At 38.1% G+C, this 116,153-nt stretch overlaps 5 protein-coding genes, 2 long non-coding RNA genes, 1 other non-coding gene and 2 pseudogenes across 9 annotated transcripts; 8 read left to right on the forward strand and 2 right to left on the reverse strand.

Annotated features, from left to right (window-relative positions):
- Nucleotides 1–16,586: 16,586 nt before the first annotated feature.
- On the forward strand, nucleotides 16,587–30,964 carry LOC126617092 (sodium/hydrogen exchanger 4-like; annotated as a pseudogene).
- On the forward strand, nucleotides 18,264–18,402 carry LOC126617533 (small nucleolar RNA Z247). The gene has a single exon (XR_007621406.1). It is a non-coding gene; the product is annotated as a small nucleolar RNA Z247 (small nucleolar RNA).
- LOC126614456 (upstream activation factor subunit spp27-like) lies at nucleotides 30,729–33,516 on the reverse strand. The gene is made up of 6 exons (XM_050282133.1): nucleotides 33,037–33,516; nucleotides 32,176–32,287; nucleotides 31,906–32,077; nucleotides 31,594–31,784; nucleotides 31,306–31,434; nucleotides 30,729–31,056 (listed from the first exon to the last, which is right to left on the reverse strand). Exons 1-5 carry the CDS (start codon nucleotides 33,456–33,458, stop codon nucleotides 31,312–31,314), a joined length of 1,020 nt encoding a protein of 339 aa, XP_050138090.1. The 5' UTR covers nucleotides 33,459–33,516; the 3' UTR covers nucleotides 30,729–31,056; nucleotides 31,306–31,311.
- Nucleotides 33,517–44,628: 11,112 nt separating this feature from the next.
- LOC126614457 (fimbrin-1-like) lies at nucleotides 44,629–50,948 on the forward strand. The gene is made up of 15 exons (XM_050282134.1): nucleotides 44,629–44,922; nucleotides 45,502–45,668; nucleotides 45,815–45,985; nucleotides 46,401–46,639; nucleotides 46,744–46,915; nucleotides 47,001–47,039; nucleotides 47,172–47,240; nucleotides 47,352–47,468; nucleotides 47,913–48,121; nucleotides 48,466–48,621; nucleotides 48,838–49,037; nucleotides 49,455–49,612; nucleotides 49,716–49,812; nucleotides 49,925–50,016; nucleotides 50,318–50,948. The coding sequence occupies exons 2-15, from the start codon at nucleotides 45,582–45,584 to the stop codon at nucleotides 50,600–50,602; spliced, it is 2,091 nt and encodes a 696-aa protein (XP_050138091.1). The 5' UTR covers nucleotides 44,629–44,922; nucleotides 45,502–45,581; the 3' UTR covers nucleotides 50,603–50,948.
- A 1,470-nt stretch (nucleotides 50,949–52,418) lies between these two features.
- Nucleotides 52,419–66,103, forward strand: LOC126614458 (uncharacterized). Its single transcript, XR_007620394.1, has 2 exons — nucleotides 52,419–57,193; nucleotides 65,764–66,103. It is a non-coding gene; the product is annotated as an uncharacterized LOC126614458 (long non-coding RNA).
- Nucleotides 66,104–72,087: 5,984 nt separating this feature from the next.
- Nucleotides 72,088–84,363, forward strand: LOC126614459 (protein ENHANCED DOWNY MILDEW 2-like). Of its 2 annotated transcripts, XM_050282136.1 has the most exons (20): nucleotides 72,088–72,251; nucleotides 72,513–72,953; nucleotides 73,036–73,132; nucleotides 73,581–73,634; nucleotides 73,753–73,895; nucleotides 74,002–74,098; nucleotides 74,226–74,324; nucleotides 75,949–76,196; nucleotides 76,309–76,443; nucleotides 76,530–77,069; nucleotides 77,862–78,015; nucleotides 78,121–78,222; nucleotides 79,850–79,942; nucleotides 80,469–80,510; nucleotides 81,806–81,916; nucleotides 82,530–82,601; nucleotides 82,700–82,818; nucleotides 82,939–83,002; nucleotides 83,089–83,243; nucleotides 83,355–84,363. In XM_050282136.1, exons 2-20 carry the CDS (start codon nucleotides 72,544–72,546, stop codon nucleotides 84,196–84,198), a joined length of 3,579 nt encoding a protein of 1,192 aa, XP_050138093.1. In that variant the 5' UTR covers nucleotides 72,088–72,251; nucleotides 72,513–72,543; the 3' UTR covers nucleotides 84,199–84,363. The 2 variants fall into 2 exon arrangements, with proteins under 2 accessions (XP_050138093.1, XP_050138092.1); XM_050282135.1 differs by having other exon boundaries at nucleotides 83,089–84,363.
- Nucleotides 84,364–85,006: 643 nt separating this feature from the next.
- LOC126614460 (acyl-CoA--sterol O-acyltransferase 1-like) lies at nucleotides 85,007–86,028 on the forward strand (annotated as a pseudogene).
- Nucleotides 86,029–88,344: 2,316 nt separating this feature from the next.
- LOC126614461 (probable long-chain-alcohol O-fatty-acyltransferase 5) lies at nucleotides 88,345–89,794 on the forward strand. Its single transcript, XM_050282137.1, has one exon. The coding sequence runs from the start codon at nucleotides 88,609–88,611 to the stop codon at nucleotides 89,674–89,676; it is 1,068 nt and encodes a 355-aa protein (XP_050138094.1). The 5' UTR covers nucleotides 88,345–88,608; the 3' UTR covers nucleotides 89,677–89,794.
- A 9,475-nt stretch (nucleotides 89,795–99,269) lies between these two features.
- LOC126614464 (cold and drought-regulated protein CORA-like) lies at nucleotides 99,270–100,155 on the reverse strand. The gene is made up of 2 exons (XM_050282141.1): nucleotides 100,047–100,155; nucleotides 99,270–99,737 (listed from the first exon to the last, which is right to left on the reverse strand). The coding sequence occupies exons 1-2, from the start codon at nucleotides 100,153–100,155 to the stop codon at nucleotides 99,445–99,447; spliced, it is 402 nt and encodes a 133-aa protein (XP_050138098.1). The 3' UTR covers nucleotides 99,270–99,444.
- Nucleotides 100,156–100,916: 761 nt separating this feature from the next.
- LOC126614468 (uncharacterized) lies at nucleotides 100,917–110,873 on the forward strand. The gene is made up of 2 exons (XR_007620397.1): nucleotides 100,917–100,983; nucleotides 110,246–110,873. It is a non-coding gene; the product is annotated as an uncharacterized LOC126614468 (long non-coding RNA).
- Nucleotides 110,874–116,153: the final 5,280 nt, after the last annotated feature.

The following is a 116,153-nucleotide window of genomic DNA, read 5'->3' on the forward strand; positions in this document are numbered from 1 at the left end:
TTAGGATATTAGAGTCCGTATTACACTGAGAGAATGCCAGAGGATATTTAGGAGTAGATATTGCATCATCTTAGGAGTGTGATCACTTCCAAGGCATGCCAATCCTTTGATTATAAGGACTCCAAGATTATGGGAAACCTGCTGATTCCTCATTGTATTATGTTTCTGTATCTTGCGAAACAAGCATGATCAATCTCAGCGAAGCTGCCGAACTTCGCCCACTGATTCCGGAATAAGATGATGGTGGCATCACTGATCCCTTTATTAAGCTCCTGAGCAGAAGTTGTTGAGTCCATGACCAGACTTCTGAGGTATACGTATTTCGATCCATCTTACTTTAGCCTTGAAAAATCATGGTCCCACAATAAGTAGATTAAATTATATTTATTTTCGTAGATACATATCTATCATAGGTTAAATGTATTTTATCAGTCTATGGTGTGTGTGTGTGTGTAGATCATATATAAATTTTCTTATTTTCCATAAAATTGGTTAGATTTTCATACTAAAATATCCCAATTAAAATTTTGAGTGAAGATATAAAAATATAAAAAATAATTAATTAAAGTTGAAAAAAAAAACTGGACTAATATCAACAACAACTCGTGGACCTAGATCATAGGACCCTAAAATACTTTCACTAAAAGTGCTTTTAGTATTTTTAAAACACTTCCAAACGACTCTTAGTCTTTTAAGTTGTGACACTATCACAGTCATGTATCAAGCTCGTTTGGTGACCCTCAAATCGAATTCACTTTCTTGGAAGACAAAAGGGATTAAAATCTTGTGAAGGGAAAGTTTAGAATTTCATAAATAAGTGAGGGTATAATGGAGAAAAAAAATCATCTAACTCTCTGAACAATTTGGAATTGAAATACCATCCAAATGTAGGAGTTTAATTCTCTAAATTTGGAGTTGGATTCCAAACTTCGTATGGATCCCACCAACTTTTTAATTTTCTAATATTCAGTAAAGACTGGAGTATCCAATAATCGGAATTTAATTGTCCATTTTGATTCCAATTACCTTTGCGTAAACGTGCCCTAAGAATGCAAAACTAGGAAGATACACTTAGGCAACATGCTTGAATCTTGATGCATGAAAAGGACAAGACAGTATTGGACAACCACATTGTAGCCCAATATGACTGAATCAAGGACAAGGTAAACTAAAAACCTTGATTCAATCAATAATCCAATGCATAATCATGTAAGTTGAAAGATAGTCTAACTAATCCTAGATTTTACCAATGTTGTTTGCTATAAATATAGTGAGGTTTTGTATTATTGGATAGTCAATTACTTCATACAACAACATAGAGAATATTAGCAATCTTCTTAGTTGATCATTTTTATTTTATACTTTGGCTCTCTATCTCATTCAGTAAAATATTGCAAGATAGTCGAACGACCTATTTTATACATCATCATTATAGTCTTTGTAAAAAACTAACTAAAATCGAAATTATTTAGTTATCTAACGGTTATTCAATAAATAAACGAATTATATTCCTCAGATAAACATTAAAGTTTTGATAATGTCAAAACGAACGGTTAATAATTTTTAATTTGATTTTTTCTCCAAAGTTTATCTTATAAGAATGACTTAGAGATTCAACAATTCAGATCATCAAGCAAGTAAACAACGATGCAAGATGAAAAAAAAAACCAAAAAGATAAGACAAGAAGATCCAACATCTCGATCTTGAGAAAGGTAGACAAAAAATTATTCCGAACTTAAACGAATTATATTCCTCAGATAAACATTAAAGTTTTGACAATGTCAAAACGAACGGTTAATAATTTTTAATTTGATTTTTTCTCTAAAGTTTATCTTATAAGAATGACTTAGAGATTCAACCATTCAGATCATCAAGAAAGAAAACAACGATGCAAGATGAAAAAAAAACCAAAAAGATAAGACAAGAAGATCCAACATCTCGATCTTGAGAAAGGTAGACAAAAAATTATTCCGAACTTAAATAAAAGCCTACAACTCTGCAGTTTACAGTGACAATGATCATTGATCAGTAGGGACATGACGGTACAAGTGATTCTCTCGACTCACAAGTGTTGTAACACAACCAAGATGATTAAACCAAGAACAACCACACACAAATATGAACAACGGAAGCTTGCTTTATTAACTAATAAAGGATTACAAAAGAGCTCACAAACTCTCACACAATAGTTCTCCTACCTTACAAGTCTCTCTCAATTCACACACACCCTAACGTTAAAGCTCTAACGTATTTATAACCTAGCCAAACCTACTCCTAAACTAATTTAGAAATCCCAAAAACCAACAGGAAACTTGCATCCAAGTCTCCTACACATATCACAACTTGGATTCCTATTTTAGATAGGAATACAAAACTCATTTCATACCAATTCCAATAATCTCCACCTTGGTAAGAAATCTACATTAGATACCTTCATCTGCTTCCTTTGCTCCACCGTTGTCAAGTTTTCAAAGTTGTCTAACATGCACCAAATCCAAACAATGCTTGAACTTTGATACACCAACTATCTTCCTTAACATATCAGCGGGATTATTAGCCGTAGCAATCTTCTTGACTAGAATTTCACCTTAAGCTATAACCTCTCGAACAAAATGATATCTTACATCTATAAGTTTGGTCCTTGCATGATGTACCTGATACTTTGCCAAGTAAATGGCACTTTGACTATCACAATACACATCCAACTCGTGTTGATTTACACCCAAATCTTCTATCAAACCAAGTGTCCAAATAGCCTCCTTAATAGCCTCAGCCATCGCCATATATTCAGCTTCTGTGGTTGATAAAGCAACGGTTGGTTATAGTATTGATCTCCAACATATAGGACCTTTCGCCATAATGAATACATACCATGTGGTAGACATTCTTTTCCCTAAATCACTAGCAAAATCAAAATCCACATAACCAATGGAGAACTTATCAATTTCTCCATCATTCCGTTCAAAACAAATTCCTGTATTCCTTGTTCCATGAAGATATCTCAATATCCATTTAGCAGCATCCCAATGCATTTTTCCAGGATTTTGCATAAACCTACTTACAATTCCAACTGCATGAGCAATATCGGGCCAAGTACATACCATAGCGTACATCAACCCTCCAACCAAACTGGAGTAAGGAACATTTTTCATCTTAGCTTTTTCTTCATCACGCTTAGGGCATAATTGAGAGCTCAACTTAAAATGAAGAGCAAAAGGTGTACTCACAGGTTTGGTTTCCCCATTAATACCAAACTTATGTAACAGTTTTTCCAAGTACTATTTCTGCGATAAATACACCAGCCCCTCATTCCTGTTTCATGTGATCTCCATCCCCAAAATCTTCCTTGCTTCACCGAGATCTTTCATCTCAAACTCTTTCTGCATCTGAGCTTTGAGCTTTGTAATTTCGGTTATATCACTAGAGGCAATAAGCATATCATCCACATAAATCAATAATCAGACTTATGTACCTCCACTTAATTTCTTGTGATACACGCAATGGTCGTAATGACTTCTAGTGTAGTCATGATCCTTCATAAACTTATCAAACCTCAAATACCATTGCCTTGGTGATTGCTTTAAACCATATAGTGACTTGTTGAGCTTGCAGGCTAGACCCTCTTCTCCTTTCTCTTCACACTCTTCAAGTTGCCTTATGTAAATCTCTTCAGACAAATTTCCAAGTAGAACCAAATGGACTAACTCGAGATCAAACTGTGCCACTAGTGCAAGTAGAATTCAGATGGATGAGTGTTTCACTACAGGAGAAAAAATTTCGTTATAATCTATTCCTTCCTTCTAAGTGTAACCTTTAGCCACTAGTCTGGCTTTGAACGTCACCGGACTTACATCATCTATTCCATCATTCTTTGCATATACCCACTTGCATCCAATAGCCTTTCTTCCCTTAGGCAATTCCATCAATTCCAGGTTTTATTATTCTTGAGTGACAACATCTCGTCATCCATAGCTTCATGCCAATGCTTTGCTTCTCCACTACTTGCTGCTTTAGTAAAATTTGTAGGGATATCAACTTCGATTATTGGTAACGCGTATGCCATACATGCAACACAATCTTTGAATCTATCAGGAAGCACAACCTCTCTTTTTCCTTTCCTCTTGGCAATGCACTCTTCTTGAGCTTGAACATCATCAACCACAACTTCTCATCTTGTCTTTCTTCTTGGTCGACACAATCTTCTTCTTCAATGTGAACATCATCCTCAGTACTTGTTTTTCCAGAATTATTGGATGATAGCTCCTTTTTCCATATCTCGAAGAAGGGATCAGAAGTATATTCCCCGCCATTATCACTTTTTAAGACTTTCAACTTCTTGCCAGTCTTCTTTTCAACTGTATTTTTCCATTCCAAGAAAATATTCAACACCTCATGTTTGTGCTTCATCATATAAATCCATGATCTTCATGAGTAATCTATGAATGACACAAACCATCTCTTCCCTCCTAGAGATTTATTCTTTGCAGGTCCCCAGAGATCCGAGTCTACATAATCCAATATACCCTCAGTTTGATGTATTGCGGTGCTAAATTTTACGTTTGTTTGCTTGCCAAGAACTCAGTGTTCACAAAAATCTATTTTTCCACTTTTGGCTCTCTTTAGAACCCCTTGTTTAATCAACCCTTGCAGCGCTTTGTTTCCCACATGCTCTAACCTCATATGCCATAGAGAAGATGAGTTAGCTTGATCACCTTCTGCCACCATAGCCACATATTTTTCCATGGTTTTGCCCTCTAACAAGTAAAGCAGACCTCTTTTAGGAGCTTTCATCATCACTAATGCCCCTCTAGCTACCTTAAGTATATTATTCTCGAAATAAAATTTGCAACCTTGAGATTCAAGGGTGCCTAAAGAAATTCTTCTTCAGGTTTGAAACATATCTTACTCCTTGTAACTCTCGAATTACACCATCATGATGCTTAAACATAATGCTGCCAATGCCTTGTGTCGAACATGGATTATCGTCACCCATATACATAGTTCTAGTGAGACTTTTGAAGGATGAGAACCAATGACGTTAGGAAGTCATATGATGAGTGCATCCAGTGTCAAGCACCCAATGATTCACGTAGTTTATACTTTCCATTACTGTTAGGGCACAAACAAAATCCTCATCATCGGCCTCAACAATGTTTGCCTTTGAATCTTCATGTTTTTTTTCTTTGTTTTTAGCCTTGATTTTAGGACAATCCTTCTTCTAGTGTCCTTTCTCATGGCAAAAGGCGCACTCATCCTTATCCAAGAATTTCTTGTTGCTTGAGTTACCTCTTGTGCGAGACTTGCTTTTCTTCCTATTTGCAGACTTTCTTTCCTTTGATCTTCCTCTCTCCATTAATGCTTCAGAATTGTTCCTTTCTTGTCTATCAAGATTTCAAACTTCATGATTCATCACAACACTTGAGATCTCATCAAATTTAATAGTTTCTTTACCATAAATCCATATCGTGAATGATTAATAGGATTTAGGCAAAAAATTCATCAAGATCAAAGCTTTGTCTTCATCCTTGATCGTCTCTTCTAAGTTCAACAATTCAGCAATCATCTTGTTAAACTAAGATCAATCATCTTTGTTCCTTCCTTATACTAGAAACGATAAAGCTTACTCTTAAGATAAAGCCTATTTTCTGCACTCTTTTTCAAATATTTGGACTCCAGTGTATCCCATAATTCCTTGACCGATGAAATATTCATCACACCATACTTTTGTGCCTTGCCAAGACATAACCGAATTGTGGAACATGCATGCACATTCAGCTGCTACCATTCATCATTCTTCATCGACATAGACATATCTCCAAGCACAACAAGTAATCATTGTTGTATCAACACATCCTTAACTTCACACTACCACATAGCGAAGTTATTGGTCCCGACGAACTTCTTCATCTCGAACTTAGCACTTTGCACCTCGGTTTTGGTTACCTCAATGCCCACATCATCTCCACTCTTGCTGGAGTCTTCAGGTTTTGTCATTGTTTTGGCTTAATCACCGAACCTTGCTCTTGATACCACTTGCTGTACTTTTATGCGCAAACAGAAGCGAATTATAACAAAGTACCAAATATTAATGTCGTGGGTCAAAGCTAAAACAAACAATCTCAAACTAACATAAGAGATTTACGTGGTTCGGCTTAAAGCCTACTCCACGGGCGAAGCACGACAAGGAATTTCACTAAACAAACAGAGATTACAAAAGAATGTTTAAACTCTCACAACCCAAATCCCACAAATTACAAACCCTAAACCAAACAAGTAGAGAACCCAAAACTAACGGAGAAGATTCTCCCAAATTGCTTTCTAACTCACAAACTCACAAATTGACTCTCACCAAATTGTCACACAAATGAGCCACACAAAATACACTAACCCTAAGGTCCTATTTATAGTGCATAGGACTTAGGTTACAATAAGAATCCTAATAGGAAGCAAATCCAAATCCTAATCAAATAGGTATTTAACAAAATCTTTCCACCAAAGAAACCAACTAAGAAGTCAAAATCCAAACCCTAATAGGACACCACAACCAAATAAGTAACACAAACCTAATTTTTAAATATCCTAATTTTGAGTCATAAAACCCAACAATCTCCACCTCGGCGAGAAATTAGCAAACTTCCAAATTTGGGATACCAAAATACAAACGCAAACGTGTACCAAATTCTTTTGAAAATGATCTCCACCTAGAATAAAAAAATCCAAAAGTCTTCAAACTTGAAATTTCCTCCAACACCTTCTCCAACAAATTCCATTATGGAAACTAACAAATACAAAACAAAATCCAAGCAAAAGCTTGAACATAAGAACAAAAAGTGCGAATTGCACTCCACCCAAAGAGCTTGAGTACCAAGCTCCACCTCATCACATAACATTTAGAGGAGTTCAGAACAACGATCTTCTGCAATGTTTACGTCAACACTAGCAAAAAACTTATCAAACGACTTCTTTTTTCTTCATCACTCCACGAATTCGGCAAAGCCTTCACACGTTTTAGCATTTTCAATAGCCCTTGTTGAACTAATAAAGCATGCATCTTCAATTGCCAAATACCAAAATCATTGTTATCGAACTTTTCAATATCAACTTTCACCGATGACATAAAACGTTTCATGGTGATTGCCAAGTAAAGCCCAAGCCGAAACCTGGGCTCTGATACCACTTGTTGTAACACAACCAACAACAACAACAACAACAAAGCCTTTTCCCACTAAGTGGGGTCGGCTATATGAATCCTAGAACGCCATTGCGCTCGGTTTTGTGTCATATCCTCCGTTAGATTCAAGTACTCTAAGCCTTTTCTTAGAGTTTCTTCCAAAGTTTTCCTAAGTCTTCCTCTACCCCTTCGGTCCTGAACCTCTGTCCCGTAGTCACATCTTCGAACCGGAGCGTCAGTCGGCCTTCTTTGCACATGTCCAAATCACCAGAACCGATTTTTTCTCATCTTTCCTTCAATTTCGGCTACTCCTACTTTACCTCGGATATCCTCATTCTCAATCTTATCCTTTCTCGTGTGCCCACACATCCCACGAAGCATCCTCATCTCCGCTACACCCATTTTGTGTACGTGTTGATGTTTCACCGCCCAACATTCTGTGCCATACAACATCGCTGGCCTTATTGCCGTCCTATAAAATTTTCCCTTGAGCTTCAGTGGCCTACGACGGTCACACAACACGCCGGATGCACTCTTACACTTCATCCATCCAGCTCGTATTCTATGGTTGAGATCTCCATCTAATTCTCCGTTCTCTTGCGAGATAGATCCTAGGTAGCGAAAACAGTCGCTTTTTGTGATCTTCACTAGATTGCTCCGATCATTAGTGTGGATAAGTATATAAATGGATAGAGATAGGAAAGCAAACACAAGATGTACGTGGTTCACCCAGATTGGCTACGTCCGCGGAATAGAAGAGTTCTCATTAATTGTGAAGGGTTTACACAAGTACATATGTTCAAGCTCTCCTTTAGTGAGTACAAGTGAATGATTTAGTACAAATGACATTAGAGTACAAATGACATTAGGAAATATTGTGGGAGAACGATCTCGTAATCACGAAACTTCTAAGTATCGGAGTGTGGTATCATCTTGACTTGCCTTATCTGTCGCATAGGTAGATGTGGCAGCTTCTCTGGAAGTACTCTTCCTCCATCCAGGGGTGGTATCTTTAACTGGTGAAGATGCACAAGGTAATGTATCAATTTCACTTGAAGCTTACTTGTAGTTTCAGGCTTGGTCAAGCGCGATACAAACCATGTAGTAGGAGTCCCCCAAGTCGCCGAGCTAGGGGATCTGCTGAAAGAGGTGACAGACAAGGTAAGCAATCAGAGCTCCGGCTGATTGTTCACCTTCTCCCCATCTTGCAGCAGCATGAAGGATAAAGAGAAGAAAAATGAGAAGAGATGATATGGAATACTTTTGCTTTTGAAGAAGTAACTTTCCACAGTCTAATTCTTGAACTGAGCTGGAGGGTTTTCTGGTTTCCTCCAGAGTATAAGGCCGACTGAAGAATTTGAGGGTCAAAACAAGTCCATCAAATCTAGAGTACGTTCGACCATGCTGATATGGGATACTTTTGCTTTTGACAGAGTAATGGATGTATCGGCATGTGTGCTGTTACGCTTGTCTCCACATGCTTCCTTGTATCCTTCGCACTTGCCCTATCTGTCCCTCGAGCAGATGCGGTATCTTCCCTGGACGCATAAGATGTTGAAGATGAGTACTCGAGAACAATGCCAGGTAAGTAATCAGGTAAGGGGTTCCAGGCAGTCAGTTCCTGGCTGGTAACTTGATTTCAAGTGCTGACTGATTGCTCTCTTTCTCCTTGTCTTGCAGGTAAAAACGAGGCCAAAGGAAAAGACAGGGAAAAAGCATGATATGGGATACTCTTGCTTTTAACCCTGATGATATGAGATATTCTTGCTCTAGTATAGCTTGTTTGCAGAGGTATTATCGGGGGGAAAGAAAGCTGAATATTTCGAAAGGCTTCGTTGGGAGTGCCCTCTCATATATGAGGAAGGGTTGAGCATTTTTGCAAGTCTGCCTGTCCGTTGGGGATGGAGGTCGACATATATAGGAGTCTCCCTAACAAAAAGTAGTAATGCTATTCCTTTACCCTGCTTGGTCATAGCACGGTAGTGGGAGCTGCCAGCTTCACATGTTTTAACTCTGTCAGAGCACTTTGAAAAAGTGGTATGTGGTATGTGGTATCTGGCTCTCGAGATTCGGAGAACGATGCTTCTTCGATTTTTGAGAAAGCAATCATGCTGGGGGTCTGGCGCTCGAGATTCGGGGAGCAATGTCTCTTCGATTTTTGAGAAAGTAATCATGTTGGGAGTCTGGCTCTCGAGATTCGGAGGACGGTGCCTCTTCGATTTTGGAGTAAGCAATCTTGTTGGGAGTGTTTTCTCGGATGTGAGTAAAGGTTGGGCATGTTTGCTAGTCTACCTTGCCACGAAGCACGAAGGTTGACACACAGGGACTTCAATTATCCAACAGTGGTACTGTTCCTTTACCCTTGTGGGTAATAATATGTTAGCTAGACCTTCAAAATTTATGTGTCTAAACTTTGTTAGTGCAGTTTTTTTTGCTATTCTTTTACCTTTCTTGGTCAGAGCGATGTAGTGGGAGCTACAAGCTTCACATGCTCAACTTTGGAAAAGACTTTGGCAAAGTTATCTGTGGTACCCATGAGCTATTGTTGCGTGTGGGAAGTGGGTGATTGAACAGTAAGATTCATATGTTTTCTACTTCACCAGAAGTCTTCGACAGAATGCCCATAATTTCCGCAAAGCTGAGTGTGCTTGTGACAGGTGCTCACAAGCCTAGAAAAGTAGGTGCCTCTTCAATTTCTGAGATCGGCCCTCGTGGTCTCTGAGCAGCCCAGCTTTTGAGAAAGCGAGCGCCTCTTCGATTGATTCGAAGAACGATGCCTCTTCGATTTTTGAGAAAGCATCATGCTGGGGGTCTGGCTCTCGAGATTCGGGGAGCAGTGTCTCTTCGATTTTTGAGAAAGTAATCATGTTGGGAGTCTGGCTCTCGAGATTCGGAGGACGGTGCCTCTTCGATTTTGGAGCAAGCAATTTTATTGGGAGTGTTTTCTCGAATGTGAGTAAAGGTTGGGCATGTTTGCTAGTCTACCTTGCCACGAGGCACAGAGGTTGACACACAGGGACTTTCCAATTATCCAGCAGTGGTATTGTTCCTTTACCCTTGTGGGTAATAATATGGTAGCTAGACCTTCAAAATTTATGGGTCTAAACTTTGTTAGTGCTGTTTCTTTGCTATTCTTTTACCTTTCTTGGTCAGAGCGATGTAGTGGGAGCTGCAAGCTTCACGTGCTCAACTTTGGCAGAGGACTTTGGCAAAGTTATCTGTGGTACCCATGAGCTATTGTTGCGTGTAGGAAGTGGGTGATTAGGCAGTAAGATTCATGTGTTTTCTACTTCCCCAGAAGTCTTCGACAGAATACCCATAATTTCCGCAACGCTGAGTGTGCGTGTGACAGGTGCTGACAAGGTTGGAAAAGTAGGTGCCTCTTCGATTTCTGAGATCGGCCCTCGTGGTCTCTGAGGAGCCCAGCTTTTGAGGAAGCGAACGCCTCTTCGATTTCTGAGATCGGCTTTCGTGGTCTTTGAGCAGCCCAACTTTTGAGAAAGCAAACATCTCTTCGATTTATGAGATCAACCCTCGTGGTCTCTAAGCAGCCCAGCTTTTGAGAAAGCAAACGCCTCTTCGATTTCTGAGCAGGCGCCTCTTCGATGTCTGAAGCTCCGTCGAGTGCAGCTTTTTATAGGGCTGGCATTAAGTTCCAAAGCACACTTGAATCTCCACCAGTAGAAGCTCCATTCTTGCACTTCTAAGATCTTGATTTGTCCGACCTCTTCTCTCTTCAACACCTTTGAAAATGTCTGGCCCCTCCGACCGTCGTTTTGACTTAAACCTTGTTGAAGAGGCAGCCCCGCCTTCTCCAGACAACATATGGCGCCCATCCTTCGTCTCCCCTACTGGTCCTCTTACCGTTGGGGATTCCGTTATGAAGAATGATATGACCGCTGCGGTGGTGGCCAGGAGCCTTCTCACTCCCAAAGATAACAGACTACTTTCCAAACGGTCTGATGAGTTAGCTGTTAAGGATTCGCTGGCTCTCAGTGTTCAGTGTGCAGGTTCTGTGTCTAATATGGCCCAACGCCTATTTGCTCGAACCCGCCAAGTTGAATCATTGGCGGCCGAAGTGATGAGTCTCAAACAGGAGATTAGAGGGCTCAAGCATGAGAATAAACAGTTGCACCGTCTCGCACATGACTATGCTACAAACATGAAGAGGAAGCTGGACCAGCTGAAGGAAACTGATGGTCAGGTTTTACTTGATCATCAGAGATTTGTGGGTTTGTTCCAAAGGCATTTATTGCCTTCGTCTTCTGGGGCTGTACCGCGTAATGAAGCTCCAAATGATCAACCTCTGATGCCTCCTCCTTCTAGGGTTCTGTCCAGTACTGAGGCTCCGAATGATCCCTCTCCGGTGCCTTCTCTTTCTGGGGCTCTACCGACTGCTGAGACTTCTCCTAAGCAACCTTTGTGAAGGCTCCCTCTTGTTTGTTTATTTTGACTCATGTATATGTACATATTTGTAGCTTATCGGGGATATCAATAAATAAGCTTTCCTTCATTTCAACGTATTGAGTTAAATACACCAAAGCCTTCTTCGCTAAGTTCTTTGAATTTTCTTTTGTTGGAGCTTTGTGAGTGGAGCATGTAGGTTGAGGTAGTGTTCCCTTAATTTCCTGAGTGAGGAAAACTTCTCGGTTGGAGACTTGGAAAATCCAAGTCACTGAGTGGGATCGGCTATATGAATCTTAGAACGCCATTGTGTTCGGTCCTGTGTCATGTCCTTCGTTAGATCCAAGTACTCTAAGTCTTTTCTTAGAGTCTCTTCCAAAGTTTTCCTAGGTCTTCCTCTACCCCTTCGGCCCTGAACCTCTGACCCATAGTCGTATCTTCTAATCGGAGCGTCGGTAGGCCTTCTTTGCACATGTCCAAACCACCGTAACCGATTTTCTCTCATCTTTCCTTCAATTTCGGCTACTCCTACTTTACCCCGGATATCCTCATTCCTAATCTTATCCTTTCTCGTGTGCCCACACATCCAACGAAGCATCCTCATCTCTGCTACACCCATTTTGTGTACGTGTTGATGCTTCACTGCCCAACATTCTGTGCCATACAGCATCGCCGGCCTTATTGCCGTCCTATAAAATTTTCCCTTAAGCTTCAGTGGCATACGGCGGTCACACAACACGCCAGATGCACTCTTCCACTTCATCCATCCAGCTTGTATTCTATGGTTGAGATCTCCATCTAATTCTCCGTTCTTTTGCAAGATAGATCCTAGGTAACGAAAACGATCGCTCTTTGGTATTTCTTGATCACCGATCCTCACCCCTAACTCGTTTTGGCCTCCATTTGCACTGAACTTGCACTCCATATATTCTGTCTTTGATCGGCTTAAGCGAAGACCTTTAGATTCCAACACTTCTCTCCAAAGGTTAAGCTTTGCATTTACTCCTTCCTGAGTTTCATCTATCAACACTATATCGTCTGCGAAAAGCATACACCAAGGAATATCATCTTGAATATGTCCTGTTAACTCATCCATTACCAACGCAAAAAGGTAAGGACTTAAGGATGAGCCTTGATGTAATCCTACAGTTATGGGAAAGCTTTCGGTTTGTCCTTCATGAGTTCTTACGGCAGTCTTTGCTCCTTCATACATATCCTTTATAGCTTGGATATATGCTACTCGTACTCCTTTCTTCTCTAAAATCCTCCAAAGAATGTCTCTTGGAACCCTATCGTACGCTTTCTCCAAATCTATAAAGACCATGTGTAAATCCTTTTTCCCATCTCTATATCTTTCCATCAATCTTCGTAAGAGATAGATTGCCTCCATGGTTGAGCGTCCTGGCATGAACCCGAATTGATTGTCCGAAACCCGTGTCTCTTGCCTCAATCTATGCTCAATGACTCTCTCCCAGAGCTTCATTGTATGACTCATTAGCTTAATACCCCTATAGTTCATGCAATTTTGTACGTCGCCCTTATTCTTGTAGATAGGCACCAAAGTGCTCGTTCGCCACTCATTTGGCATCTTCTTCGTTTTCAAAATCCTATTAAAAAGGTCAGTGAGCCATGTTATACCTGTCTCTCCCAAAACTTTCCACACTTCGATTGGTATATCGTCTGGGCCTATTGCTTTTCTATGCTTCATCTTCTTCAAAGCTACAACCACTTCTTCCTTCCGGATTCGACGATAAAAAGAGTAGTTTCTACACTCTTCTGAGTTACTCAACTCCCCTAAAGAAGCACTCCTTTCATGTCCTTCATTGAAAAGATTATGAAAATAACCTCTCCATCTGTCTTTAACCGCATTCTCTGTAGCAAGAACCTTTCCATCCTCATCCTTGATGCACCTCACTTGGTTTAGGTCCCTTGTCTTCTTTTCCCTTGCTCTAGCTAGTTTATAGATATCCAACTCTCCTTCTTTGGTATCTAGTCGTTTATACATATCATCGTAAGCCGCTAACTTAGCTTCTCTCACAGCTTTCTTCGCCTCTTGTTTCGCTTTTCTATACCTTTCACCATTTTCATCGGTCCTATCCTTGTATAAGGCTTTACAACATTCCTTCTTAGCCTTCACCTTTGTTTGTACCTCCTCATTCCACCACCAAGATTCCTTTTGGTGTGGGGCAAAGCCCTTGGACTCTCCTAATACCTCTTTTGCTACTTTTCGGATACAACTAGCCATGGAATCCCATATTTGGCTAGCTTCCCCCTCTCTATCCCACACACACTGGGTGATTACTTTCTCTTTGAAAATGGCTTGTTTTTCTTCTTTTAGATTCCACCATCTAGTCCTTGGGCACTTCCAAGTCTTGTTCTTTTGTCTCACTCTTTTGATATGTACATCCATCACCAACAAGCGATGTTGATTAGCCACGCTCTCTCCTGGTATAACTTTGCAATCCTTACAAGTTATACGATCCCCTTTCCTCATTAGAAGAAAATCTATTTGTGTTTTTGACGACCCACTCTTGTAGGTGATCACATGTTCTTCTCTCTTCTTAAAGAAGGTGTTGGCTAAGAAGAGATCATATGCCATTGCAAAATCCAAGATAGCTTCCCCATCCTCGTTTCTCTCCCCAAAACCATGGCCACCATGAAAACCTCCATAGTTGCCTGTCTCCCTGCCCACGTGTCCATTTAAATCTCCTCCTATAAATAACTTCTCCGTCTGAGCAATTCCTTGCACCAAGTCTCCAAGATCTTCCCAAAATTTCTCCTTCGAACTCGTATCCAACCCTACTTGAGGTGCGTACGCACTAATCACATTGATAAGTTCTTGTCCTATTACAATCTTGATTGCCATGATTCTATCTCCTACCCTCTTGACATCTACAACATCTTGTACCAAGGTCTTGTCCACGATGATGCCAACACCGTTTCTCGTTCTATGTGTGCCCGAATACCAAAGTTTAAACCCTGAGTTTTCTAGATCCTTTGCCTTACTACCAACCCACTTAGTTTCTTGTAGGCACATAATATTTATCCTTCTCCTCACCATAACTTCCACTACTTCCATAGATTTTCCCATTAAGGTTCCTATATTCCACGTTCCTAAACGCATTTTGCTCTCTTGAACTCTACCCTTCTGTCCTAGCTTCTTCACCCTCCCCCGTCTAATAGGATCAAAGTACTTCTTTTGTGTGTCCCGGGTAAAGTTGATAGGAGCATATGCTCCCAAACAACTTTGAGTGGAGTCGTTCGAAAAGAAGTTTCTATGGCCCCCTTGCTCATTTAACACTGCATCCGGGTGCCGATGGAGATACAGCGACCCTTGCTCACTTATCACTGTGCTCGGGCCACACAGCGCGCCACTTACGGGTGACGCCCTAGCTTTAGCGCGATTTTGTTCTGGATTCATTTTCATAAGGATTCGACGTGATCATGGAGTGCCGGCTGTCGACTACCTGACGCCCTCCCCCTCCTCCTTTATCCGGGCTTGGGACCGGCTATAGACATAGGCGGAGTTACTTGTTGTAACACAACCAAGATGATTAAACTAAGAACAACCACACACAGATATGAACAATGGAAGCTTGCTTTATTAACTAATAAAGGATTACAAAAGAACTCACAAACTCTCACACAGTAGTTCTCTTGCCTTCAGAGCCAACCTTGAGATTTCAGAGGCCCTGTGCGAAAATGAATTGGAGGCCCTAAAAAGTACTAAGAATTTATTTTTTTTTTACATTTTTTTTGTTCAAAATAATAATTTTAGTTTTCAATTGAGCTTTTATTAATTCTAATAGCATAAACAAATTTAACAAATCAACAAGTGGAAATGTGGCGTATTGTTTTTCCTTAACTATTTAGAGGGTTAGGGTTCGAATTTGTATGTTGTTATGTGGAATTTTTATATTATTTTTTGGAAGCTTAGCACAAACAAATTTAACAAATCAACAAGTGAAAATGTGGCGTATTGTTTTTCCTTAACTATTTAGAGGGTTAGGGTTCGAATTTATATGTTATTGTGTGGAATTTTTATATTATTTTGTGGAAGCTTATACATTTAATAAAAATATAAACTGAAAAAATGAAGGAGATGAGTTTCAAACCCAAGCTTATGCATTTAATACAAATATAAACTGAAAACATGATGGAGATGAGTTTCGAACCCATCCCCTAAGCCGATGTAACGAAGCAATAATTCCACTTGCACTAAGACTCAAATTTGTAATATTTTACACATACTACTAATATAAGTAAATGCATGCAAAATTGAAAAATCGGGGGCCCTTCCGATTTGGGGGCCCTGTGAGGTAGCAAAAATTGCACCCCCTCAGCACCGGCCCTACCTGCCTTACAAGTCTCTCTCAATTCACACATACCCTAACGTTAAGGCTCTCACATATTTATACTAGATAACCTAGCAAAACCTACTCCTAAACTAATTTAGAAATCCCAAAACCAACAGGAAACTTGCTTCCAAGTCTCCTACACATATTATAACTTGGATTCCTATTTTAGATAGGAATACAAAACTCATTTCAGACCAATTCCAACAACAAGATGATACTCCATGCAAGGTAGTAAAATTTCACCAATACATGCAAGTCCCTGGACTAATGAAATGAAAGATTTTTAGTTCAGAATACGAGACGGTTTGTGACCTATTATTATACAAATAGAGAAAATGTCTATTTTAAGTGTTTCTTCAATATATAATGCATATGATGTACTGATATGTGTTTCAGACACCTTCAAAACCTGACTACTGCCACGTATCACTCGCATGCATTTCAGCCAAGTGTAAACCCTAATTGCAAACACTCATTAACCTCGTAGGCTCATCTCTCACTTTCTCTCTCTTACAGAAAGTAGTGATCAAATTATCTCACGGGCAAGCAGTTCTGTGTGTAATTATTCTACAATTTTTATATATATGCACGACGTCGTCTCGTGGAATGCAGAGGTACTACAGCTGGTTAATATTTGGTTGAAGACTGAGAAATGGAGGTATGAGTGTATGACTTTGCAAGAAACTTGGAGCATGCGCAAATGATACCAGTCTCAGTCTATATAGAAAAAAACATGGGCTGATGAACTTGAAATGCTTAATTCAGATAGACCATTTTCTGAGAATTATATTGGGGATATTTAATTTGCATTGGGAAGATTATTGATAAGCTCGGTGCCTGCCTAATCATTTTCCTTGTCTTTCTGTTTTTTTTCCCTTTATTTTCTCAAACAGGGATGCGTAACTGGAACAATAATCTTGCTTGTGAGCAAAGGAAAGAGTTCTCACATCCTGAGATTTAATGAAGAGTTATTCTTTATATATCTCCTCCCACCTATAATATTCAATGTTAGGTAATTCAGCTTTTGTATCGATTATAATAATCCTGTTCTAATTAATTGGCTTATCGGACTAGTAGAAACTTAAAGACAAATTCACTTACCTAGCTAATTTTACGACCAACACAGATTTCAGGTCAAGAAGAAACAGATTTTCAAGAACTTCTTAACCATCATGATGTTTGGAGTGATTGGTGTTTTCATTTCCATTCCTTAACCATCATAACAGTTGGTAACAATTTAATCTGTTGTTCTTTACATATTTTATACTAGTTTTATTTCTATTCCTTTAATTCTTTTTCATCGTTTGATTTTGCATTGTGTTAGTTGTTATAGATTTCTGTAGAACTAAAAATGTATGCCTGTTATTAAGAGTACACATAGCAATGAGTTACTAGATTAGATTCTTACTTAGCTATTAAGCTTGTGATGTGTAGTCTTAGTTATTTGTATTATGCTTAGTTGGCACTTATATATGGGATAGGATATTTATGTATAATTATCTGATGTATGGTTCTATTGAAGCAATCTAAGAATCACAATTGTATTTTCCTCTCTCTACATTTCTCATTCTCTTTCTATAACTATTTTTCCTCTCTGAATTCTGAGTTTCAACATGGTATCATCACCATTGTCTAACCGACTCCGATCCACCACGTCTCTTCTTCCTGAAACTTTCTAGGGTTTTCTTGAATTTTCTTACCTCCCAAACAAATCACTGCTTCTTTGATTTCTTCATTTCTTTCCGTAATTCAGCAAATCTTAATATGTCGGCTGCTGCGAATTCCTCCAATTCTACTTCTCCATCTCCTGCAAACCTAATTCCACTACAAATCTCCCTTATAGTGACATCTTCAACCCTTCGATCATGTCGATTGGATCAATTTCCATTGCAAATGTTGCTGGAATGGTTCTGATGAAACTCAATCGTCATAACTATATCACTTGGCGCAGTCTCTTCATCCCTGTTCTGAAACGCTTTAAGCTTCTTGGACTCGTTAATGGCGAGGATCAGTGTCCTCCTTAATTTGTTCGAAATTCCTCTGGTGATCGTGTGCACAATAATTCTTTTGAGACCTGGTGCGAGCGTGATCAGATTCTGACTATTTGGATCAACTTAACACTATGTGAAGACCTTCTTCATTGACGATTAACATGGAAGACTCTTGCTTTCTTTGGTAGTCTCTTGAGCGGCGTTTCTCTGGTGTTTCCCGCACTCATGTTCACAGTCTTCGATCGAAGATCCAAACGATTCAGAAAGGTGATTCTTCCATGACCGACATTCTGCATTCCATTAAAGATATCTTTGATAAACTTGCTGCTGTTAGCGAATCTTTGTTTGAATATGATCTTATGGCATACATCTTATTTGGACTTCATGATGAATATGAGTCATTTGTTGATTCTATTGAGACTTGCAATGAATATATGACTACTGATGAACTTCATGGTCTCCTATTGAGCAAAGAATTCTCACTCTAGAATTGCAAAACCAGAGCTTCTTCCTCCTCAACTGCACTATTTCATGCTTATGCTGCTTAATCCACAACTTCTAGAGTCAATTCAAACAGAGGCAACTGGAACAACAATTTTCGAAATCAAAATTGTAATCGATCTAATCAGAGTCGTAATTCTGGGGGAAACAAATCTAACAACTGGAACAACAACACTTCTAGTGGTCTTCTTAGTGGTTATTCTCACCAGAATTTTGGTCAATCATCATTCTCTGACCGTTCTGTGCAATGCCAGTTATGCCTTCAATATGGTCACTAGGCTCCAACATGTAATCGTCTCTCTCAATTTGCATTCCCCTCAGCAAATTCTTTCACTCAAGCTCCTACAGCAATGTCTGCCATGACTTCTTCTGCACCTCTTAGCTATTGGCTTACTGATAGCGGTCCATCTCATCATGTCACACCTGATCCCTCCACACTCAACTCTGCCATTCCTTATGCTGAAAGTGATCAACTTTTTGTTGGAGATGGAAAAGGTATGTGTATCTCTCATACTGGTTCTGTTATCATTCGTACAAAAAATGCCTCTTTTCGATTGAATGATGTTTTTTTAGTTCCTCAAGCTTCCCATAACTTGTTATCTGTTTACAAGTTTGTCTATGACAATTGGTGTTCCTTGACATTTGATCCTTTTGGGTTATATGTCAAGGACATAAGAACGAGAAGATGCTTTTCTAAGGCCCTGGTGAAGGAGGCTTGTACCCCTTTTACTAGAAGGCTTCTAATGGTGTTTTTGGAATTGCAATCTCTCCAACAGCTCTGATGATTGCTAAGACTGACATTCATATCTGGCATCGAAGAGTTGGACATTCTTCTAGAGGAGTTTTACATTCTGTTGTCAATAAGAATAATCTCCCTGTAATTAGGTCTGTTAATAACTTGTCAATGTGCACTGCATGTCAATTGGGGAAAGCTTTTAGGCTCCCATTTTCAACTTTACCTTGTACTTCCACTAGACCACTTTAGCTTATTCACACTGATGTATGGGGTCCCTCTCCCATCTCTTCTTGTACTGGTTATAGATTCTATCTAATAATAGTGGATGATTATACTAAATATAGTTGGCTTTATCCCCTATATTTCAAGTCAGATGTATTCTCTACCCTCAAGACATTTCTTTTAAAGATTCAAACTCTTCTTGACTTCAAATTTCAAAGTATAAGGTCGGATTCAGGGGGGTGAATTCTTGAATAAGTCACTCCAAGGTTTTCTTAATGATCAAGGCATCACCCATCAGTTGAGTTGTCCTCACACTCATGAGCAAAATGGGTGTGTCGAGAGAAAGCATAGACATGTTGTTGAAATGGGTAGAGCACTGTTATCTCAAAGTGGTTTACCTGCAAAATTTTGGGTTGAAGCTTTTCAAATTGCCATTTATCTCATTAATCGGTTGCTTTCTCAGTCTTCAATGGTCAGTCCTTGGGAACTTGTGTTTCATGATTCTCCTAAGTATCACACACTGAAGATTTTTGGATGTGCTTGCTATCCATGGTTACAGCCTTATTCGAGTGACAAATTGGACTCAAAGAGTAAACAATGTGTTTTTATGGGTTACAACTTGAATCATAGTGGCTATATAGGTGCTTAGATCCTATCACCAATAGACTATACATCTCAAGACATGTTGTGTTTGATAAGTCTTTATTTCCTTACAAGCATATTTCTACTTTGGTTTCATCTCCACAACCATGTTCACAGCAGCAATCCAATCCTTATATCTCTCTTTCTCTTCCACTGTCAGTGTTACATTATAAGAAACAACCAGAACCTGCAGCTTCCAATTCTGAGCAACAGACATCTTCAGCTATATCTTCTAGCACAGAACCATCTCCTACTGCTTTATCTCCATCAGACTCATCTCAGTCATAATCCTCTCATCCTCCCACTCTTGTCAATAATCATCCCATGATTACAAGAGCAAAGGCAGGTATTCATAAACCCAAGGTGTTCACTGCTACTAAACATCAACTCTCATCTTCAATTGATTCTGTTACCAAGTTGCCCCATACTCCATCGACTTTTCTTCAAACATCTAAGCACTTTAATTGGATGGAAGCTATGCAATCTGAATTTCAAGCTTTGCAGTCTACTGGAACTTGGGAATTGGTTCCTAATAATTCCAATTATAACCTTATAGGCTGCAAATGGGTTTTTTAAGTTAAACATAAACCAGATAGCACTATTGAAAGGTATAAGGCAAGACTTGTTGCCAAGGGGTTTCATCAACAAGAAGGCTTGGACTTCTCATAAACCTATAGTCCAGTTGCAAAGCCTACTACTATTAGGATCTTACTCTCCATTGCTGTTAACTATGATTAGTTTATACATCAATTGGATGTCAGTAATGCCTTCCTTCATGGTCATTTAAAGGAAGATGTATATATGATTCAGCCCCCTGGTTTTGTAAACTCTTCCAAACCTCATCATGTTTGCAAGCTTAAGAAATCACTCTATGGTCTTAAACAGGCTCCTAGAGCTTGGTATGAAGCTTTCTACAATGCCATTCTTTCTCTAGGATTTTAGTCCTCATATTCTGATACCAGTCTCTTTATTAAAAGGGATGCTTTCATTACTTTTATATTGGTTTATGTCGATGATATCATCACTGGAAGTTGGTAACAATTTAATCTGTTGTTCTTTACATATTTTATACTAGTTTTATTTCGATTCCTTAATTCTTTTCCATTGTTTCATTTTGCATTGTGCTATAAATTTCTGTAAAACTAAAAATGTCTGCATGTTACTTTTAGCTTAGGCGCTTGGTGGCTGTTCTCGAAGTTGGGACTTGATGGCCTGAATGTGCGAGACTATCTCGGTTAGAATTGAGAACCTTTTCGATGAAACCATTAGCTATTTGTATCAAACGAACTGCCACATTTATGCTATGTAACAGTATAATCGTGTTGATAACTTTTGGCTTACATCAATCTTTTGTTTTGAAACAGCTGTGGGAACATTTTTTTCGTCAACTGATACAGTATGTACGTTGCAGGTTTGTCATGTTTTAGGTTTTCTTTTTCATTTAATTTGCACAAGCCGCTCATGTATTTGGATTTTCTGAGATATTATATCCACTTTATGTAGATTCTTCATCAACATGAAACTCCTTTACTGTACAGCCTAGTCTTTGAGGAATGAGTTGTGAATGATGCAACATCAGTTGTCATGTTCAATGCAGTTCAAAAGATTGACATTAATAAGCTTAAGGGCTCAATTGGATGTTGGAAATATGCACTAAAATCAATCATATGATGATACTTTACGGACATTTCACATGTTAAACTAATCTAGTTTAATATAAAGGGCAAAGATTATTGTTTGAAGCCGTCTCATATAAATGTTATATGCTTAAACGATAAGTCCAAGGAATATGTAATTGAGAGAATGTGATCTAAAAAAGTTAGATTTATGAGACCATTCTCTTTCGTATACATATCCTAAACGTTCCTGATCATAGGATTGCCAATTGGGCATTGACAGTCCGTTAAGATCAGTACGTGCTATGTCTTCTCTTAGGGAGAGTGACTAGTCTCGAGTCATTGGTGTGACTGACACCAAGACAAGCATGTAGGTGCTCAATAAAGAATGAGTCCACTGAACACGATCAACGAGGAGTTCTCATACTTATGTCACATGAGAACTCATGGTTGGGATAATGCAAAGTAGTCATTTAACCAGAGGCATCATAGTTGTCTTGTGGTTAGGTCCTTGATCTTTGACTATGTCAAAGTCACTCCATCAGAAGGTGTCCATGGCATAGTTGGGGTTAAGCCACTTAGCCATAGAGACAAGTGAATGCGCAACAAGGGATCTCTAACCTTCAAACCGTTTGAATGAGAATACTCTATGATATGATTAAGAATCTCTGGCCAGAGTATAAATGAGATTTAAGAAGTCGTTCCAAATCACATTCAAGGTAATCATATAAGTAAAAGAATCACATTGGATAGTAGACATGAATAAACTATCAAACCAAACAATGTGGTCAAGAGTATTGTATTAAAGAAAAATCGTATTGCATTGTAATACTAAACTGAATAGGTTATCCACCTCTTCTGATTAGCTTGGGTAACCATGACATACTGCTAGGTGTCACTTATGGTTTGTGGAAGCCCTAAACGTGTATAAACTCTAACGGGAGAATTGAAAATATGTTTCAATTCATAATCGATTCGAAGAGTTCTAATCGCCCACTGCCTCGCTAAAAAGAACCAAATGGATCGTACACCGTGTAAGGTAGAGATTGAAGAAACAATGGAGATGAGTAAGAATAATTAAATGGTTTAATTATTTATGGCTAGGATTAATTAATATGTTAATTAATCAAACGAATATGTTCGTTATAGACCTCGAGTTAGTTTTGGGCCGCAAGCCTAATGGGATTTGAATGTCAAGCCCATTAACTCAAGTTGTATGACAACTTGAAAACACAGAGGGCTTGAAAGCCCAATGAACCCTTAAGGCCAACCATATAGAGAAGGGTCGGGAACTTGCTTTAATTGCAAGTTTGCCACTCCATTGTGAGATGGTATAAAGACAACTTTATAGCCATTTCATCATTAGGGTTTTCTTTAAGGAAATTGGAGAGAACACAAACTCTCCATTTCTCTCTAAGAGGCCGGCCACCCTAGAGGAACATAGCTTGCAATCTTCCTTCCTCTAGGTCACTCATCTCCTCATCAATGCTCTTCTTGGTGTGGAAAAATTAGAGGCTCTCTATTTTGGGAACTTGGAGAATCCTTTCAACCATCATCCTCCAAGAAATCCATGGAGCTAAGAAGCAAGGAATGAAGGCCCTCTCCTTCGGTGATTAGCCTTTGCTTATACAAAGAGGAATCAACAAAGGTATAAGATTTCTCAACTCACCTTGTTCTTGAGTTGAGTCTTGGTTCATCCTAACTACTAGGCTTTGAATTTTATGGGTTAAGTTTTGTTTTTAAGTGCATACAAGCATGATTCCGCCTTTTAATTGTTAATAGATGTTGCTCAAATGAACTTGTTTTCACAAATATTTCCTTCACTGGACTTCATGTCATTGGAGATTTCCTATACTTATTCTTTACAAGAACTACTCTCGGAATTGCAATAAGTTTACCATTGGACCCATAATGGTGATATAATATCGCTTAAGTATTATTCAGAATACTAAGCTCACTTATCCGGGGTCTCAAATTGGTTTTGTCTTTTATTTTCAGTTTGGACTTGTAGCAATGTTAGAATCTCAGACACTATGATCTCAGTTGTAAAGAATAAATCAAAAATGGTGATGAAGGTTTCTGGAAAAATCTCAAAGAATTGCAAAGAGAGTATTCACATAGAAGGATGTTTGCATTCGTTCACTCTATCTCAGCACACAAGGCATGTGCGAGAATAATACCGTTAGAAAGAAAGATAAATTCTCTCTTACAAGATTCAATCTCCACCATTCATGTAATCTACCCTATAAGATTGCTACAAGTGTCAACACACATCACTAACTCTAAGATTACATCTTAGCTGTCCAATTGGAATGTAATCCAATGGCTCACATTTAAACTTGTCAACTAAGGCTAAATACAAAGTTATCTCAGCTAAAACACTTATATTTCAAAACTCCCTTCTAAGTGTTGTGCTAAAATTACTCCAAGCTTTCTTCTCAGGTATTCAAACCGATCTTTAGCCAACGCCTTGGTAAAAATGTTTACAACTTGCTCCTCAGTTTTACAATACAGCAAATCGATCTCTCCATCTTGCAATGCATCTCGGATGAAGTGAAATCTTCTGTTTATATGCCTTGTCTTATGATGATGCACATGATTCTTAGTTATGGCTATAACTGAGGTATTATCACATAGAATTGGAGTAGGCTCAACCTGTTCTTCACCAAAATCTGAAAGAACAAATCTCAATCAAATTGCTTGTGTAGTGGCTTCTGCTACACTAACATATTCAGCTTCTGCAGTGGATAGTGCAACACTGCTTTGCTTGACTGATGCCTAAGAAAATACACCTAAACCAAGATTAAATGCATATCCAGATGTACTTCTCATATCATTCTCGCTTCTTGACCAGTCACTATCACAGTAGCCAATAAGCATTGCTTCTTTCCCTTTCTCATATGCTATACCATAATCAAGTGTTCCTTGAATGTACCTAAGTACTCTCTTGGCAGTTCCCATATGTTTTCTTGTAGGACCATGCATAAATCTTGCTAACAAACTTGCTGCAAACATGATGTCCGGCCTTATGGCAGTCAAATATAGCAGACTTTCAACTATCTGCCTATATAAGCTTTCATCAGCTTATTCACTTCTATCTATCTTTGATAGTTTTTCATTTACTACAAGAAGAGTAGCAACTGATTTGCAGTCTTTGAAGCCAAATTTATCCAGTAGTGTCTTTGCATATTTCTTCTGGTGTAAGAAAATGCAAGAGTCAGTTTGAACCACACCTAGACCCAAGAAGTGGTGCAACAACCTGAGATCAGTCATTTCATATTGTTTCATCATCTCAGTTTTAAACTTCTTCATCAACTCTTGTGAACTCCTAATATATATAATATCATTCACATACAAGGAGACAATAAGTATTCCACTTTCTGCAATCTTTACATATAGTGTTGCTTCACTATGACTTCTTTTGAAACCAACCTTAGTAGAATAAGAGTTGATCTCTTCATACCAAGCTCTTGGAGCTTGCTTAAGACCATATAATGCCTTCTTGAGTCCGTAAACTCCGTCTTCTTTGTTCTTAACTACAAATCCAGGGGGTTGATCCATATACACCTCTTCATGTAATACTCCATTCAAAAATGCTGACTTCACATCTAATTGAAACAGTTTCCATCCTTTATATGCAGCCAGTGCAACCAATATTCTAATTGTATCAAGCCTAGCAACTGGTGCAAAGGTTTCATTGAAATATATTCCAAGCTTTTAGGAGTAACCTTTTGCAACCAATCTTGCTTTGTTTTTCTGCACTGAGCCATCAAGGTTAAACTTGGTTTTGTAAACCCATTTGACACCAATTACTGGTTTATCAGATGGTCTACTAACCAACTCCCAAGTATTCTTCTTCTCTATCATTGCAATTTGATTCTCTATTGCTTTCTACCATGCTTCATCCTTTGCAGCTTCTTCAAAAGTTTCAGGCTCAATGATGCACAGATTGCACTTTGCATACACTTCTGCAATACTTTTATAGTTGAGTAGAGTGTGATCGAAATCCTGTGGACCTGAACCTCCACTTTGTCCTACAACATCAATTCCAACATGCGTTTCTTCAATATTCCCTAATGTCTCACCATCACCTTTTGATATCTCAATTCGAGATAAACTTGATTCACCAATCTCTTTTTCTTTCTCAATAAGCAGATCAGTAAGTGGGACTGAAATACTACATTCCTTTTGTGTACTCCAATCCCAACTTGCTACTTCATTGAATACTACATCTCTGTAAATGATAACTTTTCAAGATTCAATGTTATACGATTTGTAGCCTTTCTCACAGCTTCCATACCCCAAAAACACATATCGTGTGCTAGACAAATCAAGTTTATGTCTTTGTTGTTCTGTAATGTGTGCATAACATAGACAACCAAACACCCTCAAATGCTTAATTCCTGGCTTTCTTCCACTATATGCTTCAAATAAAGTTTTCTTGACCAAAGCTTTATTAGACACATATTTAAGACATACACTGCAGTGTTAACTGCCTCAGCCCAAAATTCCAATGGTATTTTCTTCTTAAACATCATACACTTAGCCATTTCCACAATGGTCTTATTCTTCCTTTCAGCCACTCCATTCTGCTGTGGTGAGTATGCCACAGTGAGTTGTCTTTCCATTCCCATTTCTTCACAAAACTTGTTGAACTCTATGGAAGTATACTCTCATCCTCTGTCACTTCTCAGTTTCTTCAACTTATACCCACTTTGTAGTTCAACAGTAGCCTTAAACTTTTTAAAGACATTGAACACCTCAAATTTGTATCTCAAAAAATAAACCCAACACATCCGAGTACAATCATCTATAAAGGTGAAGAAGTACCTATTTCCAACCTTTGTAACAATTTGCATTAGTCCACAAACATCAGTGTGTACCAATTCCAGTGGAATAGTGGCCCTACTTGTTGTCTCTATTGGAAATGAATCTTTGCAATGCTTCCCAAGAATGCACCCTTCACAAACTTCATTTATGTTCTTGATTTCTAGCAAGCCAAACACCATTTCTTGCTCCTGAAGTAACTTCAAACTATTGACATTCAAGTGTCCCATCCTCCTATGCCAAATCAAGGTTGACTTACTCACATATGCCCTTAATGCAATGTGTAAGTCTGTTTGAAGTTTCAAAGGAAAACTTCTGTTTCCTTTCATTGGTACCTTAGCAACCAAATTAGAAAGAGATGAGTCATCATAAATTTCAGCCTTATTATCTCTAAAAATCAGAAAGTATCTGTGCTCCATCATCTACCCTACATTGAGTAAATTCTTCTTTAAACCTGAGACAAGCGTCACTTCTTTTATATACCTTCTTCCCATCTTAGTGTCAATCACCAAACTTTCTTTTCAATTACATTAACCAATTGTCTTGTCCCCATTTCTACTTTTGCAGTTATGCTTCTGTCAATATCAACTAACACATCCTCTCTGCCATTCATATGGTTACTACAGCCCATGTCCACATACCATACATCTTCAATGGACTTCTTATCAACTGCATTATTAGCATAGAACATAGTTAGTGTAGGAAAGACCTGAGTTGCATAATTTAGCTGCTAAGCACCACCTTTCTTGTTATTGCAGTCCTTTGCAATGTGACCAATTTTCCCATAACAGTGACATTTGGGTTTGCCTTTAAGAAAGCATTCACCATAGTGATACTTATCATAATGCCTGCAAGGATTCTAACACCTTCTGCAGCTACAATTTGCTTCCCAGATTGGTAAGCAGGTTTTTTATCCCACTTTTTAAATTTTGGTTTCCAATTCTTCTGGTACTGATTGCTTTGATTCCCAGAAAAATTGGCAGGTTTGGGGCTCACACTAAGACTTGCAAATGCTCTCTCAGTCTTGTTCTCATTATGTCTCTCCAATCTCTGTGCAAAACTTTTTAACGAGGCAACTACCTCTTGAACCTCAATCACATCTATATCCCTTGAATGTTCAATCACAGAGCATATGGAATCATACGCAGAGGGTAAACTAATCAACATTTTTTGCACAATTCTCTCTCTAGACATTTCCTCTCCATAACTTTTCATTTGATTTATCAGATCAAACAATTTTGTAAGATAAACGGACAAAGACTCATCATCTTTCATTCTGGTATATTCAAATTCTCTAGGAAGACCTTGTAATTTAACACTTCTAACCTGTTTGTCACCATGGAATTCTTGCATCAAGATAATCCAAGCTCCCTTAGAATTTTCTTCGTGAGAGATCCGAGGAAATATCTCATCGAAAACCGCTCCCTGAATCAGCCCCAAAGCCTTGGCATCTTTCATGAGCTTCTCCGTGAGAGTTGTAGCATCACTCGATTCCTCCTTCTCCTTCTTCTTTGCATCAAATTCATCAGCTCCCTTCGAATCTAAGCACTCTACTCCTTTTTCAACAAATTCCCATAATCCATGAGATTTGAAGATCGTCTTCATCCTTATGCTTCAGAATTCATAATTCTCGCCATTAAAGATCGACGCTCTTAGCTCACCACCTCCAGACCCTACCATGTTAGACATAGATCTTGCAAGCAATTTCTTCAAATTTCAAATCGTTTCCTTCATAGATTCAAACGCCTAGTGTTAAACGATTGAACCTGGCTTTGAGGCCATGTTAGAATCTCAAAGACTATGATTTCAAGTGTAAAGACTGAATTGAAAATGGTGATGAAGGTTTCTAGAAAAATCTCAGAGAATTGCAGAGAGAGTATTCACATAGAAGGATTCGTGCATTCATTCACTCTATCTTAGCACACAAGGCATGTGCGAGAATAATACCGTTAGAACGAGAGAGAGATCCTCTCTTACAAGATTCAATCACCACCATTCATGTAATCTACCCTATAAGATAGCTACAAGTGTCAACACACATCACTAACTCTAATTGGAATGTAATCCAATGGCTCTCATTTCAACTAAGGCTAATACAAAGTTATCCCAGCTAAAACACTTATATTTCAACAGGCAGCGTATGCCCTTAAAACCTTATGCTTCGGAAGGTTAGTAGCATGTTCACAGATCCCTTGGGGCAAAGACATTTGTGATAGATGTTGTAGGAAATATCAGATGGTACCTTTACAAATCTTATTTTATACTCTCTTACAGGCATTCCAGCATCCGCTAGATTTCCGTAGTGGTTCTAATGGCTTATCTGCCTTACATGGTGGCTGAGGTTAAGGTGTACTTCAACACTTAAAAATTTCGTTGTACTTATGTTTCATCATGTATTCCAAGCTCAATAATTCATTCGCATGTGTGGGATTCTTCTCTTATCTGTTCTTGTATATTTTGGAGAAATAAACTTGGGAGCTTGTTTGTCATTTCGCCGTGTAGCTGAAAACCTCCATTAATTTTAATTGACATACAGCCGTTCGACCTGAGTGGAATTCTCACTGTTTTCTTCTGTGGGATTCTCATGTCACACTACGCATGGCATAACATCACTGAAAGTTCAAGAATCACAACCAGGCATGTATAATGTATGGACAGTTCATAGTCAATTCATAAAGTGCCCATAACATCCTTTTCAGGCATGTATTTGCGATGATGTCGTTTATAGCAGAAACATTCATATTTCTTTATGTGGGAATGGATGCTCTTGACATCGAGAAGTGGAAGTTAACTAAGTTAAGGTACTCTTCCTCCTGAATTTCTATGAAGTTATCGATTTACTAAATTCTGCATACATCGGATCATCCAACTTTGGGTACCTTTTCTTTTCTTGCGGCTTAGGGGATTCTTCTCTTATCTGTTAATATTGATTGGACGTGCTGCGTTTGTATTCCCTCTGTCAGCACTCTCCAATTTCATGAATAGACGGGCAGAGAGATCAGCGTCAATTTCATTCAAGAACCAGGTTAGTATGTATGCTGGTAATCTTTTTATTCATCTATTAGGAAAGGGCCTTCGCCCATGAGCGGTAGGTCTCGGGTTCGAGACTTGGGAGCAGCCTCTCCATAAATGGGGGTAAGGCTAGCCGACATTCACCTCTCCCAGACCCTGCGTAAAGCGGAAGCCTTGTGCACTGGGTACGACCTTTTTATTAGGAAAGGATTTAAACTTGATATTGATGCAGGTAATCATAGTCATATGGCGGCCCGGGTTGATGAGAGGAGGAGCAGTCTCTATTGCTCTGGCTTTTAAACAGGTGCGAGCGCGCAGGTGCACTCTTATTATTTCAAGTATTTGGTAGTATCTGTCCTGAATAACGAAACACTGCCGTGTCCTGTTGCTAGAAGCAGCTACACCCTAAATTAACTTGTTGCGAACGCGAGGATGCTTAATTTGTAGGACAGCATAAGCAAAACGTCAGCCTTTTCTGCCGTTAAATGTGAATTCGAGGGGTTCGATTTTACTTTCATACGGGGAGGGATTCGATGTTACCCTTGTTACAGGGCGGAATGAATCATCGAGCCTGCGGACTAAATTTGTGGACTTATAAAACCGTGTACATATTATTATGCGTATGTTGAGGTAATAACCAAACAGGGATTACACAGGTACATGTTTTCCAAGTGCTTCAAACGACTGCAATGAACCAAAGACAATAACAGTTAGAAACCAGTGTAATCCTGTAAAAATCGACAAAATAATTAGCGCCGAGGAAGCTTCGGCATCTTACCGCGGCTTTCTCGTGGCGTTTTCACGACACACTTGGCTTTCTCGTGGCGTTTTCACGACACACTTCTTAGGCAACGCCATAGCCAGCGCAGGTCGACCCCAATCGAAGGGAGGATGGACTTGAAGTTGCAGAAGCAGTGTAAGTTGACTTGGCGGACAACACTGCTAGTCCTTGTCATTGTATCTCTCCATATCACTCAAAGGAGCACATTTTGTTCTTGTATTTGGGGGTAGATTTATAGTGCGGAGATGAAGATTGTTGATAATTTTGTGTCAAATTCTGGGTTTGTCATGTGAACAAGTTGGTAGGAACCGAGTCACAGGACGCCCAACCATTAATAAAGAATTGCAACTTCTTAAATAATGTTTTAAACAATCGATTAAGATATTCCACGCTAAATTTATCTATAAGATACGCCAAGAGAATTCAACTAAATAAATGGGTAAAACAGTAAAGGTAAACTCCAATATCGACTAAATAAATACATTCATTAACTGAAACGAGTTAAAGAACATGTGCTTACATTTGGTTCTGTTTTTTCTAGTGTCTGCTATTTTACAGGTGTTAGAAACTCCAGAAGCTGCTAACTCTAAACCTAACAGGCCTAGTCAGACAAACCATGGCGCCATCGGCAAAATAAGACCTGCCATGAACCTTGGTACATTTTCATACCATCACTCTACTTACAAACATGACCTAAAGTAAAAATATGCTACATAACCGTTCGAAGTACAAGGAAATACATCAATTTCTCATGACGGTTTAGTGCACAAAGTTATTGCGCCTGTGATCTGCAACTGCAATAAATGACCAACATTCAATCAAAACTTATGGACTGAGATTTAATACCTAATTAAAAGAAAAGAATGGAAGCAATGATGTAGATGAACGGTCAAAATGAATCTAACGAGAACTACAACGGTTAGTACAATTAAGAGATCAAGAAGGAAAATTGCAACTAAACAGCAGAGTGATAAATTTAACATCCATGAACCTACTTGTAAACAAGAAAACAAAAACGGATTATGAAAACAATGCCTACAAACCTATTATCATCTCCTGAATATGTGATGACGTTCCAAAATATCTGGAATTTCCAATGCATTGATGGTTTCACAACCAAAGATTTCTTGAAGCTTTGCATCACAACGTATAGCCATTTGATTTTGAGGATCCTGGAAATGTATTTAAACATTTGTATAATTGGTTTCTGAAGTTCGATTTACATTTGTGCTAGAAAACTTCAATTTAACAGTCGCTGAATCTAAATAAATTTATAATTTTCTATTTATTTCTTTATTTATTTTGAGAATGTGGAGTCGGATTCAACCTACCTCCAGATGGTGGACCTTTATGTACTCCCAGATACGCATTACAACCTCTGACTGGATCATCTCCCTTACACCAGCACCAAAAAAATTTGCAAGTGCTTCAGATATTATCAGGGAAGGACTCGGTTCTGTACTTTTTGTTGCAGACTCCACAGCATTCTTTGGCACCTTGGGCTTCTTGGGAACTGCTGGTTCTGAGAGCACCAAAACATCTCCTTAGGCATGTATTATATTTTATACCCATACCACAAAACACATAGGAGTATTGTGGCCCCATACACCCAGATAGAGGGAACTGTTACACCAAATACATACTTGATGGTTCGAGTGGAATAATATGTTTAGCAAGCAACTTGTTCATCTTAAACATGTCAGTACAGTCTGTCTCAAAAACCACTCGCAGCTCATCATTGCAAATAATTTTCCTCTTGTTACCGGGATCTTGGAGATTGTTCTTCCTTATGTAAGCCCACAGTTGTTTAACAATCTGAACTCAACATTAAATATAAAACAAAATAAAATAAAAACCCTCCCGGCCGATAATAAATCAACTTTTACGAATAGCACAAATGGATGAGCACGAACCTCAGTCCTTGGGAGAGTTGGGTGGCCAACAATGGCCTGAAGCTCAGGCGAAACACCACAAAGTTTGTTTAGACCTCCCGGGCCACCTTTTCTCTTAGCTTTAGGTTTAGCACTGCTTATAAATGATAAACGCACATAAATATTAAGCCAAACATCAAACTACCATTACGCACCTAACTTACTAGAACAACTACATCATGTAAGCAGCTCTCCCTACTAATTGCTTGCAAACCAAGACTTAAAATAAATAAAACTTGATGCAGGACATTCCAAATAGCTTCTGCAAACAAGTACACCTTACATATACCCCGCCAACACCGATACAATTGGAAACAGCATTCTACAGTAAGCCTATATACCCCGAATGCTCGGGGATAGCGAGCCAGAGAGCAGTGGAACTTCTCTTTCTCTTCGCACTTCTCAAATTTTAGTTTCTCGATTTCCCATTCCCCAAATAACATAAAGCTAGGGAAATTCTCTAACTTCTACAAAGCATACTATCCATTTTCTTGCCATTGGTCATATTTCATTCCCCAAATAACGGAAAATTTTGACTTCTGCAAAGCATACTATCCATTTTCTCGCTGTTGCTCAAATTTTATTGAAAGCCAAACAACGGCTCAAAAATATGAAGGAAATGAAGTTTGGAAACAAAATGTGAATACCAATTTCCTTAAACCCTAATTTCCCCAAACACACAAATTGGCCAGGGGAATACCAATTTCGCGGTAAGCAAGCTGAGACATAGTAGGATTAACCAAACACAATACAACATGCCAAGCCCTATTGCATTATTCCCATCCCTCAATTTTCTCGGAAACCAAACAGAAATTATTCAAAAGCAAAAGAAAGAAAACGAACCTGTCCTTGGGCGTGTTAGAGCCTGAAACGGGCGCAGGAGCGTCGGTGCCGGGCTCTGGCTTCAGGAGTGGAGGCGGGGGCGGGGGCTGGGAGGAGAAGGTCTGGAAGGCGGAGGGGGCGGGGTGGTGGTAATTAGGGGGTTGGTGGAGGGCAAAATAGTCTTTGGGGTGCTGAGGCTGAGGAATTTGTTGGGGTTGGGGCTGGGGTTGAGGTTGGGGAGTGGGTGGGTGGGATCGGAAGAGGTAGTGGATCTGGGCCCGAATGAAGTCGGTCTTGTGGGAGAGGTCGAGGCCGAGCCTGGACTCGAGCTGCCGGACGACGTCGTTTAGGGTGGTGAAGGTTGGGGTGGTGGTGTTTGGGTTGGAAGTGGAGTCATGGATTAGGGCTTGTAACGCTTGCGATATCTCTTGTTCTGTCACCATTCTGATTCTCTCTCCTCTCTCTCTCTTCTCTCTTTCTCTCTCCGCTGAGTGCTGTTGAGAGCTTATCTCTTTCTCTCTCTTGGGTTTTGGATTTCAAATGACCGAACTGCCCTCCAAGTAGTCAGGCGGTGACCTGTTTGAAAATCTACTGATGTGGTGTATCTCATCCATTCACAATTCGCCATGTGTCTTTTCTAGTAAAAAAAATTAGTGTTGTTTTCACAGGAAAAGGATCCTTGCGGGACCCGTGATCGTGATCGTGATCGTTCGTCGTATATCGTGCTGTTAGTTTTGGTTATGTACTATTTATATTTAATTTTAAATTTTAAATTTTGAAATAATTTCTGACCGTACTATGTACGATGATGAAATCCCTAGGAACAAGATCCGGTAAGGATTCTTTTCCATTTTCACAACACTGCCTTATCTTCCTATCCATTTTTAATGAAATATTTAATTACAAGTTTGTTTATTTGTAAAATGACCATTAAGACCTTAAAGGTGTGTTTGTTTGGGCTCACTAAGTTTCATTGGACTAGACTATAATCCAATGTTTGTTTGGTGCGGGGATTAAGTTTAATGGGATTAGCTGGTACTCGCTCCGTCGCTAAACGTTCTTAGCGAGAACCTCCAATTCTCACGAGATTGCTAAGCCTGTCTTCGAGAGTGTTGCTCGCTCCTCATTCTTGGTCGTCCTCCTCGCTGGTCCTTCTCGCTCGTCCTGCTCATCTTCATCTCGTAAATTCCAAATTCGACGACCTATTTCTATGATTTTGTTTTGTAGATTGTGAAATCATTATTGGGTTCTGATTGATTTTGTTGTTTTGGGTTCAAAATTATTAATGGGTTCTGATTGATTCCTCGTATAATCCTTCTAGTTGTTATGCTTATATATACCTTCTAGTTGTTTGGCTTGGGTTTTTTACGGGTCGGGGTAGTGCTGGTAAGCCCAACAGGAGTTCTAGCTGGCGATGCCCCTGTGGCTCTTAGTGTTGGTGTTGATGGCCACAACTTGCGTGTGGCAGGCATGGGTGATGTTCTAGGTGAAGCCTTCTTTGTAATAGAAAGCTTTGCATTTTCCTTTCTAGGATTTGCAGGTTGAGATACTTTTCCAACTAATTTTTTGGGCTTCTGCGTAGCACGTTTTTGTATTAATATCATTCGCCTTTGTAGACGACATTTCGGCTTTCCTTTCATTAAGAATTCGCTGCATGGCTATAAATTGTGCTTCTTTCTTTGCTCGCTTTCTAGAATTCTCACCTCGTAGTTTTTCATCTCTCTTCTCCTTGTTGTGGTCTTAAAAGCCACCTCTCTGTTCAGAAGGAAAGCTTTGATTTCTGGTAGCTTGAGGCTTTGTAGATTTAACAGGCTTAACAGGTTTAGTTTCCATCATTTTCATCAGCATTTGGTTCAATTCTGCTTCCCTTTCTTGACTCCATCCCATTGAAGCTATTGATTTTTGATTACTTTTCTCTCCCAGAGTTATAGTAGAGTCTACTTCAATATCAATTGGACTAAATTTTTTCTCAAATCTTCCTTCGTTAACTGCCGGTTTAGGAGCTTCAATAGTACTTTGATATGTGGGTAAAATATCATACTTTGGTTTCATTTCTTCTGAAGATGTTGGCGCCACACCATTCTTTATATCATTGGAAGTCATTAGACCATTATCTCCAGAGGCAATTTTAGATTGACTTTGGGTGGAAGTTTCCCCCAAACCTGAGCTTCATCTTTTTAATATAGCTTTATTTGTACTCACAGAGATATTTGTTAACGAGCTCATTTTTTGAGCATCCACAGCAGCTTGATCTCTTTGTTTGCTTTCGAAAAGACTAACTACATCTTGAACACTTATCCTTTGTGCATTGCTCTCAGATTTCTTGTGTGAGTGTTCAGGTTCACCCTCTTCTGAAAAAAAAGCTTTTCCCTAGAAGGAAAGTAATTGAGGCTCTTAATGGTTAATGCAACAGCTCAACGATACCTTGTTCTTTCTATTTGAATCCTCCGCATTGGAGATGCTGACCTTCTAGGTGTGGCACTTCTCATAAGACTCCGACTTCTCATGTGCAAATTAAAAAGGAACAGATTGTATTGAATAAGTTTACAACTAAATGAATCCAATGCCTTTGCTCTAAAAATATTGTGCTATTGTTGAGACCTTGCTGATTCTATTGATGGGGTTTCAGTTACATATTCTCACATAAAGCAATATACTTAAGACTAGGACAACATGAAGTTTTGCATCTTTGTATATTTCTCAGAGTTTACTTTCTTTTGATATAGTTGCCTTGTATCATGCTTGCTTCTTTTGTCTAAGCTTAATTACGATGTCTAGTGGAAGAGTAAAGTTTTCTTGGCATGTGATTTCACTTTCTATGTATTTAACAAGGACTTTTGTTGGTTTACATGGAAATGACTCATTAGCATTCCTGAATTCTGTGAGACGGGAGTTGTTGTTGTGCTAAACTTGGGGAATCTTGAATGCCATACACTCAGTTTCGAGACTCAATTTAGCTCATAACAACAAGACTTCCAAAGACATCCTTTAACAACATTTTTGCGTCAAGTTTATTGTTTTATTTCTTATTGTAACATTTGCTTGTAGAATATCTTATATATGTTCACACATGGCTTTTGGTGCAATATTTATTGTATTTATTTTCAAGTAGGCCTTCAAGTTTCAAACATTGGGTGTAAAATTTATCAATTGATACAATTTTTCACGGCGTGGTATTCAACATTATTTAGGCATTATATTTTCTTTAGTTAAAAAAAGATCCATTTTTCACATATTTTTGTTATTCTGCTTCTTAGTCTGACACTGCACCAAACGCTTCACTAAGCTAGTCCAGTTTAGTCTAGTCTAAACCAATCCAACTTAGTCCCTGCAGCTAATCTACTTCGAGACAGTCCCGTGCAACAAACGCACCCTAAAAGATATATAACAATACATGCTTTTAAGGAGAGGGATTCCCATTTTAGCCAACAAATGGAGACGATGGAGGTTGTCACCTGATCCCTTTTAATGAGATCGTGTTGATGATCGGTGGCAGCCACTCCCCACCTTCTTCTTAGCATCTCTCTCCCTTTTAACCCTTAGCCAACCCCTCCACATCTATTATTCCCTTCACTTCCCCCTCTCCCGCGTCCCCCCTTACCCTTTCTTAGACCAACTCCAATAGTGGGCTAAAAGTCAAATTACCCCCCAAAATTTCCCCCTAAACCTACTCTAACCCAAGGGGAAAATTTGGGCTAAATGCTAAACCAATGCCAGATTCCGCCCAAAATTCAGCCCAGAAATCGGAATTTAAATTTTTTTAGATAAAAATGTTCATAAAATTAATTTACAATAGTCTACATATTTATTTTATTTTTTTAATTTAATTTAACAAAAAAAATAGTCTAAGTTCATTCTTTAATAATCCCAAGCTAAAATTTTAGGCTATAACGGTTGGAACAGAAAAACTGTTTCTAGGCTAAAAACTAAATTTTCCGGGCTAAAATATTTAGCTTTTAGCCCAACCATTGGAGATAGTCTTAGCTTCTACAACGCCTCATCTCCTCCCTCTATAGTTCTTTCCCACCATTTTGTGAACAGCTCCTCCATGGCTTTGTGCCTTTCCCAAATCCGAGCCTTGCCCATTTCAAGGTCCTTTGATAATTTGGGGCTAGATATGTGGTCAGGAATGGTTTCGTGGTTGCTGGTGGTTGGTTTCACTTCCATCATCTTGTTTCCATGGCGGTGGCGCTTTCCTCGACCGATTTGGTGGTTACGCATTCTTGCATGCTCAAATTCGGCGGACCTGCCACTTTGGGTGTTCAAATATGTTGGCGTTGTTGTCTTGTGGATCCGCATGAGTTAACTTTGCCCTTGTGTAACCTGATCTACTTATGGATGCAGCAAAGCTCACTAGTGCGGTGAAATTGTAGATTTGGTCTGTGTCTTGCTCGCTAAAATGAGCTGATCAGTGGTCCCTTTCTCAAAGTAGTGTTTAATTTTGTTGCCTAGCTCTACCAATGTTATGGTTGCGTGTTTGCTAATGTTGGATGTTGTCTTCGCTTTAAGCGATGGGTTTGTGGTATTGTATTTCAACGATGGGTTTGTGGTATCGTATTTCAACGATGACTTTTGTGGTCTCGCCCATGTGATGACTGTATATCGCCTCGCAATTGTATGATGACCTATGTGGTGGTTGATATAGGTATGTTGCGTCTATTGGGTTTTGTGACAGATTTGTATTGATGATTTTTTGCAGGGTAGGCTAGTGCTTGTGGTAGCCGTAAAGGGGTTTACTGTTGTTTGTTTAATTGTACAAATTTACTCTAGCTCAATTCTTGATCACTAGATGTTTTGTACCCGAATGGCAACCTCTGTAATTGTTTGTCAAGAACAATGAAATACCACTCTATTGTTTCTTGTAAAAAAAAAAAAAGCCAACTTCTACATTCATAACAAAGAGCCTGCACGATACCCACTGTTAATGCAATTAAAAAAAATTGCAAATGAAATAAATTTTTCTAAGGCCGTGAGTCTGTGGAGACTTACCAAGCGGATCGAGATCCAACAATAAGCACTCTTGTATCAGCCATAAACAATTCTCCTAATGTTCCCTCTTTCCCATTTCCCGTAAACAATAAGCATTCTTGTATTAGTTAACCAGCCTTGTTTTCCATATCATCACGGTAAGGTAAATATTAAAAAAAAATTGTAAGAAACTTGCATGTATAATTCAATAACATGTTTCTGTGCCCATCGGATACTTTGGAATCGACCGCCATGAAAATGAAGTGGCGCCACCTGAAAGAAAGGTGGTTCGTGCCATGGGTTGGGCCCTAAATCAAGGCGTGGAAAATTTCTCCTTCCGCTGTACTTGCTTTAAGTGTCTCCATAATTGATGTCTTGACTGCTTCATCGGTAGAAACTTTAAGTGTCATCTTGTTTTCATTGATAGAAGCTTTAGTTCTCAAGGTCTATCTCTTCCAACATTTACAAAGTTCTCAAGCTACTCCAAGACACTTAACCCTCAATCGTTTAGGGTCATTTACTGGCCAATCTAGTGGTTGATAAATCAGAAGCACCATAAGCTCTTATTGCCTATATGCATTGTTCCATCTTTGAAAATTCAAACCCAAGATGAAGAGTGAGATTAATTATGTCTATCTTCTATATTAAGGCAACTTAGAAGTTATGAGCCTTCTTCTAACCCTCCTATTGGCTTCATTCTCATATGATTCAGACCTATTGTGAAATCTTTCGAATTGTATTCTTCATTAGAAATCTAACCAGGTTTTTTATCTACACCTCCTTCATCATTTTCCTCGGAATGTTCATAGTCAATATCCTTCAACTTAAGGGTCCCCCTTCTTCTATTCCTTTTCCTCTGAAGCTTCTTCATCTACTCCTTCAACCTCTCAAATAGTCTCCACACTCAAATTTGCTTCATATTCATCATTTGCATAACATCCGAACTTTAGTGTTGGGTTTGAAAAATTGAAAATTGATCCGAATACTGAATCGAATGTGAACAAACCGAACCGAACGAAATCTTTTGGTTTAGTTTCGATCTCAGTGGTCGCACCAAATCGAATCAAATTAAATATATATTAATTTTATTATTCATCTATATTGGGTATTTATTTTTCAATCCCAATTTCAAGTCAATTATTAACAATTTTAAGCCTAAAGCCAAACTTACCCAACTCGCATTTTTCACCCAAGTCTGTGTTGAGACTTATGCCTCATTTCTTCTATATCTCCCCAACAGCACAAACTCTCCTAGCCTATATCTTTCGCATCTTTCACAACTCCACTTCCCCTTTTCTTGCTGCCAACCATCGTCATGAGCCCCGTCGTCACTCCAGTGAGCTTTCTCGGGCCATCTCGACATCAACCTCCACAAGCTTCCTCTTCGATTCATCTGTTTCGATTGTGTTTACTGGTGGATTGATCGAAATGGATTTTATTTAATTATATGCTAGATAACCCAACAATCCCAACCCTCACTCAACTAACAGCTATCTTCATAATTCACATCATGTCCAACAAAGTTCACTCCTAATTTTGGTTCAACAAAGGAGGATGCAATTATCTCACTCCTAAACTAAGGTAGTTTGTGCTTTCCCTCAAGTCAAACAAGTCTAACATATGGACCCCAGCTTGAGGAGGCATGTTCATGTGTAATTGGCAAAAACCCCCCTTATTTGGTGCCGATAGTAAAACTTTATAGTCTCTTTCTTGTACCCCAAGCACTATAGCAGCCTCATATTGTGAGCCAACTTTAAAATACCACCCACATATTAGTTTTAAAGCGACCATCATTGTGTATTTTTTTCAGTTGTGAATAGGTTAAGATCACTTACAACCAATATATTAAGATATCCACCAATACAACAAATGCATTAAGAATATAATTAGGAACACAAACAACAATTACTACCCAAATATCCACCAATCTACAATATTTACTAATCCAATCTACCAACAGGTTCTTTTGTCATATAACATGCATGCTAATTTATTTAAAGAAAGTCAATTAAAACAACAACTAGACACTTTATCTGTGCAAAAGGTTGGTAGTATACGATTTACTATAATAAATTAGTATACAAAAAAATTGATGGTAAAATTTGCTTTTTATTTTTGGTAAAAAAATCTGCTTGTTTGTTAGCCCTCTCATCTCTGTAGTTTAAATCTCATTTTTAAATACTAGTCAATATACCTTGCTTAAAAGGAGATGCATACAAAAGTATTATATAATATGGGGAAAAATTGTGAGTATTATTTGATTATGGTTTTAGATATGGTTGTAGGGATATCGTATTCATATCCGTCCTTGAATCTGATCCGAATAATATGTAATATAATAGTATTATATAATACAAATATATGTCTATTCATTATTCACATAATCTATTACCTTGAGAATACAAAAGTTGCATTTTGTTGGAAAGGTCAAAAGTTTTGAATCAAAATCAATGAGAATTCAATGGTGCTTATGGTCAAGTATCAACCAACATCATCAATGTTTTAAATTCAATGCTTTAATTTTTATACTCCACAAGATCCGTTCATTGAATCATTTTATACATCAAATATTTAATGATGAAATTAATATCTTTTTTATATTGCATCAACTGAAGAAATATATTTTTTTATATTGACGAAGATGGATATAACCGTTAACAGATTAGAAATCTGTTATTCGGTGAATATGGTTATGGATAATTCCGATGGTTAATCTGCGGTCATGGATATGGTTAATTTTTGTGGTTATGTGGATTGATATAGCATTTCCATCCCCAAACCGAACTGTTGACATCTCTAATTCTCCATTACTTATTTTCTTAAATATTGTATATTATATTGAGTTTATCATTTTAAGAACTAACAATTCTATGTATTTGTTTAACCAAGTAAAATTAACAAATCTATTTATTTTCCCAGAAATAAATTGTACATTGTTCTATGTACTACATTTATTCCATTGTATTAACATTTAATCAAAGCCAAAACTCCATTTAAATAAACAAAAGTCATAAAAAGAACCGATCAAAAATATTATTTAACTAAAATGATTAATTTTTTATTTTGTTAAACATAAATTTTGTTAAAATAGATATTAGATTAGTCACTGACGAAATTTGAACCTAAACTGTCATACAAGAGTTCAACATTTTTTCATTAGTAAAACACCACTTGCAATTGAGAGCAACTCCAGCCTTGCTGGTTGCTCGGGCGTCAGGCGAGGAGAAAGGGCCCTCGGGCCGGTGGGAGCAAATCCAGCTGGGAAGGGCCCGAGTGAGGGTGGGAGGTCGAGCGAAGGGGGGGTGGGGAGTCGACGGGCCTGTGGCCCGAGGGTTTTGTAATTTTTTATTTTTTTTGTGTCAGAGAGAGATAGAGAGAGATAGCTTTTGTAATTTTTTATTATTTAAACAAACATAAAAAACTATTATTTTTATTGCTTATTGCCAGGGAGGTTCCAAGGGTGGAGATGTAAATGGCAATTACTGTTCATTAATGGTAATTACTATTCATTTAAGACAGTTACTGTTCAATATGGTGGATTGAATAGTGGATTGCCAGGGGGAGGGCTCCATGGGTGGAGTTGCTCTGAAGTTATTAATTTATCGAAGTTCTATTACATCATGCTGTCTACTAGAGTTCATTTTGTGTGTATATATGCATCAATGCAACTATGCAAGATACCATTCTTCTCCTTACTCTTTTATCTTTTTGGTATCATCATATTTCATTTCAATCTAAGCAGTGAATTAACTCCAAGATTGCATATAAAAAGAAAAACTGGGATGCCGTGGTGGCTTGCACATGAGCAGGAATATGGGAATGATGCGGTGGTCGGTCGTGGGCGGTGGCTGCTACTTAATTAAGGGGATGAATGAATGTCAGTGTAACCTAACTTTTATTTTTTAGAAGGAAAATTTTTATTGAGTATTATTTGTTTTTTTAATCCAAAGATTGAACTATTATTTTATTTTGTCAAAAGACTGGACTATTATTTGTTTTTTTTTTTTTGTTTTTGCATGAGGGAGCATAATCGAACTTGCTACTATTATTGAGTTTGAGCGATTGATAAATCAATATTACTTCTCACAGTTAAAATATTTCTCTTTAACTCACTGCATCTCAGAATTAAACTCTCCTTCTCCGTCTTTACTGTGAATTTCATATGCGTTATTGATCAACTTTCGTTTGTCTATTTTTCAAATTAAACAGTTATTATAACGTGTACAAATTGCTTTAGCAAATAAGCTTAAGGTGTATATATTATATGAAGAGAACAATATGCATGAAATGTGCTTGTAAATTAAAAGGGTGGACATTGGTTCTCCATTTGCTACAAGCCTACACCCGAAAACAAACAACCAATTTAGGTGAAGTCAATTTTCTCTTTAGTTTGTTGGCTCGCTTGATACTTATTTACTGATTTAAATGCCCACCCATATTTATCACATGAGACGAGAAATAAGAGAAAAACGTACATATTGTGTTGTAGGTAAGTTCGTCTCCGGTACAATTGGTGAACTCAAAATAAAAAAGTTTGAAAAAGTACACTGTCTGAAGCGATTTAAGAAGAGGGTGTAATATCCACACATATCATTTTACTTCTTATACATCTTTTATTAATTTTTGTCATTTGATCTTTTTTAATTCATTCAATTCAAGGATCGAAAATTAAAAAAAAATATGTGAAAAGTAAAAAAAAATATGGATAGCACACCTCTCTTTAAAAAAATGTTGATACCAACCAATCTCTTGAAAGCAAGAAAAGTTGTGGAGACCACGAACTTCCTATAAGGATATTTTCTCATTGGATTATAACTTACTTCAAAGGAGGAGCTGGGACACACCAAATCTCTGTACAAAGTTGACATGCAAACATGGGGCCTTGAGTGAACCATTTTTATACTTATCAATCAATTCATGAAAAATGGCAGGTAATACATTAATTTACAATTATACTATATACAACTTTAATTATTTACCATCTAGATATACGTTTGGTCTACTTTTGATGTAACTATCTGCCTTGCCCAACCCTCTACCCATTTATTCTTTGTCCCCAAGTAAGAATAACAAGCAAGATTCATATCATGATAACTAATTCTGATACTGGTGAATCACAAAATAATGGTTTTGAGGAGGTTGAAATGTTTTTGTGAGTCTTCCCAATCTCCAAAATGATAGACTACCATAGTGAAGTCACTAACTAATTTTCTTTAGAATCATGATAACCAATACCATTGTATTTTACTTGATTAATTACGGAAATTATTATTAGCGCTTTAAATAAAATCATTGTTCACTCTTGGGTACACAAATACAAAGAGAAAAATACACAAAAAAATATTTCAAACTGAAAATAAAAACTCTCTTAATTAGTACTTCAATCACCCAAAATTAATTTTTTGGTAACTCTAGAATTGTTTTCTTTTGAGACAAAATAGTCTCGTAGATTAATTATTTTCTAGAAGCATATTCAGCTGACAAATTTTGCATGTTGTTATTGATAATTCTAGATATCGCTTTGTATTTTCAATATGAATATTTAATTATAATTTTAATACGTAACATAAAATCCATAGCACCAAACCCTCAAGTCTTTTTTTTCAAGAAAAATGGGACAATTGGTGGCAAGCTCTATTCATCCACCTTTTCCGGGCCTAGAGAGGTTATGAAGAATTTCACATTGCCCGTAGCTATAATCAAGCAAATCACCAGCTCAAAGCATTGAACCTATAACCTCTCACATTTTCTTATTTATTAAAAAACCGCAGTCCGCGTCCTTACTACTGAACCACTTTCAAAACTCAAGTCTCAACACAAAGTTATCTCATACCAATTACCAAAAGAAGTGCCAATTCAACTACCCATACAAAGACTTTGATTCAATAGTTGCGCCAATTAATACAATAATAAATAAACGACCTAACATTTCCCTCTCAATTTAAGTCCTCAACGTGAAACTTTTGTCACTACCAAAATTCTCTTATTCCGACGTTAACCCACAGAGTCACGGGTTTTGTTTGGATGCGTAGCCGTTGGCATATAAATCGACCTGTTATGAGTCTTATGACTGCTCAACATAATTTTTTCTACTTGACCTACAGTGAGTGCCAAAAAACACAAATATATGTTAACTTAAAACGTCATACATTAACGTCTAAATAAGAGATAAGTCACGCGTTCCGTGTATATCTTTCTAATCTATATCAATCCAACAACATGCCTAGAAAGACATATTTGTAGTCAAATAGAGGTTAAAATGTTTATGTAAGTCTTTCCAACCCTCAAAATGAATGAATAACCGTAACTTATCACCGATTATTCTCATTTAAAAAAAAAAAACACAACAACAACATGCCTAGGATACCTGGCCCAACCTGATCTTCAAAAATGGCATGCTTTGGTATTTGAAGGACACGTGTATTATGTGTCACCAAAATTCTGTGATAAGAAAAAACCAACAGAAAATGATAAAAATGAAAAATAAATAAATAAAAATACAGAAATGAGAGAGAGTGAGTCCAAAAAGTCTCCAAAAGTGGTTTAAGAAGAAACCAAACAGGTGTACGCCCACGCGCTGCGTTGTAAAACAGAACGAGCGAGTCCACCAAACCAAAACGTACACGCGCGCGTAGGCAAATCGCTGCGTGATTCGGGTCTCTCGGAGACGGTAAACTCTCGGCTGTCTTCGTATGGACTCTCAGCGGGTCCGTCCTTATTACCAGACACCTCTCTCTATCTCTCTCTCTCACACTTTGCTCCCCCACGAAGGAAAATCGATCCTGTTTCTCTCTCTAAACCCTTCTCTCTCTCAAACTCATCTCTCTGTTTTCTGCATTATACGCGTTGGATGGTTCTCGGGCACCGATGTTCTGAGGGGAACTAAGTAATTGATCCATTTGGGCATTGGTTTCAGTGCATGTTCTTGATTTTCTGGAGGTATGGAATTCTGGGTTGCCGTAGATTTCACGTTTTCTTTATTGGGTTTTGATTCGTTTGCAAACTTTGTTCTTGAAAAAGCACTTTTAAGAACAGAAGCACTTCTGCGTTTGATATTTACTGGTACTTGGACTTTTGGGTTTTGATCACTTCTGCGTTTTGTTTATTGGTTTGATTCAAAATCCGTACTTTCTTTGTTTTGTTCATGATTAGCATGTCAGAGGATGAACAGACGCAGAATTGTACTCCACTGGATGTTTTAACATGTTGATGTTGTTTGTTTTACTGTTTTATTAGATTTGGTGCTTCAATGCAGATAATATATTTCTGATTCGGATTTAGATTTCCGATTTGGCAATTTCATCGTTATTCCATTGGTTTAGTAATTAAGTTTATGCCTTAATTTGGCATATTCATCATGATGGATTTGACAGAGTAGGATAGGTTGATGATTTTATAGAGCACAATTTAGGCTGCCTTGCTTTGTGTTTATTGATTGATTTAGGCGTACGTTAAATGGATTTGATGTGATTATGATTCTGGAGACTAATGAATTGTTGCTTGATATATTCATACTAGATTTTTCTCCAGCAGTGAAATCTGAGGAAGATTTCAAAAACTGAGAAATCGTTTTCTTCTCCACTTGGTAATTGGTGGAGATGTCAAGTTATTTGGGTGTTCACATTATGGATCAATCGCTTCAAAGCCAGTTCACGCAGGTTGAGCTTCGCAGTCTAGAATCCAAAGTATGTATAATTTGTTCCCTGGCCAGTTGATGTTTAAAGTGTAGGAGATCTGAATTTTGATATCGTTTGGCATTTTTGGATGTTATGTGATAGTTTGTCTTTAATATGTGGCTTTGAGTTAATTGCAAACTTATTGTGCTTTTCAGTTTAATTCAGTGAAGAATCAGAATGGTAAAGTTTTGGCTGGAGATTTGCCACCTTTAATGATGAAATTAAAGGCATTTAGAGAAATGTATTCTGAGGAGGAGATCAGAGGTATCTTAAGCGGGTTGGAGTCTGACTTCAGTGACGAGATTGATTTTGAATCCTTCCTTAAGGTGATTCATATTGTTTCTTTGTTTTCTTTTTCCTCTCTCTCTCTCTCTCTCACACACATGCACATTCACACACTCACTCCTCCATGCATGTTACTGAGTAAATCGTAGTGCTGAACAAAGTAGGCATAAGCATAACGATTGGAGGTCGTTGGTTTAAAACTTCAAATTGCAGAAACAGCATTGCTTGATGTAGGGGCAGGGCTGCATATGTGTGTTGCCCTCTCTAGATTCGAATAAGTGTGGCAGTTTGTAGTATCATAGTACTATACCACCCTTTTTAATCGAAAGAAGTCCCAGATCAGAAGAAATGTTTTTTTATGTTTTCATTTTGTGTATAAGCCATTGCATGTAATTTGCTACATTTACAAGGGAATTTATAGGATTTCACATATTAATTTTTGCACAAATTGCACAGGCATACTTAATTTTGCAAGGGCAAACAATGGCAAAATCGGGTGGTTCAAAGAACTCTTCATCATTCTTGAAGGCCACTACAACCACCCTCCTTCATACAATCAGTGAATCAGAGAGAGCATCTTATGTGGCTCACATAAACAGCTATCTTGGGGATGACCCATTTCTAAAGCAGTTTCTCCCATTAGACCCATCTACAAATGACCTATTCCACCTTGCAAAAGATGGAGTTCTCCTCTGGTATTTAAGCAGGGTTCAGTTTATTAATGTCTATGCAGTTATGTCAGTTAAAGCTGTTTTTTAATTCTTTTTTTTTTTAAATTCATGTAATTGATCAAATGCAGCAAGCTTATAAATGTTGCTGTGCCTGGGACAATAGATGAACGAGCAATTAACACCAAAAGGGTTCTCAACCCATGGGAGAGGAATGAGAACCATACTCTTTGCCTCAACTCTGCCAAGGCCATTGGCTGCACAGTGGTTAACATTGGCACACAGGACCTGGTTGAAGGCAGAGTACGTTTAAAATTTTGATTCTGAAACTAGTTTGGTGTATATTTTTGGGATACTAAATTTTTGTTTTGGTTATTTTTATTTGCAGCCTCATTTGGTATTGGGGTTGATTTCGCAAATTATAAAGGTAGGTAGCTAAAGTTTATTTTTGGCACTAAATCTAGCATAACCACAGAGGAATTAAGCAAGTTGGAGTACTGATTCATGTAGTTGACTCTTTTCACTTTTTCCTTGCATGAAACCAATATGGAAACTTCAGATCCAACTGTTGGCAGATCTCAATCTTAAGAAGACACCTCAGCTTGTAGAATTGGTGGATGATAGCAAGGTTATCGAGTTTGGAATTTTTCACTTATCTTTGAAAACTTTGTAGTTAATAAGTTCTTGGAAAAGAAGAATTTGTTAAGGACTTTATTTTTCTTGTATTATTATGTCACAGGATGTTGAAGAGCTTTTGAGTTTACCCCCTGAGAAGGTCTTGTTGAAATGGATGAATTTTCACCTCCAGAAAGCAGGCTACAAGAAACCTGTTTCAAACTTTTCTTCTGACGTGAAGGTATTTTATCATTCCTATTGTATATCTAGGAGCATCTAGCACAGTAGCAGTGCCATAGTTATTCCTCTTGTGTTTTTTCTCTCTCTCTTTTTGCGGGTAGGCAGTAAGGAATTTAGAATTCTTAATACGATCCTGTTATTTCTCCAACGCAAACTAACTTGAAAAGAAATGATCTGATTGATATATAGAACAGGTAATATAACACAGAATGTATTTGTCCTGGTATAGAAGAGAGTGTGAAGGACTAGTATTGTTAATGAGATTGTTTCCAGTTTAAATATTTGCAAGTGATATCCTCTTTCCTCACTTATCTCCTTCATAATTCATTCAATCAGAACTTGCAGTGCACTGCTAAATACCGCTGTATCATTATTGGTTTCTCACAATTTGAATTGACGTTTAAACCATCTGATTGTTTTTCCATGATTTGTAATCCAAGCACAGGATGGAGAAGCTTATGCTTACCTACTTAATGTTCTTGCTCCAGAACACTGCAATCCCGCTACATTGGATGCCAAACCCAATGAAAGGGCAAAGTTGGTTCTCGATCATGCTGAGAGAATGAACTGCAAAAGATACTTGACTCCAAAAGACATTCTCGAGGGTTCTTCAAACTTAAATCTGGCATTTGTGGCACAAATATTCCATGAAAGGTTGGAAATGAACTATCACTATCTTTTATAGTCAGAAAGTAACTTTGTATTATTTTCGTTTTGTTTTACGAAAGACATGTTATATGGGATGGAACTAATTAGGTAGAGAATTTTGAGGATAAGCATAGGCATACAATCCTGCATATGATATGTTGTCAAACGAATCTGATGGAATCATGTCCTAGTAGCCTAGATTTTGGTCTTATCATTCTCCCTCCCTCCTTCTCCCCTCCCTCTCCCCTCCGTACCCTCCCTGCTCCGTGTCTCTGTGTCTCTGGGTGTGTGTGCGTGTGTGTACTTGATAATTTTGGTAATTTGTTTGAATATACTGTGTCTGTGTGCAGGAATGGCCTCTCTACAGACAGCAAGAAGATTTCTTTTGCAGAGATGATGACAGATGATGTGCAAACATCAAGAGAAGAGAGATGTTTCCGGCTGTGGATCAACAGTCTAGGCATTGGTAGTTATGTTAATAATGTGTTTGAAGATGTGAGAAATGGGTAAGAAAGAGTTATCAACTTGAAAAGTTTTCTATATTTAAAAAAGTTGTTGATTATGAGTCAAACATGCGAGAAGTGTTGCATGTCGCCAAAATTTATTTAGTTTATTTGACAGTTGACAGAGATAGTTACATTGCTTTTTCCTGATTAATTTATGATTTTCGTTTTCACAAGCCTCTTATATGTGGGATTTACTTTTATAACTCTTGTATGCAGATGGATACTATTAGAAGTACTCGATAAGGTTTCACCAGGTTCAGTTAACTGGAAGCAAGCATCAAAGCCTCCAATTAAAATGCCGTTTAGAAAAGTGGAGAATTGCAATCAAGTTGTAAGGATTGGAAAGCAACTGAAATTCTCGCTGGTGAATGTAGCTGGAAATGATATTGTGCAGGGAAACAAGAAACTCATACTTGGTAATTTTCACTCATCAATATGTACTTGTGTGCACCTTCCTAGTCCCTTTGCTTTTGAGCTTAGCAGCAGCTGGATAAATACTACATCGAATTTTATTCGTTACTGGTTCTGGTTATCTTCTATTGATTTCACTGACTACCTCAGTTTTATTTGAGTTCTGCAATGGAGTTGCATGATGTAGTGTATTAATAAATTACATGAATCTGTTTTCAGAGGGTGACAATCTGACTTTACGTTAAGCTTCTTTGTTTTCTATTCTCAAGAATAAAATGCTGTCTAGTTGTTTGCTACTTGCTTGCAGTTAATAAATAAATAAAATGTTTTCTCCTTTTCTTGAATTGGATTATTCGTCATCTCTTTGTTTATTTAGAATTTGTTGTTAAATACTAAAGTACGTTTTCCCTTTTTTTTTTCAGCATTCCTATGGCAGTTGATGAGGTTTAATATGCTTCAACTTTTGAAAAATCTAAGATCTCACTCCCAAGGAAAGGAGATGACAGACGCTGATATTTTAAAGTGGGCTAACAACAAAGTCAGAAGCACAGGCAGAACTTCTCAAATGGAGAGTTTTAAGGTTCAACCAGACTAAACCTGTTTTCATTTTTAAGTTTAAGCGAGGTCATAATTCTATATATGTTTATATGTTGTATCCTGAAACCTGGGATTTTTTTTTCCAGGATAAGAGCCTGTCAAACGGGATTTTCTTCCTCGAGCTTCTCAGTGCTGTGGAGCCTAGAGTTGTCAATTGGAATCTTGTTACCAAGGGTGAAAGTGGTAAGCTTCTTTGCAATATCGTTTACAGCTGAGCAAGAAATGGCCCTTGACCCATTGGCCAAGTTTGAATAAAGTACTAATGAGAAAAGTGCTTTTTTGGTTGCCATTATAGCTGATGAAAAGAAGTTGAATGCTACATACATAGTCAGCGTTGCACGGAAGCTTGGCTGTTCCATATTCTTGTTGCCTGAGGACATCATGGAGGTAAAGAATAACTCCAACTGCAATGTTTCTTTTGTTGATTTACCTCATTTAATACTTAAAGACTAAAGTAGTGACACCTTCTCATCGTTTTGATGACCTGCATGATTTATGAGAATGATATTGTCACACCATTTTAATTGAGTACGGTTTGTGGCCGAATATTTTTGAAGCTTTGCGTTTTAGATAAAAAAATTCCGACGTGCCCTTGAAATTTATAGACAAGCACTACTTTTGGGTTTCATATAACTTCATAAACTGCAGTTTCAACTAACACCAAGTCATTATTGTGATGTTATTGCAGGTGAATCAGAAGATGCTTTTGACACTAACAGCCAGCATTATGTTTTGGAGTCTGCAACAACCAGTTGATGACACAGAAAGATTGCCATCCCCTGTTGACGCGTCACCGGCAACATCTATCAGCGGAGAGGATGAAAGCTGTTCTTCTCTTGGCGGTGAAATTTCAAACTTGAGCATCGACGACACTGCCTCAGACACTACACAGGTTGAGAATGATGGCAGCAACACTCCTCTGGGAGGCGGGATCGGGGTGGAAGGGGAAGGAGGGTGCATAGCTGTTAAGTAGGTCGAAGGAAAAGCGTAAATATACTTAGAGAGCTCCATAAAAACATGGTTGGTTGTAAACAGAGTTAGAGTCACAGGTTGAAAGAAAAGAAAAAAAAAAGGACGACATTGTAAAGTACTTCCACTATGTAGATAGTAATTTTCGTTTTTACAGTAATTACGTCATTCCAGAGACGATGTAATTCACAAGATATGTTTTTTGATTGGTGGGTGAGGTAAAAAATGGAAAGAAAATAAAAGAGAGTGAAGTGCAAGAGGTGAAATGAAATGTACAAGAAAAGAGCATATGTTGGAGAACTTTTTTGTTACTAATCTGGAAGAATGACAGTTGAATTTTGTCTTTCGTATCGATAAAGTGCTTATATCAAACCCGTTTGCGTTATTAAGAACTTTAACCTCATTCGAGGGCGCTAACGACATGTTTACTTATCAAGAATGAGGAATCGAGGTATTGGGAAACTTTGTTGATCAAGTTTTCATTCTTAGTTCCTTAGTCCCATAGTTGATTAAATTCCTGATTTGGAGGGCATGAGATTACTGATTTAAGGTGGCATTCACATTATTTTTATAACTTTTTTTTATAAAAAATGGTCCATGAAATTGACACATCTTAGATTTGCAATATACATCTTATTTAGATTTTATTTACTTTAAGCAATAAAGTTGAATGTGGCCATATAATACTACGGTCTAGTGCTATTCACCTTCACTTATAAGCCTGAAACATCCTACAAATCGTTGCAGGTTCAATTGTCTATAGTTTTCAGGTAGCTTTCAAAACAACCACCCTTTGTTACCTCTGTTTTGCTACTTTTAGTGCAAAGTTTGACTGTTCTTGTATGACGTCAGGCGTTCTCAGAATGATCTGGCAGATCACACACCTTTAATAAAGGATTATATTAAACGGAACGGTGCCTTAGCGAGGTGCAAGGTATGTTTAGCATCTTCCATTATCATTTTAGTTGCAACATATAATTAGTCATTGTTTTAGCATTTCATATCATTACCTATCTTTTAGATTACTTAGGATACGTTATGAACTTTATTTATTTTATTGACATCAGCTGATTGAAAATGAGTGCTTGCTTGGTCATAGTAGTTCTTGCCTAAATCATAATTGGGATGAAATTAAAAAATTTCCTAGTTTACTTTAGACTCCACCATCCAGCTAGTTGCCAACAACGTAGACCACCAAAATAAAGATTAGCCTAATTTTTGTTGCTTAAAATAATTTGATTCAACTGGTTCTATCTTTGTTTTATTTTCACTCGGATTTTATTCTCATTTTCTGATCCATTGGCTTTTCTATTGAACCATAAGTAACTTTTCAAAGCCAATATTACAACTTAAGCCTTCTGCAAGAAATATGTTGATGCACGAAATCGGGTCGATCTTGGACCAACGTAAATCCGATCCTGAATCACACAAACGTATAAGAACACAAAGATATATTGTGGTTCACCCCAAATTGGGGCTACGTCCACACTGGTGTCGATTCGGTTTCACCATGTAAATTGAGGGTTACAATGTACATGGAGATAGAGGGTAGGGTTTGCTCTTTTTGCTATTCTTTGCCCCCCTTAAAGTAAGGGTGAATGATCTAGGGTTGGGCAAATGGGTACAAGACCAGCGGGTCTGGACGGATATTGTCGATTCTGGGCGGGCCAAATATGGTAGAGACAAAACGGGGTGGGGCGAGTTGGGGCGGGGATAGGGTATCTACAGGGGTGGGGCTAGAACCCGGGTCCCTGAACCGACCTGTCCTATGCTTTACTCATTGAGTCCCCTTCTCTCTCTCTCAATCTCAATCTTAGAGTTTGGATTTGGCAGTGGCGCAACCAGTCAAGCTCATCCTTTGTCCCCATTTCTCTTGCTCATCCCAACTCGATGTCTCTATCTCCCGACTCCGGCCGTTGAATATGGCATCGACAATGACACGAGGCTCTAAATCGGGGATGTTTCGAGGCACCTGAGGATATCAAAGATCGAAGATTGACGATGATGGCGCTATGACGATAAAGAACCTCGTTGATGATGGTGGGTTCTAGATCAACGAAGATGGAGCTTTACGCCCATGAAAGTCGTCTCGATGTTCTTCAACTAGTGGGACGAGATCAACGAGTCCTCCTAGTGGCAGGACGACATCTTTTACGCTTTATGCACCGCCTACGCCCTCGTCTCCTCCGTCGCTCTGGTCTCTCTTTGTCTAACTTCATATATTTAGTGCATATGATTCAATTTCATGCTTCTTATCCAAGATTTGAGCAGGAGAAGAGGCAAATCTGAGTTAGGTAGCGTTGAATCTCATTGTGGGTGGCGATTTGGAATTGAGTTTGGTGGGTTTGGATCTAATGGTGAGGTGGGCATGGATGAAGACGGCCTTGAGTGGTGGTCGTTCGGGCAATGCTATTGAGTTGCAGAAGAAATGAATGATCCCGAAAAGAAAAAAAAAGACTCGTGGACCCGATGCGAACCGGTCCATTTCAACCGGGCCGAGTTAGGTTCGGTTCCTTTATTAAAATATGTTATACCTGCCTCGGCTCAGCTCATTTCTTTTAAACAAGGGTCCGGTCCCTTCAAAATTGGGCCCGGCCCGGCCCATGCCTAACCCTAGAAGGATCCCTTTTAGATAATATAAGGGTTTCCTTCAGCTCCTACATACATCATGGGCTAGGTCATAAGGTCCAAATACTAAGGCCAAATATATGGTACAACAAAATATAAACTTTGTCGTTCTCTTATGCACAATTAACTTCAATGACAAATTGTGATTTAACAGTTGTTAGCAAATTTTCTTGAAGAGAAGCCCACACAGAGGAAACTATAGAGACTGCTTTGGGATCTGATTGCAAATCTCTTGGCTTGACCAAGGACAAAGTAGATGTATGCTCTTGTTAAATATTTACTTCGTAAATCTTTTATCTTTTTCTGTGATCTTTGTTTGAAATCTTATATAATATATACTATTGTTTTAAACTTGGTAGGCAACGTACGCCAACTTATCTTTGAAAGAACTATAAATATAAGCAGCATCAATGCTTTGCTTGTGGGAAAGTTAGGTTCCTCTTATAACTCTATAAGTGCAGAGGTATGAGTTTGTTGTAAGAAACTGAACTACTGTTTAATTGTTGGTATCATTGTATGTTGATATAGGATTATTTTTATATATAGCTATATGGAGTGCCACTTGATAATTTTAACGATCGGCACACTGACAAAAATATATGTACTTCACAACTGGCCCTTTTCTAGGTATTTTTCTTTTTTACTTCAACTTAATGTTATGATAATTTCTTTGAATCATTGTGTAGTGTTAGGTTGACTACCTCATAGTCTTCTCCTCCTTTTGTTCACTTTGATTAGACCCCCTTATACCTTTCTTGAATCCAATTATTATGTTGTTTACTTCATATGACGTACTTCTTTACTTTGCTGTGTTTTTGTGCCCATTTCATCTTATGGAAAATTGTGTATTGTGTCCATTTAATTGTCTTGGCATTGTTCTGGTTGGAATTTGGTTATCTTTGTTTTATTTTGTTTTCTTCTTTCTATTAAACAGTATTTAGGACCTTTTTTCCAGTTTTTATTTTGTGCTAAAGGCAAAATGAGGCTTTGGTGTGGTGTAGAGGAAATGGATACAAGGTTATTTAAGATATGTTAACTTCTCTATGATAATTAATTTTGGGGTGAGGGGAGTTGGTGGGTAAATTTTGGTGGCTTAGGAGGAAAACTCATTATAAGTGGGCTTAGGAGCAAAGACTGATTGACAAGGATTGTGCCTTTGTTAGGATTTAGCACCTGTGGAGATTTTTTTTTTTTTTTGACAGGGAATCAGTATGGAAACACTGTTATTTGAAGGAAGCAACATTGTTGCATAAGCTATTGGAGGTTCTTGTACAAGCCTTTGGTGACAAACTATTGGAGGAGGCAACATTGTTGCATAAGCTATTTGGGCAAATATAATTGAGTTGGGTCATTCGAGTATCTTGTGTATTTGTACTCGGAGAAACATTGCATCTTTGGTGTAGGTATACATTATCAAGCTAGAAACTTAATAGAGATGTTTGAATTTCTTTTGAGTGATTTGATTAGAAAGGAATACTAGAATCTCCAAAGATAAAGAGGTGATTACATTGTGGAGTAGAGCAATTTTGGGCTTCTTTGTAGGCATTGGTAGTTGTAGAATTTAGAGGTATTTCTTTTTTTCCTCTTCACGCTAATTGGAGAACTATAGGTGATTGATTATTTTTTGGTTTATGCTTGCTGTGATAGTTTGCAAACTATAGAAAAGCTCATTGTAAATTGTTCTCTGTTGGCTTTTATCTTTCTTGGTCTGGAATATTCCATTTTCCTTATTTTATTTGTTTAGATTGATTTAGTGCACAACAATGGTATGATATGAAGGATCGTGAGTTAAAGTTTATCGTGTGCATGCGATGTCCTAAATCATACCACATGAAATGTCATGTGATGCCCTAAATCACACCACATGAAATGTTTGCCCAAGTTCTCTTAATGGTCTACTCGTTTTGTTTTGTTTTTAATATGCGATTATGGCTCTTGATGCCATAGTCCCTTTACTATTGTGTCTAGATGGTTGATGCTAGTATAACTTGTATCAGAGGGATTGGTTTTGAAATGGGAGAAGGAAGCCACGGAGAAGGAAGATTAATAGCAAGAGCATGCGAAGGTCTATTACCTAACCGCATCCTTATATATTGCACGTAAGTATTATTTTCTCTAATGAGCTTCTTCTACATGTTATCTTGTTGGCTGCAGTTTTGCTGAGTGGTTTTGCCTTTTATTCTAACCAAAACTACGGCAGACCTATATTAAGGGACCACTTAAAATTCCCTAATGTTGAAGTGAAAAAGAATATGGGTGAAAAAAAAGAAGAGAAAATTGACATTAGAGTCCCTTGTAGAGAGAGAAAAGGTCATGTCTAAGAAGAGAACACTTCCCTTGGAAGAATTACATAGGATAAAAACTGCTCTTGGACTATCCAAGAAGAAGCAAAAGACATTTTATGCGAAAATGGATGACAGAAAAGTATGTTCTGGGTTTGATATTCCGAGAAATGTGCCAACAAATACATCATCTAAAAAAGAACTTAAGACTTCCATCTCCGGGGAAAACAAGTCTTCACTGGGTGGGCAGAGAAAGAGCCATTCTAGGAGCATTGGTGATGGAGTATGCTAGATGAGTCTCAGTCGTTAGAAAAATTGGGACAATGATACATTTCAAAAGCTACAGCATGGTGAAAGTGAAAAGAACAGAAGAGGAATGGATGAGATTTCATCAGTGAAGAAAACACATAGTGGAAATTTTCCTGCTAATTAATGAGATGTACAATGAAATGCCTACACCCACTAAGCGTGGTGATAATGATAATCATAATTCTGAGCTTGGTATGCAGTTTGTAGCTGCTAGCGGTGGAATCCAGGTCAACCTTCCTGACAACACAGTAAGAAGGTTCATCACAAGTAGCAATGAGCCCCGTTCTGGCAATAGGGCTATAAACTTGGAGCATGTTATCGAGTGCATGAAAGACATCTCATATAGACCACATTGTAATGAAATGATTGAAATATGTACAGGGGAGTCTGACTTGGGAAACGCATCAACTATGGAGTCGAATGCATCTTGACTGGATGGATTTAACTGCTTACCAACGAGTGCTTTGGGATCTGACTGACCTATGTTGAGTAGAGACAATTATGATCCGACAAAGGTTCGATCTAGTTACTCTTGTATCCCCTTGGGTTTTGCCCTTGGTTCTTACCTGACGTACTCACTCCATAACTCAGCAGGTTGGGTTGATGAGTAGTAATTGTTTTGTCATACCTCCTGTAGATTCTGCCTTATCTATGTATGAGCTTGTGAATGTTTTGCTCTCTGATTTCCTTGCCACTTCTACAACGTAGTTACTTCATGAAGTTATATATAATACTACTACCCTTTTTTTTTGGTAGAAATAATACTACTACCCTTTGAGCACACGTACTTAGGATTACTATCTTATATTTTAATTTAATAAAAGAAAAATGAAATCAATTTATTAGACGGAAGTGTGAGGCCATCTTCTACGCAAGACTTATAATTTTAGACCTATATTCTTATATATGAGTCCAAAAAAAGATGGTGGGTTTAAGATCATTAGTTTTCTCTATTAACCAATATGTAAATGCCAAATGTCATGATCCTTGTGGTGACTTGTGTCATGATCTTGTGCTCTCGATTGTTAGGCAGTTGCTAGTTTACTTAGCTGTTAAGTTTTGTAGTTGCATATATATAGTGAGCTGAGATATATTGTTTTGTAATGAATGTTTACTCACTATAGTAATAAAGTTTTCACTTTCTCTACATTTGCAATCTTTCTTGCTTCCATTGTCAAATTGTTATGATGGTATCGAGCCTAGGTTTTTTCTGGGTACGGTGCCGATCTAGGCATTAGTCGGTACTAATCGGAGCGTTAATCGGTGTTACTTGAAGGCGGTTGAAGATTTTGTGCTCCTGTTGGTGCTAATCAGAGCATTAATTGGGGTTTCTTGAAGGTGGTTGAAGTTTTTGTGGGAGTTCTGGAGCTTTGTAGGTATGGCTATCAAATGAATTAGGTGTTGTTCTTCTAAATTTACAGCTTTTACCTGCAATTTCTTGAAATTTGTTAAGGCACGATGCCATATGTGAACTATTGATAGATGAATAGTGTTAAATCTTGAAAATTTATGAAGGAACAAAGCCATATCTATTTCTTTGGAGAATTTTTTGTTGTGATTCCTTTGATTTTGTGAAAGATTGTTTTAGCACGAAGCTCCGTCCTGTGTATGGAGTTTTACAAACAAGATTTGTGGCATGAAGCCTATATTTTGGTGAAATTAGGGCACAAAGCTCACTGATTCCACAAAGTTGTGGCAATTACAAGCACTAAGCTTTCTTGTTGTGTTGTTCTGTGATACTTATTGTGAATTCTTCAGTATTACATTGGGTATTTTTATGAAAATGGGATCTACACCACTCAAGATTGATGGATTGCTAGGGATGCTTACAATTCGATTATTGGATGATAACTATGCCAAATGGTCTTTCCAATTTCAATCTGTTTTGGAAGGCTATAATCTGTTTGACTTATTTGATGGTACGAATGTGTGTTTGCCAAAGTATGTGGTCTCTTTGGAGAATGGAATTACTAAAGAGATTACAACAGCTTATCGTGAATGGATCAAGGCAGACAAGGCTTTACTTAGTCTTCTCATTATTACTCTTGGAGATGAAGCTATTGAGTATGTTGTTGGCAGCAAAATTGTACATGAGGCATGGACTCAACTTACTGATCGTTATGCAACAGTGTCTCGAGCAAGGATCAATCATTTGAAGACTGAACTCCATACTATTAAGAAATGAACTTATTCTATTGAGAAGTACTTGCTACAACTTAAACACTTGAAACACTAATTAGTTGCTGCAGGAGAAGCCATCTCTGACAATGATCTTGTTGATGCACAAAACCGGAGATCTTGGAACAACTTAAATCCGACCGTGAATCTGCATAAAAGTAAATAACACAAGATGTATCGTGGTTTACTCCAAAGTTTGGGTTACGTCCATATTGATTGTATTGTATTTCTTTGAGAAGTGAGGAAAAGAGCCTCTGTAATATGAGAAGGGATGTGAGAGGGTTTCAGGCCTAAGAGTTGGCCTTCTTAATTGTGAGGGTGAAGGGTCATTTTATAGAATAAGGACTCCTCACTTATTACATATTTGCCCCTTCTTTTATCACATAATTACATTTAAGTCCCCCGAGTATTTGTAAGAGATCTAAATACGAGGCCCTAAATATGGTATAAACAGTAGTCCCCCAAGTCTTCAGTCAAGAAAGTCTTTTGGCTGGAGACTTGAAATTCAGTCCATGCGTGGGTCGAAGTAACTAGATGTTGTCTTGAACTGATGTTCGATATGAGGCAGTGCTCAATCTGAAATGATGCTCAACTAAAAGTAGCACATGCTGCGAGGCTACTCGGCTCGTGGTTAATGTTGCCTTGGTTGGCTCGGCTTGTGGCGTTTGAAGGCAAGGGAGTCCCTTTTATAGAATAAGGGCTCGCTCCTCAATACATAAGTGATGGGCTAGAGTTGATGCTCGCAGTGAGGAGGTTGCTCAGTAGGCGACGATACTCTCTAATGATGGTGAGGGAGTCATTTTTATAGAGTAAAGGCTCGTTCCTCAATACATAAATGATGGGTTAAGAGTGATGCTCGCGGCGAGGCGGTTGCTCAACTGGCGGCGTTGCTGTCTAATGAAGATGAGGGAGTTCCTTTTATAAAATAAGGGCTCGCTCCTCAATACATAAGTGATGGGCTAGGAGTGATGCTCGCGGCGAGGCGGTTGCTCAGTTGGTGGCGTTGCTCTCTAATGAAGGTGAGGAAGTTCCTTTTATAAAATAAGGGCTCACTCCTCAGTACATGAATAATGGGTTTTCTCTAATGAAAGTGAGGGAGTCCCTTTTATAGAATAAGGGTTTGCTCCTTAATACATAAATAATGGGCTAAGTCCCCCAAGTATTTTTCATGAAGCCTAGTTGAGGCCTAATATATGGTACATAATGTAGTCCCTCAAGTCTTCGGTCAATAGAGTCTGTTGGCTGGAGACTTCAAATTGAATCCATGTATGGGCCGAAGTGGCAGTTGTTCGGAGATGGGATTTGTATACCCTGCACTGAAACTTTGTAAGTGAAGCTTTGAAGCTGGAGCTCTGTAAATGAAGCTTTTGAAGCTGATTGACATGAGTGATGCTCATGAATGTTTATGTTGATTGACATGAGTGATGCTCATGGATGTTGTCATGAGTGATGCTCATGAATGTTAACATGAGTGATGCTCATGAATGTTGACATGAATGATGGTTATGAATGTTTATGTATGATTTTCATGAGTGATGCTCATGAATGTTTATGTATGAATGACATGAGTAATGCTCATGTATAATTTGGAGTACTGGGCGTACTTTTGATCACCTGGTTGGTGGCATGAAGGGGAGTACGGGTTGTACATTTCATCACCTGGTTGGTGGCATGAATGACTAGTTACCAAATGATTTTAGAGTACAGGTTGTACATTTCATCACCTGGTTAGTGGTAATAGCAGTAGGTTGCCGAATAATTGTGGAGTACTGGGCGTACTTTTGATCACCTGGTTGGTGGTAATAGAGGGCATGAGTCTTTTGGGCATATGGGCCTTCGCCATCTATATGACATTATAGCCCATTATTTTGGGTTTTTTTTTTTAATTACCCTCTGATGGGGTTTATACATATTACCCTCTGATGGAGTTTATACAGATGTCTCCAAAAGATAATAAAAATAAATTACATCATTCGGGTGAGGTGTTTATTCCTTGCTTTTGCAGTGTTTTTTTGCTGCCTTCTCTTTCTATCTTCACCTGGCAGACAGAAGGAATCATAATAATAGGAAAATCTTTTGCTTTTCTCTTTTGCTTTCTCTTTTGATTTCTGCTTTTGTTTTTTGCTTTCTTTTTTCTGCTTTGTTCCCCACTGCTTTTCTGCTTTGCTTGATCTCTGCACCTTTGTTGCTTTTGCCTTGCTTGAACCGACGAATATGACTCGTTGGTGACAGCTTGCACATTTTTTTCTTTTGTCTTTCTCTTTTGCTTTTTTTTTTGCAGATGTCGTAGATGGCATCATTGTTAAGCAACACAGATACATCGGTGTGCTCCAACAGAGAATAGGTTGAGAGAACGTTGTTGTAAGGCTCCACCATAGATGTAGAAACCTGGGGAGAAGGGTACACCGTGGATCCCAGTTTGGATTTCTTTGGATTTCTTTGGTGTAAATCCATCATTGAGTTCACCAGGCTTGCAGGTTCACACCACACCTTGTCCGCATGTGGTTCCACTTCCAGACGCGCAGAGTGCGGTCACCGGAGTTAACGGTCCAGAGCTTGATGATGTCGTCCTAGGAGGGGGTGAGGAAAGATTCAAGGTATGAGGAAGCCATGGTTGCCTTCTTAGAGTGATCCCCATAAAATTGGAGAGGAAAAGTCACATAATGGTGTAATTCCCACTTGGGTCAGCATCATCCGAGAGCAGAGCCTCATACGCCGATTCTTGGTCGTCCATCCCCTTCTTATCATTCACCGTCTTCTTCATCCTCGCCTTATTATCCTTCAACAGATTCCAAGACGACGCACTACCCCCGATCAAACCAGCTCCAACGCAAGCCATTCAAAAAAATCTCAGAAAACCCAACAACCCTGCTGCTATTTAAAGAAAACCCAATGATCCTCTTGAGGAATGAACTCGATCCTGGGTACGGATCCAGCTCCTCGCCGTGTGGGACATCCCCACCGCTTCAGACTTTGAGCCCGTAATTCTCAGGGATTTCAGTCGGATTTAGCTGACCCAGCAACAGACAGAGAGATGAGAGATTTGATTCTGGGAGAGAGACTACCACCTACCATTGGTTCTGTTGAATAATCTTTGATTCTGTAAACACCCTTGATGAAGTGGAAAGCGGAACCGCCGACAGTGCCCATGCCGAAGGCGCCGCCTATGTTGTCGAAGATGCGGTCGGGGCACGGTTCCCAGGATGTTTCTGGAGTTCCCATGATTATGTCTAAAGGTGATGGTGGGAGGAGAGGGTTTTTCTCTGCTTCGAGCCTTCCAGGGTTTTTGTTTGGAGAAGTCGAGAGAGAGATTGTAGGAATCGAATTGGGAAATAATTGGGAATTGGTAATTGGGAATTGGGAGGTAGCGTTTTATTTTATTTTTATGGAGCCAAGATCTGTGATTGATTGAAGAGATAGAGAGAGAGCTAGGACTAGTTTCTTGGGTTTTTGTGATTTTGCAGATTCACGGTGGAGGTGAAAAAATGAAAAAGAACCGACATAGCTTTTTGTGTCGTTTCCCACAGATGGCGCCAAATGTTGATGCACAAAACCGGAGGTCTTGGAACAACGTAAATCCGACCGTGAATCTGCATGAAAGTAAATAACACAAGATGTATCGTGGTTCACCCCAAGGTTTGGGCTACGTCCACACTGATTGTATTGTATTTCTCTGAGAAGTGAGGGAGAGAGCATCTGTAATATGAGATGGGATGTGAGAGGGTTTCAGGCCTAAGAGTTGGCCTCCTTAGTTGTGAGGGTGAGGAGTCCTTTTATAGAATAAGGACTCCTTACTTATTACATATTTGCCCATTCCTTTATCACATAATTACATTTAAGTCCCCCGAGTAATTGTACGAGATCTAAATACGAGGCCCTAAATATGGTATAAACATATCTCATTGTAGCTGCATTGGTTGGGTTGCCATCTGATTATAATATGATACAAACTATTATTGTAGCCAAAAAGACATCTATCACCTTGAAGGAATTTTATGCACAACTATTGACAAAAATGTTTTCTCAAGGGGAATCTTCTTCAATTGGTTCTCAGCGATAGTTTTATCAAGGAGAATCATCTGGAACAGCAGCTGGTCAACAATATTATCAGGAGATAATTCATTTGGTGGTTCTAATGGTAGCACATGCTTTGTTGGTCAAATTTAGAGGTTTAATGGCAATGGTCCCACTGGTGGTCATTTTTCTTAGGGGAATCTACCTTAACAATTTCAATCTCAGAGGCATAACAATGGCTATAATGATCCTCAATTTAACAATCGACCAACAGAAACAATGGAAGCTACTATTTTGGTAACAACAAATGAGGATAAAACTAAGGTAATTGGAATTGAAATAGTGGCCAAAAGTCAAATATCATACATGAGTGCCAAATTTGCAGTAAGTGAGGCCATATTGCGCCTAATTGCTATTACAGAAATGAACAATCAACTCTTTTTAACCATGTCATCCTAGAATGCCATATTTGTGGCAAAAGAGGCCATACGACTCTTAATTGTTTCCATAGGGCTAACTATGTTTTTCAAGGTGCACAACCACCTTCATCACTTAATGCAATGACTGCTCAGTCCTCTACTGACTTCAATCATAATCAATCCTGGATTATGGACACTGGGGCAACATAGCACATGATTGGTGATGTTGGGGAGTTAAACATGATTGCATCATTTGAAGGAGATCAAAAGATCATTGTTGGCAGTGGAGAATGTCTTCCTGTGAAGAATATTGGTTCATTTTATATCAAAACTCTCTCCTAACCTTTAAACTTATATATTGTATTACATGTACCTGATTTAGTTGCAAGTCTTATACCGGTTTATATTTTGTTCAAAGACAATAATTGTTATGTTATTCTTAATGAATTTGGATTTTGGGTGCATGACAAGGTAACAAAGACAATTCTCATGAGAGGAAAAAGTAGTAGAGGTCTCTATCACATCATAAAGCAATTGTTTTCAAGTATAATCAGCTCCTACAGTCTGCATCAAAGGCATTTCTTGGACAGCTAGTGAAGGCATCTTTATGGCATCATAGGTTAGGACATCCAACTAATGAAGTTCTCCATAGTATACTATCCAACTCTTAGATTTTGTACAAACCATATATAAATAAACATGTATGTAGCTATTGTCTTCGAGGGAAAATGTCTAGACAAGTGTTTAATTCTAAAACTGAGAAGTCTGTAAAACCTTTTGAACGAATAAGTAGTGATGTATGGGGTCCATCATCTGTTATATCTGTTGAGGGCTACAAATATTATGTGCGCTTTATTGATGAATGTACCAAGTTTACATGGACTTTTCCATTGATGTACAAATCTCAAGTTCTGGAAGTGTTTGAAAGATTTGTTGCTTTTATTCAAAATCATTTACAAGCTACACTTAAGTTTTTTCAGTCAAATAGTGGTAGAGAATACATGAGTCATTCTTTTAAGAAGTTTTTGGGAGCAAAAGGTATTATACACTTGGTCTCATTTCCATACACACCTTAGCAGAATAGAACTGCTGAAAGAAAACATAGGCATATCTTAAAAACTGTAATAACCTTGTTAACAATAGCTAGTGTATCTCATAATTTTTGGTATCATGCATGTGCCCATTCTGTGTTTTTTATAAACAAGATGCCATGTGAATCACTTGCCATGCAATCACCATTTTATAAACTATTTGGTGTTCAGCCAGTGTTATATACACTAAAAGTGTTTGGAACTTTTATGTATCCCTTACTTGGGCCATATAATTCTTCCAAACTATATGCCAAAACAGATTAGTGTATTTTTCTAGGATATGCACTTGGATATAAGGGGGTCATTTGCTATCATAGGTTCAAGAAGAGGTGTTGATATTCAGACATGTAATCTATGATGAACAAAGTTTTCCTTTTCAATAAAGACCTCTTAGTTGTGATTCACAGAGGGTTATTGGAAGTCAGACATCTCATCATCCAATTATTGTTTCCTATGTCCTTCATTTACCTACAAGGACTAATAATTCATCTCTCATCATCTCTGTAAGAAACTCATCCAGAGAAGAAAGGGGATCAGATGATAATTGATGATAGCTTTTCATATAGGCACCAATTTACTGGTACATCAAGTAGTTCACAGAATTCTTCCATATTTTTAAGTCCAGATTTGCATACAAGTGTTCAAGTGCAGACCTCTCCACAACACACTACTTTACTCTCTCCATCAACATCAAAGTCTTTGTTACCTGTCCATGCTCACACTCCATGGTTTAGACTATAAGGATACTTTCAGTCTTGTGGTGAGACATAGTACGGTTCTAATTATTCTTGTTCTTGCACCATCTTAAAAATGGTCCTTATGCAATTGGATGTCAAGAACACCTTTTTACATGGCGATTTGCAAGAAGCGGTATTCATGAAGCAACCTTAAGGTTTTCAAGATGCTGAGCATTTAGAATATGTGTGTAAACTTGTCAAATCCTTATATAGACTTAAATAGGCTCCTAGGGCCTGGAATTCCAAGTTCACCACTTATTTACCTGCTTTGGGATTCACTATTTCAGAATTAAATCCTAGTCTCTTTGTCAAAACACATGGAGTTGATGTGGTTATTCTCATTCTTTATGTCGATGACATAATTATCATAGGTTCTAAATCTATTCTTGTTCAATAAGTGATCATTGATTTGGGGGAAGTGTTTGATATGAAGGATATGGGCAAACTCACTATTTTCTTGGGATTACAAATCACTCATAAAGATAATGGTGATTAGTTTATTTCTCAATCAAAATATGTAAAGGATATGTTAGAGAAAGCAGGTATGGAGTCCTATAATTCCTGTCCAACTCTTTGTAAACCACACACTCAGCTTCTTAAGGATGAAGGTATACCTATGGCTGATCCAAAACTATTTTAAAGTTTGGTTGGAGCTTCAATATCTCACTTTTACTCGCCCTGACATAGCTTTTGCAGTCAATTATGCTTGCCAATTCATGGCTACTCTAACTGATGCTCATTTTCATTTAGTCAAAAGGATTCTTCGATATTTACAAGGAACTGTTGATTGTGGCTTTACATATTCTGCAACTCATCAGTTGGATCTCACAGTTTATAGTGATGCAGATTGGGCTTGTGACATTAACACTCAGAGATCAGTGATCAGTTATGTTGTATTTCTTAGTCAAAATCCCATTTCTTGGCAATCCAAGAAGCAAGGCAGTGTGTCTAAAAGCTCCATAAAAGCTGAATATAAGGCTTTGGCAAATGCTACAGCTGATGTTAAATGAGTTCGACTTATTTTGAGAGATTTGAAAGTAGTCTTACATGTTCCACCACTTCTGTTTTGTGATAACATCTCTACTCTTGCACTATGTTCTAATCTGGTGTTTCATACTCAAATAAAACATCTGGATACATATTTTCATTATGTTAGAGAAAGAGTGCAGAAATAGGATTTGCAAGTTGAGTATGTTGCTGATGTTTTGACAAAAGGTCTCCATGGTCATTCCTTCTTACATCATTGTTACAATCTCAAGTTGGGTTTCCCCAGTTGAGACTGAAGGGGGGTATTAACCAATATGTAAATGTTAAGTGTCATGATCTCTAAGGTGACACATGTCATGATTTTGTGCTTTCGATTGTTAGGCGGTTTTACTTTGCTGTTAAGTCTTGTAGTTGCATATATATAATGAGCTACTATATATTGTTTTGTAATGAATGTTTACTCACTACAGTAATAAGGTTTTCACTTTCTCTCTCTACATTTACAATCTTTCATTTTTAGGCATGCACTCTTTGTAGTTGAGGAGAACATATTGGAGCAATAATTTGGATTTTTGGGCATGTACTCTTTTGCGCAAATACTAAGTGTAGGGGTATCCGTGTGGTTTTTCTTGACGATGCTGGTAGCTATGCTGAAGGTTTCGTTTGCAAAATTCCTTATGTGACTGACCCCTACACTACGGAGATCTTAGCTGCTTGTGAAGGGTTGCGTTTGGTTGTATAGTGGCACTGGCAACATGTCATTCTGGAGAATGATGCGTTACAAGTGGTCCAAGTTATTTGTAGTCATAGTTGTGGATTTTTTGCCAGTGGTTTATTATTAATTGAGGATGTTAAAATCAGCTTGTAAAACTTCTCTACTGTGAGAGTAAGTCACATACGTAAATCCGCCAATTTAGCGGCCATAGTTTCGCCAATTGGCCTTAATCTCTACTGTTTCTAGTCATTGGTTTGAGATGCTTCTGACAACTATTCAGGATGTCCTCCTTCTTGATTGTATCATTCATATTATGAATAAAATCGCTATCGTATCTTCTTCTTAAAAAAAAAAAAAAATTAGAGTCCAAATTTTTCGTTGAATAAAAGATGGCTTGGAACTTGATGCCTTTGTAGTTACTCATCACCATCTCTTTGAGAAAATTTCTTTCATATGAGGTTAGGCATCCTCCACTCATGTTAAATAAATTAGCCCAAAGAGCCATTTTTGTGCCCAAATAAATCTTGGTATTTATATGGATGTCTTCAAGACTCCACGTTTGGCTAGTCGTGATCATTCCAATGAAAGTGGTAACTTTTGAAGGCCAACAAATTGCAATACCAAATGAATGCATTGCGTTGAAGTTGATTGATATACTCGAACAATTGCAAAAATAGAATTTATCATGACTTGCAATGCAAGAAGATTTTTGATGATGAAAATCAAAATATTAGTGATAATCCAACAATTAAACACATCAAAACTGGAATGAAAAATCTACAAGGAATGCAACTAAATCAAATTTAGACTTACAAGTAATTGAAATACTCTCTAGATTTGACAAATCATTTTATAGTGGAACTTCAAATCCTTGGAGTAAAACTCAAATTTTAGGTTATAAACTTACCTCAAGTTGTTCCAACCCTTGGGCCAAATATGAGTTTTAACCACAAACTCATTTGTTGGGGTAAATTTAACCCATAACTTTACCCAGGTTAGTGGGTTGGCCCAATATATATATATATATATATATATATATATATATATATATATATATTTTATAATTTTATATTTATAAATTCATTGAATTCAACGGCTAAAATCCAATATGATCAAATCTAACATTAAAGAAAAAGATCTAATGGTCCAAATTTAAATCCAACGGCTAAAATAATTAAAAATAATAATTCTTTCATGTGTTTCATATTCTTTCATAGTGTTCCACGAGTTTCATAGTATCGGTTTGGTGATTTTTTAATATTTACCGAAATTTAAATATTTTTATGTCAAAATTTCATAAAATTAAATTTGGATTGCCTACATAATTTTTTTTTTAAATTTACTAATCCTAAATTCATTGTGACAACCCGTCCCAAATTTTACAATTTTATAAATTTTAAAAGCGTGAATTGACGAAAATGCCCTAGAGGCGAGGACTTTGATTTATGTTGACCGTCGTCTAGAGGAACGTATGACTTATTCTTTTGGCGTATTTGTATAGTACTCGTTGGTACAAATGTATAGGCGAAAGCCGTTTGCAAGTTTGGATTATAACAGTATAGTTACGGACGTTTGAAATTGGTTAGTTAAATTTCAGTTTAAATTATTAGAACTCCCACCTTGTGGGAGTGGCCACCAATAAAATTATTTCCTTTCAAATAGCACCCAATCAGACTTCACCAAGCCCATTTTGCATCAGCCAATCAAAATATAAAAAATAAAAGAAGAAAAAGAGGGAAAACAGGGTGACCCGTGCACCCATACACCCGTCCCGTTTGGCCGGGGTAATTTTCGGCCTCCTCCACCATTTTATTAGGCCAAATACACCCGTCCATCACCTAAAATCTCTTCCCTAACCTCCCCTCTACCATTTCCACCCAAGATTGAGGGGTTTTAGGCCAAAATTCATGAAGAACTTCATCGGGTTCGCGGGTGGGTTTGACGGCTATCCCGCCGTTCGGACGAGTTCTACCACCCATCATCACCCTTAATCAACTTTCCTTGGACCCAGGAACAAGACCCAACCAGTTATGGGGGTGTTGAAACACCGGAGAAGTCGAATCGAAGCACACCCTTTATAGGGTTCCGACGGGTTTAAGTGAAATTGGAGCATTTTCTAGCTAAATTAGACTTGGCCATAGGTATAAATTGATTCCTCATGTTGTGTAGATGAATTTTCATGTTTGGATCGTGTGATTTGGTGGAGAAATGAGAAAGTTATAACGATTTAAAGTTTGCCCAATTTTTGGCGACCTCCGCCACTTTCTAGGCATTTTCCGGCCAAATCACTGCGAGATAGCCATCGTGTAAGGAAACAATCTCTTCATCTCATCGAAAACTATGATTTTCATTTTCAAATCACTTGTTTTTGTTGAGTATTGACAAAGTTATGGACGTTGAAAGGTTGCCCAGAAATTCCGGCGAGTTACCAGTTTTCCAGCGGACAGCCGTCTTTCAGACAATTTTCCAGCCACCTCCGGCCACCATTTGGACTCCAAGCTGGTATAATCTTGTTCTACATTTCTCTAGCTTGGATTTGGTGTATTATGGGTTAATTTGGTTGAGAAATAAGTGAGATATGGAGTTCCAAAGATCGCCCAGGAAATCTGCAAAAATTGCAGAATTCGGCAAAGTCCCATTAAGGTCCACCACTTGATTAGAATAGTAATCGACGATCTGACCGTTGGATCGTCACCAAAATTTAATACATTATAGTACGTAATATTTGAGGACCATAGAAACTTACAGATTAGGAATCTGACATACGGATCTTCCCGAATTGGATGTGTAAGTTTATAAAATAAATGTTAACCACCACTTGGTTTTGGGCAATTGACAGAGATCCGACCATTGGATCGTAATGAAATTTTAGTATGTTATTCTAGAAGCATAATGTGGATCTTTGGATATTGTGGATTGAAAATATGATATGCAGATCTTCCGGATCGAGTTGTACAGGGTTGTAGACCCTATCGTCGATCTTTGATTGACGATTGATTTATGGTAAATGGGTCTCAAACTATTTTAGAATGTCCTTGAGGATGTGTTTTATGTGAATTACGTATTCTATTGATGAGAGTTTTGAGATGTGATTCTATAATTGTTCCAAGCGCCAATCATTCGAGACACATCGATGCGTGTGCTAGAGAATCATAGCGTGGACTCCAGGTGAGTGTCTTTTCCTTTTTATCATAGGTATATAATTGACAGTTCCTCAAACACTTCTAAAGTGAATTGTGCATGTTACCTACAATTAATTATTGTGAACTACGAATGACTTGATCCTTAATTAGGGTACGTAGGCAGTCTAATGAGACGTTAGATGCAACCACATAATAAATGAGACTAAATAACGGAGACAATAGCCTTGTTTAGGGAATTGAGTAATGTGAGGGACATTGGTGGAAAATATAAGATTTAACATTATGATTTGGTGGTTAATTATTGATCATAAATTAATGTATGAAGAATCAGGAAATTGAAGGAAATGTAAGTAATGATAGTTAATTAAACTAATATCTAATTGGGCTTATCATTGATAATTATCTCCGAAAATAAGTAGTTCGGGAGTAGGGCATTATGGATTATGCATTTTATGCCATATTATATATATATATAGGAATATTATGTTATAGTTGAGTTTTAGATTGCATCATGACATATTCATATGTGTATTACTTGAACCTAATTATTGTGAATGCTTCGAAGTGCTAAATGATGCTGCGGACACCCAGGTAAGCTTCAGGTGAGTACATGTTGATGATAGTGATGGTTGTGAGTATGTTGATGAGATATTGATTAGCTAGCATTTTGATGAGATATTGACTTTGTCGTACAGGTCACGTGAGATGACTCCGGCCAGTATATTGATAAGATATATGATGAGATATTGACTCAGCCGTACATGTCACTTGAGGTGACTCCGGCCAATATATGGATGAAATATGTGATGAGAAATGGATTATGAGATATTGACTGGCTAGCATGTTGATGAGATATTGATCGTACAGGTCACTAAAGGTGACTCCGACTTATGAGTTAGCATATATTTGTGATGAAATATGTAATGAGATGCTAGCATATATGTGATGATATATGATGAGATGCTATCATATATTTATGATGAAATATGTAATGAGATGCTAGCCTATATGTGATGAGATGTTAGCATATATGTGATGATATATGTAATGAGATGCTAGCATATATTAATGATGAGATATGTTATGAGATGCTAGCCTATATGTGATGAGATGCTAGAGATGCTAGCATATATTTATGATGAAATATGTAATGAGATGCTAGCCTATATGTGATGAGATGCTAGCATATGTGATGAATATGTTACAAGCTAGCATATGTGATGAATATGTGATAAGCTAGCATATGTGATGAATATGTGATGAGCTAGCATATGTGGTGAATATGTGATGAGCTAGCATATGTGATGGATATGATGAGCTAGCATAAGTGGTGAATATGTGATGAGCTAGCATATATGTGATGAATATGTGATGAGCTAGCATATGTGGTGAATATGTGATGAGCTAGCATATGTGATGAATATGTGATAAGCTAGCATATATGATGAATATACGATAAACTAACCTAGGTGATGAAATATGTGATGAACTAGTATATGTGATGAGATATGGGTAAGTCGTACAAGTCATCATAGGTGACTCCGACTTGCGTACTAGTATGAGTTATTAACCACATGATTATTTGATATTACTGATGGGATGCTGTCTTGTGGTATAATTATGATATTTTTTTTGGAAATTGTACTGGTGTTGTAGCAAGGGGTTATAATATTTTATATGGTTTCTATTAAAATTATATTTGCAGGGCCACTCACCTTTGTCTTGTCTTCACCCTCTAAGTTTTATTAGCTGAGCTTTCTTATCGTTAAAGATTCGTGGCGATTCTTAGTATTGGAGATTATTTTGAGAGTACGATTCTTAATTCACTTTTCTGTACTTGCTTATGCTCTAATGTTATGTGTGAAGTGGGTTCATTCCCGCTCACCGGTGCACTCTGGTATTTAGGCACTCTTAGGTTTAAATTTATTCACAATTTTCCACATCATCACACTTTATGGCTTCGTCACCTTCCAGGTGTCGGCCAGCATAGCTCGATTCAGAATCCTAGTGGACATTTCGGGTCGGGGTGTGTCATTCATTCTTTAATGATCTTGGACTAAAAATGTAACTCAAAAGGGTTGGAGCAGAAAACATATTTCTGGGTTAAAAATTTTAGGTTTTAACTCAAGGGTTAAACTTGGAAATGGTCTAAGAATTTAAAAAGATTGCAAAAAAAGAAGAGAGCTACTAGACTCACCCAATTGTCTTATTTTCTCATCCACATTATAATCCCACCCACCTTAAAAAGTTAAAAATTTAAAATGCTATTTCCCCAGTCACTATTATTCCCAAAATGACCTTTAATATATACATACATATGAAATTATAAAATTGTCTCTTAAAGAATATAACAAATAATATGTAAATGAAAACTAGTAAGGTCTGCAAATTCAAATAGGAATGACAGATGTATTCAAATTAAAAAAAAATTTGACAACGACAAATTCAAAAATACAATACACACAAAATATTCTTCTACCTTTCTGTAAAAGCGCCATCTTCCACCTGTTCAACAAAAAAGTCATCTTCTAAGTCCATTGATATTTTTTTACTTTCTCTGAATGAAAGGAGATGAAAATATGAGTTAGGGTTTATGGTAGACAAATCATCTCCTACGCCTAACCTTTTTTTTTTTTTTAAAAACAAAAAAATTAAGCAAAACAATATAATTAATGTCCTTATTAGTTTTTTTTGCAAATGGACAAATTTGTAATTAAAAAATTTATTAAAAGGCGAGTGAAAGGATAAGACATTGGGATGAAAATAATATCACTAAAAAAGAAAATAATAGTACAAATAAGTGGTAAAAAAAAACACTTTTAAAAGTACAGATTTAAATTTCATTTCAAAAATAGTACTCTTACTAATCATATGTACCATCGCGACTATATGCGTCATCCGTCGTGCGTTTAAAAGGCTACGTGTCATAGGCGTGCGTTTAAAAGGTTACGTGCGTCATCAGCCTCCTCCCTTATCCTTTCTAAACGACATGTCGTTGCGCTTGACTGAGTCCGGAGTAAACTGATTCGTTCATGATTTCCCATTCATAATTTTCCTCATCGCAAGCGAAGTGGGGAAGCTGATTGAGAATTTGAGAGCGTCTGAGGAGGAAGTTAGGGTTTTTTCTTTTCTTTCAGTCAATCCGATCAGGTACACAATTCTTCAGTTCCCAATTTCTTTTTTCTAAATTTGCTTTTTAGGTTTCAAATTAAAAGCAATATTATCAAATTCGTTAATCCAATTTCGACTTTGGTTTCAAGGATTCTAGATAATTCTGCTAGCCGTAGAACCCAAATCCCAATTTGATACTGTAGCTTTTATATCCCTCTACTTTATGTTGATTTTTGCACTGGGATTTGTCTCTGTTAGTGCTCTGCATTGTTAAAGTTCATTGTTTGATTACATGTTTAGGTGTAAATTGTAGTGTGAGTTGAATAAGGGCATGGCATCGTCAGACGATGAGGCGGAGGCGGTGCCGCAATCCGTTTCGAATTACCATTTTGTAGATGACAAGGACGAACCCATCTCATTTCATGTTTTGCCGATTCAGTGGAGTGAGGGTGAGACGCAAGATGGGAAGAAAGTGGACATATTTGTGCGTGGCACTGCCGATAATGGGCTTCAGAAACTGTATAAGCATGTTATCGCATGGCGGTTTGATCTTTCCAATGTCGATCCTGAGATATCGGTTCTCTCTAAGGAAAATAACTGGCTCAAGCTTCAGAAGCCGAGAAAGAGTTTCGAGGAAGTAATAAGTTCAATCTTGATAACAGTGCAGTGCCTTCACTATGTGAGGAGAAATCCTGAGACATCCGGCAAATCTCTGTGGGATCACTTATCTAAAGTTTTCAGGTATCTTTCCATCTTTTAAACATCTCTTCCGTTTTCGCTCATTTTCTTACACTGAGGTTTGACGGTTTCCCTCATTTTGCAGCTCCTATGAGGTCAGGCCTTCTAAGAATGACCTGGTGAATTATATTCCTCTAATTAGTGAAGCTGTTAAACGGGATGATGCATTAGCAAAGTGCAAGGTTCTGTTTAGCTTCTTTTGTTGTCAATGTAACTGTATAATTGTTTATTCAGTTGTGGTATCTCAGTGGTTATGGTTGATATTCTTCAATATAGGTTTTCAATCTGAAATTTGGAGCATTCAAACCACTACTGTTTCATCCTCACCCTTTCTTGTTTTAAATGCAAAATTGAAACTTATATTTGTGAAGCTTTATGTGAACATGTTGAGCTGGACTACCTGCTTATTCATTAACTGAATGTGTGAACCTTAGACGGCGAAGCAAACTTTCTGCTATTTGAATTTTATTAAGATTCAAGCTTTCTCTGTACCTGCTCTTCTTTACTTAATTTTGGCCTCATTTTGTTTTCACTTTATATTATTTCCTGTTCTTATTCTTCTGTACGAACTACAAACTATCTTTATGTTTATGCATGGTTAATTAAAATTACAAACTGTGTTTTGAACAGTTTTTAGTCAACTTTCTTGAAGAGAAGCCCACCAAGAGGAAACTGCATGATGAGGTAATTTTCTAGTGCTTGTTTTTGTCTTTCATTAGCAAACCTTTATCCTTTAATTCTTTAAAGTTTCTTTTAGTTGCATGATATAGTGTTTGAGCCAGTGAACTCATTGGATTTTCAGGACATTCAAGCTACAACAAAACTTGGATTTATAGTTGATGATATGGAAGAAGATATGATTGATGCTGAAGACGAGTCCAGTGACGATGATAACCTGTTTGATTCTGTTTGTGCATTTTGTGATAATGGTGGCGATCTTTTGTGGTATGCTCTATTGGCTTTCTTATGACAATAGTCACGATATTGGCATATTTTAAATAACTTCATTTCCTAGAAGTTACTGCATAAATATATATTTTTTGCTCTGTAGTTGTGAAGGGAGATGCCTAAGGTCATTTCACGCAACTGTAAAGGATGGTGAGGATTCTATGTGTGAAACCCTTGGCTTTACCCAGGATGAAGTAGATGTATGCTCTTCTTATTCACTTTTGTTGTGAATCCCCTTTTTTTTTCTTTTTTTTTTCTTTTCATTTGATTGTTTCTTTTTGTTACTGATATTATGATTATTTTTATTCTCTGTTTTGATCTTGACAGGCGATTCAGAACTTCTTCTGCAAGAACTGTCAGTATAAACAACATCAGTGCTATGCTTGTGGGAAGCTAGGCTCCTCTGATAAATCTTCAGGGGCTGAGGTATGAATTTTTTCTTCATAGCTGTGGACATGCTAGCTTGATTAGTTTAAGTATATAAATTCAGAACCAGGGACGTTTTAGTTTTTCTACATAGTTGTAGCGAAGTAATACTGGTCTACAGTTTTCTTATTTTGTTTGTTCCTTTCATTTTGGGGAAGGTTGCTGCAGTGTTATTTTTCTTTACTTTGTGTATGTGGTACCATGATATATTGTTCTGCATATAGCTGCTTGGGCTCATTTTCTAGTGGTAGGTATACTCGCTCCAAATATTCCGCCACTCTGTTGATCTTTTTCTTTGGTCATACTTCCTTTTATGTCTTTTTGTTGTGCTTTTTTTTATGCTATCTTAGGTTAGGACATTCATCTTGTTCTTGTAGTTCTTCATCTTTTGAGCATCATTTCTTGTTGGAATTTGTTTTAGTTTTGTATATTATGCTTTCTTCCTTCTTGATTTCCATTCTACTCAGTGTAGTCTTGCTACTAGCTAGGGTACCCTTTTGTTTTCCCAGCATTTTCCATCTTGCCCAGCGTTAATTAAGTGAATCTCCCTGGTGCTGATATCAATTTGAGTATGGTCGTTTTAGTAAGAGTTCTTTACCCATTTATTTTCCTGGTTAAATTTTTTTGTTCTTTGAAGCTTGGTTGTTGTTTTTGTTGTAAGAAATGTGTTTTAGTAATAGGAAAGTTGAGACACATAGAATGATAATTATCCTTATATCATCTGGATGAATAAAACCATGAATAATTATCCTTGTAGTTCTTCATCATAGAGAGAGTGGTATCACTTTAAACTCTTGGGAAGTGGAAACCTAAAGAGAAGCTAAAACATGTAATTTTATCCGAAATACAGTTTCTTTGAAATACTTGGCTCTCTGCATCCGTGGTATGCTTATAATGGTAATCACAATGCACATATGTAATATTTGGGCTCTTTTACTTTGACCAAACCTTAGTGAGTCAACTTCCAACAATGCAAGGCAATCAGGTGCAAAATCAATGCAAATCAATCATTTCAAATACCACCTTTGCATTCAAGAACCCACTGGTTAAACTGGGTTTAGTAAAGCAATTTGTTTTTTTGTGGGTCTGGCATTGTAACATTTCGTTGTTTATTTTATCTGGGAGGATTAGTCATATGTTAAATAAGCTTAATTGAGGGATACCTGTGTAGTGCCCACCCCGCATTATATTTCAATGATCCAAACGGTCTAAATTTTATGTCCTCTCAAAAAACATCGTTGCAATGAAACACCCAAATCGGAAGTAGCTTAACCACTCATTTAAATGTCGTCATTTTATTGTTTTCTTGGAGCAGTGTTTGTCTTTTGTTTCAAGTATGATCTATGAAAGAAAAATAGACTCTGTGAATCATTAAGATAGGGTCGGTGTCCCTCTGATAAGATTATTCGAGTGATCCCTCAATAGAAGGGACTCATATACATACAGATATATATATATATATATATATACACGTATGTATGTATGTATGTATATATATCATCATTATCATCAGAGTATAATTCTGCCTTTCCTGCTTTTCGTATTGTCAGCATCGGTAAATGTCGTCATCAGAGTATTATTCTTATGTTTGGTATACGTAAATTATTTTTATCATTTCTGTTAGGTCTTCCCCTGTGTTTCTGCAACCTGTGGTCAATTTTACCATCCATGTTGCATTGCAAAACTCATTTATAAAGACAATGGAGTCTCTGCTGAAGAACTTGAGAAAAAAATTGCTATGGGTGAATCTTTTACATGTCCGATTCATAAATGCTGCATTTGTAAACAAGGAGAGAACAAGAAGGATACTCAGTTGCGGTTTGCTGTGTGTCGGCGTTGTCCCAAATCCTACCACAGGAAATGCTTGCCAGAGTAATCTTCTTAATTGTTCTATTTTGTTTTTATTTTTAATATGCTTTTAGGAGGCCATGCTTTGGTCTATTATCTGTGTATAGCTGGTTTATGCTTGAATTGCTTGTACCAGGGATATTGTATTTGAGAAAACAGAGAAAACAGAGAAAACAGAGGAAGACGAGGAGGAGGAAGACGAAGAGGATGAAGGTACAACACCAAGGGCTTGGGAAGGACTATTACCAAACCGTGTACTAATATATTGCACGTAAGTATTATTTTTGTGAGCTGCTTTGTTAATTATTTTGTTTGTTTTAATTTTTCTGAATACGTTTTTCTTTTTCCTTGGATTAGAAAACATGAGATAATTAAAGACATTGGAACGCCAATAAGGGACCACGTAACATTCCCTGATGTTGGAGAAAAGAGGACCAGTTTTGTTCGAAAGAAGACTGCTTTTGTAGAGAAAAAGAAAAAACGGACATTAGAATCCCTTCAAGATAGAGAAAAATTTGTGAAAAATAAGAGAAGCCTTTCCGCTGAAGAATTCTGTAGGGGCCAAACTGCTCCTACGATATCTAAAGAGAAGCTGAAGTCATCTTCTGCTGCAAAAGTGGGTGGTAACAGAATTAGTAAAAAACTACCTTCTGGGTTAGATACATCAAGAAAGGTGAAAGCGAATAGTGCTTTGAAAAAGGAAGCTAAGATTTCTGTGGCTGAGGAACAAATGACCTCATTGGGTGATCAGCTATATGCCTATATGAACAGGTCTAATCAAGTGAAGTTGGGTAAGCAGGGCAAACCTGATGGGGAGTGTGGTTTGGCAATAGGCAATCCTGCCTCAAAAATGTTGATCAGTGCACCACCATCTTTAGATGCAGCTACAGAGAGGAGGTAACTTCATTTAAAATTATTTACCAATTCTGTTTTGTTTATACATTGTAACTTGTTACAGCAATTTTTTATAGCATTACATCTTTCATTTAATATGAGGGTGAGCCTTGGCGCAAGGGAAGGGTTGCTCCTTTGTGACTGAAAGGTCAAGGGTTTGAGTTGTGGAAACAGCCTCTAGTGCGACTGTGTACGATAGATGTTCCACCCCATCCCCTGTGCGACCCTTGCAAAGCGGGGAGCCTTGTTGGCCTGAGGTCACCCTTTTACCTCTTGCATTTAATATATAAGGGAGAATGCCTTGAAGTTGACAATTCAAAATACCAAAACTACCCCTATTCAACTTTCTCAAAGACTATTAAATATAATGGGGGTAATGTAGTAAATAACTAACAAAGAACTTCTCAAAGTAAGTTAAAATAACTAGCAAACAACTTTCTCAAAGAACTTCTCAAAGTAAGTTAAAATATTATGCATAAAAACCCATCTTGGTTGGGCTAGTGGTTACCCCAACATTAGTACCATCATCTCCATCTCATTAGTTTTTCTTTTAGTTTTTATAAAAATAACAAAAACTGTCAATTGGCTTATGCCAATATGCGTGACTGTGTTCTAAGGGGATAGTATATTTGAGAGTGTGTGTGTATTACTCCCTCTCTCTCCTCTCTCTCCTCTCTACACATGCATGCACACACTACGCATATATGTTTGGATAGTTTACAAGGATTTACCACGGTTGCAGACAATCTTGATTTAAAGTTTGTGAAGTTCTTTGATTTATTTCTTGCAATTCAGATTACTGGCTTTAATGAAAGATGCCACATCTTCAATAACTCTGGAAGATGTTATAAGAAAGCGGCAGCGCACGGTTCCATCGACTCATCAATCCTGGTCCAAAAATGCTGTGGATAGGAACATTACACTAGGAAAGGTAGAAGGCTCAGTTGAGGTACATCCATGGGAAAATCTTAACTGTTATTTTGCACTGCACCAAGTGTGAACTTTTGATGATTTCTCTTATCATGCACTTGGTAATGTATTCACTGTATTTTAGGCTGTTCGAACAGCGTTACGGAAACTAGAGGAAGGATGCAGTACTGAAGATTCTGAGGCTGTTTGTGCTCCTGAGGTGGTTCACCAGATTTACAAGTGGAAGGTGGTTTCCTATTCCAGTCTCACTATCCTACAACCTATGATTAGGCAAAGATTATTCTTCTTCATATTGTATTAAGTAATAGGTTTCCTGCTTTAATGTTTGTTGTCTGTGTGCCTTGTATACTACACTTACACATCTCAGCTATTTGCCTATTCTTTTAATTCAGATGGTTTGTGGCTCGGGTATAGAGTTGTAAACTAGCCAAGTTAAACCGAGTATTGTAGTGCTCAAACGTAATTTGCTGGGTTTGAGCTAAGCTTGACTAACTGGGCTCTAAGTACGGTGTCGGATGTTGGTTCCAGGCACGGGGTTGGCTTGCATGAGTTTAAGCTGAACTTGAATTTGGCTCATATGTGGGACATGAGCTTAAAGTGTGACTTGACTTAATGACCCTAGGAAAATATAGATACACAAGTGCATAAAGAAATAAACAACATTTAACAAATATAAATTTTAAATAGAGAAATGAGGGATATGGACCTCACACCTGTAGCACAAATACATGAGGCAACCTCAACTCAAGGAGAGTTGTCTTGTGATGAAATCTGAGGTAGATACTACCTTTACTAGCTTGGCTTGCATTTTCTAGCAAGCTTTAGTATTTTATTTGAGTGGCTAGTTTCTTTACAAGCCAAGCTCAAATGAGCCAAGAACATTTAAGAACTTGAGCTGTATAGAGCTGACTGAACCATACAAGGTTGGCGTATGCTGTTATTCTTCATGCACATTATTCTAGGGTAGGCAAAGTGTTATAATTCTGACTCGGGTAGAGAAATCATGACTTTTTTGAATGAATAACTAGAAATATACAAGATTATAATAGTTTGGTAGAAATTTTGTCTACGTCAGTTGTGATTTCTCTAGGTAGAGCAATCATGGCTTTTTTGAATTAATAATAGAGCAAAAATTACTCCTGTAAACCCTAGAACCAATCCCTCTATCTCTCTCGGCTCTCTCTGTTCTCTTGTGTGTTTGCTCCTTGCCGCACCCAGGCACCCTATAGGACTCCTATTCTAGTTGGGATAGGAAGGATACTTGCATTCCTACTCCGTTTCTGCTTCCAGAATTCTCAATCTAATTTTACAAGAAAGTTATTTTCTCCTAATCCTTGGAGTACAAGAATCTGTGCATCCTTAGCATTCCTAATACAATCCTACACAAAATAGGACTCTAACAAATGACAAACCAAATTCTAACAAAAAGTTGGTTTACTTGCAGTCCACACTTTGATAAGGAAACCTATTTGGTCATTTGGTATTTGGTACATGTTTACAGACCCATTCACAAATGAATTCTATACATTGTAGCTAAGTTTGTGACATTTTACATTTTTAAATGTTAAGGAAACATCAAGTCTGTCCTTGTGTTCACTTGAAATGTAAAATGTGTAATGGTGAGCTTTTTCTAGCATCCCTTGTGCCCACACTCTATACTAAGTGCTATATTTGTAGCATCTCTCTCTCTCTCTCTCTCTGATCTTAATTTTTCTTTGTTACCTGTTCTCTTTCTCTTTGTGGTTGAGTTTGTTATGTGATTTATATTCACGTAATATGTGTACTAAAGGCTCATCAGAAAACGGTTGTGTTGTACAGTTTCCCATTAGTTTGTTGATTTATTTTTGATGCAGAACAAGCTGAGAGTATATCTTGCACCTTTTTTGCACGGAATGCGCTACACGTCCTTTGGTCGTCATTTTACAAAGGTGGACAAATTAGAAGAGGTAATTTGGTTGTGTTCAGTTATTTCTATTTTAAAGTTGTAAAGCACTCTTGCTAACTTATTATTGCGTCTACTTTCTTCTCAGCTTGGGTTTTAACGAATTATTAAAATAGTGGAAACTTGCGTTTATGAACATGTCCACCTCACTCATGTTTGGTATGGTCGCTTATGCTTAAGATAATCTTGACATTGAAAAACTTGTGGTTGTGTTTTGGTTTCTCCAGTTTTAAAGATAATCTCCACTATTGGACAATAGGTCCACCAGTTAGACAAAAGAACAAGAATATCACCCACCAAAAAATTCAGTGCTGTGGATTTTGGTTTACTCGTGCTTTCACAAATCATTTTGCAAATTAAACTCTGCTTGTATATACTATATGGTTGTTCATTTTTGCTTTACTCGTTCACATAGCTTTACCTTTTATCTTGTCTGCACACATTCACTTCATTAATCTTGAGCCGTTGAGTGTGTATTATGAGCTTCATGAATCCTTGAAGAATTCTAAAAGCTTGATTTTAATGTACAGATTGCTGATAGGCTGCATTGGTACATAAAAGATGGAGATACGGTAAGGATCTATATGCTTATATCTGTGAGAATAATTTTAATACATAGTATATGTGAGTGCATTGTATATCTTTTAACATGAATTATCTTTTGGATGTTTCTTTGAGTTATATGCCCTTGATGATACTCTCATTTGTCTTCGTGATATTTAATGATCTGAATTGAATCAATTAATTAAGCGCATCTGAATTGAATTCAAATGTTATTTGGTACTATATGCGTAATTGTTTATTTGCATGACTGGCTTTTTTTCCTGGGTGTCTATTTTTTTCCTTAGAAGCTTCATAGCACCTGAACGCTTTATTTGACTGTTCACCTAGAGGTAAATTCAACTACAGATCATTATACTACATTCAGCATCTAAGTTTGTGACGACATGGATTATGATGATGATTGGAACTGTTGCAGGCTTGCAGCTTATTTTTATCAACAGAGTTCTTTCAGAAACTACTTCTAGGACCTGACATCTTTATGATAGCAGAAGCGTTGAAATTTATTTTTGAAGAAGAAAAATTTAAGGAGATTAATGGTTTACTCCCCATTTTCTTTTCTTAGGTGATCTAGGACAATATTGCTTTGCTTCCAAATTGATGACAAGCCCTTTGTACAGTAATCACGATAAGGAACTATATAACAACGAAATTACTTAATTTAGGAAACTAAAGAACAGTGCTGCACTTCTTAGAGAAATTTTTTTTGGAAAAGGATGATCTAGTGTACTTCAGAGGACTATTCCTTGGCTGGGCTGGAGATATTTCTATTCGGCCTTTTGCGTTTCTGTTAGTTAAAAGTTTCCACTTTGGCTGTTTTAGATGTATTTTATTTAGTGGGGCTACTCGGTCGAAGGTATTTTGTGCTGATTCTGGAATCAATAAAATTGTTTTTTTCGTAAAAGAAATATTGAACCCTACTTTTTTTTTTCTTTTCCTGCAAGACTGCAACAGAAACATCTATTGCTGAAGAATTTATCACGATGATCTTTATGAACTTTTGTTTGACTTTACACAGTTGAACTTGCACTAAATATATTCACCACAGAAGTCATAAGCTAGTTGTTTGTTGGATGACTGTCTTCTTGTTCGCAAGTGCATATTATATGGTTAAGAAAGAGAATTGCGGTTGTTGTGATTCCTTATTAAATGGGATATTAATGTTGGATCATGAGCTTAGGTTGTTATGCATGATTGGCCTTGGTTTCTTTATTATTACATATTTATTTTTTCCAATGTTCCTTACCTTGGCTTCAAAATAATGTTGATTGGTTAGTACCTGATTACTTATGGTTCCAATGAACAGATAGTGGACTTCTGTTGTGGTGCCAATGATTTCAGCATCGTAATGAAGAAAAAGCTTGAAGAGACGGGGAAGAACTGCTTTTATAAAAACTATGACTTAATTCAACCGAAGGTAATAGTCATTCATATAAGTCCTTAAAGTTGGTCAATCCCCACAAGTCATATTATCAATGACATATGCATACATGGTTGCATTGTTCACCACATACCTTGTCAGTTAAGGGTCAATATATTTTATAATATATTTTTTGTAGTCGAGAGACTCGTTGTCCCTTTGTTAGAGGCTTTGATTTTGTGCAGTGGGGTCTATTGGGGATCGATCGAAGCTTATGAATAGTTCTGTTTTTCTATGTTCAACTGTAAGATTGTGATTAGTGAAAATTAAGAGTTCTGAAAAGGCTTGCTGTCTATGGGATAAATGCAAGTGCCAAACAAATTTGTGCTTCCACTGTTAATGCCTACTGTATTTCAGACTTAGCTTTTATGGGGTTTGTAATTACTGTGGAATGCAATTCAAATCACCTGCACCGGGAGTTATATTGCTCACTCTTGCTTTTTTCATCCGCATTTTAAGTAAAGAAGATATTGTGATTAATTTTGTCTCTTGTATCGTGTCTATTTGTCATTCCCTATGCTGGGTTAAAGGCTGTTGTGCGTGCATTTTTACAGGCTTAAAACTTAAAAACTGGGAAACTGATTGTTTTATGTGGATTTTCATTTGGCAGAACGATTTCTGTTTTGAGAAGAGAGATTGGATGAAAGTAAAACCAAAGGAGTTACCGAAAGGGTCACAATTGGTAGGAACTTGATGCTTGTTTGTATTTGATCAAGACATTTGAATTTCTGAACCTTTATGTTAATTGTTTCACTCTCCGCAACTTTGCTTCTTGAGCAGATCATGGGGTTGAACCCTCCCTTCGGAGTTAAAGCAGCTCTGGCAAACAGGTTTATCGACAAGGCTCTTGAGTTCGATCCAAAGCTCCTTATTCTTATTGTTCCACCAGAAACTCAAAGGTAGCTGCTAGCTGTTGTTCATCTCTCTCTCACACACACAGAGGCATACATCAATGTGGCCATGCCTTTGAACTGGAATTCCATTTGTATGTAGTTCCTTACATTTGTGTCTTTCATCAGGTTAAATGAAAAGAAATCGCCATATGATCTAATCTGGGAGGATAACCAGTTTCTGTCAGGAAAGGTATGTGTTTGTCCAAGAGGCTGAATCTTAATTATCTGAATAGAAATTTTACAATGGGAGTTAATTGGTGACTTGTCTCCTTTCAGTCTTTTTATCTCCCGGGATCTGTTGATGTGAATGACAAACAAATGGATCAATGGAATGTAACGCCGCCACCACTCTATCTCTGGAGTCGTCCTGATTGGTCTGCTGACATCAAGGCTATAGCTCAAGAGCATGGTCACATGTCTGCATCACAAGGGTATATGAAAGATCATTCTGAGTCTCTAAATCATGGTCGTTCAGTAGGTAATGATGATCAATATGGTGAAGCACCTATGCTGATTGATTATGATGGCATAAAAACCGATAGTCCCAAAGATGTTGAAGGTGGGGCTGTTGTGGCTGAGGAACACAGAGAAAGCTCCTGTGAGAACAGTGGTGACATAGGTGGCAACGAGAGTCCTGGGGATGGTAACAACATTGATGAGACATGCAATGAAATTCTGCCACGCATTGAGCCTGCTAAAAGGGGAGATCAGCACTCTGAGCCTAGCAATTCTGGTTCAAGCATGAAGTACGGAACTACTTATGGTGGGACAATGGTTAACGTAGCTGATGACAGAGGTAGAAGAAGCTTATCGAGGAGCAGTGATGAGCCTTACTCGAGTCTGACTCATAGATGGTCCGCTGGTCCCAGTTCTGGTTATAGGGCTACAAACTTGGAGGAACCGTTTGTGGGGCACATGAGAGACAGATTGGATACCGTTGGATATAGACCATGCTTGAATGAGGTAGAAGATCCATTTAGGAGGGAGTCTGACGTACGTTCTCAGATTCGGATTTATGGTCAGCAAGATTTTGGTCCTTTAAGAAGTAATTATCTAGTGGGTCAGGATTCTGTAAGTGGACAGATTGGATCGTATTCATCTCCTTACAGCCATAGTCATCTTGGTCTGACAGCTGAGTCATCTTACAGAATGAACACGTCCGCCATGCAGCGGTATGCACCTCGGTTGGATGAACTGAACCACACGAGGATGGGTGGCGTAGGATCTGAACCTGCTTTAGGATACGAACCGCACATGTTCAGCAGCAACGGCACTTTTGATCCCAGGGCACCCCGGCCTGATCAACACGGTGGCTCCATGGGTTTTGCTCCCGGTCCTCACCAAAGTTATTCGAACCAAAATTCAGCAGGTTGGTTGAATGAGTAAAGCATGTACCATTTGATCAGTGTGTTTTCCCTTTTGTGCCTAAGAGTAGCAAATGTTGGTGTATATTATATAAAAGTGTTTTCGCAACTTTGTACTTGATGCCACTTCACTAGTTTTTTGTTCCTTGAACGGAAACGTATGATATTTTACAAGTTTGTTCTTCCATCCTATTTTTCTTTCTTGTTTTGGCTGAATGAGTGAGTTTGCCTTGTTACCGAAGATATATTTGCATAACGTGATGTATGAGATGCTCACATGAGTTAGTTTCAATCAAGATTCTCCGCTGTTAGAGCATCTCCAACCATAACCTTATTCTCTAATCTAATATTGTTAAAGCAAAAGTAGTAATGCCAGGAGCTGTCAGGAGCTTTTGTTACTCTCTAATTTTAGGATGAGGAGCTCCTATAAGCGGGATAAGAGTGTGATTGGAGATGAATTTTCTTTTAATCCTCTTATATAAGGTGTTAGAGGTCGCACTTGGTGCGATGGCAAGTGCCTTCGCCCATGAGCGGTAGGTTTCGGGTTCGAGACTTGGGAGCAGCCTTTCCATAAATGGGGGTAAGGCTAGCCGACATTTACCTTTGTTAGATCCTGCGTAAAGCGGAAGCCTTGTACATTGGGTACGACCTTTTATATAAGGTGTCCATTTGGATTAGACTTGTCCTATCTAGCTAATCCGGTCCAACAAACATGGCTTAGAGACAGCCCAAAGAAAGAGCCAAGGAAAGAGGGGAATATAATTCTAGAAAGAAAAAGAGACCAGACTAGGGGAAGCTAAGTTGGGTGGGGGAGAGAGGGAGAGAGAATATAATTCTAAAAAGGAGGAGAATGGAGATATGGAGAGTGAAACCAACAACTTGATCAAGGTATGGATCTTAACCAACACATCTCTGTGTTATTGTTTCTACATATCATCAAGAATCCCAAAGGGCATCCTCAGGCTCATCTCTCTCCTCCCCATCTTCTACCTCTTCATCATCCTCCCCTTCAGCCTGCATTCCTTCCACCTTGGTGGTCCCACCACCTTCTTCCTGGTTTGGTTTGGCATGTTCAAGCTCCTCCTCTTTTCCTTTGACCTTGGCCCTCTCTGTGCACCCCCACTAACTCTCTTCCAGTTCATCTCCATAGTTAGAAATTGTAATGCCCCTGTGTGCGACCCCTGCTCGAGCTCTTTTCAGGTTTGATCTCGAGCCGCAGTCCAACGAGCCTTACCTTTCCACTTCCCTTCAAGACTTTTGGGGCCGTAGATGGAACCTCATGGTCACAAATATTCTACGGCCTACCACGTACGATCCAGTGCTCCGTATTTCAAAGCGTGTGTTCGGGCCTCGATGGGCCCGATTTCTCGCTCTGATGTCTACTTTTGCAGTCTCAGGTCTAATGCACGAGGTGATTTATTATTATCTCACACGTGTATCTCCTACATGGGAAGTGACGTGGTTCTTTGTGCTACATGGATTGTGCGTAGCAATCGAGGTGGAGGTGAAGAAGGCGGTGGCCGAGAGATGGCGGTTGCACCCGTTGGTTTCGGGGCCGTTGACGTTGGGGTTCTTGGCTGTTCTTCCCTCAGTTGCTGAGAAATGGCGTGGATGTCAAGGCTATAGATGAGTATCCAGTTATGGTAGATTTTGTCAAGGCACACGTGCCCTTACTGTCATGAAGAAGCCCTATTGCTCCAATTTGTGTGTTTTCTTATGAAACGTATCATCATACACTTTATTTCTTTTTATCGTCGTGTATGAGATTTAAATTCAAAAGCTTATTTTAAAAAATAATATTCAAATGTCACTACAAAAAATGACAACGTAAATATTTTAGCATATACAACAACCGCTTCATATTTTCGGTCCAAGCTCCTATTGGTAGACAAATTGTTTTGGCGATAATCGGAGGTAAAAAAATTAGGATTTAAACTCTTGTGGTACTAGTCTGTTAGTAAATTTAATCCAAAAGTAATTTTTTCGTTAAATGTATATTAATTAAAGGGTAAACATGTACTTTAACTTGTGCACCTTCTTCTTCCTCACCTCTCTAGTTCTCTGTTACATACGGGATCAAACATTTACATTTCTTCAAGCACCACCCAGGAGAGAGAGACATTACAGCTCAAACCAAAACCCTGAAATCCGAATCGTTTCTTCCCCAGGAGAGAGAAGTTTTGATTAGGGATCCAAATCTTGTTCTTGCCCACAAATTCTACAAAACCCAGAAGAAGTGCTTCTTCTCCAATCACTTGTGAAAGAAGCAAGAAAGCTTCATCTCTGATCTGGGTTTTCAACATCCTCTGTTTCTTGAGCTTTTTTCTGATTTTTGTTTTTCTGGAATGTGGTGGAAAGATTCAAACTTTCTCGGAAAACTGGAGTCCTTCTTGGCTTTGGAATCTAGGTTCGTTTGCTTTTCTGGTTAGGACGATGGAGCAGGTGTGCAAGCTCTGCAAAAAGAGCTTCTTGAGTGGCAGAGTCTTGGGAGGTCACATGAGGTGCCATGGAGCAAAGAAATCGGCTAAAACTGAGAAAAATATCAAAATGTGCAGAGCACATTCTGAGGTTGAAGACGATGATTATGCTGGTTATGGATTACGAGTGAACCTGAAAAAGTCCTGGAAATTTTTAGGGCACTCGAAGTACATGAGGAAGAAGAAATAATGAGATGCTATTTCTACAACCACCATTATTTCAAAAATAACCTTGATATTTTAAAATTCTTAACAATAAATAAAAAAGAAAATTAGATTAAAAATTTATTTTGTTTAATCTGCTTATGATTTATGAAAAAAAAAAATCATGAATTGGGTCTAGTGCTCCTTATCAATGGAATTTTTTTTCGGTGATATCAATGGAAAAGCTTGAGATCTCATAGTTTTTTGAAAATTTCCCTTTGGATCCTAGCTGGAGAAGGTTGTCGTGGGTTGGATTTGGACGAGAGAAGCTGTCGCCATGTGGGGTATGGAGAAGGCTAGACGTTCCAGTTCGGTTGCGTATATGGAGGAATCGCGCGGGTCGCCTCTTCTCTGACCTGCAGGAGGCCGGTCTCCAAGTAACAGTTCGTGGGTCTTCTAGCCGTGAGTTTTATCTTCGCACGAAAGAAGTGGAGGCCAGCGGGGAGCAGTGGTGGTCCTGGTAGATATGGAAGAAGAAGAAGGTGAGGAAGAAGAAGGTGCACAAGTTAAAGTACATCTTTACCCTTTAATTAACAGACATTTAATGAAAAAATTACTTTCGAACTAAATTTTTCAATATGACTGGTACATATGATAGTACATCACATGTCACTAAACAAATGATGTGATATGTGTACTAAAAAGTTAATAACTTAAAAAATAAAAATTTCCACCATTCCTATTAAAACATGTAATGTACCACTTGTGTTCCTATCACAATTAAAAATTTCTCCTTCTAGTTCAGCTACGCAACTCAAGATTCCGTGTTGGCGAGTTGCAATATGCCGACATTGTATTCCTCGCACTAATGAAAGAAATCAAGATTTAAAATCGAGCACTCACACTTGACTGCAAAACAAATATTATTCAACAAAGGTGGCTTCGAAGTTTGATTAATATTCGGTATTGAATTGAATAACTTTTCTTTGACGCTTATTTTCAGCTACCCCTCTTATTCTTCATAAAATCTCGTTTTACTTCATACATTTTATTTTATCTCGCCTCACTTCATACTTTGTTCCTTTGTGTTCCACTTTACCAATTTCGCCAATTGTGTTAAGAAAACCGTTAGTTTCGCTAACGTGTAATGGACCCTTTGGTCATTTCAACAATAAATATAGGAATAGGTTAAAAAGTTATAATTATATTTTGCGAAAATTAAACAATTTAGAGTTGTTAATATGAGAAAATTTAAGTTTTTTTGTGGGGTTTTTGGCTTTTTGATTTTCATGCTAGAGTGATTTTGAAGTTTCAAGTGTCCCAAATCCAAATTAAAAGTGAAAAGACCAAGCCCTTAACATTTTTCCCAACTCAGTTAACGGAATGGAATAAAATGATACATAAAAAATGAGTGGGGTGAAATAGAATATAATTGAGGATGAGAAGTAAAGTGAGATTTTATGAAGAGTACATGGGCACATGATTAAAAATAAAAGTAGGGAGCCTCTTTTTAATCAAACGTTGCAACCCCACAGTAAACCCGTGGTGCCTTGAATATTTGCACATTCTTGGGGGGAATGAGGGCGCATTGTTAGGTTGGTACATATTTCACCTCCTTACAAACAGTTATAAAAGAAGGATAAAAACAAGAAGGTCATGATCATGATATTATTAATATTTTTGAAAGCAATCTGGGACACAAAATTTGTATGTTCATGATAAGGTAAGCCGATAGATACGTTGAGGAGCAGGTGATAGCAACGAACGAAAAGATCAAACAAATTAAAAGAGTATCGATCAATCAATCGATCATGGGATCAATGGAGGAAGAAATCAAGAATTTAATCAAGGTATGCCTTTCCATCTTTGCCTCTCTTTGCTACACCTATTTCATAGCTTCTAAAATCCCCAAGGGCAAACTCAGGCTCCTCTCTCTCCTCCCTATTTTCTACCTCTTCACCACCCTCCCTCTCTCTCTCTCCGCGGCCCTCCCCGCCGGAGTGTTTGCCATGTTCATTACCTGGGTTGGTAGCTTCAAGCTCCTCCTCTTCTCCTTTGGTCATGGCCCACTTTCATCTGACCCACCCCTAAACTCCCTCCTCCTCTTCATCTTCACTGCTTGCCTCCCAATCAAAACATCTCAACAGTTACTACCAAATTTGGAAAGAACCCCTAAGTTGCCTCTGAATTTGCCAACCAAAATCTTGCTGTTCGGCATATTGGTTGCCCTAACTGACTACAAAAAATATTTGCACCCCAGAATTTTATTAGGTCAGTATTGTTGCATGTTGTATCTTTTTGTGGACGTGTTAGTAGGCGTAGCCAACGCAATGATGCGAGCGGTTCTCGGAATCGAGCTCGAATCGCCATCCAACGAGCCTTACCTTTCAACTTCGCTACAAGATTTTTGGGGTAGGAGGTGGAACCTTATGATAACAAATACGTTGCGCCAGACTGTGCACAAACCCGTGCGGTCAGCGGCCGAGACCTTCTTGGGGACTGCATGGGCCCCACTGCTGGCCGTGTTAGCCACGTTTTTGGTATCGGGTTTGATGCACGAGCTCATATACTTCTTCATGACGCGTGCGACTCCCACCTGGGAGGTTACGTGGTTCTTTGTTCTTCATGGGGTGTGTTTGGTCGTCGAGTTTGGCGTGAAGAAGGCGTTGGGTGGAAGGTGGCCGCTGCATTGGGTTGTGTCAACACCGTTGACCATCGTTTTCGTGGTGGCCACCGCGACTTGGTTGTTCTTTCCACCGTTGGTCAGGAACGGCGTGGATACAAGAGCTATTGAGGAGTGCAAGGAATTGGTAGAATTTGTAAAGCAAAAGTTGAAATGGGACCAATTTTCATGGCCGACCATTTCTTTAGGACATTAAACTGTTAGCGTGTGAATCCAAACAATTTAAGGTCTTAGTTTTCACCTTTGTCGTAAAAGGACTCTTAAATTTGTGTACAATGGAAGGGTTTCAAACAATGGCTAATTATTTCAAGCTAGTTTGATATTGTTGCGTTTAAAAAAAAAAAACTGTTTCTGTTATGTTGTATAAATAAATATCTGTAAAATAAAGTTGTCGAGTGTTTAATAAAAATTTTCTTCTAAAAGTGCTTTTAACAAAAAAAAAAGTATCTAAGTGTTTGGTAAATTGTTATATAAATTGCTATAAATATGTTAAATGACTAAAAATGATATAGTATTTAATGTGATATAATAATTATCAAAGAGAATAATGTAAGGCCAAAAATTGTAGTTTGTAAAATATGTGGGAGGTATACTTGCCATTTGAAGATTTCATTAAATGAACATTAATCATTATGCTTTGAAAAAAAAACATTTTTTTTTTAAGCTTGGTAGACCATTCTTCTAATTTTCTATGTCTTTCTACTATTATTAACAATAGTTTAAAAAAAATAGTGTTATTCCTACCACATTATCTTATTTTTATGCCGACCTTAACTTAAAAAGTGAATGGGGGTGATGAGTAATTATTGAGCATCTACCTTGTTTGTTTAGTCATATAATGTGTACGGATTCGTAATGGGTAGGGGGGGGTATTGTTGGGAAAGCATTGACCGTTGAATGAATTTTGAGGATGTGTTTTTTTTTCTTCCCAGAAGCTTTAAAACAAATAGTTGGATTCTCTATTTTCTTTTTTTTGCCTCATCTTCTTTTTTCTTCTATTTGAATGTTAAATCATATCAATATTTTATATTAATTTTTTTATAAAAATAGAAAATAAAAACGAAAGCAAAAAGTAAAACCAATTTTGCTTGCTTGCTTTGTAGACCATACTCGCTGACTTGTACTCGAGAACACAATTGAATTGGAAGGAAAAAACAGGTGGGAGATTGTGGCTTTTTTTCCTTCTCCACCCAACAACACGGACCAGGATCCTCTCCTGAGTTAAGGATAAGGATCCTCCTCATCAAGGTATATGGGCCGTTGGATGAAAATCCAACGGTTACAAACAGGGAATCCCTTTAAAATTATAATAATTGTAGCTGTTGAATTTTCATCCAATGACACACACCCTTTGATGAGGAGGATCCTCATCCTTAGCTCAGGAGAGGATCATGATCCCAACAACACTACCAGACAACTGTTTACCCATCCGACCGATTGCAAATTCACCCTTATGCAAAATGACTCTAAAGACCAAAATGGTCAACCAACCAGAGTTTAACACATAAGCATTAGTCATTGTTGACCAACAAAAAATATTACTGATTTTCTTTATAAAAATAAAAAGTGAATATAATGAAAAAACAAAGAACAATCAAAATCTCATCGGATCCCCATTTGTCAAGTCCACACCCGCTGCACATTCTGCGGCACGGTGGCACTGATCCCGACTCCGTCAATCTCTCTCTCTCTTCCTCACGAGGTGTTGCCATGTCCGCCTGACTAGTTCACGACTATTATTTGATAAGTATGGTTCAGAACCGTGGTAGTTCCACAATGGTCGAGAATTTGGGCGGTGGTGTTTGTGTGGCCAAGAATTGGGTGGTGGTGTTGGTGTGTTTTGGGGTTTTAGGGTGTTGTACGACTGGGAGGGGTCAAGTTTAGGGTTTGTTATTGCTGTCATAGTTTTTAGTTAAAAGACAAACTATTTTTATTTTTTTTGCTAGAAAAGGAAAGACCTATATTAAAGAGAAAAGCCCCTAGGGAAACCCGTTTGAGTACAATCAAATAGGTAGGCTGGATGAGCAGTCAACGAAATAGTTTTATCCCAAACATGGAAGCCATTAACTAATAAATCAACACTTGTGATAGCATCTGCTTGAAAATTGGCTTATCTGAAGACATGCTTCCAACAAATATCCACAAAGAAGTCAGCTAGTCGTCGAATATCAGCAAGAATGGTACTCAGTCTCCAGGGAGCATGATAGGCATCTCGAATAGCCTCAATAACCAACTTAGAGTTGCCTTCAACAATGATGCGCTTAAAACCTCTCGAGTTTGCCATATAGAGACCATCACGAAGCGCCAAACATTCTGCCACATTAATGGTATTCTGTCCAACACTACACGCCCCAGCAATGATAGGGGAATCATTCTCATTTCTAATCACAAAACCAAAAGCAGCCTGCTGGTTAACCACTGAGCCATCAAAGTTGAGCTTGGCAAAACTAGTTTCCGAGGGATACCATCAAATGGAGACTTCCCCGTCTTAGACAGAGTATTGGCCTTCCAACCGGATAATTTGTTATGGATCTTAATAAGAAGCTCTTTAGCATTAACAAGTCTTTCCAGGAAATTATATTATGGATCCCTAAGTATCTGCCCATATGCTGGATTTGGAGGATATTGACAATATCATTCCTAGTATGATTTAGAGTGTTATTGGAGAAGTAAAGCGACGATTTATGGAAGTTTATTTTTTGTCCAAAGGTATAGGAAAAGTCATTAAGCACTTTAGCAATGTTCCTAGCTGCAATATTAGTAGCTTTAGCAAAGATCAGGCAGTCATCCACAAACATCAGATTTGTAACTCTAAACCCTTTAGGAGTAGTTAGCAGACCAACATTGTTTCTAAGAGACCCACCAATTTTGTCTGTCTTATCAAGGGTTCCATACATAAAATAAATATGTAGGGAAAAAGGGGGTCCCCCCATCTAATGCCCCTCGATGGATGAAAATAGCCATGAGCTTTACCATTAACTAACACAGAAAAGGAAGTGGACGTAGTACATTCCATAATGAGGTTAATCCAGTGAGTATTGAATCCGAATCTTATTAAAATAGATTTAATATAATCCCAGCTAATAAAATCATAAGCTGATATTCAAAATGGTGTGGATGTTAATCATGGATCTTTTGGGCATGTATTGAATGATATACGTACGCTTTTAAAACCGTTCCAGCAGTGGAAGGCACAATTTGTGCGAAGAGAGGCCAATTTTGTTGCTCATCGACTAGCCCGACGTAGTTTAACATTGGAACGGTCAGTTTCTTGGTTGAAGAACCTTCCGATGTAATTTCAAATATACTATTGGAGGATAAGTTGAATTCATAATTTTGTTGGTGCGGGACACTCATTTTCCCTTCATTCGGGTTCTCTTCCTGGGAAAGTTTTTATCGAGGCACATTGTTAGCACCCTTTCCCTTTGATTGTATGTTGTTTCCATCATGAAATGAATATCATACTTGATTTCAAAAAAAAAAAAATATCATAAGCTTCTTCAAGATCTAATTTGATAGCCATAACACCATACTTACCCTTTTTGCCCTTAAATGATGAGAAGATTTCATGAGCAATCAGAATATTATCCTGGATGAATCTTCCAAGAGCAAAGGCACCTTGATTCCTGGAAATGCAATGTTAGCAAAAGAAAAACAAATTAATGAATTAAAATATACTAAAGGGTAATTTAGGAATATAGATGGGTGGAGAGATAGTATTGTTATTTTTTCAAATTTAATCGGAGGTGGGAAAATAGGGTGGGTGGGAAGATTAGAATGGTGAGTGGGCCTAGTAGCTCCCTTTAGTATTTCGTATGTTCAAGATTGGCCAAATAGCCAAAATGGTCCCTGAGATTTGCATAACTCATCACTTTGGTCCCTAACATTTTAAATCGATAAAAGTGGTATCTAAGATTGTCCACCATCCATCATTTTGGTCATTCCGTTAAAAACTCTGTTAAGTGTCTCGGAGGTCTTGGCCGGAAGTTTGGGCAATTTTCAAAGCTTCGTAACTCAATCGTTTCTTAACCAAATTCGACCCATAATATGTCAAAATGAAGATAGGAAAGTGTAGAATGAGATTATACCTATTTGGAATCCCAATGGCTGAACGGGAAATAAGACATGGTTTGTAAACTTAACAAGTCAATCTACGGTCTTAAACAAGCATCAAGACAGTGGTTCTTAAAGTTTGATCAAGTAGTTACAGGACAAGGTTTTGTGGAAAACAAATTGGATGATTGTATTTATGTTAAGTTTTCAGGCTCAAGTTTTGTATTTTTAGTGTTGTATGTCGATGAAATCCTTCTTGGAAGTTCTAATATGAAGCCGTTCAAAGACACTAAAACCATGCTCAGCAAGAATTTTGAAATGAAGGACCTTGGGGAAGCACATTATGTGCTTGGTATTCAAATTGTTCGAGATAGATCAAGGAGGTTACTTGGTTTATCAGAAAAGGGATATATAGAAAGGGTACTAATGAGATTCAGCTTGGCAGACTGCAACAATAGTGAAGTGCCAGTAAACAAGGGAGACATGTTTTCAAAGGCTCAGTGTCCTAAAACACCATTGGAGCTGGAATAATGAAAAATAAGCCTTATGCTTCATTGGTGGGAAGTTTGATGTAAACAACTATTTGCACAAGACCAAACATTGCTTTTATAGTTGGAATGTTGGGTAGGTTTCAAGCAAATCCAGGTGAGTCACATTGGGTAGCAGTAAAGAAGGTTTTAAGGTACATGCAAAGAACCAAGAACTACATGTTGGTTTATGGTAGGGAGGAGCTTTTGGAGTTAGTTGGCTACACTGATTCTGATTTGGCCGGTGATGTAGATGATAGAAAATCCATTGGAAGTTATATATTTATGTTTAGTGATGGTGCAGTCTCTTGGAAAAGTGCAAAACAGACTGTCATAGCTACATCAACAATGGAGGCAGATTTTATAGCTTGCTTTGAAGGGATGAAATAAGCTGTAAGGTTAAAGAAGTTTGTGACAGATTTGAAGGTTGTCAATTATGTGCAAAGGCCTATTAAAATGTACTGTGATAACAATTCTGTAGTATTCTTTGCCAAGAACAATAGGAGAACTCAGATTCAAGATTGATGGATGTAAAGTTTCTTAGAGTCTGAGAAAAGGTTAGAGAAGGAGCAATTCAAGTGGAGCACTTGAGTATTGATGCAATGGTTGCAAATCCTTTGAATAAGGCATTGCCAATTGGAGTGTTTAAAGCTCATGTCTCTCGGATGGGAATACTTGAATCATTTGATCAGTGGGAGTGATGTGTTACTAAGTGACTGTTCGATTGTTGTTGTGAAGTTCAGAGAGCTGGTGCAGCGATATAGACAGGTTTTAAGTTTAAATTTAAAGTTTATGGCTGAATAAAGATAGTATCAGGTTACATAGTCTTGTTTTCAGTTTATTTTCTTTTTTGAATTGAGATCAATTATGATGGTCTATTGTTTTGAGAAACAAAGTTTGGGATAATTCATTTGATGATATTATAATGGTTAGTCTATTCAAAGCACTTGTTGTTGAATTTTTGATTCATACGTTGTTTTGGAGCAATGGTTTATCTTAAAATCTTGCTGACAGTGGTGTGAAATAGTGGGAGCAAATTATTTTATTTATTTGCTAATATTGATCAAGTTCACAATGTTGAGGATACAAATTGAATGTATGCGACTCTTGAGAACTGTTTTGCTTTATTGTAGTAATAAAGTTACAAGAGTTCTGCATTTTGAGATGTATGTTAGTTGGTTGTGATTGAAGACTTTTTGTTAACAGGCTCAATGATCACTTCTATCTAAGAATGGTTGAATAAGCTGAGTACTTAAAACTGTTCTCATACTCAAGTGGGAGAATGTAAGAATATGAGTATGAGATAGAGAAGTTTTAGGACTGGCTATAGGTGTTCAATTTGATAGAAGAGTCTTGTTGATAAAAGGAATGCTAATCCTTGTCAAAGAAGGATTTTGTATAGCATTAAGATCAGTACAAGGAAACAAGCATTTGTATCCTATATGGATTTTAATAGGGAATCCTAATCTGTTATGGTAAAGATTATATGTATATATATAGTGGCCTCTCTTCTCATAGGGCTAATGCTCATATTTGGACTTAATCCTATTTGTAAGTCAAGCTCTTGATAATCTGCGAGAGAAGAGAAGGCACACTGAAAGCTTGCTGCCATGGCTTCGGTTCTGCAACTGGTGCAGGTATGCTCTTCTTGCTGGTTTTCTCATATACATAAACTGGATATTTCTCTCTAAGTTGTAGTTCAGGTTTTGGTCTTGGAGTTTGTGATTTCTATGCTAACATGGCCATGTTCCCAATGTCCATAGCCATGCTCATGCCCTCCATGTCCGTGCCCGTATCCATGTTTATGCTCGTATCCGTGATAATGATCACCATAGGTAGCCTTTTCAACGCTCTCCTCTTGAAAAAAAAAAACAATTAAATTGGATATCAAAAACTGAAAATGAAGCCTTGTAAGTGCAGTAGCAGTACCTACCGATGCATGCAAAGTGACTAACCATCCGGATGTTCCCAAGTTACTCGTTTTCCCAACAAAAAATAAGTTCGAGAAGAAAACGGGTGGGAAACTAAAGTCAAAATTCGTAGCATGCATGTTAAAACCTGCGATGATCTGTGCATGATGAATAAAATGTGCCTAGCAAAATTTACAAATGCGTAATCGAATAAGAGAAACAAGAATTGATTTTAATTGAGAAAGCGAGAAACTCACGGGTTTGAGTAGGAGCTGTCTCAGTCAAGACCTAGTAGAAGAAAAGTTTTTGAGGACGCCATGTTTGCTTATAATTAACAAATCGAGGTGATAGAATAGAATTATGAGGTAAGAGATGATCGCAGAGTGAAGTGAATATCATGTTGTTTGGCTTTCTCTATTTATAGACCTTCAAAATCAAGAGAAGGAGAGGGAAAATCTTTGGACACCCACATTTTTTTTCACAGTAGAGTGGTAAACGAAAACTATCTTTACCTAATACATATCAAATTCCCTCGAGTAGTTTGAACTCTATCAAAGCATGCTTTGTTTGGTTTGATGATATGTTAACACCACTACGTATTAAGTAAGAAATGAGCCATCTAACCTAGCTAGTAGGTCATCAAAATTTGTTTCTACGCAATATGTGGCAATGTGGTCATAGTTGTAGATGGCTTTTGCTAATTATGTGAAAAATGTAACTAAGCACCATTAACTAAATCAAACAGAAATTGGTTTTCAGTTGTGATTCCTTAGAATAATAAATTGATATTGTAAAGGATCAACAACTAAGTCAAAATAAGTAGTTTGTCATGATTAATAGTATAAGAAGGCATTTCAAGGGATATATCTACATTTGTAGACGGATATACTTTAGTTCATATCGAAAATTTTAGAGAGGTGGATCACATTGTAGGATATGAAGTTTATGTAATTGGTATTTAGGGGTGGAATAAATTGCAGATACTCCTTCTGTTTAAATTTTGGTTTTTATGTAATTTTCGTTTGATGCTGCAATTTTTTTATATTTCTTGATAATGTGTATCTGGGTGATGATGAAATAACAGTTTTGTGAATGTTTGGCCTGTGTTTTAACTGTACAGCAGCACACTTTTTCTAGAAAATGAATTCAGCTCAATAATCTTACTCAACCATTAAATGTATACTTATTCAAAGTTTACCCTCATGTTACAAACGTTTTAACAGGGCATGTCTCAACAACCATCAATACGGAATGCAACACCAAAAGACTTACAGGGATATAAATGGAGCTTTCGCCATATAACTCAAGGTATTTTTAAAATTAGCACTTTTAATCATCTATCTGTGAAACCAACTTTACTCTCATTGTTAATATTTGTTATACAACCACAAATTAAATACATACGTCCCGTTGTTGTGAAACTAAAAAAATGCAATTCCAATGGTAACCAATCATATGTAATAGTATTTATATTTGTCAAAACCTATAAATAATATTTTGGACATTTTATTGATCTTACGATCCTTGCTGCAAAGCGTTTACAATTGTACTCTATTTTAGTCTCCGGCAGCCGAATTGGGATCGGTCTGAAAGAGCTATGTGTGTTTACCGTTTTTAAGGTAAGGTATTCATGGATCTCAACTTTTAATTTGTTTCTCAATTTTCTTTTTTAGTTTTGGATTTGTAAAAGCCCTCTATTGAATTGAATACTGGTATGATCCCTTACAGGAGAAAAAAGCTTCATTTTTTTCTTAATATTTTAGTTTTTGTATTACTAATTAGCTACAGAAGTTATATATTCTTATGAGTACAGTATGGATGCAGGTTTGCTGTATTGCTTTTTGGGATAAGATTACTCTAAATACACAGGAAAAATTGAATTGATATTATTGGTTTGTATGCAGAAATCTCAATTACCCAGAAATCTGAAGTGGTAAAGAAAGGTACTCGTCTCTTTCTCTTTGACTTTTGCTTCGTTTTTACCTCTTTTTCCATTTTTGGGTAACATTTTCTGCTTCATAGTTGGCTTTAATATGAAGTTTTTTGAAGCTATTGAAACCCATTTGGTTCTGTTTGATTGATTCTCTATTTAGGATTTTTTCTGCTTTGCTTGGTGGGTTCAAGTTCATTTTATTAGATTCGATTTTATTCCAATGAGTTGCACATATATAATTTGGATTTGATTCCTTTGCTTCATAGACAATTTTTGAAATTCTTTTTCTATTTCTCTCCTAATTTTAGTCAACCACGCGAAATGAAAACAGACCCATTAGATTAAGGAGGTTCAACGCTACTCATTGTCTTTATTGTAGATAACCGTAAATAGATTTTCCACATGTATATAAATAGTAAAGTTTATCATATATAGATTTAAAAATTTTCTATATATTTTGTATAGTTTCAATACCTGCAGCATCGTGCAGACACTCTTGCTAGTCACTACTATATTGTAGAACTCGGAAAAACGTACTTGATTTTTTCCCCTCCCTTTTTCCGGTTGAAGTTTTTCATTGTCGCCATTTGCAAAGGATAGATACAGGTTCCAAATTGAAGTCCGATAGTACTACACAACACACGAGATGGGGTCCGAACCTTAATTCGAAACAACACGAATATAACAAATCAAATCGCATATTGCAGTATATAACAATTACTCTTCTAAATTTGGAGAGGGGTGGTACGCTTGGCTATAAGTGCAATTGAGGGGAGAATTTGGTTTTAGTTACAAAAATTACCATTTTTTAATGTAGATATGAGCTATGGTGTGGATTTGTGGGTTTGGGGCTACATGAGTTATGGTGTGAATTTGTGGGTTTGGTCTGTCGCGTCCCTTTCCTCAACTATAGTAATACTTTTACCAATTTAGGCCCATACTAAGTCTGGTTCAATTAATTATGGCTCATTTAAACATGTCTGTTTTTTATTTAAGGAAAACTAATGAAAATGGTTTGAAAACTTTGAGTTTTAATGATAAGGACAAAATAAAGGGTAAAGTGAATAGTACCATGATTGACTTTTTAGTGTAAAAATGTGGTTTTTCGTTAAAGTGAACAGTACCGGGTACTTTTCATTAAAGTTCCCTTTTATTTATGGTCAATGGTTTCATTGGTACTGGCAAGTTCATTTTCATATTATGACAATGATTTAAAGCAATATTAAAAACATAGTGGGTTGAATGCCATTTACTTGTATTATTGTTGAAAATAAACGTAATTCTTTTTTAATATTGCTTTAATTTCATTTTGATGAAAGAATAAACAAGATTTCTTTTTTTTTTCTTGCACAAATATATAGTATTAAAACTTTTAGTATATTTCTTTATTTACATGACAAATTTTCGACCCACCACAGCACGCTTCATGAATACTTGTGATATCCAAAGCGCACGGTTCATGGACTGCTTTTATTGACTAGCAAATATTTATTGCAACGCATACTACTTAAGTACCACAGGCAAATTGAAGGGTCATATATCTAATTCTGTACTTCTGCCTCTGCAGCGCCAGCTACTAGTTTTCCGTGATGGCCGTGCCCATGCTCGTGCTCCCAATGTCCGTGGCCATGCTCTCCATGTCCATAGCCTCCATATCCGTAGCCTCCGTGTCCATAGCCTCCATGTCCATGATTTCCATGTTTGTGCTCGTAGCCATGGCCATGTTCCCAATGTCCATAGCCATGCTCATGCCCTCCATGTCCGTGCCCGTATCCACGTTTATGCTCGTATCCGTGATAATGGTCACCATAGGTAGTCTTTTCAACGCTCTCCTCTTGAAAAAGAAAGCAATTAAGTTGGATATCAAAAACTGAAAATTAAGCCTTGTAAGTGCAGAGCAGTAACCACCAATGCATGCAAAGTGACAAACCATCCGGATGTTCCCAAGTTACTCGTTTTGCCAAAAAAAATGTTTAAGTTCGAGAAGAACACAGGTGGGAAACTAAATCAAAATTCGTAGCATGCATGTTAAAACCTGCGATGATTTGTGCATGATGAATAAAATGTGCCTAGCAAAATTACAAATGCGTGATCGAATAAAAGAAACAAGAATTAATTTTAAGTGAGAAACCGAGAAACTCACGGGTTTGAGTAGGAGCAGTCTCAGTCAGCTCCCGAGCGGAAACCTCAGAGAAGAAAAGGAGAACAGCAAAGACAAGACCTAGTAGAAGAAAAGTTTTTGAGGACGCCATGTTTGCTTGTAATTAAACGAGGTGATGGGATAGAATTATGAAGGTAAGAGATGATCGCAGAGTGAAGTGAATATCATGTGGTTTGGCTTTCTCGATTTATAGACCTTCAAAGTTAAAAGAAGGAGAGGGAAGATCTTTGGACACCCACATTTTTTTTCACAGTAGAGTGGTAAACGAAAACTATTTTTACCTAATACATATCAAATTCCCTCGAGTAGTTTGAACTCTATCAAAGCATGCTTTGTTTGGTTTGATGATATGTTGATACCACTAGTGGCGAAGCCAGGATTTATCGGGGGGAGGGGCGAACTTCTGGCAATTTGTTAACCCAATCTCAATGAAGACATCACTTCCGGCATTTCCCTCTTTATCAAAATCACACTTGAATAGATAGCAATAACGGCAAAATGCGATATATTTTACTATACTATACTCCAACCACTTAAAATTATCAAACCAACGAGTGAAAAAACATCGATTATTGCTAACTTTTCTGGGCATGATGTGATTGTAGACATCGAAATTTCGGTAAATAAATGTTGACCGATAAATCAAAGTGTCAACGCTCATGTATTACATAAATTTTACACGTAGCGTGTGACTCAACGAAAATTGAAATGAGTTGGAAAAGTCATCAAATAGGACACGTGTCAACACCTGGCAGAAACGACTTATTTCATCTGGGATATTATATTCAAAATTAGGCCTTGGAAAATTCTATAAATACAAGCCCATTTCATTCATTTGGGAGGGGAGAGGAACCAAAATCATTAGGCAAAATTCTTGAAGCTCTGAAGCTCTGAAACTCCGAAGCTCTCAAGCATCCAGGTTCTCGAAGAATCAAGAAAGCGTTCTTCGTTCTTCGTTCATCGTTCTTCCAAGATCAAGCCCCAACGGCCCTTTGGATCAACAATCATCCACCAATTCAAGATCAAGCCCCGACGGCCCTTTAGATCAACAACGTCGACAAATCCACACACATCCAACCGTTCTTCAAGATTAAGCCTAAAAGCCCTTGAAGATCTGTTCATCACTGTTTCTTCAAGATCAAGCCCAAAAGCCCTTGAAGATCCGTTCATCACTGTTCTTCAAGATCAAGCCCAAAAGCCCTTGAAGATCCGCTCATCACCGTTATTCAAGATCAAGCCTCAACGGCCATTGAAGAAACACTCATCCTCAAGATCAAGCTTCAACGGCTCCTTGAAGATCCGCTCAAATCCACTTTCAAAGATCAAGCCCACGGCCCTTAAAGAGCGTTCATCCAAGATCAAGCCTCGATGGCCTTTGGATCAATCACACATCAACAAATACACATCTTACGGAGATCGAATCAGAGGATCAAAATAGAGAGAGATTGTAACCCAAAATCATCAAATACAAATATTTGTTTGTGCACGTCGTTCTTGTCTCTTTCCTTTCAGGAATTTTCCGTGTTCACAAATTGGCACGCCGGTGGGACCATCTCTACCTCTCATCTCTTTCTCCGTTCAAGAAATTCGAGCACACTTCCAAAATTAATGGCATCAAGGAAGGCTCAAACTGTTCCCGCAACTGGCGCAAAGAACAATAGCGTCCTCGTCGCAAGTGGTATCACTTTAGGCATCACGACTCGAAGCAAGGCAAGAGCTACTTCTGCCGCCTCTTTCACCTCTGCATCAACTCTGCCAAGGGAACAAAAGCACCCAAGGCACGAGCCTTTGATCACCTTAGCCTCACCAAGGGCACCAAGGGGCGAAAGTCCAAGGAAATACTCCGAATCCATGCTCTCCGATGCCGATTCGAGCGGCAGTTCAGCCATGCAAGTCATGACCATTGGAGCAACTTCAATCGATAAGCAGTTGGCTCAAATGAATGAAGCAATAGCAAGGCTAACCCGAACTGTGGAAGAAAAAGACTTGCAAATCGCTGCACTCGTCAGCCGACTGGAGCCACAGGATGGCGATAACCCTAACCCAGAAGATGAGCCTACGGTGGAGAGAATCGATGCGAAGCCGGAGCCAGACCAAGCAACAGCACTCATGGGATCTCTTTCTATCCAGCAGCTGCAAGAGATGATCACCAACACCATCAAGGCACAGTACGAAGGGAGCTTAAATACCTCCGGGTTGTACTCGAAGCCGTATTCAAAGAAGATCGACGCCTTAAGGATGCCAAAGGGTTATCAACCGCCAAAGTTCATGCAATTTGATGGAAAGGGAAACCCGAAACAACACGTCGCCCACTTTGTTGAAACTTGCAACAACGCAGGGACCGAAGGGGACTACCTTGTTAAGCAATTTGTGCGCTCGCTGAAAGGAAACGCCTTTGAGTGGTACACGGACCTAGAGCCTGAGTCCATCAACAGCTGGGAGCAATTGGAGCGGGAATTCCTCAACCGCTTCTACAGCACCCGCCACACTGTGAGCATGCTAGAGCTAACGAGCACAAAGCAGTGGAAGGACGAACCAGTCATTGACTACATCAACAGATGGCGCACTCTAAGCCTCGACTGTAAAGACAGGCTTTCAGAAACCTCTTCAATCGAGATGTGCATCCAAGGCATGCAATGGGGTTTGCAATACATCCTTCAAGACATTAAACCACGGACCTTCGAGGAATTGGCCACTCGCGCCCATGACATGGAGTTAAGCATCGCCCATCATGGGAAGAAGGAACCGATCGCCGACTACAAGAACGACAAAGTTCTTGAGACAAAGGTGGAGAAGACTGCATGGAAACCCACCAAGGAAGCGATGACGGTCAACACATCTCCCGTCAAAATCCCTATACGAGGCAAGGCGATTCAAGCCGAAGCCTTTCGTGATCAAGAGATGCGTAGACGCACTTTGAAAGAGCTTGAGGAGAAAACTTATCCATTCCCCGACTCTGATGTGGTTGCCATGTTAAAAGACTTGCTGGAAAAGAAGGTGATCGGCTTGCCTGAGTGCAGACGGCTAGAAGAGATAAATCGCACCGACAATCCAAGGTACTGTAAATTCCACCGCTTCATCAGTCATCCGACAGAAAAATGCTTCGTACTGAAAGATCTCATCATGAAGCTGGCTTAGAAAGGAATCATCGAGCTAGATCTTGACGATGTGGTGAAGTCAAACTATACCACCATCACTTATGGCTCTTCCGACTCAAGGTTTTTACCTCAACCGCTAGGGGCATCCTCCAAGACAAGCAAAGTTGAAGGATGGACTCAAGTCACTCCTAAGAAATTGCACAAGAAGCATACGTCTCCTCCACAAGACAAGCAAAGTTGAAGGATGGACTCAAGTCACTCCTAAGAAATTGCACAAGAAGCATACGTCTCCTCCATAAGTCCGCCAATCGGAAAGGGGGCAAAGCAGCTATTGTCAACCTTCAAAACAACATGAACATGTTGAAGATGATGAAATTTCGACACATAGGTCGTCCATCCCCATCACGATTTCTTTCCTGAAGACTTCTTCAATCACTCGGTCAAGACTCCTTGCTATGAAAATTGCAAGGAAAGCCTCTCCAGGATCGTTTGACAAATTCACAAAGCTCATTGTCCACAAGAGCCTAAACTGCAGGACACCCAAGCTCCTAGTTTGCACGAGCATAAAAGGCAACATCAACGCTCCTGGTCTGCACGAGCATAAAAGGCAACATCAACGCTCCTGGTCTGCACGAGTTTAAAAGGCGACACAACATACTCCTTGCCTGCACGAGTTGAAACTGCAAACGGCACCAAATTCTCCTTGCCCGCACGAGTCTAAACTGCATGGCACAAAGCTTCTGGTCTGCACGAGCATAAAAGGCAACATCAACGCTCCTTGCCTGCATGAGCTGAAACTGCAAACGGCACAAAAAAAGAAAATACAAAAATATATATATATATATATATGTATGTATTTGAACTACGTTTTGACTTGATCTCTTTCTTTGGAAGGGTACGTAGGCAGCTCGAGCATTCGATTTCGAGTTCAGACACACATAAAAAAAAAAAAAAAAAAGGGATTTGATTAAAGTCTCATTGATGAAGGTCAATTTTATTACAAAATTACTTGCAATTTTTCTTTGTACAAAATTAAATTACAGTTTCTTTGAAAAAAAAAATATATATATATATATATATATATACATGTCTGAGCCCAGCTACAAAATCAGGCCCGTCTCCATCTCTCCTCAGACCCAAACCGTGAGCCCAACAAGCCCAGGCCCAGTTCTTCATAACCTCCCCAATCGAAATGCTCTCCGCTTCTTCAAATATGGTGCTTGCACTATCCCTGTCCGAGTCCTGATCCATCCCTATCCCGAAACGTTTCCTTCAGTCGCCTCAACGCCCAGGCGGCGGAGTTCGTCCCTAATCGCAGCGCCACTGCGCACGCATCCGCACCGGCAGCGCCTCCTGCGGCTGTAGGTCAAGTCCACGTCTACCCTCCGCCGCCGCAGCCGCCTTCGGCCCCCTTCCATGTCCCGATCCAGGCCGTCCTTTCTCTTCTCCTCTCTCTTCTCTTTCTCACCTGACTTCGATTCCCTTCACCGCCGGAAGCAGCGGACCGAGACGCTACTAACGGCGGAGGAGCGCCGTCACCGGGGGTTAGATGGATTTAGAGACGGAGAACAGAATAGCTGCAATTCTTATGAGAGAAGCCGCTGAATTGCGGCGTCAAGCTGACAAGGAAGGTGTGCATGCTTATCTTCAACAGCCTAAAACAAGGTTCCGACCAAATTCACGGTTCCTCAGTGCTACTGTTCGTGGTGTGCAACAAGCAAATCGAGCTGTTGAAGTGAATGAAATGTGGCGACTCCGGCAGAAAGAGAAGGTGATTTAGGGTGGGGATGATGGAAAAGATCAAAAGGGTGATCTCCGTCATGACTTCGCCATGGATCTAGTCTGCAGCAACGAGCTCTTTGCCAAAATCGTCAAAGGCCGGCTCAGGGAGGACGTTGCCAGATATTCTGGCAGCTCATCTCCGCCATAGATTCCTGCCACAGCCGCGACGTTACGACCAGGATCTGAAGCCGGAGAACTTCCTCCTAGACCAGGACGACAACTTGAAAGTCACCTCATATCCAAGAGCTGCGAGCACACTGCTATCGACACCCAGCCATGGTTATAACTCCTCTCTACAGCGACTCCGCCATGTCACCAAGCAACTAATAATCTCCCAACACCCCAAGATTCCTCTGCGGACTGCTTGGGACCAGGCCACGCCATCTTGGTAAAATTCCTGACGACGATCCTATCTCCAAGAAAACGAGAAGGCAGTTGAAAAATAGGGTGCAGCCGAGAGAGAGAGAAAAAATAGCACCTGAAAATTTCAGCCACCAAAAAAAAAAAAAAAAAACTCCGCTCCTCCTTCTCTCTCTCTCCTCGCAGCAGCTTCTGTGTTTGCTGAGCTGCAGAGACAACACTGGAAGTTACATTGGAGTCGAGGGCGTGAGAACGGAGCTTCGGGAATGTGGTGAACGCGAACGACGGAGATGAAGAGCTTGCGTTATTTCTCGAGATGGCACAGCAACAAAGACCACGGCTTCCGCCGGAAATGCGTCGGATCCTGCGTGAGCTTCCCCACCGACCCCCAGGTCGAGCTGGTGTTACCCGCCGTGCAGGGTACCTTCAATGTGCTCCAAGCCGCCTCGTCGTCCTCATCTCCTCAATCTAATGCCTGCAGGTCCAGTCTTCGATCCCTCACTCTTTAAGCCCAGTCAACGGTCATGACTTTGTTGAAACACGGGGATAGAAACGAGATGGACGAATGTGATTTGAACTCCCTACAAGTGATCGGCTGCGGTGGCGCTCCGCTGGCGAAGAGCGTGGTCGAGAAGCTGAGCATAGTTGCTAGTCTTTTTTGAGACCTTCTTGCTGGGTTTATGAAAACCTTGCTGGGTATGAGAGATCCACAGGGATTATAGAGCCATGGCTGCGAGAGATGAAGCCACATCAGACAACCACCCTGGCAATAGGCATCCTTCCGTGCAGCGAGCATAGCAAACAGCAACGAGCAGCAACCACGTCGCCGACTCGTCCTCGTCCTCGTCCTCCTCTGCAAGACCTTTCCTTCTACCCAGCAAGGATAATCAGCCACGAACTCCACACCTCCAGCTCCCTTACTCCGCTCCTCCTCCGTCTCTCGCCTCGCAGCTGCCAACAACTTCAAAGACCGCCGTCAAACGACTAGCCGGTCATGAAGCCTCGACTGCAGCTCTCCGACCGTCTTCGTCCTTGCTCCGCTCCCGGCAAATTCCTCTATCCATCACCCAAATTTATACAGAAAAAAATATAATAAAATAAAAATAAATAAATTAAAAAAAAAAAAGGGATGGTGAAGCAAAGTGGTGCTGTCACCACGTGAAAAAATGGGGGTGCATCTGGCACCATGTGCAAGAAAAGAAAAAGGGAATGGTGGATCAGCACCATGTGAAAGCAGAAGAAAAATATATATATATAATATAAAATAAAATAAAAATAATAAAAAAAAATAAAAAAAAAGAGAAGGTGGATTCTTGGTGGCTAGCACCATGCAAAAGAAAGGGAAACGGTTTTTGGAATGGTGGATCAGTCCACGTGAAAAAAAAATATATACATATATATATATATATATATATATATATATATATATATATATATATATATATACGTACATAATATATGTATGTATATAGCAAATGCATTGAGAGAAATAAAGTCAATTTCATTGATTTTTCTGGAAAATTACAGAGGGAACATTTACATGCCAAAAAAAAAAAAAAAAGGGTGCAAACAAACAAAAGCCTTCATTGATCAGGTGGCGCCTCAGTACTCGGCGGAGCCCCAGATCGGAGAGGCACAAGAGGGTGGTTATTCAGAGCCTCAGTACTAGGCAGAACCCCAGGAGGAGGAAGCACCGAAGGTTGATCATTTGGAGCTTCATTACGCAGTACAGCCCCAGAAGACGAAGGCAAATGCTGTTGGAACAAACCTACAAACCTCTGATGATCAAGTAAAATCTGACCATCGGATTCTTGCATCTGGTCAATCTTCTTCTTCATGTTTGTAGCATAGTTATGCGCAAGTCTGTGTAACTGTTTATTCTCATGCTTGAGCCCCCTAATCTCCTGTTTGAGACTCATCACTTCAACCGCCAAGGATTCAACTTGACGGGTTTGAGCAAATAGGCGTTGGGCCATATTAGACACAGAACCTGCACACTGCACACTGAGAGCTAGAGAATCCTTAACAGCCAACTCATCAGACCGTTTGGAAAGTAGTCTGTTATCTCTGGGAGTGACAAGGTTTCGGGCCACCACCGCAGCGGTCATATCATTCTTCACCACCGAATCCCCAACGATAAAAGGACCAGTAGGGGATATGAAGGATGGGCGCCATATGTTGTCTGGAGAAGGCGGGACTGCCTCTTCACCAAGATTCAAATCAAAACGACGGTTAGAGGGTCCAGACATTTTCAAGGGTGTTGAAGGAAGAAGAGGTCGGATAAATCAAGATCTTAGAAGTACAAGAAGGGAGTTTCTACAAGCGAAAATTCAAGTGTGCTTTGAAACGATCTGCGTGCCTCTATAAAAAATCAGCACTCGACGGGATTTCAGAGATCGAAGAGGCGAGCTCAGAATTCGAAGAGGCCAATTCAAAAATTAAAGAGGTGTTAGCTTTCTCAAAAGTTGGGTTTGCTCGAAAACCACGGGCCAATCTTCCTTTCCAGACTTGTCCACACTTGTCATATGCAACCTCTGCACTCGACGGGGCTCAAAAATCAAAGAGACAAGCTCAGAAATCGGAGAAGCATCTTGCTTTTCCAGACGCGTTAGCACTCGTCACACGTAAACTCAGCTTTGCGGAAATCACGGGCAATTTGTTAAAGCGCCAATCCCAGATATCGAAGAGGCGCCAGTCTTTTCAGCCTCGTCAGCACCCGTCACGCGCAAACTCAGCTTTACGGAAATCACGGGCAATTTGTCGAAGCGCCGATCCCAGATATCGAAGAGGCGCCAGTCTTTTTCAGCCTCGTCAACACCTATCACATGCACACTCAGCTTGACGAAAATTACGGACAATTTGTCGAAGATTTCTGATAAAGAAGAAAACACGTGAAGCCATACTGATCAATCACGCATTGGTTGCCGACACGAGTAAAAGGATAGTACCTCTACAGGTACTAAAGAATTTCCTATAACTGTCCACCTTCACCCTTCATAGCAAGGCAGACATACATAACCTTTCTTCATCTCCGAGAATGCCTTCCCAACGAAGCCTCTCGGGTCACTCAGTGTTCCTTATTCCTTGGGGTACCTATGCAAGCCAATGACTCTAAAGCAAAAGTATCTCATATCACCAGGGTAGAAAGCAAGAGTATCTCATATCATGCGTTCTCCCTGTCCTTTCCTTTGTCCTTGTTCCTACCTACAAAGACAAGGATAAAGAAAACAATATGTCGGAACTTCCACTCAAACTCGGGTAAGGAACCGATTGCTGGGAACCCTTCCCTGATTGCCTACCTAACACTGCTCTCGAGTACTCGTCTCCCACTGCTGCTGTACTTCCAAAGAAGCTGCCACATCTGCCTGAAGAACAGATAAAGGCAAGTGAAAATGATACCTTGCAGCACGTGGAGACAACGTGCAGAAGAAACAAGCAGAGAAGAATGCAGTTTTCACAATCAGCTCAGCAGAAAGGAGTCCGAGCTGAGGAAACTCAAGAAGCTGCCACATCTGCCTAAAAAAAAACAAGCAGAGAATAATGCAGCCTGCACAGTCAGCTCAGCAGAAGGAGTCTGAGTTGAAGAACTCGAGAAAATGCTACATTCTGTTAGAAGAATAGATAAGACAAGGGAAAATGATACATTGAAGCATGTGGAGACAAGCACAACAAAGCACGTGCCGATTCATCCGCTACTTCTTTAAAATCAAAAGTATCTCATATCATCAGGTTTGCGATCACTCTGGACGGTGAACTCGTTTTGACCCTCAAATTCTTGGGTCGACTTACTAGGCGTCGTGGGCTGCACATGCTGATTCACCACCCTTGAATCAAATCCTTAAAGATCAAGTCACCAACTGGAAGAAGAGCCCATCAATCTTGAAGATTATACCGTTGACCAAACTGCTCAGGTGTGAATTAGAAAGATTGAACAAAGCAACAAGTCGTCACCTTCACCTCGTGCCTGTTTGCCATGTGTTCGAGTCAACCTTCAAGAATCAAGCCTTAACGGTCTTTGAAGAAGCTTCTAGCCAAATTCAAGATCAAGCCTCGACGGCCCTTGAGGAAATCACAAGTCCGATTCAAGATCAAGTGTCTACCACCCTTGAATAAAAAAACCAGTTCAAGAATAAGCTGTGGAAAGTCAATAATTGGAGGAAACAAGAAAATCCTCCAACCCAGTTCAAGATCAAAGCTGTGGAAAGTCAACAAGTGCAACAAAATATGTGCCGATTCATCCACTACCAAAGCCAATGATCATCTACCACATGAAGCTCCTTGTGGTCCAATTTCAACCTTCAAGATCAAGCCTCAACGGCCCTTGAAGAAATTTCAAACAAAAGTTCAAGAACAAGCCTCAACGGCCCTTGAAGAAATTTCAAACAAAAATTCAAGAACAAGCCTCAACGGCCCTTGAAGAAATCTCAAGCCCAATTCAAGATCAAGCCTCAAACGGCCCTTGAAGAAATCTCAAGCCCAATTCAAGATCAAGCCCAAAAGCCCTTGAAGAAATCTCCAGCCCAATTCAAGATCAAGCCTCGATGGCCCTTGGATCGACATCTACAATAAGGGACTTCAAAACGCATCTCCTACACGTGACAAGCACATGTATATGACGTGCCTTGAAGTGGGGGCATTTGTAGACATTGAAATTTCGGTAAATAAATGTTGACCGATAAATCAAAGTGTCAACGCTCATGTATTACATAAATTTTACACGTAGCGTGTGACTCAACGAAAATTGAAATGAGTTGGAAAAGTCATCAAATAGGACACGTGTCAACACCTGGCAGAAACGACTTATTTCATCTGGGATATTATATTCAAAATTAGGCCTTGAAAAATTCTATAAATACAAGCCCATTTCATTCATTTGGGAGGGGAGAGGAACCAAAATCATTAGGCAAAATTCTTGAAGCTCTGAAGCTCTGAAGCATCCAGGTTCCCGAAGAATCAAGAAAGCGTTCTTCGTTCTTCGTTCATCGTTCTTCCAAGATCAAGCCCCAACGGCCCTTTGGATCAACAATCATCCACCAATTCAAGATCAAGCCCCGACGGCCCTTGAAGAAAGTGTTATTCGTTCCTCGTTCATCGTTCATCCAAGATCAAGCCCCAACGGCCCTTTGGATCAACAACGTCGACAAATCCACACACATCCAACCGTTCTTCAAGATTAAGCCCAAAAGCCCTTGAAGATCTGTTCATCACTGTTTCTTCAAGATCAAGCCCAAAAGCCCTTGAAGATCCGTTCATTACTGTTCTTCAAGATCAAGCCCAAAAGCCCTTGAAGATCCGCTCATCACCGTTATTCAAGATCAAGCCTCAACGGCCCTTGAAGAAACACTTATCCTCAAGATCAAGCTCCAACGGCTCCTTGAAGATCCGCTCAAATCCACTTTCAAAGATCAAGCCCACGGCCCTTAAAGAACGTTCATCCAAGATCAAGCCTCGACGGCCCTTGGATCAATCACACATCAACAAATACACATCTTACGGAGATCGAATCAGAGGATCAAAATAGAGAGAGATTGTAACCCAAAATCATCAAATACAAATATTTGTTTGTGCACGTCATTCTTGTCTCTTTCCTTTTAGGAATTTTCCTTGTTCACAGTGATCTTTAGGTTGACAAGGATTGTTTTGGAGATAATGTCGGCGAATTGCTTCACGATAATTAGGTGGATAATCAAGCATTCAACGTCTATGTCCAGGGTCTACATGAAGATTAGCCAGTATTTCATCCAACTCAGTGACCTCACTTTGTTGGGAACTATTCGGAATACTCGAAGAAGAAATATTTGGAATATTCGAAGGAGGACTACTCGGAATATTCGAAGAAGGACTAGCCGGAATATTTGAAGGAGGATTTAAGCATTGTTTCTTATAGTATCGTTCCATTGTTTAACTGTATATGAAAAAGAAAAAAAAAATCTTAGACTCTTAATTCTAGAGTAAGCTATACTATAGTCAATATGAGTGCTAACTAATTAAACCAACAATTCAATTAATCAATACCAATATTCATATAAATTATTTAATACACAAAAATTCAATTAATAGATTAATATCAATAATCAAGAATTCAATTTTTACTCTAGACAATAATTTCATTCATTAATAATCATTCATAGGATTCATATTTATATGCAAAAATAAAAAATCAATAACTATATAAGTGTATTACTCTATGATTCTATATTAATTAACTAAAATTTTGTATTAATTAATCAATTAGGGTTAGGGATAATATAAATTAGAAAGTTAAAAAATTTACCTAAAATTGAGAAAACCAACCCATCAGGTTGGCTGCTGTGCTGGAGGTTTTCAAAAAGTGGGGTGGTTTTCAAAAAGTGAAGGTCTACTTTGAAAAATGGAAGGCACGGGGACAGTGGTCTCCTTTAAATATTTTTTTTTAAGCAATTAACGAAACGGCGTCGTTTGTTTAAGGATTTTTTTTTTTTTCAATACTAAATGAAACGGCATGCCGTTTCATTTAAGGGATTAAAAAAAAAAATTACATAAGTTGCTGCTATGCAGCAGCAGAAACCCAGAAACCGATCTGCAAATTACAGTGCAGCCATTCATTCCGACGAGACCAGAGGGGCGGAACCATGTTCATGGGCTTAATTTCCAGCAAGGGGAGGGGCGGCCGCCCCTCCCAATCCCTCTGTAGCTTTGCCACTGGATACCACTACGTATTAAGTAAGAAATGAGCCATCTAACCTAGCTAGTAGGTCATCAAAATTTGTTTCTACGCAATATGTGGCAATGTGGTCATAGTTGTAGATGGCTTTTGCTAATTATGTAAAAATTGTAACAAGCACCATTAACTAAATCAAACAGAAATTGGTTTTCAGTTGTGATTCCTTAGAATAATAAATTGATATTGTAAATGATCAACAACTAAGTCAAAATAAGTAGTTTGTCATGATTAATAGTATAAGATGTCATTTCAAGGGATATATCTACAATTGTAGGCGGATATACTTTAGTTCATATATGAATCCATTTACAATTACACTACCAGATCCTGCCCGTATTCGGCTTGTTAGATTTGACTTGATCCATATGAAATAAGCGTCAGATTTGGATCAAATCTAACTTAAGACCAATTTTTTTTTTTAAACATCATCATCAACAACATTCTTCTTCATTCTTAATTTCATGGTGTATACTAATTTATGGTGGAATACATATGAACAATGCTCAAACTTCAAGTCAAGATTCTACATTTCAAATTCTGCCTTCAAGTGCAAGGTGGTTTTACAAAGCTATTTTAGAGTCCAATTGAGATTCGTGTCAATGATACGGAATTCAACCCTAGCAACACTAGAATATGACTTCTTAAAGAGTGTACCAGCAATCGTGTCAATTTTTTGTGTTTGAATACTTAACTTTGTAATGGAATGTAGCAAGAGTAGATGCTATGTATCACCAACGCATATGTGTTGCGTTACAATTCAAATCATGACACTAAGCAATGTTAACAAATATGGTAATGTTACACTACTACAATATTAGCTTTAGATGTCGGATGATGGTGGTGGTTTAATAAGCCATTATGTCAGATAAAAGATATCCGACACATCATTCAGTTAGTGTCGGATAACAATGAAATCATGTCGGTTATATCCGACATAAATTTCTAGCGGATATTTAGTGTTGGATGCAACCGCCATAAAATTATTATAACCTCCAGTATTTTTGAATTCTTATTTTTTTAAATATTTTTAACATATTCTGGCGGTTTTTAAGTTAATGGTGGCAATTATAACCGACAAAAATTGACTATTTTATTATTTTAGTTTCTGACGGTTATTATTTTAGTTTTCTGGCGGTTATAAACGACATAAATTGACTATTTTATTATTTAAAAATGTTATATTGATTAAAAATAAATAAATAAACACATGGTTTAAATATATTTTTTTCACTCGTGGCCCTGTCGGATATAACCGACACGAACAAAGAAAAATTTTGGGTGGCCGCCAGAATAATCTCTTAATGTTTTTTTTTCACTCATGATCCCATTACCTAATCTCTGAATGTTTTTTTTTTTTTTTTTTTTTTTTTTGCGATTTTTTACACATGCTATCTCAGAGTATATACAAACACATTTGACTGTTGGATCGTTGAAACTAGTTTCGTAGAATGCATATCTTATCAAATTGATAGATTTAACAAACACTTAGAGTTAATGTTATACTTCCATTAAGTATAATTGAAGATTGAATTCATTCATTGCATTCTTATAGGGTCGAAGAGTGTAGCTGTAAAAAATCATCAAAATCGGAGCTAAAATAACCGTTAAATTGTGATTTTTCGTTTATAACCATTGAAAACTTTTGTTTTGTTACCTAATCTCTGAATGTTTATTTTTTGCGATTTTTTATGTATGCGATCTCAGAATGTATACAAACAAGTTTGATGGTTGGATAGTTGAAAAACGTTTCGTAGAATGCATATCGCATCAAAACGGTAGATTAAACAAAAACATAGAGTTAATGTTATACTTCCCCATCAAGTATAAAATAAAATTTTGTGGTATTCACTAGTGTAAATATTTTAAATTGAAGATCGAATTCATTCAATGCATTCTTATAGGAGTGTAGCTATAAAAAATCATCAAAATGGAGTAAAAATAACCGTTAAATTGTGATTTTTTGTTTATAACCGTCGAAAACTTTTGTTCTGTTACCTAATCTTTGAATGTTTGTTTTTTGTGATTTTTTATGTATGCGATCTCGGAGTGTGTACAAACAAGTTTGACGGTTCGATCATCGAAAAAAGTTTTGTAGAATGTGTATCGCATCAAAACGGTAGAGTAAATAAACACTTAAGAGTTAATGTTATACTTCCACTTAGTATAAAATAAGATTTTATAGTATCCACTAGTGTAAATATTTTAAATTGAAGATCAAATTTATTCATTACATTCTTATAAGGCCGAGGAGTGTAGCTGTAAAAAATCATTAAAATTGGAGCTAAAGTAACCGTTAAATTGTGATTTTTCGTTTATAACCGTCGAAAACTTTTGTTCCATTACGTAATCTCTAAATGTTTTTTTTTACAATTTTTTACTTTGCAATCTCGGAGTGTGTACAAATAAGTTTGACGGTTAGATAGTTGAAAAAGTTTCGTAGAATGCATATCAGGTCAAAACGGTAGATAAACAAACACTTAAGAGTTAATGTTATACTTCCCATCAAGTATAAAATAAGATTTTGTGGTACCCACTGGTGTAAATATTTTAAATTGAAGATCGAATTCATTCAATGCATTCTTATAGGGTCGATGAGTGTAGTTGTAAAAAATTATCAAAATCGGAGCTAAAATAACCGTTGAATTGTGATTTTTCGTTTCTAACCGTCGAAAACTTTTGTTGTGTTACCTAATCTTTGAATGTTTGTTTTTTGTGATTTTTTACGTATGCGATCTCGGAGTGTGTACAAATAAGTTTGACGGTTAGATCATTGAAAAAAGTTTTATAGAATGTGTATCGCATCAAAACGGTAGATTAAATAAACACTTAAGAGTTAATGTTGTACTTCCATTAAGTATAAAATAAGATTTTGTGGTATCCACCAGTGTAAATATTTTAAATTGAAGATCAAATTGATTCATTACATTCTTATAGGGTCGAGGAGTGTAGCTGTAAAAAATCATTAAAATTGAAGCTAAAATAACCGTTAAATTATTATTTTTCGTTTATAACCATCGAAAACTTTTATTCCGTTACATAATCTCTTAATGTTTATTTTTTACGATTTTTTATATGTATGCAATCTCGGAGTGTGTACAAATAAGTTTGACGTTTGGATCGTTGAAAAAAGTTTCGTAGAATGCATATCGCGTCAAAATGGTAGATTAAACAAACACTTAGAGTTACTATTATACTTCCATTAAGTATAAAATAAGATTTTATGGTATCCACTAGTATTAATATTTTAAATTGAAGATCAAATTCGTTCATTGCATTCTTATAGGGTCGATAAGTGTAGCTGTAAAAAAAAATCATCAAAACCAAAGCTAAAATAACCGTTAAATTGTGATTTTTCGTTTATAACCGTCGAAAACTTTTGCTCCGTTACCTAATCTTTGAATGATTTTGTTTTCTTATTTTTTTTTGCGATTTTTTACGTATGCGATCTTGTAGTATCTACAAACAAGTTTGATGGTTAGATCATAGAAACTAGTTTCTTAGAATGCATATCTCCGTTAAATTTGCCTAAATTTTGAAGTGGGAAAAGTAATTTGTGCTAAATTTATATTTATGTTTTTCAAGTATTGATTAGACAATATTTAGTTTGTGTGATGACATTTTCATTTTACAATTATCTTTTTGTTTTTTTATCGCATATTTTACATGGGTTATTATCTATTAAACCAAACAATTATTTATTTAATTTTTAAAAATGTATTCTATTTAAATACTTATTATTTATTTATTTATTAAACCAAACAATTATTAATTTATTTTTTAAAATCGTAACAAAATTTTGGGGGGATGTTTGCCGCTAATTTTTTTTTTTTGTCGGTTATAACCGACAGTGTTGAAAATTTTTCAAAATAAAACCCCTTTATCTCTTCCTTGCACCAGTGCCTTCTCCCTTCCCCCTTCCCCCTTCCTTCCCCATTTTCTCCTTTCCTCATTTCCATGTCCTTCTCTTCTCCCCTTCTCCTTCTTGCTTCAATCACCATGGATGAACAATTCGAGAAGCAACATTCCGAAACCAGTTTGTTTTAAATTATTTGTATTACGTTTATTTTGTGTTTTAAATTATTTGTATTACGTTTATATTATGTCATTAAATCGAGTTTGTATTTTGAATCCATTGGTGAATGAAAG

Source organism: Malus sylvestris, chromosome 3 (assembly GCF_916048215.2).
Source record: "Malus sylvestris chromosome 3, drMalSylv7.2, whole genome shotgun sequence".
In the NCBI taxonomy this organism is placed as follows: domain Eukaryota; kingdom Viridiplantae; phylum Streptophyta; class Magnoliopsida; order Rosales; family Rosaceae; genus Malus; species Malus sylvestris.

What these genes read in the sequence shown, in the direction of transcription:
- LOC126614456 (XM_050282133.1), bottom strand. Translation starts at nt 33,458, where the DNA reads ATGGTGACAGAACAAGAGATATCGCAAGCGTTACAAGCCCTAATCCAT. An exon ending in TCTAACACGCCCAAGGACAG is followed by an intron (nt 32,288 to 33,036) that starts GTTCGTTTTCTT and finishes ATTTATAAGCAG; the next exon opens with TGCTAAACCTAAAGCTAAGA. An exon ending in TATTCCACTCGAACCATCAA is followed by an intron (nt 31,785 to 31,905) that starts GTATGTATTTGG and finishes TGGTGCTCTCAG; the next exon opens with AACCAGCAGTTCCCAAGAAG.
- LOC126614457 (XM_050282134.1), top strand. Translation starts at nt 45,582, where the DNA reads ATGTCAAGTTATTTGGGTGTTCACATTATGGATCAATCGCTTCAAAGC. An exon ending in ACTTTTCTTCTGACGTGAAG is followed by an intron (nt 47,469 to 47,912) that starts GTATTTTATCAT and finishes ATCCAAGCACAG; the next exon opens with GATGGAGAAGCTTATGCTTA. An exon ending in TGCCTGAGGACATCATGGAG is followed by an intron (nt 50,017 to 50,317) that starts GTAAAGAATAAC and finishes ATGTTATTGCAG; the next exon opens with GTGAATCAGAAGATGCTTTT.
- LOC126614459 (XM_050282135.1), top strand. Translation starts at nt 72,544, where the DNA reads ATGGCATCGTCAGACGATGAGGCGGAGGCGGTGCCGCAATCCGTTTCG. An exon ending in TTACCCAGGATGAAGTAGAT is followed by an intron (nt 74,099 to 74,225) that starts GTATGCTCTTCT and finishes TGATCTTGACAG; the next exon opens with GCGATTCAGAACTTCTTCTG. An exon ending in ACCAGATTTACAAGTGGAAG is followed by an intron (nt 78,223 to 79,849) that starts GTGGTTTCCTAT and finishes TTTTTGATGCAG; the next exon opens with AACAAGCTGAGAGTATATCT.
- LOC126614461 (XM_050282137.1), top strand. Translation starts at nt 88,609, where the DNA reads ATGGGATCAATGGAGGAAGAAATCAAGAATTTAATCAAGGTATGCCTT.
- LOC126614464 (XM_050282141.1), bottom strand. Translation starts at nt 100,155, where the DNA reads ATGGCGTCCTCAAAAACTTTTCTTCTACTAGGTCTTGTCTTTGCTGTT. An exon ending in GACTGCTCCTACTCAAACCC is followed by an intron (nt 99,738 to 100,046) that starts GTGAGTTTCTCG and finishes TTCTTTTTCAAG; the next exon opens with AGGAGAGCGTTGAAAAGACT.